A 144,179-nucleotide genomic window follows, 5' to 3' on the forward strand; every position below is an offset into this window, starting at 1 on the left:
CATAAAGAAAGCTGAGCACTGAAAAATTGATGCTTTTGAATTTTGGTGCTAGAGAAGACTCATGGGAGTCTCTTCGACTACATGGAGATCAAACCGGTCAATCCTAAAAGAAATCAACCCTGGATATTCATTGTAAGGACTGATGATAAAGCTCCAATACTTTGGCCACTTGATGTGAAGAGCTGACTCATTGGAAAAGACCCTGGTGCTGGGAAAGATTGAAGACAAATGGAGAAGTGGGTGACAGAGAATGAGATGGTTCAATAGCATCACCAACTCAATGGACATGACTTTGAGCAAACTCCAGGAGACAGTGGAGGACAGAGGAGCCTAGAGTGCTGCAGTCTATGGGGTTGCAAAGAGTCAGACACCACTTGGGGACTGAACAGAAAAATTAAGTACGGAATCAGAATGAGGAAGCAAAGGTGTTGAGAGTATGGGGGAGAATCATTCGACTTGGGTGATCATGAGATTTAGCCTGGATAAGAAAGGAGGTGAAGGTGATGGTTCAGAAGAAGCTGATGGCTTGAGTTTAAAAAGCACGTTTAGGATGAGAGAAAGAACTTGAGAAAAAGGCCTTGACAATGGTTCCCTCATTCACAAAAAGTCCTTGGAGTATTTGCAATGGTCATGATTTGGGTATCCAGAAATAAGCATTGATCGAAAACATAATAGTGAAGAGAAATCCAACTGAATGCACATTTATTGAGATTCCATTATGCAGAACAAACACTTCAGGAAGTAAAGGTTAAACTTTTCCTCTCCAGGAATGACATGTATAATGATTCTCCTTGTTTGCACCTTCATTCTTCATGATGCCAACCAGATCCACATGCATGACACGTAGAGCTGAATGTTCTATCTAGTTTTAATATTTTCTTTTCACTTGACCTAGAAAACATCCCACCCCAAAGATGTTTAGATTAAAGCTAGGTGTCAGGATAAAAAACAAAGAAATTAACAACAAAACAGACAGGAACAGTTGGAGTGGGTTAAAGCCAGAAAGCTCCATTCAGCAGGCAAGGATGGCTTGAAATCCTAGCATTTTGCGCTTCTTTAGATTAGAGTGGGAGGACTTCTCAAAAATCCAGGGTGAAGAATCCTTTTTAAAAATCTTTTACCCAGATTCATTTACTGTTTTTTTTTTTTAATTTTAACTTTTCATTTTGTATTGGGGTATAGCCAATTAAAAATGTGATAGTTTCCGGAGAACAGTGAAGAGACTCAGCCACACACACACATGTATCCATTATCCCCCCAATTCTCCTCATCAGATGAAGAATTCTTTTTTTTGGAAAAAAGTGTGGGTATAGTATCCCACTCTAGAATTTCAGCCCCTGGGACGTTGGTTTTTTTGTCCATAAAGAAAGGCTGGACTTTGCCTTGAAGGCAGCTACTGTGTTGGTACTGTTGGATTTTGTATGTTCCCTGCTTACCATACTGTTGGACATATCATAGAGCTCAATAAATATTCTCTTTGCCCCCTACAAGTTGTAGCTTGCTTTAGAAGTTTCAGGCTCCACAGAGGAACAAATATCTCCCTACAGCTGCCCACGAAGATAGGAGTTCCTGACTCAGTTATTACAGGAGTTCTAAAGCTATGCCTTCCCTCCTGGCATTTATTATTCATTTGCAGAATTTCTTGTCCTCAAGCAGTATTCCCTGGTTATACAACCGACCTTCCAATGTTGTCAAGTTTGTGGGGAGCAGAGCTAGAAAGTTAACCCAAGGTCAAATTTGTCCATAAAGGACAAAGGTTCTGTTAGCTTTTTACTCATACTCTGTGCATAAAAAAGGAAAAACTTCAGAAAGTCTTCTAATTAAAGCAATTGTATTCCTTAAATATATCATAAATATATAATATGTAAATATATCATGTATTCTTTCCTTTTTAAAGATACACTCATTCAATTTCCACAGTGTTAAGCAATAATAATAATGATAACAACGTTTCCTTATTCATTGTGGGAAACTAGTAGTTGGAGTGCTGGCAGCTTTGGGAATTCTTTTGGGTTATCTGGGAAGCATTTCAAAGGTCACAGCCAGTGGTTAGCACCTATAACAATTTTACTCTTATTGAGAATATTAAGCTTAATATTTTTTCTTATGACTTGATTGGCTCTATTCTCTGTAAGCTTAATATTTGTAAAAAATTTTTCCAAAAAGAAATTTTCTGATCATTTGACATGCCTGCCCTAACACTTTTTCCTGGTTCCATTTTCTTCTTGGTCCTTTTGGAAAGATTTAGGATGAATTCCCCTTCCCTTCCTCCAAGAAGGAATTTGGAGGTCACTGTTTCTTCAGTGACCTCGATATTTCCACTGCTGAAGAAAATTCCATATTTTCTCAAGAAATGGAGAAACAGTGTTTCAGAAATTTCTCAATTTTGGTTAGCTTAAAAGTAACACATTCTAAGGCTTTTTGGTTAGCAGGTGTGGTAGGCATGTACATGGAAGACATAAAGCCAAATGAGATTGGGAGAATTTTTATGGATTAGAATCTTTGGAGCCTATCTAGTGACATACCTTCTTACAAGTATGTTCTCTCATTTCTATAAAAGATCAGTTAGGGGACAACTGTGGAGAGAAGTCTCAGGTAGTACTTAGAGCACATTCCTTGATGCCATCAATCCTGAGTTAGCTCAATGGAAGAGCAAACAAAACCAACCTAGAGAGGTTCTCTTTCTAACAGGACCATTTCCTCTCCCAGGAAGGTCCCATTATTAGATGCACTCCTCCTCTAAAATTATGTAGAACATTTGGGGTGGGCTTCCTCTTCCGGATCCCTTTCTATAGTATCTACTACCTCCATGGGGCTCAAGCCCATCTCTCTTTGAAACAGCCATATTTCGGGGGACGATGACCACTCTGCTATGTCTGTGATTGTAAGTCTCCCCCTAAAGGAGTCTACTTTAGATGGTAGTGGTGTTGGTGATATGTTTTACCCATACTTAAAAAAAAATTAATTTCTACTGGACTGTAGTTCATTTACAATGTGTTTATTTCTCCTGTTCAGCAAAATGCATCAGTTATACATATATCCACTTAAAAAAAAAATTTGGCCACGCCACGCGGCATGCAGGATCTTAGTTCTCTGACCAGGGATTGAATCTGTGGCTCCTGCATTGGAAACACAGAGTCTTACCCACTGGACCACCAGGGAAGTCCCTGCACTGTTTTAGATTCTATTCCCATAAATCATTAGAGTATTGAGTAGATTTCCTTGTGCTATACAGCAGGTTCTTATTAGTTATCTATTTTATTTATTTTTAAAAAAGCTTTTAATTTCATATTTGGGCTTCCCAGGTAGCTCAGTGGTAAAGAAGTCACCTGTCAAGCAGGAGACATGGGTTCAATCCTTGGGTTGGGAAGATCAACTGGAGAAGGAAAGGGCAACCCACTCCAGTATTCTTGCCTGGGAAATCCCATGGACAGGGGAGCCTGGCAGTCTAGAGTTCAAGGGGTCACAAAGAGTTGGACATGACTTAGCCCCTAAACCACCACCACTACCATAGTTGACAGGCAATGTTGTGTTAGATTCAGATGTACAGCAAAGTGATTCAGTTATATATATGAATGCACCTATTCTTTTTCAAATCATTTTCCCATTTAGGTTATTACATAACATCGATCAGAGTTCCCTGTGGTATAATAAGTAGTTCCTTATTAGTTATCCATTTTAAATATAGCAGTGTGTACATGTCAATCTCAAATTCCCTAACTATCCCATACTTGGAATGATGAGAATATATATTAATAAAACAGCCAGGTTAGGCATTATTAGGGAGCGAGAAAGAAACAGTGAGAAACAATATGATGGGAATGAGGAATGCAAACCAAGTCATCAGGAAAAGGACCGGACTCCTCCCCACACTCGGCATGAAAGGGAGCTTGTCCTAAGACAAGGGAAAGGAAGTTTGGCGTGTCAAGGTGTGGTGCGTTAGAATAAATTGCAAGTCTTACCTCACTGGGTTTTGAGTCAGGACCAAACCTGCTGGAAAGTGTGTAAGCCTCAGACTCAGATTTAGATTTGACGATCTCGCCAAACCACTTTTGGACCTGGAACATCGAAGAAAATACCAGGATTATTTTTGTTAATGTTGGAGAAGAGAAAAGTCAGTGAGTTAGGAAGAGGATGGGAACATTATGAAAAACCTTTCCCTACAAAATGTGGTATATGCATACAATGGAATGTAATTTAGCCTTAAAAAGGAATAAAATTCTGAAACAGGCTACCACAGGGATAAACCTTGGAGACATTACACTGAGTGAAATATATGTGTTAAAAAAACTGTTAGTCACTCAGTTGTGTCTGACTCTTTGAGATCGCATGGACTGTAGCTCGGCAGTCTCCTCTGTCCACGGGATTTTCTAGGCAAGAATACTGGAGTAGGTAGCCATTTCCTTCTCCAGGGGATCTTCCCAACTCACAGGTTGAACCTGGGTATTCTGCACTGAAGGCAGATTCTTTAACATTTGAGCCATCAGGAAATATATAAGCCAGACACCAAAGAACAACTACTGTATGATTCCACAAATTAACTGGGACAGAAAGTAGAGTAGTGGTTACCAGGAGCTTGGCAGGGGAGAATACAGCATTATTGTTTAAGGGACACAGGGTTTCAGTTTGGGATGATCAAAAAGTTCTAGAATGGATGGTGGTGATTGTTGTTGCTTGACAATGTCAAAGTGCCTAATGCTGCTGATCTGTACAATTAACAAGGTTAAAATGACAAATTTTGTTATGTATAATTCACCACAATAATTTTTTTCACATTACAGGATACACATTTGTCATAGAAAATTAACAAAATGTGCATATCCAAAGGAATAAGATAGAAGAAAACTGAGGAAGAAAATTCCTCAATCTAGCTTTGAGAGCTTCCCAGATGGCGTTAGTGGTAAAGAATCTACCTGCCGATGCAGGAGACACTAGAGTCACGGGTTTGATTCCTGGATTGGGATGATCCCCTGGAGCAGGAAATGGCAACCTGCTCTACGATTCTTGCCTGGAAAATCCTATGGACAGAAGAGCCTGGTAGGCTACAGTCCATAGGGTCCCAAAGAGTCAGACAGAACTGAACAACTGAAAATGAACATGAACACGAACACCCAGAGGAGCTTCCCAGGTGGCTAAGTGGTAAAGAATCCACCTGTCAATGCAGGTTTGATACCTGGGTTGGGAGATCTGCTGGAGGAGTAAATAGCAACCCACTCCAGTATTCTTGCTGGGATAATCCCATGGACAGAGGAACTTGGGCTACTGTCCATGGGGTTGCAAAGAGTCAGACACAACTGAGTAACTGAGCATACAGGTACGCCCAAGAAACACCAGTAGATCCTTGCAAAAGTGAGACAGAAAAAGAAAGACAGCTAATAAAAGATGTATAATCCTTCATTCTGTGTTTCCACTGTGGACAGCTGGGGTTCAGTGTCACTGGGGGGTTCTGGAGAGAGCATAGTACATACTTCAGGGTTATTCACCTCAGAGAGAAGGGAGCTGGGGCATCCATCTACTAGCACCCATCAGTCATTGGTTGAGGCTGCTTTCAAGGGTCACTATTCTCTGAAAACACCAGCTTGCCCTGCGCATGAACCAGGGCATGTCTTGTGGTCAGTAAGAAGCCCACTGGTACAAAGTCACAGGTGTTTATAATAAACAACCGTAGGCATGTAGAGTAGAGTGCCAAAGGGCTATGAGAGGGCCATCAGCAGCATCTGCTGGACTTCCCTGGTGGTACAGTGGATAGGAATCCACCTGCCCATACGGGGGCTGCTAAGCTGCTAAGTCGCTTCAGTCGTGTCCGACTCTGTGCGACCCCATAGATGGCAGCCCACCAGGCTCCCCCATCCCTGGGATTCTCCAGGCAAGAACACTGGAGTGGGTTGCCATTTTCCTCTCCAATGCATGAAAGTGAAAAATGAAAGTGAAGTAGCTCAGTCGTGTCCGACTCTTTGTGACCCCATGGACTGCAGCCCACCAGGCTCCTCCATCCGTGGGATTTTCCAGGCAAGAGTACTGGAGTGGGGTGCCACTGCCTTCTCCGGCCCATACAGGGGACATCAGTTCAATTCCTGGTCTGGGAAGATTCCACATGCCACGGAGTGACTGAGCCCACGTGCTGCAACTACTGAAGCCTGAGCATCCTAGAGCCTGTGCTCTACAGTGAGAGACGCCACCGCGATGAAGAGCTCCTCCGGTGTAGAGCAGGCCCAGCTCTCTGCAGCTAGAGAAAGCCCTCACACACACACACACACACCAAGTGGTGAAGACCCAATGCAGCCAAAAAAAAAAATAGACAAAAAAATGAATAGACAGAACTAATTTATATACATAAAATGAAAGAGGCCACTGTTTACCTGCTGGCTGAGAAGGCAGTACACCAGGAAGATGAAGACGCCCTGCAGGCTGTTGATGATGGTGAAGAGGTAGGCCATGACGCGGGCAGCCGGTCCCACCTGCAGGAGTCCTAGAAACCACGTGCATCCCAAGATGAAGAGCTGAGCTGTGGCTTTGAGTGTCAGCATCCTGGGTAGGAATAATCGATAATGTAAAGAAACCTGATAACGATCGTGACCATTCCTACAGCATAGTTGTTAATGGTGAGCACTCTGGAGCTGGAATACCTGTGTTTTAAATCCAAGCCAGCACTAACTTTGTGACCTTGGGCAAGTTACTTTCGGGGTTTCTTTCTACCCCTCCCACCTTTTTTTTGGCCATATCATGCATCTTGGGAAATCTTAGTTCCCTAACCAGGGGTCAAAGCTGGGCCATAGCAGTGAAAGCGATGAGTCCTAACCCCTGCACTGCCAGGGAATTTTCCTACTTTCCTTTAACCCAGTTCCCTAATATTTGTAATAGTCCTATTTCATAGGGTTGCTGCAAATATTGAGACTTAACATATGGGAAATATTTAGGACAGTACGTAGAACAAAATTGTGCATGCAAAGTTGCTTCAGTCGTGTCCGACTCTTTGTAACCCCATGGGCTGTAGCCCATCAGGCTCCTCTGTCCATGGGATTCTCTAGGCAAGAATATTGGAGTGGGCTACCATTTCCTATTCCAGGGGATCTTCCTGACACAGGGATTGAATCCGCATCACCTGTGTCTCCCGCATTGGCAGGTGGGTTCTTTACCACTAGTACCACCTGAGAAGCCCCAAATTAGTACCATACACATGCAGAACATTCTAAAACTATAAAGTTCTTTGTCTCATTCTGTCTATATCACTTACAGATGGGGGAGGTCTTGTAATTTGTTATTCAAGCAGGAAGGCTTTTGAGATCAAAAGGGGTGCAATTCAGGGGAACTATATTCATTATCTTGTAATAATCTATAATAGAAAAGAATCTGAAAAAGAATATATATATGTGTGTGTGTAACCAAATCACTTTGTGGTACACATGAAACTAACAGAACATTTTAAATTAACTATGCTTCAGTAAAAAAGGGATGTTATTAATAAACATAATGCATCAGCAAACATAAACTGGGACCATTCCAGGAAAACTGTAAGGTCACCTTATTTATATATCTATATATCTCTAATTTTAAAATAATTTTGCTCATTCTCCCTGGGTTATCTCATAATACTGACACATATCATCTCCTCTGGGAACAGATGATTGTCAGGCTGTTGACTAGAGCACCTTGATTTTTCTCTATTTGGCCTCTCAGAAGTTTAGCTAGAACAGGTTCAAATGATAGAAAAATTTTCACATTGAAGAGAGGAAATATCAAAGCCTAGATTCATAACACACATGATAGCACTTATATGGAATTCTATTGGTCAAAGCAAGACATAAGACCATCCTAGATTCATGGGTTTGGAAGCCAACCTCATCTCTTGACATGAGAAGCTGAAAACTTCTGTCATTGTTTTAAACTCACTATACCATCTATTTGTCTGTTTATCTATTATCTGTGTGTTATCTAAATACCCATTCATCCCTCTATCCATCTATTCATAGATAAAACAAATATGTCCCTTTTAAACAATTTGTCATTCTGAGTAGAGTTATGAATACTTATTGTATTGTATAATTAAAAATTTTAATTGAGGAAAATTAAAAATGAAATAAGATAAAAAATATATATAATATGTAACTGAGAAAAGCTAGTTGAGGAAAAATTTGTGTAGTGTGATTGCTATTGTATGTATGCCTGTCTGTTCTATAGAAAATGCACAGAAAAAGGCCTGGAAAATATCAGACACATCATATCATACAGGTTCTTATCTCTGGATTTCCTGGTTGGTAAAGTAGTAGGAAAATTGGGAGCAAGTGGCTGTCATTTTTAACCTTATATATTTTGAAAACTTTTGACAAATAATAAAAAAGTAACAAATGTGCTATTTTTGTGATTACAATGAAAACCTCAGCAAACTACAAGTTCAAATTAAGATGGATGGTGCACACTATTTACAATAGCCAGGACATGGAAGCAACCTGTTGACAGATGAATAGATAAAGAATTTGTGGTACATACATAACAAAGGTACAATGAAATATTACTCAGCAAGTAAAAGGAACAAATGAGAGTCAGCTGAACTGAAGTGGATGAACCTAGAGCCTGTTATACAGAGTGAAGTAAGTCAGAAAGGGAAAAAGAAATATCGTATATTAACGCGTACATATAGACTGTAGAAAAATGGTGCTGATGAACCTATTTGCTGGGCAGGTATGAGACAGAGACATAGAGAACAGATTTGTGGACACAGCAGGGGAAGGAGAAGGTGGGACAAATGAGAGAGTAGCATTGAAACATACATATTGCCATGTGTAACATATTACACATGTGTTAACGGGAAGCTGTTGTATAGCACAGGGAGCTCAGCTCAGTGTGATGACCTAGAGGGGTGGGATGGGGGGGATTCAGGGACGTTCAAGAGGGAGGGGATATATGTATACTCATGGCTGATTCACATTGTTGTACGGAAGAAAGCAACACAACACTGTAGAGCAATTGTCTCCACTTAAAAATAAATTAAAAAAAAGATGGATGCTGCAAAATAAAAAATATACTCATAGTCTCCAGTTTTTTTAAACAGTATTATATAAAATATATTTTAACCTAAATCCTTCCTGAACTATTGCCTCTTGTGTTTTGCAGCAGGGAAGTTCCTCCTCTTCTTTTTAGTGTTAGATCTCTTTCCTTTCTGAGATTCATCAAGGACACATGCCTGCTCAGTTAGAAACTACATTTTCCAGCCTCCTTTGCAGCTAGGTGCCATCACATGACCAAAGTCTAACCAATGGGATATGAGTAAATATGGAACTTGCAAATTCCATGTTACTTCCTTCCCATGGATGGGATACAACATCCTATGGGCTGGTGGGGCAACAAAATAGAAAGAGCTTGAGTCCTGGACCACTGTGTGGAGCTCTGTTCTGTGGTATGAGAATGAAATAAACTTCTATCTCACTTTCTTTTTTTGAGTCCCAGCAATTGAATACAGCTTCTCATTGTGGCAGTGGAAGGCGGCAGTGACCTTGCTAGTTCCTAGAGGCTGACTGTGCATATATGTCTCTGTGGATATGTAGGAAGGACCAGTAAGAAGTGAGTAGAAGAAAAGGGGGTTAGAAAATACCATTTTATTTAGAAAATACCATAACTTACTTTATGTTCCGGATGGTAGACACTTCACTGTTGAGAGAGGAAAGTTTTCTTTTCAAAATCCAAAAAACCATGAGAAAAAATACAAAATTCACCTGCAAGAGTGACACAGACCATGGAGAATACAAATTAAAATGTACTGTGTCTATTCAGTTTATGCTAACATACTGTAGAGCACAATGTGGTTTTCTAAATGGGAGGGAAACCCCAAATGGAAGGGACATGTATATATATATGTGTATGGCTGATTCATTTTGGTGTGCAGTAGAAGTTAACAAAACATTGTAAAGCAACTATACTGAAAAAAAAAATGGAAACGCCATTAAACAAAATGTACCTTGTCTGCTGTAAATTGCACACAACCCCTGCCGCCCTGCACATGGGTTTGAATTGGTAGGAGGTGGAAAAATCAAACTACATAATTGAGAAACTGTGTGTCCCTTGTTCTATCCTGCACCCAGCATGCCTGATGCTTCTGCTTAGGTCAGGAACACTGGAGCCACGTATTCACTCACACAGATAATGGCACAGACAGGTCCAAGGAAAGCCCAGATGAATTTCTGGTCCAGGTGAAGCCAGCATCTGGGAACAATGGGAAAAGGGACACGAAGGGAGATCAAAGAAAGCACATGAAATGGACATGAAATGACATCTTTTTCTAACAGAGAACTTTTCCAGTGTTTCTTGAAAATGTCAGCTGATGACAATGCAGGCTTTGATTGTTTGCTTCCACGTGTTACTGGCACATGAAACAGTTTACAAGCACAGACCTGTTGAATTTTCATACCAGTATTTCGAGGGTGGGAACCATGGAGATGACTGTTATCCCCATTTCACTAACAAGGGCACCGAGACTTGAGGGGGTGTTCCAGGTGGCCCAGTGGTAAAGAATCTGCCTGCAACGCAGGATACGTGGCAGGAGCCATGGGTTTGATCCCTGGGTTGGGAAGATCCCCTGAAGGAGGAAATGCCAACCCACTCCACTATTGTTGCTTGGGAAATCCCATGGACAGAGGAGCCTTGGCAGGCCACAGTTCATGGGATCACAGAGTTGGACATGACTTAGCAACTGAGCATGAGACTTGAGGACTTGAGGTCACAAATTATGGGAAGGATAAAGCTGGGACCTACCTGCAAAATTTCCTCCTTCCAGAACTTTCCACATCATCTTTCCCTGCCTCACTGGGAAAGAAGTTAGAGCCCTTACACTCAAAGGGAAAGTAGAGTGCATTTGTTGTGTTTCTCCGAATCATTGCCAATAACACTGCCCTCAAATCTGTCCATGGCACAGGGTGAGAGTCAATCTTACCGATCAGGTGTTCCATAAAGACGAGGCCTGGAGGCTGCAGAAATGGCCACGATCACAGCCGGGACTCCATAGCCCACTGGGAACATAAGCCACTTCATGAGCCTGTTGACACTGGAGTAGTTGACCACCGTCAGGTTGCGGGCAGTGAGGAAGAGGTGCAGGCCCTCCAGCAGCATCCAGGTGAAGGAGGCCAGGTAGAGATAGTGTAAGGCACCTGCGATGATGGCACACAGCACCTGCGGGAGGAGGAAGGTGTCACCAGGAGGGACTGTCAGGGTGGAGCACAGCCCCGGGACCTCTCCTTTATACTGGCATTGAGTTCAGAAGCACTGCTATTAGATCACGGTCGCTGAAAGTAAAGGTGGTTGATAATGCCAGCACTGCTCACCTCACCATGCATCCTCCATCTAGGACCCTAGGCTATTTTATTGAGGGGTCCGGGGCAGCATGGCCCCATGGATTCAGCACACCCTGAGGCAGGCACATTCTGGGACAGTATAAGTACCTTGTTCTCAGTTCTGTCGATGGCTGTCAGGAAGAGCAGGTGGGCCAGGAAGAGGCAGAGCGAGAGCTGCAGGTGGAGCGAGGTGCTGGTGTTCTGGATGGCTTTGCACAGCAGGAAGGTGAGGGCCGCCAGGAGGAGGCACAGCAGAGAGAGGCTCAGCCCCACGTAGGTGATCACAGTCAGTGTGGGATCCTCCTCCTGGGACCCAGCAGAGAGGAGACCACAGTCATGCTTTCCTGCCCTGGGATTATATTCTCCCACCCCTTGGAATGTGGCATCCCCACATAGGCAGACCACCTGTATCTCTGCAATGAGGGGAGGGGTGCAGACTTCCTGTGTGCTGTCAGCAAGCCTATGTCATCAATAAGTTCTGTGGACCCACCTTTAGGATATGTGTCAATCTGACCTTTTCCCACCAACTCTGCAGCTGCCATCCAAATCCTGACCACCATCATCTCTCTGCTGGGCTACTTCTGCTGCACCACTGACCATTCTTGATTCAGGGGCCAGAGATACTTTCTAATAACACAAATCTGTAGCATCTCTGATGCACATCCTCTATTGTCTCTCCATTCCAATTTTTAAAAAATTTTTTCCATTGCAATTTGAATGAAATCTAAACTCCTGACTGGCATTTGTGGTCTGACAATTTTCCTCTGCTCCCTTCTCTCCAAACCTGACTTTTCCCACTTTCCTCTCATTCATTCTATTCTTTCTAGAACCCCCTGGGTTTGTGTGCTCTGTCTCATGGATTTGCCTATTCCAAATATTTATTTTTAAAGCTTATATTTGGCTGTGCTGGGTTTTCATTGCTGCTTGTGGGCTTTCTCTAGTTGTGGCAGGTGGGGGCAACTCTCTTGTTGCTGTGTGAGGGCTTCATACTGTGGTGGCTTCCCTTGTTGCAGAGCACGGGCTCTAGGGCGAGTTGGCTTTAGTACTTGTGGCACGTGGGCTCAGTTGTTGTGGCGCATAGGCTCCAGAGCACAGGCTCATTTGTTGTGGTGCACAAGCTCAGTTGCTCCTCAGCATGTGGGATCCTCCCAGACCAGGGATCAAATCCTGTATAAGAGTGTCTTATACCCAAGGGTGTCCCTTGTATAAGGCAGATCCTTAACCACTGACCACCAAGGAAGGCCAGATTTGCCTATCCTAGACATTTCATGTAAGTGGAATCCTACAGTATATGGTCCTTTGTGTCTAACGTCTTTCACTCAGTGTGATATTTTTGAGATTCATCCACCTTGTAACACTGCTGACTTAATATTCAGATTTCAGCTTGAATAGCTCATTCTCCTCCGATCACTCTATCTAAAGCAGTACGCTTCTCCTATCACTCCAGACTTGGTCTGTTAAACTTTTCTTTATAGCAGTTATGGCCACTCAGTAGTATAATAGTGTGAGTCGCTCAGTTGTGTCTGACACTTTGCAATCCTGTGGAATGTAGCCTGCCAGGCTCCTCTGTCCATAGGATTTTCCAGGCAAGGATTGGAGTGGGTTGCCATTTCCTCCTTTAGGGGATCTTCCCAATCCAGGGATCGAACCTACGTCTGTTACATCTTCTGCACTGGCAGGCAGGTTCTTTACCACTAGGGCCACCTAGCAGGGCCTCAAAAGGGGTTAGCTGGAGGAATTCAATAGTTACATCCTACCTGGCCATGCAAGGCCATGAGAACAGCGAAACTGGACAGGTGAGTGGAGCTGCATATCGTGTGAGTCTTGTTCACTTTTCTCAGAGCACAGCCATCCTTGGACCAGCGGCCGCCCTCCTTTGTGCCTTTCCAGTAGACGCAGAAGATCTTGACCCCGGGCTTCACCTGAAAATAGAACAGGCTCATCATGTCATTCCTTGGGAGGGACAACTCTGAGTGTCAGCCTTGGCTGGTGACACCCTGGGTTAAGAAGGATCAGGTGATTTCTATTTTAAGTGGAGAGGATGACCACCAGTATACCTGCCCCCAGAGTTCCAGTTCTACTGGGATTCCACATAATAGAAAACAAGCTCATCTCTCTCTCTGGGAGTCAGAATTTTACAAGATGTTACTGGTTTCAGGACTTTGTCCTCCACCATGGGAGTCAAATAGAAAAAGAGTATAAGACCCACCTAAAGTTTTCTTCCAAGTACTCTCTAAGTGAAATTTCCCTGATTTCTACATCAATTCTGCCTTGACCTCTTACAGCACAATAATTGCTCTTGTGATGACAGGGCTAGTGTAGGGAAGAGACATCACCAGGAGAGAGAAGAAAGTCAGCCTTCAGTTTCTCTCTCCTTCTTTTTTTTGGTCTCAAGGATGTCCAGAGCATCGTTTGATTGGGCCAAGGAGATGAGTTGGATGCTCTCCTATTTGGGGGCTATATCTCCTTTGATAATCCACTGGACCATCCCTAGATATCTCACTCCATTCCTGCTGTCCCATGCCCTACATCAAAAATTTCATACCTAGATTTCATGCATCAGATGGAGAAAATCTATGTTTCTTCATCTTCCCTCACTTCATTCTTGTTTTCTTAAAATGTAAAAAATATTAATTTTTCTAGTTTTATTGAGATTTGGTATATAGCATTGTGTAAGTTTAAGGTATACAGTGTAATGATTGATATATGTATCTATTGCAAAATGGTTATTGCAATAAGGTAGTTAATGTCCATCACTTCACATAATTACAATTTGCATTTTGTGGTGAGAACTTTTAAAAGCTACTCTCTCAGCAACTTTCAAATATACAATACAGTATTGTTAAACTGGAGTCATCATTCTCTCCATCACATCCCCAGAACTCATTCATCTATAACTGGAAGCTTGTAACCTTTGATCATGGTTACCTGTTTTCCCCACCTGCCATCCCTGGCAACCACCAATCTGTCCTTTGTTTCTGTAAGCTTCGTTTTCTCAGATTTCACGTATAGATGAGATCATTTGGTATTTGTCTTTCTCTGTCTGACTTACTCCACTTAGCCATAATGCCCTCAAGGTTCATCTATGTTGTGAAACAATGGCAGGATTTCTTTCAACTCTTACTTTCTAAACGGAGTTGGAAACCTCCTGCCTTTAAGAGTTTGGGCAGAGAATGCGAGAAGGCAATGGATTATATAAAAATTTTCCTTCTAATTGAATTATGCAGTCTGAGTAATTAATTCCACATGTCTATGCAAGAATAAATACTATGTCTCAATTCAGATTTCACAGATGTAGGAGGTACCTACAACTAAAATAATTCCATGTACTAAAATGACGCTGCCCAAGAGAAATATCATGTAAATCACTTATGTATTAACAATTTGAAATTTTCTACCACATTAAAAAAGGAAAAGAAACAGATCAAATCAATTTTAGGAACTTATTTTATTTAGCCCTCTATATTCAAAATAGGGCTTCCCAGGTGTCACCGGTGGTAAAGAACCTGCCTGCCAAGGCAGGAGACAAACGAGAAGCAGATTCGATGCCTGGGTCGGGAAGATCCCCTGGAGGGCATGGCAACCCGCTCCAGTATTCTTGCCTGGAGAGTCCCATCGACAGAGGAGTCTGGAGGGCTATAGTCCATAGTGTCACAAACAGTGAGACATGACTGAAGTGACTTAGCATGCATGCATGCATATTCAAAATGATATCATTTAATGTGTCAATATAAATCCATATATGTAATCACTATAAAATTATTGAGATGCTTAACACATTGTTTTTCTCACAAAGTCTTCCAAGTCTGGAAATACTAATTCTAAATCTGGAAATGCTAACCCTTCAAAAATCTCAATTCAGACTCAGATACTTCAAATGCTCAATAACTAGTTGGCTCCTGGTTATGATACTGGACAGTGCAGGTCCAGAACCACTGACAGGGAGTATATGTAAATTGTTTGGTCTAACACCCATGAAACCCAAGCAAGTACAAATTGCAGCTTTGACCCACCTTCATGTGCTGAAAACTTAGATTCACAGGCTGGGAGAGAGGTGTGATCTTTTTGGGTCCAATAGCAGCACTTACTACCTGTGAGTTCAGGTAAACTTGATCTTTCTCATTCATCTCTTCAAAAAAAGTTGCATTTATGATGTTTCCAAGAGAAGAGTATGAAACAAAGGCAACTGCACTAGGACCTGAGGAGACAGAATCATGGAGATTGGGATCGACATATATACACTCGTGGTACAGGCTCAGTCACTCATTTGTGTCTGACTTTTTGTGACCCCATGGACTGTAGCCCACCAGGCTCCTCTGTCCATGGGATTTCCCAGGCAAGAATACTGAAGTGGGTTTCCATTTCCTTCTCCAGGGGATCTTCCTGACCCAGGGATTGAACCTGTGTCTCGTGTATTATAGGTGGGTTCTTTACCACTGAGCCACCAGGAAGCCCTTAGTCATATTAATACATATATATTTAATTTGTTGAAGTCAATTAATGTGATGTCGAGCATCACATTATATGTTATGCTGAAGAGGAATAGTTAAATTTTTACATAACCTCCTGCTCCTTCTGCCTCTGTAACTCAGCTTGCCTCTTGCAAAGTCTAGGTCACATAGGTCACATAGTCTCAGAAAGTGGGGACAGGCAATACTAGGAACTGGAGTTTATCTCACTCACCCTTGACCTGCTCTTTGCAGTCACCCAGCCCCTGATAACCTGCTTAATCATGCCTGTCCAGGTCAGGCATCCCCCTCCCCATCGTGACCACTGTTCCTGAGAGCACGAAACCCCTTGGTTTAAACCAGCCTATTAACAGCTAGTGTTGCCCACTATAGTCTGTCTATAAACACTCTGTAATCCCTTTGTTCGGGGCTCAGACCTTGGAGTGTTAACTCTGGGCCTGCCGGCCTAATAAACCCGAGCTTTCCAACTCTCTGAGTGTGGTGCTTGGTTTCTCAAGTACTGGTTTCTGCAACAGTGACACAATTTATTTCTTGTACACGTAAATGATGCAATTTTGATGAGAAAAGGACAAAAAAGAAAGTGAAATTTTTGTAAAAATACACACCTAGAGATAACTGCTGTTTTAAGTTCTGGATGTTTTTTTCTAGGTATAAATATCTGCATCCAAATACACCTCATGTCCAAGATTTGTTAATGGACAAAAGATGATGTTACAAGGAAGAGCCACTTCTGACTCCAGGTTGGATCTGTTACTTTAACCTTTGCTTCCTGTTGCTTTTGTTCACTGCTTGGCATAATGGCCTGCCTCAGGGAACCCTGCCCTACTGCCTGAATATTAAACTAAGGTGTCTTTGTTCAAGACCCTGTCCACCTGTGGATGGCTACAGGAAGGAAGAAATTAACACATCCTCCAGGAGATATTTGCAAGATTAACGGACTTTTTAGGGCTTCCCTGATGGCTCAGTGGTAAAAGACTCTGCCTGCAATGCTGGTGATGTTACTTTGATCCTTGGGTTGCGAAGATTCCCTGAAGGAGGAAATGGCAACCCACTCTGGTGTTCTTGCCTGGGAAATCCCATGGAGAGGAGCCTGCACTGACCACGTGCACACAAACACACACACACACACACACACACACACGCACACACACAATGGGCTTTCTACTTTGCTTCCTTACCCCTCACCCCACATCTCTATTCTATAAAAGAACCTGGAATCTAGACCCTGATACTTATTTTGAGACATTAGTGTGCCATTTTCTCAATAAACCAGCTTTCAAATAAAGTCATTTTCCTTGCCTCAACACCTCATTTCTCAAATTTATTGGCTGGTGGTGTGGTAAGCAGAGCGAGCCTGGACTCAGTAACAATGTGACCGAGTTTCCTTCTATGGAGAGCTGAGTATCAAGGATTATCTGATTCTATGGGGCATTGCGATTCACCTTTTATGGACTTTCTATTGCCAAGCAATTTCACAACTCTGTAGCCATAGAAGACAACATGTAGAAACTTGACAGTAGTGGAAATGGTTCTTTCCCTAGACAAAGATGCATTTTGTCTGGTAGATATGTAGTTTTCTGTTATAGAAAATATAATTTTGAACATTGCATTATAGTATCGCCCTATAGAGTACTAACCAGCTTTTGCATCAGTTAGCTTATCATTTCAGAATTTGTGACTCATTTATATAGAAATACGTTTGTGTACATATGTATCTGCTCTTTGAATTGCCTCTGAGCATGTCTGAACATTTCATAGATTCCCTCATCATTTAATGAGCTGATGTAATCTTTTTCATGATTTTGAAAAAGTCTTTATTGAATTTGTTACAATATTGCTCTGTCTTTTAAGTTTTGGTCTTTTGGCCATCCCAAGGCACGTGGGATCTCAGGTCACAGACCAGGTATGGAATCTGCACCCCCTGCATTGGAAGGCGAAGTCTTAACCACTGGACCACCATGGACGTCCCATGAGTTCATATAATCTTTGATGTACCTTCGTTTATATTTGAAAATGGTATTTACCTTTTCATTATCTATCTCTTTGAAAACGGTATATAGATGTATACACATACACACACAAAACCACAAACTTATATACATGCACATAGGCACATTTACTCACATATATGAGGGTCAAAATAAAAGATTTTCAGTGTCTCTTCTCATATTCTGTGGAGAAGAAAATGGCAGCCCACTCCAGGACTATTGCCTGGAAAATCTCATGGACGGCGGAGCCTGGTAGGCTACAGTCCATGGGGTCGCAAAGAGTCGGACACGACTGAGCGAATTCACTTTCACTTTCTCATATTCTGAGGCATAGAAAGTATTTCTGGACCTGAATCCTTTGTTGTATTGAATAGGGTAAGACTGGAGGGACAAGAGAAACTGGGAAAACTAAGAGAGGCTAAGCTGATTTACATAAGAAAGGACATGAATCTACCCTTAGGAGAAAAGGATATAAAAGTTGGGCTGTCTAAGATTGCCGGGAGAAATATCAATCACCTCAGATATGCAGATGACACCACCCTTATGGCAGAAAGTGAAGAGGAACTAAAAAGCCTCTTGATGAAAGTGAAAGAGGAAAGTGAAAAAGTTGGCTTAAAGCTCAACATTCAGAAAACGAAGATCATGGCATCCAGTCCCATCAGTTCATGGGAAATAGATGGGGAAACAGTGGAAACAGTGTCAGACTTTACTTTTTTGGGGCTCCAAAATCACTGCAGATGGTGATTGCAGCCATGAAATTAAAAGACGCTTACTCCTTGGAAGAAAAGTTATGACCAACCTAGATAGCATATTGAAAAGCAGAGACATTACTTTGCCGACTAAGGTCCGTCTAGTCAAGGCTATGGTTTTTCCAGTAGTCATGTATGGATGTGAGAGTTGGACTGTGAAGAAGGCTGAGCGCCGAAGAATTGATGCTTTTGAACTGTGGTGTTGGAGAAGACTCTTGAGAGTCCCTTGGACTGCAAGGAGATCCAACCAGTCCATTCTGAAGGAGATCAGCCCTGGGATTTCTTTGGAAGGACTGATGCTAAAGCTGAAACTCCAGTACTTGGGCCACCTCATGCAAAGAGTTGACTCATTGGAAAAGACTCTGATGCTGGGAGGGATTGGGGGCAGGAGGAGAAGGGGATGACAGAGGATGAGATGGCTGGATGGCATCACTGATTCTTCGATGGACGTGAGTCTGAGTGAACTCCGGGAGTTGGTGATGGACAGGGAGGCCTGGAGTGCTGCGATTCATGGGGTCGCAAAGAGTCGGACACGACTGAACGACTGAACTGAACTGATGGCTGATTCCTGTTGATATTTGGTAGAAACCAATGCAATACTGTAAATCAATTATATTTCAATTAAAAAAAAGTTGTGTTATTGTTGTTTTTCAGTCGCTAAGTGCTGCCTGACTCTTTGCGACCCCATGGACTGCAGCACGCCAGGCTCCTCTGTCCTCCACTGTCTCCACTAAATGGAAGAGGAAATGGCAATCCACTCCAGTATTCTTGCCCAGAGAACTCCATGAACAGTATAAAAATTGGGAGGGAGGGGCAGAGAAGAGGCAGGTGGAATTTTGAAGGAAGAAGAGAGGAAAGAGACTGGTCAGTCATAGAGAGGAAAAGGAAAGTAAAATTAACCCTCTATATCTGCAGGTTCTGTATCCACAGATTCTATGAACCTTGGATTGAAAATATTTTTAAAAATCCCAGGGGCTTCCTTGGTGGTTCAGGTACTAAGACTCTGCGCTCCCAAGGCAAGGGGCCCAGGTTCAATCCCTGGTCAGGGAACTAGATCCCACATGCTGCGACTAAGATCCGGTGCAGCCAAATAAATAAATAAACATTAAAAAATTCGAGAAAGTCTCAGAAAGTAAAACTTGAATTTGCTTTGCATCTGCAGCTATTTTCTTAACTTTTGCATTGTATTAGGTATTATAAATAATCTAGAGGTGATTTAAAATATAAGGGAGCATGTGCATAAGGTTATATGCACATCTATATCAAATACTATTGATAAATCATTTTATATAGGGACTTGAGCATTCGTGGATTTTCATGTCTGAAGGGTCCAGGAACCAATCCCTCTTGGAGACTAAAGGACAGCTATAAAAGGAAATTCGGTAAGAATTGTGTGATATCATTCCACTTGCCCTGCTCTCTCTTGAAGACTTCAGTAATGACTAACTTGTTTTGCAAGACCTTTAGAACTGGTTTTGTGTTTCTTTTGCATGAAACAAAATGTTGAGGCTGGACCCAAGGAAATCCATTTGTAGTTGGTACAAGTATTTCTATCTCTTTAGATAGAAATCTAATTATTTCTTTTCCATATATATTATATATATATATAATAAAGTTATAGGAGGAGAAGGGGACGACAGAGAATGAGATGGTTGGATGGCATCACTGACTCAATGAACATGAATTTGAGCAAGCTCTGGGAGTTACTGATGGATGGGGAAGCCTGGTGTGCTGTGCAGTCCATGGGGTTTCAAAGAGTTGGACATGACTGAGCGACTGAACTGAACTGGCACATATTATATAGTATAAACCAGATATAGATAACATATACGGAAATCATTACCTATGTGCTTACTTGCTCTGTTGTGTCCAACTCTTTGTGACCCTATGGACTGTAACCCGCCAGGCTGCTCTGTCCGTGGGATTTCCCAGGCAAGAATACTGGAGTGGGTTGCCATTTCCTCCTCCAGGGGCTCTTCCCCACCCTCGGATTGAACCTGCATCCCCTGCATTGCAGGCAGATTCTTTACCTGCTGAGCCATCAGGGAAGCCCTCTATCTATCTATTTATCCACCTTTTTTTTTTTTTTTCGTGCTTACTGTGTCCAGACATTATTCTGGGGATACAGTGGGGGACAAAATAGCCTGAATTTCTCTTCTTATTGATCTTAGTTTCTGGTGCAGGAAACAAACATAAACAAGCAAATAAAGGTGTTAGATAGTCATCGACTGAAGCCGCCCACCTTGGCCAGGTATGATGATAACCACTTGGGTGAGTTGTTTCACAACAGGAGGTCCCAATGAGGAACTTGGTACTGCCACCCGAAAACTAACCGGGAGAATTTGGGAGGGGCCAAAAGAGGGAGGAGACAACCATCCTCCCAGAATTCTTTGCACGGGAATCCGTCTTGGCTGAGAGATGCTCGGGCCACCAGGAAGGACCCTGACTCAGACTATGGGCCAAGGATGATGACTGACTGGAGACAACCTAGAAACGAATCGCATTACCATAAACCCTGAGACCGTGAGCCATGTGGCAAAGCAGTTTTCCTGCTGCTCTCTGCCTGGGGACCACTTTCCAATAGAGTCTCTTGCTGTCCAGGCACAGGTCTCCTCGGACAACTCATTTCCAAGTGTTGGGAGCCCACTCAACAAAGGTATATATCAAAGACACCTTGCTCTGATATAGGATTAGTGCTCAATTCTATGGAGAAAATTAGTGAAGTAGGGGACAGTGGAGCTTCCCAGGTGGCCCTAGTGGTAAAGAAGCTGCCTGCCAGTGCAGGAGATGTGGGTTTGATCCCTGGGTCAGGAAGATCCCCTGGAGGAGGACATGGCAATCCACTCCATTATTCTTGCCTAGAAAATCCCATGGACAGAGGAGCCTGGTGGGCTACAGTCTATGATGGGGTTACAAAGAGTCAGACACGATTGAAACGACTCAGCACTCATGTCAGGGGACAGCAAGAGGTGGAGGACGCTATTTTAGACAGTTTTCAGACAGCAGGGTGGAAGGAAGGAGGACATCTGAGAGGATGCTCTAGGAGGAGGAAATAGCAGAGGAAAACCCCCCAGAGACATGACTGTGCCCACCTGCTCAGGAATCAGCAAGGAGGCCAGTATGGCTGAAGCAGAGTGAGTGAGGGGGACAGTGGGAGGAAGCGAGGGCGTGGTGGGGGTTGATCTTGTAGGGCCTTGGGGAGCATTTCACTTTTATTTTAAGCCAGTGGGAAAACTATTGGAGGGTTTTAAGCAAGGGAATGGCATAATTTAACACAGTTTGATAGGCTAAAAATATATATGCACATGATATGTTTATATTATACATGTATAATTTTATTACATATTAAGGCATGCATGTGACTTACAGTAAGTCCCCTACATATAAACGAGTTCTGTTCTGAGAGCATGTTTGCAAGTCCAATTTGTTCCTAAGTCCAACAAGATTAGCCTAGCTACCCAACTAACACGATCAGCTGCATCATACTGTAATAAGTTTCTAATACTTTTCACATGAATAATACATAAAAAACAAGCAAAGAAAATAAAAGAAACATTTGAAATCTTACAGTACAGTACCTTGAAAAGTAGAGTAGCACAGTACAATAGCTGACACTCAGGGGCTGGCATCTAGTGAACAGGCAAGACGAGTTACTGACTGGAGGAGGGAGAGGAAGTGAGATGGAGCTGAAGGACCTTCAGCGATAGGAGTTGGAGGGTAAGCTGCAGTTGAACTCATGCCTGATGTTAATGGAATGCAAGTTCCCACCTTGAAGATTTATATGTAGTGGACATTTTGTATATCAATAGTGTTATGAGCTGAATTGTGTTCCTCCCCAAAATTTATATGTTGAAGTCTTAATGGTACTTCCCAATGTGACTGTGTTAGAAGATAAGGCTTTCAAAGAGGTGATGAAATTAAAATGAGACTGTTAGGGTGGGCCTTATCCAGTCTGTCTGGTGTCCGTATAAGAGGAAATTTGGACACATGAAGAGAGACTAGGGACACGTGCACCCAGAGGAAAGGCCATATGAGGACATCGTGTGAAGACGGCCAAGGAGAGAGGCCTCCGGAGAGACCAACCTTGCCAACATCTTCATCTTTTATGCCTAGCCTCTACAACTGGGGGAAAATAAATTTCTGTTGTTTAAGCCACCAGTCTGGTATTTTATAACAGCCTAGCATATAACATGGGCTTCTCTGGTAGCTTAGCTGGTAAAGAATCCACCTGCAATGCAGGAGATCTGGGTTCGATCCCTGGGTTGGGAAGATTCCCTGGAGGAGGGCATGGCAACCCACTCCAGTATTCCTGCCTGGGGAATCCCCATGGACAGAAGAGTCTGGAGGGCTACAGCCCATGGGGTGGCAGAGTCAGACACGACTGAGCAACTAAGCACACAGCACAGCATATGTATATACACACATAAGATATATAATGAATATACACACATATACTATATATCAATTATATCTATGTATATGTATATGCACATATGTGATAAGATGTTAACAAGATGTCGGTATTCTCACGTCAATAAGAATTCACTACTGTAGCTGCTGAGAAGTCCACATGACAAAGAGGTCATATCTAATGCGTGGTTAAGGACCTAGAGACAAGAACCATGTTTCTGGATTCAAACTCCATCTTTGCCACATACTAGCTGTGTAGTTCCCAGGTGGCTCAGAGAATTCACCTGCCAATGCAGGAGACGCGGGTTCGATCCCTGGTCCAGAAAGATCTTCTGGAGGAGGAGATGACAACCCACTCCAGTATACGTGCCTGGGAAATCCCATGGACAGAGGAGCCTGGCAGGCTACAGTCCATGGGAGTCACAAAGAGCACAATTTAGCGACTGAACAACAATAAGAAACAAGCTGTGTGGTTCATCCTACTGGGATAAATCCCCTAGCAGGTGTCTCTAACCAGATTTTTCTGGCTTCTCTCGAGGGATGAGAAGTAGGAGATTCACTTCTGCTTCTCTGAGTTGATGGCAGTTTCTGTTCATCAGAAAGAAACAGCGGTGGGTGGTTGGAAGGTATCAGCAGGTGATCAATCTACCTGATCTGATGCTCGGAAATTGCTTGTTTTTGAGCTGAAATATTCTGGTGTAAGAGCAAATCACATGTAGAAAAGAAAAGAATGGCTATTGAGGTTTCCAAGGCTGACCTCTGTCTCCAGGGTTTGCTCTCTGAGATAGTTTATAGGGAGAGGAATCATGTGATTCTATGTCTTGGGTTACCTGCGACAGTCCCAGTTCATACTTGGTGTCATGGTGTAACTTAATAGGGTCCCTTCTGGTATTAAAATTATCCACCTTTTGGAGATAAATTACAAGGTTGCTTTAGACCGGAGGTTCTCAACTGCAGGTTATCCTGCCCTCTCACCTCAGCTGACATTGGGTGGTGTCTGGAGGAATTTTTGGTTGTCACAACTGGGGAACTGCTATAGACGTCTAGTCTAAGGCCAGGGATGTTGTTCAACATCCTACAGGGATGACTCCCTACAATGAAGAATGATCCAGTCCAAGACAGAACCTGAGGGACAGAAAAATGTCCCTTTATGAGTTCGTCATGAACCCATCAATGTGTTCTTTTCTCTGTTTAGGAATGTTCAGTCCTCAACCTAGATGTGGATTTAATTCGATGACCATTTCTGTTCTCCGATTCTCTGCTGGTAAAGGACTGTACAGAGAAAGAATTCACGGTTTTCACCCTGAAGGTATGGTGGTGGTGGATGGGAGGGGCGAGGCGGGGGAGGGGACATGTCGATGAACAGATGTTAACACATTAGATGCCGGGATAAGGTAGGTTCAAAGTGCTGGCGGAGCACAGGCGAGGGAAAGCCTGACTCTAGTGCTGTGATGGAAGCAGGCAGTCCCGGGAGGCTTCATGGAGGAGGAAAAAGTTGAGCTGGGTTGAAAGAATAAAAGTTCACCCTGTGGAGTGTTGGTTAACATTACTGGCAGAGGGACAGCCAGGGCAATGCTTCAAGATGAGACTGCAAGGGTCATTAGGGAAAGATAAATAGTCTGTTGCTGGGCATGTAAATGGTGCTTCTCTGGTGGCTCAGTGGTAAAGAATCTGCCTGCCAATGCAGGAGACGCAGATTTTAACCCTGGGCCGGGAAGATCCCCTGGAGGAGGAAATGGCAACCCACTCCAGTATTCTTGCCTAGGAAATTCCATGGACAGAGGAGACTTGTGGGCTACAGTCTATAGGGTCACAGAGTCAGACACCACTGAGCATGCACGAATGCACGGGCATGTCTATGCAAGTGCTCGCCGAGGCACGTGCATTCACATTATGAGGTCTGCAGTTCATGTAAACAATTCAGCCTAGACAGTTGTTATGGACTGAGTTCTGTTCTCCTCAAATTCATATATTCAGTTATGGTTTTCTCAGTGTGTATGTCCAGTCATGGAATTGCTGGGTCATATGGCAGTTCTATGTTTCGTTTTTTTAAGGCACCTCCGTACTGTTCTCCAGAGTGTCTGGAGAACAGTGTAAGAGAGTTCCCTTTTCTCCACACCCTCTCCAGTATCTGTTGTTTGTAGATTTTTTGATTATGGCCATTCTGACCCGTGTGAGGTCATACCTCTTTGTAGATGAAACTAGAGCCTGTCATACAGAGGGAGGTAAGTCAGAAAGAGAAAAACAGATATTGCATATTAAAGCATATATATGAAGTCTAGAAAAATGGTACAGATGAACCGTTTTGCAGGGCAGGAACAGAGGGACAGACATAGAGAATAGATGTGTGAACACAGAGTGAAGGAGAGGATGGGACACATTGAGAGAATAGCATCGAAGCATATACATCACCATATGTATAACTAGTGGGAAGCTGCTGTACAGCACAGGGAGCTCAGCTCAATGCTCTGTGATGACCGAGAGGGCTGGGATGCGGGGTGGCAGGAGGGAGACTCCAGAGGGAGGGGGTATGTGTATACAGCTGGTTCATGATGTTGTACAGCAGAGACTAACCCAACATTGTAAAGCAATTATATCCTGATAAAAAAATTAAAAAAATTGTTGATTTCCTAATTCCTAGTACCCCAGAATGTGACCAAGGAACACACTGGATTGCAGATATGTTTGGAAGCTTTCAGGCCCCCTCTGCACACTGTGAGTAATGGGAGAACCTGGTGAGCATGCAAGCATGAAATCACATGGTTGGAATTTGGCTTCCATCCTCCTTCTGGCCCATCCTCCAGTGAAGGCAGATTCAAGTTCTTATCTTGGGGGAGGAGAGGAAGTGAGAAACTAATTGCCACATGAGACTTTCTCAGTTCAGCATGTGCTTAGTTGTCTGCGTTTTATCATCTTTTCTTTGGAACTTTGGGCGATAGCACAGACCAGCTGTCTATACAGACCCCACATTCATGTAATTGGATTTTAAGACCCTCATTTATTGTGCTACAGCAATTGTAACATATGGCAGTTATAACAGAAGTCTTCCTGCCAAATGAAAAAAAATATTGGAGGTGTTCATGCAGACAACCCAAATTTTGGCTTCTCTTGAAAAATCAGACAGTCTGGCAATGCTGGGACAGTTAATAGTAACAATTTCTCTCTCTACACAGGCTGTAGCAGATGCTGTAGGCACCCTAGCTTTATTCCTTTGGCACTTCTGTTTTTTTTTTTAACATGCTGATGGATCCTACTGCAAGCAGCTGCGACTCTCTGTCTGGGAGCTTTCCCTGGAGTGAACATGTTTGATCTGTACTCAGGGCAGGCTGGAAGAGCCTTGAAGTTCACTTCTGCCTGCAACCCCCAGAAGGGCTCTTAACCAGTGATGGATCAGAGCAGGTGGATAAAGAGCTCAGCTCAGCTCCCACTCCCTGTTATTATTATTTTAGTTTTGAAATTCGGGATTTTCACTGCAGCATGTGAGATCTAGTTCCCTGACTAGGTATCAAACCTAGGTCCCCTGCGTTAGGAGTGCAGAGTCTTAGCCACTGGGCCACAAGGGAAGTCCCCTTTATTATAAAAAAAAAAAAATTTCTTTCTTGGACCATGTTGAGTGGCATGTGGGATCTTAGTTCTGGAAGCACAGAATCTTAACCACTGGACCGCCAGGAAAGTCCTCTAGCTACCTCTCTTTGAATGGGGTAACTCAGTGGGGTTGAACCCCAGCCACCACCAGCAGTAACCTGCTCGCTAACATAATAATCCCTGTATGGGCTGCCCTCTCTTCCTTGTCTCACTTCCTCTTTTCCCTGTTGGGATGATTAATTTTATGTGTCAACTTGGATAGGCCTTAGGACCCAGATATTTGGTCAAAGACCAGTCTGGATATTGCTGTGAGGGTATTTTTAGATGAGATTAACATTTAAATCAGTAGATTTTGACTAAAGGAGATTGCAGTTCCTAATGTTGGTGGGCCTCATCTAATCAGCAGAAGATGTTAAGAAAAAGACTGACCTCCCCCTAGGAAGAGACTGCCTTTGGACTCAGGCAGCAACAGCTTTTCCCTGGGTCTTTCAGCCTGCTGGCTAGATTTTAGATTTGCTGCCCTCCACAATCGCATGAGCTAAATTCTTAAATCTCTCTCTGTCCCTGCCCGTGTCTCTCTATCTCTGTTTCTCTTTCTCTACATATACACAGGCTATTGGTTCTGTTTCTCTGGAGAATCCTGATTAATACACTTACTGATTCTCTCTGAGATCATCTCCCATATAAAACCATCACACTTGTTCCCCTTACACTTATCCATGCGCTCCTAAGGAACCCAAACTGAGAACCAGATAGAAAAGCCCCCTAAATTACAAAGAAGTCTCTCTTTCATGCTGAAGAACAAAACCCCTCCATTTTAGGTAGGAAGATGTCTTTTTTGTAACTATAAAAAAAAATTTTTTTTTTTTTAAGGAAAGACTCAAATGGCACAGTCTTAGGGAAATGGAGCAGAACCCCATAGTCCTTGTTTTCCAAGTCCTCAGCTCACCTTTTGTCTGTGGAAAAACTTTAGCCAAAAGTTAGTTTAATCAGAGAAGTGAGAACATAAAGAAACAAAGGAAAATAGTTAAAGGAGATCAAATGATAGTAGTTTAGTCAGTAAGCAAAGTCAAGGACCTTTAGTTCCTTCTCAAGGGCTATAGGTAATATTCTGAGCCATATCCTTTGAGCTGTCTTATAGAGAGAGACCTCCACCGGGTGGAGAAATTAACTACATGATTACCAGACTGTAGCCACGACATCAGCTCTCGCATTTCCAAGAACTGGCCTCTAGGAAATGGGGACAAACCAACCCTGGAACCAAGACTAACTGTGCTTAGAACTGACCACCAGTGACCAATTTCGAGATGACTGTCTGAGCTACTCTGCTGTTTCTGCACGTAGCCCTCTCTCTCTGTCTATAAAAGCTCTAGCCCCCTGGTGGTTGGGGTGGGGGCTGTTGGCCTTTGGACAGATTTGGATGCTAGTGACCCTCCTCCCTGGTCACTAGCATCCAAAATAAAGCAAACTTTCCTTTCCACTAACCTGGCCTCTTTAATGACTTTTGAGCAGAGAGTAGCCGGACTTGGGTTCAGTAACATCAGGGTAACAGACCCATTAGAGAGGAGCCTACTGGGGACATTTTCCTCACTACTTACACAGTGATGCTGCTCTGTATGTCTTAGGGATTCTGAAAGCAGCCACCCCACGTACCTTGTATGTTTCCCTGGATGACATCATTGCAATGGATTTTCATGGAGTTCACTTGGGCATTCAAGTTGAAGATGACTCCCTTGGAGCAGTTGTCTGTAACAACTCGAGTTTCAACAGCTGGTAAGAAAAACAAAGGGCAAACTTACCATTATTATAAGTTTTAAAAATGTGCATAGTTACACGAATAGCTTAACTTTACTGAGTGTCTAGAATGTGCCAGGCACTGGGCTAAGAGCCTTACATTGATACATTGCCATCTTATAGCATCCTCATGTAACACAATGAAGGACCTTTCAGAAGAGCAAACTGAAATTCAGAATTTAAGTAGGACTCTAACTCCTGCATACTTGCTGAGAAAATATCATGACGGAGGAGCCTGGCAGGCTCCGTGGGGGTGGCGAAGAGTAGGAACTGACTGAGTCCTGTGTTCTTTTTTTAAAGACTTCTTTTTTACTGTGGACCATTTTAAAATTCTTTATTGAATTTATTACAATATTGATTCTGTTTTTTATGTTTTTGTTTGTTGGCTGAGAGGCATGTGGTATATTAGTCTCCCGACCAGGGATTGAACCCACACCCCCTGCATTGGAAGGTGAAGTCTTAACCACTGGACTATCAAGAATGTCCCCTGAAACCATATTCTTAACTAGCATTCTTTAGCACATTGTCTTTGAAGCAACGATTCTGTTTCTAGGAATTTATTCTTGAAAAACAATAATGACTAAGAGGGCAGAATTAGCTACGAGAAAGTCCACGGCAGTAAAGATGATAAAGGTGAAATGAGAAATGACCTAAAGTTTAAGAAGAAATTGGTTAAATAACTTATGGTTTATCTTTATAATGGGGAACCATGCTTCCAATAAAAATGAAGTCACAGAATAACAAACAATCAGTTCATGAAAATATTTATCTTAAAAATCAGAAGATATGAGACTGGTCATGAGTTGGAAATTATTGAAGGTAGATGAGATCTGCAGTAGTCTTATTATGTCTCCTTTTGAGTGTGTTAAAAAAGTGAAAGAAAGCAATTATAAAGAGCGGGAAGTTATGGCAATTACCAGCCTTGGTTCTAAGTGCGTTGAGTGCAGCAGTACTATCTCGTTTTATAGCTGAGGTGATGAAAGCTCACTGAGGAAAGGTACTTTATATCATTGATTAAACAATGAAGGGGACTTCCCTGGTAGTCCAGTGGTTAAGACTGGACTTCCAATGCAGGGGCTGCAGGTTTGACCCCTGGTCAGGGAACTAACCTCCCACATGACTCCTGGCTTGGCCTAAATCAAAACCAAAGCAAAAAATCAACTAGGAATTGGCCAAATCAGAAAATATAAGAATTACTTTTGATGTGGTTTAATTTTAAATAAAAGTGTCCAGATTCTGGTTTCCTGAGAAGTTTAGGCACTGGATTTTATCTTATTAGAAACTATAAAAATTGATTATTTTTATGAAGTATTTTATCATGAAAGTTGGTAAAATGAAATGATTAGTTAGGCATACACAAATACATTAGCAGCTCTGAGCTGAATATTAATAAAAAGCACAGTAAACAGCATTTCTGGAGGCAAATATAGTGATATGTATCAAAAGTTCATAGAATGCTTTCTTCCTTTTGATCTAACAATTCCTCTTCTATGAATTTATCCTAAGAAAACATTTAACGAATAGATACAGATAAAACTTTAATGGTCTTTGTCACAGGGTTGTTTTGTAACTACCCACATTTCTCAGAATAGGGAAATAAATTATTGTGTAAATAAATTATATGTACAATGCAACTATATAAACCACTGAAGACAATAACATAGCTAATGACATATACGACGTACTTGGAAAGTTGTTAGTCACGTAATGAGTGAGAAAGCAAGTTTGGCAAGCAATGTAAGTGTAACATACATAACAAATATGTGTCTCTTCATCAGACATGTACCTACATGGGTATTGGATTGGAGCACTGAATTGTGGGCAGATTTGGCTGGTCTCAGTTTAGTTTTGTGTATGTGTTTTTTCCTAATTAAAAATTTAATACTTGGCTTTGCTATGGTATTTTATTTTTTATTTTCAAAAACAAAAGTTAATTATATTTAAGGTGTACAATATGAAGACTTGACATGTGTGTGCATGTGTGTGTGTGCTCAGTTGCTCAGTTGTGTCTAACATATATATATATAGTTAAATGATTACTGCAGTCAAGCTAACTGACATATCTGCAGCACATGGATATATAATGAATATGTAAGACTGGTATGGGAATACCAGGCCACCTGACCTGCCTCTTGAGAAATCTATATGCAGGTCAGGAAGCAACAGTTAGAACTGGACATGGAACAACAGACTGGTTCCAAATAGGAAAAGGAGTACGTCAAGGCTGTATATTGTCACCCTGCTTATTTAACTTATATGCAGAGTACATAATGAGAAAGGCTGGGCTGGAAGAAACACAAGCTGGAATCAAGATTGCCGGGAGAAATATCAATAACCTCAGACATGCAGATGACACCACCATTATGGCAGAGAGTGAAGAGGAACTAAAAAGCCTCTTGATGAAAGTGAAGAGGAGAGTGAAAAAGTTGGCTTAAAGCTCAACATTCAGAAAACAAGAGCACGGCATCTGGTCCCATCATTTCATGGCAAATAGATGGGGAAACAGTGGAAACAGTGTCAGACTTTATTTGTTTGGGCTCCAAAATGACTGCAGATGGTGATTGCAGCCATGAAATTAAAAGACACTTACTCCTTGGAAGGAAAGTTATGACCAACCTAGATAGCATATTGAAAAACAGAGACATTACTTTGCCAACAAAGGTCCATCTAGTCAAGGCTATGGTTTTTCCAGTGGTCATGTATGGATGTGAGAGTTGGACTGTGAAGAAAGCTGAGCGCCGAAGAATGGATGCTTTTGAACTGTAGTGTTGGAGAAGACTCTTGAGAGTCCCTTGGACTGCAAGGAGATCCAACCAGTCCATTCTGAAGGAGATCAGCCCTGGGATTTCTTTGGAAGGAATGATGCTAAACCTCAAAGTCCAGTACTTTGGCCACCTCATGCGAAGAGTTGACTCATTGGAAAAGACTCTGATGCGGGGAGGGATTGGAGGCAGGAGGAGAAGGGGACAACAGAGGATGAGATGGCTGGATGGCATCACCGACTCGATGGACATGAGTTTGAGTGAACTCTGGGAGTTGGTGATAGACAGGGAGGCCTGGCATGCTGTGATTCATGGGGTCATGAAGAGTCAGACATGACTGAATGACTGAACTGAACTGAACTGAACTGATGACAGATATAAAAAAAATTTTTTTTTGGGGGTGGCTATGCCATGTGGCTTGTGGGATCGTAGTTCCCCAACCAGGAATTGAACCTAGACCCAAGGCAGTGAAAGTGCTGAGCATTAACTAGGGGATTAGTTAATAAATAAGCATTAACTAGGGGATTCCTTAATAAAATTATTTCTGTGTTAGAAAGAATTCTGCACGTTTGTTTCACTGTTGCCAGAGCACTGCTAGCAAAAGTGAAAGTCACTCAGTCATGTCCAACTTTTTGTGACCCCATGGCCTATAGTTCTCCAGGGTCCTCTGTCCGTGGAATTCTCCAGGCAAGAATGCTGAGATGGGTTGCTATTTCCTTCTCCATGGGGTCTTCTTGACCTAGGACTTGAACCTGAGTCTCGGGCAGATTCTTTACTATCTAAATCACCAGAGAGTTGAGCAGCAAATTGAAGCCATGAGTCCAAATGACCATGACCCAAAGAGGTCTTTAAATAAAAGTTTGCTTTCAGTTCCTTAAAAAAAAGTGTTTCTATTTAAAAAATATGTAGTAAGATGCTCCTTCTGGGGTGGTTTAAGTCACATCACCGTGACATGTGCTGTTAGGTTCCATGAGCACTGAATCATTAAAAAAAAAAAACACAAAAAAACCAACTAGCTTTAAGCCAGAATCCCAGACTCAGGATTAGAAACTATTGACAATTTTTGTTTATTCATGTATTTATTTGGGTTTCCCAGGTGGCACTAGTGGTAAAGAACCCACCTGCCATGAGAGATATGGGTTTGATCCCTGGGTTGGGAAATTCCCCTGGAGGAGGGCATGGCAATCCACTCCAGTATTCTTGCCTGGAGAATCCCACGGGCAGAGAAGCCTTAAGGGCTACAGTCCACAGGGTGACAAAGAGTCAGACATGACTGAAGTGACTTAGCATGCAGGTATTTATTTAATTCTAAATATTATCACAACAAACTGGAAAATACCAGACCACCTGACCTGCCCCCTGAGAAACCTGTATGCAGGTCAAGAAGCAACGATTAGAACTGTACATGGAAGAACTGACTAGTTCCAAATTGGGAAAGCAGTACGTCAAGGCTGTATATTGTCACCCTGCTTATTTAACTTATATGCAGAGTACATCATGAGAAATGCTGGGCTGGATGAAGCACAAACTGGAATCATGATTGCTGGGAGAAATATCAATAACCTCAGATATGCAGATGACACCACCCTTATGGCAGAAAGTGAAGAGGAACTAAAGAGACTCTTGATGAAAGTGAAAGAGGAGAGTGAAAACACTGGCTTAAAACTCAGCATTCAAAAAATGAAGATCATGGCATCCAGTCCCATCAGTTCAGTTCAGTTCAGTTGCTCAATTGTGTCTGACTCTTTGCAATCCCATGGATTGCAGCATGCCAGTTCCATCCCTTCATGGCAAATAGATGGGGAAACAATAGAAACAGTGACAGACTTAATTTTCTTGGGCTCCAAAATCACTGCAGATGGTGACTGCACCCGTGAAATTAGAAGACGCTTGCTCCTTGAAAAAAAGCTATGACAAATCTAGACAGTATATTAAAAAGCAGAGACATTATTTTGCCAACAAAGGTCCACCTAGTCAAAGTTGTGGCTTTTCTAGTAGTCATGTATAGATGTGAGTGTGGACCTTAAAGAAAGTTGATTGCTGAAGAATTGATGCTTTTGAACTGTGGTGTTGGAGAAGACTCTCGAGAGTCCCTTAGATTGCAAGGAGATCAAACCAATCAGTCCTAAAGGAAATCAATCCTGAATATTCATTGGAAGGACTGATGCTGAAGCTGAAGCTCAAATATTTTGGTCACCTGATTCAAAGAGCTGACTCATAAGAAAAGACCCAGAGGCTGGGAAAGATTTGAAGGCAGAAGGAGAAGGGGTCGACAGAGGATGAGATGGTTCAATGGATTTCATTACCGACTCAATGGACATGAGTTTGAGCAAGCTCTGGGAGATGGTGAAGGACAGGGAAGCCTGGCATGCTGGTGTCCATGGGGTTGCAAAGAGTGGGACATGACTGAGTGACTAAACAACAACAAAACATTATTTTTATTAAAAATTTTTTTTGGTCACACCAGGAGGCTTGTGGAATATTAGTTCTCGGACCTGCTCTGACCTCAGCAGTGAAAGTGCCAAGTCCTAGCCACTGGACCGCCAGGGAATTCCCCCATTGGCAATTTTTAAAAACAGCTCTATGCAGGTTTAATTGATGTACAGCAAATCTCACATATTAACATGTACAATTGGATGGGTTTCATCGAGTGTGTACCTCTGTAAAACCACCATCACAGTCAAGGTAGACAACATTTCTGTCACCACCAACAATTTATCCAGATTTTCTCACATCCCTTTTCCATCCCTTCACTGACTCTACCCTCTGTGTCACTAGAGATTAGTTTGCATTTTCTAGAATTTTATATAAATGGATGTGTTCGTGTGTGTTCAGTCATTTCAGTCATGTCCGACTCTTGGTGACCCTAAGGACTGTAGCCCCACCAGGCTCTTCTATCCATGGGGATTCTCCAGGCAAGAATATTGGAGTGGGTTGCCATACCCCCCTCCAGGGGATCTTCTTGACTCAGGGATTGAACCCATGTCTCTATGTCTCCTGCGCTGGCAGGCGGGTTCTTTACCACTAGCGCCACCTGAGAAGCCCTATAAATGGACAAACACAGTCCTTATTTACTTCTCTCATTGCTTAATGTGGACCCCAGTTAGTAACCACCCCACTGTGTGTCTCAGGTCTTACTGTCTTCTTACCAACAGTGTTCTTTTGGACTTTCTGGATTTCCTGGTCTGGTGTTTTCAAGGCAGTGTTTAGAACATCTGATTCCACTCCCTGGAGAATGGCTGTGACCGTGGATGTGGTGTTTCTCTTCTCTTCCAATACAGTCTTATTGGTGAGAAGAGACTCGATATTCTCAATAATCTGTTGCATCTTTGAAGAGAGAAAGAATTAAAAGAAAAATCCAAACGATAGGTCCCACATCCCAAGGGTCAGAAGAAAACCCAAGAAAGAAGGCGGTGGGGTCAGACGACTGGTTCAAATACTGACTCCACCTCTCCCTGTCTGTGCAACCTTGGGAAAGTCACTCATTCACTCTATGCTTCAGGTTGTCCATTTAGGATGAGGATGGTACTAAGACCCCATAAAGTTTGGGGGAAGATTAAATTCATGAAGAGACTTTATTTTTAGAACAGCGTTAGCCTGGTAAACACTGTAGAAGTGTTAGTCGCTCATTGGTGTCTGACTCTTTGCAACCCATGAACTGTAGCCCATAAGGATCCTCTGTCCATGGGATTCTCCAAGCAAGAATACTGGAGTGGGTTGCCATTTCCTTCTCTAGGGGATCTTCCTGACCCAGGGATTGAATCTGGATCTCTTGCATTGCAGGCAGTTTCTTCACAACTGAGCCACCAGGGAAGCTCAAACATCATATAAGTGTTAGTTATTAAGAGCATCTTTTACCAACAGGGAAGTGATAAGATTTTTAGAAATAGACCAGTGGTTCTCAACTGGGGGCAATTTTCATTCCCCAGATGGGAAGACATTTGGATTGTCACCACTACGGAGTGCTATTTCTACTGATAATTAGGCCAGAGACATTACTCAACATCCTATAATGCCTGTGCCAACCCCCACAGCAAAGAATGACCCAGGCTCAAATGTCAATAGGGCCAAAGTTGAGAAATCATTTAGTAGTATCATAGCTCAGGAGGAACTCTAACTGGCCTTTTTGTATCTAGAAATGTATTGTTTTTTAAAAGCTATATTAAACTCATTTTATCTATCTATCTTACTGATTTACTGAAATATAGCTGATTTACAATATTATATTAGTTTCAGCCATACAATATAGTGGTTCTTTGAAGAATAGCAAAAAAGATGGGCCAGGGGCTGAAGAAGACTGAAGGTTCAAGGTGAAATTTTAAAACTGTTGCTATAGAAAACAAATTCATGGTTACCATAGAAAGAAAGGGCAGGGAGGGATTAATTAGGAATTTGGGATTAACAGATACACATTACTATATATAAAATAGATAAACAACAGAGACCTACGGTATAGCACAGGAATGTCTATTCCCATATCTTGTAAAATTTATAATGGAAAAAATCTGAAAAAGATTATACGTAATTGAATCATTTTGCTGTACACCTGAAACAGTAAAACAACTGTACGTCAAATTGAGAGAGTATCACTGACATATATACACTACCCTGTGTGAAATAGATGGCTAGTGAGAAGCTGCTGTGTAGCACAGGGAGCTCAGCTTGGTGCCCTCTGATGACCTAGAGGGGTTGGATGGGGGCGGTTTGAGGGAAGCTCAAGAGGGAGGGGGTACACGTATATTCATAGCTGATCCACGCTGTTGTACAGCAGAAACTAACACAACGTTGTAAAGCAATTACACTCTAATTTAAAAAAAACTGTACTTCAATAAAAATGGTAGCATATGTGATTTGAAACATTATTTTTATGTTGATCTCTACATGCTTTTACTAAAGTATAGTCCTCAGACAAGCAGTATCAGCATCAGATGGGAGCTTATTAGGAATTCAGTCTCTTAGGTCCCAGTCCACATATTCTGAATCCAAACCTGCACTTTAACAAGCTTCTAAAGGATTTGTGGTATGTTAAGGTACTAGACTGTGAAGAAGGCTGAGCGCTGAAGAATTGATGCTTTTGAACTGTGGTGTTGGAGAAGACTCTTGAGAGTCCCTTGGACTGCAAGGAGATCCAACCAGTCCATTCTGAAGATCAGCCCTGGGATTTCTTTGGAAGGAATGATGCTAAAGCTGAAACTCCAGTACTTTGGCCACCTCATGCGAAGAGTTGACTCACTGGAAAAGACTGTGATGCTGGGAGGGATTGGGGGCAGGAGGAGAAGGGGACGACAGAGGATGAGATGGCTGGATGGCATCACTGACTCGATGGACCTGAGTCTGAGTGAACTCTGGGAGTTGGTGATGGACAGGGAGGCCTGGTGTGCTGCAGTTAATGGGGTTGCAAAGAGTCGGACACGACTGAGCGACTGAACTGAACTGAACTGAAGGTACTAAGGGGCTTTCCTGGTAGCTCGGGTGGTAAAGAATCTGCCTGCAAGGCAGGTGACCCCAATTTGATTCCTGGGTGGGGAGGATCCTCTTGAGAAGATTGACTACCCTCTCCTGTATTCATAGGCTTCCCTAGTGGTACAGCAGGTAAACAATCTGCCTGTATTGTGGGAGACCTGGGTTCGATCCCTGGGTTGGGAAGATCCCCTGGAGGAGGGCATGGCAACCCACTCCAGTATTCTTGCCTGGAGAATCCCCATGGACTGAGGAGCCTGGCAGGCTACAGTCCAGGGGGTTGCAAAGAGTCAGACACGACTGAATGACTAAGCACAGCACACAAAGTACTAGACAGTAAGTCCCACTGGGATAGGAATTTTGTCTTCACAGCTATTTTCTCGCACCTAGAACAGTCCTTGATGAATAGTGCTATGTGGCTTCAGTCGTTTCTGACTCTTTGCGACCCTATGGACTACATAGCCCACCAGGCTCCTCTGTCCATGGGATTCTCCACAAGACTATTATAGTGGGTTGCCATGCCCTCCTCCAGGGGATTTTCCTGACCCAGGGACTGAACCAGCATCTCCTGTCTGTCCTGCATTGCAGGTGGATTATTTACCACTGTGCCACCTGGGAAGCCCCTTTGGTGAATAGCAGGGGCTTAGTAAGTGTTCATGGGTTAAATGGATATTTTTAATAGGAAAATATCATGCCAAAGAGTTATAAGCAGAGTAATATGTAAGGATTGGAGGGACTTTCAGAATCAGGTTCAAATAAGCCTTTTTAACGGTCTACTCTTTCAGTCTAACCAGTGTTGGTGGAAATTCTGAGCTGAGTTTTCTAGTGAAAGGGCAGCCCCCCTCCTCAGCCACACCTGATGTAAAATGCCCCTCTCTCTTCTAAATGGCAGCAGAAGTCTTCTTGGTTTAAACTCATTTGTACAGAGTAGGTGCCAGAGTATTGGGTCATCAGAATTGCTGTTTTAGTGTCCGATCTAACGTGATGACTTTGTACCTGTCTTTCTTTGGCAATGCATTTTGTTTTTTCAAAGTGAAATTCACGTAACATAAAATACATCCTTTTTTTTAAAGTAGTTTTTTTTTTTTTGCCACATAACATGTGGGATCTTAGTTCTGCAACCAGGGATCAAACCCACATCCCCTGCAGCTGGAAGCCTGGAGTCCTAACCACCGGACCACTAGGGAAGTGCCTCACCCTTTTAAAGTATTAGTTCAGTTCAGTTGCTCAGTCGTGTCCGACTTTTTGCGACCCCATTAACTGCAGCAGGCCTCCCTGTCCATCACCAACTCCCAGAGTTCACCCAAACTCACATCCATTGAGTCAGTGATGCCATCCAGCCATCTCATCCTCTGTCGTCCCCTTCTCCTCCTGCCCCCAATCCCTCCCAGCATCAGAGTCTTTTCCAATCAGTCAATGCTTCACATGAGGTGGCCAAAGTACTGGAGTTTCAGCTTTAGCACCAGTCCTTCCAAAGAACACTCAGGACTGATCTCCTTTAGAATGGACTGGTTGGATCTCCTTGCAGTCCAAGGAATTCTCAAGAGTCTTCTCCAACACCACAGTTCAAAAGCATCACTTCTTCGGCGCTCAGCTTTCTTCACAGTCCAACTCTCACATCCATACATGACCACTGGAAAAATGATAGCCTTGACTAGGCGGACCTTAGTCGGCAAAGTAATGTCTCTGCTTTTCAATATGCTATCTAGGTTGCTCATAACTTTCCTTCCAAGGAATAAGCGTCTTTTAATTTCATGGCTGCAATCACCATCTGCAGTGATTTTGGAGCCCCCCCAAAATAAAGTCTGACACTGTTTCCACTGTTTCCCCATCTAATTCCCATGAAGTGATGGGACCAGATGCCATGGTCTTTGTTTTCTGAATGTTGAGCTTTAAGCCAACTTTTTCACTCTCCTCTTTCACTTTCATCAAGAGACTTTTTAGTTCCTCTTCACTTTCTGCCATAAGGGTGGTGCCATCTGCATATCTGAGGTTATTGATATTTCATCTGGTAATCTTGATTCCAGCTTGTGCTTCTTCCAGCCCAGCATTTCTCATGATGTACTCTACATATAAGTTAAATAAGCAGGGTGACAATATACAGCCGTGACGTACTCCTTTTCCTATTTGGAACCAGCCTGTTGTTCCATGTCCAGTTCTAACTGTTGCTTCCTGACCTGAATACAGGTTTCTCAAGAGGCAGGTCAGGTGGTCTGGTATTCCCATCTCTTGCAGAATTTTCCACAGTTTATTGTGATCCACACAGTCAAAGGCTTTGGCATAGTCAATAAAGCAGAAACAGATGTTTTTCTGGAACTCTCTTGCTTTTTCCATGATCCAGCGGATGTTGGCAATTTGATCTCTGGTTCCTCTGCCTTTTCTAAAACCAGCTTGAACATCAGGAAGTTCATGGTTCACATATTGCTGAAGCCTGGCTTGGAGAATTTTGACCATTACTTTACTAGCGTGTGAGATGAATGCAATTGTGCGGTAGTTTGAGCATTCTTCGGAGAAGGCAATGGCAACCCACTCCACTACTCTTGCCTGGAAAATCCCATGGATGAAGGAGCCTGGTAGGCTGCAGTCCATGGGGTCGCTAAGAGTCGGGCACGACTGAGCGACTTCACTTTCACTTTTCACTTTAATGCATTGTAGAAGGAAACGGCAACCCACTCCAGTGTTCTTGCCTGGAGAATCCCAGGGACGGGGGAGCCTGGTGGGCTGCCGTCTATGGCGTCGCACAGAGTCAGACATGACTGAAGCGACTCAGCAGTTGAGCATTCTTTGGCATTGCCTTTCTTTGGGATTGGAATGAAAACTGACCTTTTCCAGTCCTGTGGCCACTGCTGAGTTTTCCAAATTTGCTGGCATATTGAGTGCAGCACTTTCACAGCATCATCTTCCAGGATTTGAAATAACTCTACTGGAATTCCATCACCTCCACTAGCTTTGTTCATAGTGATGCTTTCTAATGCCCACTTGACTTCACATTCCAGGATGTCTGGCTCTAGGTAAGTGATCACATCATCGTGATTATCTGGGTCATGAAGATCTTTTTTGTACAGTTCTTCTGTGTATTCTTGCCACCTCTTCTTAATATCTTCTGCTTCTGTCAGGTCCATACCATTTCTGTCCTTTATCGAGCCCATCTTTGCATGAAATATTCCCTTGGTATCTCTAATTTTCTTGAAGAGATCTCTAGTCTTTCCCATTCTGTTTTTTGCCTCTATTTCTTTGCATTGATGACTGAGGAAGGCTTTCTTATCTCTCCTTGCTATTCTTTGGAACTGTGCATTCAGATGCTTATATCTTTCCTTTTCTCCTTGGCTTTTCGCTTCTCTTCTTTTCACAGCTATTTGTGGGGCCTCCCCAGACAGCCATTTTGCTTTTTTGCATTTCTTTTCCATGGGGATGGTCTTGATCCCAGTCTCCTGTACAATGTCACGAACCTCCGTCCATAGTTCATCAGGCACTCTATCTATCAGATCTAGGCCCTTAAATCTATTTCTCACTTCCACTGTATAATCATAAGGGATTTGATTTATGTCATACCTGAATGGTCTAGTGGTTTTCCCTACTTTCTTCAATTTGAGTCTGAATTTGGCAAGTCAGTAATAATTTAGAATGTCCACAATGTTGTATAACCATCACCTCTATGTAGTTCTAAAACATTTCCATCATTTCCAAATGAAGCGCATTAAACAGTTGCTTCCCATTCTCCCCTCCCCCAGCCTCTGGAAAGCACAAATCTGCTTTCTGTTTCCCTAGATTTGCCTATTCTGCACATTTTATGTAAGTGGAATCATATACTGTGTAATCTTTTGTGTCTGACTTCTTTCACGGAGGATAATGTGTTTGAAGTTCATCCATATTGTACTGGGAATCAGAACTTCATTTTTTATGGCTGAATAATATTCCACTGTATAGGTATACCACATTTTATTCATCCTGTCATCAATTAGTGGACATTTGGGCTGTTTCTGTCTTTTGGCTATTGTGAATAGGACTGCCAAGAGCATAGTTGTGCAAGTATATATTTGGGTCCCTGCTCTCCCTCTTTTTTTTTTTAAATTATTTTATTGAAGTAGAGTTGATTTACAGTGTTGTATTAGTTTCTGCTGTACAGCAAAATGATTCAGTTTTATATACATATTTTCATATTTTTTTCATCATGGTTTACCACAAGACATTGAATGTAGCTCCCTGTGCTATAAGTAGGACCTTGTTGTTTATCTGTTCTATATATAATAGTTCACATTTGCTAATCCCAAACTCCCAATCCAGTCCCTCTCTGGCCCCCTCCCTCCTTGGCAATACAAGTCTGTTCTCTGTGTCTGTGAGCCTGTTTCTGTTTTGTAACTAAGGTCATCTGTGTCACATTTTAGATTTCACATACACAACATCATATGGTATTTGTCTTTCACTTTCTGACTTACTTCACTTAGTATGATAATCTCGAGGTTCATCTATGTTGCTGCAAATGACATTATTGCAACCTTTTTTATGCCTGAATAATATCCCCTTGGGCTTCCCAGGTGGTGCTAGTGGTAAAGAACCTGCTTACTAATGCAGGAGACATAAAAGACGTGGGTTCAGTCCCTGGGTTGGGAAAATCCCCTGGAGGAAGGGCATGGCAACCCACTCCAGTACTCTGGCCTGGAGAATCCCATGCACAGAGGAGCCTGGTGGGCTACAGTCCACTGAGTCACACAGAGTCAGACACGACTAAAGTGACTTAGTAATATTCCATCATATGCATGTACCACATCTTCTTTATTCATCTGTCGATGGACATTTAGGTTGTTACCATGTCTTGGCTATTGTGAACAGTTCTGCTGTGAATATGGGAATGCATGTATCTTTTTTGAATTCTACTTTTGTCCAGGTATATGTTTGGGTCCCAGCTTTCAATTCTCTTGGGTATATTCCTAGAAGTAGAATTGTAGAAAGTGAAAGAAAGTGAAGTCGCTCAGTCGTGTCCGACTCTATGCGACCCCATGGACTGTAGCCCACCAGGCTCCTCTGTCCATGGGATTTTCCAGGCAAGAATACTGAAGTGGGCTGCCATTTCCTTCTCCAGAGGATCTTCCCGACCCAGGGATCGAACCTGGGTCTCCTGCATTGCAGACAGACACTTTACCGTCTGAGCCACCAGGGAAGCTCAGATAATTGTAGAGTCACCTGATAATTTTATGTTTAATTTTTTGAGAAACCTGACAATAACTTTTATAATGAAATGTTCCCTTTGATAACACAATTATTTGTTCATTACTGCAGTGAACAGATGTTGAACTTCCCAAGGCTGTCTTGGTCTGATTCCCCTCCTCAAGAAGCTCACTGTCTAGTGAGTGACAGCACACCACTTAAATGTCATCAGTCTGGAGGAGATAACAATAGATAACATGGATGGAATGTGTACTCTGGACCCGGCACTGTGCTGAATACTATACATGTATTATCTCATTTAACCTGCTCATCGTTATCCAAGGGCGCCATCACCACCCTCATCTTAAAGATGAGTAAGTTCTTCTCAAAAAGTGTGATGGTTAACTTTATGTGTCAGCTAGACTGAGTCATGGGTTACCTTGATGTCTGGCCAAGTGTCATTCTGGGTCTGACATGAAATTAACATCTGCATGGATGGAGGAAGTAAAGCTGATTGCCCTTCCTGATGTGATTGGGGCTCATCCAGTCAGTTTGGGGGTCTGATTAGAACAAGAAGTCTGAGTAAGAGGGAATTTCCTCCTGTCTGACTGCCTGTGCCAGCCTTGAGCTGGGACATTGCTTTTTAGCTTTATTTTTCTAAAAAATTATTTACTTATTTTAATTGGACATTGTTTTTAAACTTTATTGGAGTGTGATTGCTTTACATTGTTGTTAGTTGCTGCTGTACAATGAAGTGAATCAGCTATTTCTAACATACATCCTTTTCCTCTTGAACCTCCTTCTGCCCACCCAACCTACCTGTAGGTTATCACAGAGCACCAAGCTGAGCTCCCTGTGCTATACAGCAACTTCCCACTAGCTATCTGTTTTACACATGGCAGTGTATTTATGCCAAACCTAATCTCCCAATTCATCCCACCCACCCCTGACCCCACTATGTCCGAACGTCGGTTCTCTACATTTGTGTCTCTATTCCTGCCCTGCAAATAGATTCATCAGTACCATTTTTTTTTAAGATTCCACATATAATACATGAATATTTGTTTTGCTCTTTCTGACTTACTTCACTCTGTGTGACTCTTTAAGCCCATCCACATCTCTACAAACGACTCAGTTTTGGGACATGGTTGTTTTCCTGCAAACTCACACTGAAACATCAGCTCTTCCTGAGTTGGTCTGAGATCTCTGGATTCAAACTGGAACTACATCATCAATTCTTCTGGGACTCCAGCTTGTTGACTGCAGATTTTGGGACCTGTCAGCCAGTTCCCTATAATAGCTCTCTTTATAGCTTATCTCTTATTGGTTCTGTTTCTCTGGAGACCCCTAATGCTGTGAGGTCATCATCTTGCCCAAGTCACTATTAGGATTTGAAATCCCTACCGTAAGAGCATAGTCTGGTGGGGACTTCCCTGGTGGTCCAGTGGCTAAGACTCTGCTCACCCAGTGCAGGGGGCCTGGGTTTGATCCTTGATTAGGGAACTAGATCGCACATGCTGCAACCAAGAGTTCTCTCAACTAAGACTTCACACACCACCACTAAAGATCCCAGTGGCCGCAACTAAGACCCAGTGTGTGTGTGCTCAGCTGCTCAGTTGTGTCTGACTCTTTGTGACCCCATGAACTGTGGCCCATTAGCCTCCTCTGTTCATGGAATTTTCCAGGCAAGAATACTGGAGTGGGTTGCCATTTCCTGCCAGTGCAGCCAAATAAATAAATAAATAAGAACATACTGGGTGGATATTAACTCAGATGGAGGGAGTGATGGAGGCCATCTAGAAGGAGGTGACACTTGAATTGGGTCTTGAGTAAAGAAGAGTGGAAGCAAGCAGCCAGGTGAGGAACTGGAAAAAGGAGTTTTAGGTAGAGAGAATGGCGTGTATCTGAGACCTGGAGCTTGGGAGGGCAAGGCATGAAGAGTTCCTTGGGAGTAGAGAAGGGTGAAGTTGGGGAGTGGCGAGAGGGAGGGATGAGCTCATTCTGTTAGACAATAGATGCTCAGAGACATGTATCATTCTCTTTGCTAAAGTTCAGAGTCAATTTACAGACACTAATGATTACTACTTATAATCATTTTCTTGGTCTCTCTTAATTATCCTACAATATCCATTTCCCCTTCCTGTGTGTGTGTGTGTTTTTTTTTTTTTTTTTTGCTGTACTAGGTAGGTCTTCATTGCTGACCTGGGCTTTCTCTAGTTGTAGCAAGTGGGGGGCTACACTCTAGTTTCGGTGTATGGGCCTCTCATTGGGGTCACTTCTCTTGCTGCAGAGAATGGGCTCTAAGGCATGCAAGCTTAGTTGTCCCACAGCATGTGGAATCTTCCCAGACCAGGGATAGAACCATGTTTCCTACATTGCCAGGTGGACTCTTAACCACTGGACCACCAGGGAAGTTCTATCCTCCTATTTTTAATAATAGAATACATTTCTCAAATTTTATCTGGATTGTGCCACCCAATCATAGATAGTATTGTCCCAGCTTCCTTTGCAGCTAGGTTTCACTGTGATATATGCAGCTTCTGGATTGTCACCTTAAGACATGTCTCCAAAGAAGTTCTCCTGACCTTTATCAGCACTTTAGTGAGTAGATGAGGAGAGAGGCCCTCTCTCCACTCTCCTCCTTCACCTTGTACAACAGACAGCTTGCCCTGGATTTCCCCTCCCTTCTACCCACCAGTATGAATGCAGCATAGCAGCAATCCAGCTTTGACTATGCAGTTGAGGACAAGATGCCAGGGATGGTGGAGCAGCAGTATGGAAAGAATGTGGGTACCTGAATGACCTCATGGAGCAGAATTCCTTCACCAGCCTGGACTGTTCACCTCTGGACTAATAACTCAGAAAGTAATAAAGATCCATGTTTTTAAAGCCATTGGATATTTGGGTCTCTTTGTTGCAGCAGCTCAGAGAATCTTAATACAGTCTTACTTAGTCTATTTCTTGATCTGGGATAGATGCTCTCTTCAGGGGATAGTACACACAACACCCCCCCACACTCATACACACACACCCATATATACATACACACTGTATTGATCTATCATCTATTTCTATAGTGAGATATAATAGTGATAAAGATAATGATATATATATGTATATATCACAATTATACAATACATATTATATCAAAATATAATATTTTAATAAACACATTATAATTAGCATATATTATATTTGTTATAATTATATCATGTATTTTATATTATCATGCATATGATATATGACTTATATCACATATATAGTATTCACCTCCATTTGCTAATTTTGAGATTTGTAAATATTTGTTACATAGGTTCCAGGACTCAGCTTCCACTCACCTCTTTTGTGCTGTTGGTTGTCTTTGAGGGAGTGATTTCTGAAAAAGACATCAAGAGAAGTTACTGTTGGAACCAAGAATGAAAGTGTAGAGAATTTGGCAGGTAAGGTGGGTATCTTTGCATCTAGGAGGTCTGAAATCATACACGTCATGTTCTCTGATGAGTTTATTTGCTCTTTAGGGGGATCAGAGTCCAAATTCCTTGTTGTCATGGACAGCAGTGTTTATTGACTTAGGGTGATTTTGCCTCCTGGGGACATTGGCAATGGCTAGAGACATTTTTGGAGGTTACTCATGACCCTGACTGGGGATGCTACTGAGATTTAGAGGGTGGATGCTGCTCAATGCCTTTTAATGCAGAGGACAGCTTCTGACCACAAATAATTTTGGGACCCCAAGTGTCAACATTGCTGTGATATAGATACCATGGCATAGAGGAAGAAGAAAATTGTAAGCTCCAAGCTCTTTCATTCAGATCTGGCTCTGGCTGACCATTATAACTGAAATGGCTGAGCAAACAGAAGACTAGATGCTTTACGTTTTAAAATTCAGTCTGGCTGGGAATTATAACTGAGACAGGAATGACAGTTTATAACCATCAGCTGTTTTTTAAAATAAGTATTTATTTATTTGGCTGCTCTAACCTAGATAGCATATTGAAAAGCAGAAACATTACTTTGCCAACAAAGGTTCGTCTAGTCAAGGCTATGGTTTTTCCAGTGGTCATGTATGGATGTGAGAGTTGGACTGTGAAGAAAGCTGAGCACCGAAGAACTGATGCTTTTGAACTGTGGTGTTGGAGAAGACTCTTGAGAGTCCCTTGGACTGCAAGGAGATCCAACCAGTCCATTCTGAAGGAGATCAGCCCTGGGATTTCTTTGGAAGGAATGATGCTAAAGCTGAAACTCCAGTACTTTGGCCACCTCATGCGAAGAGTTGACTGATTGGAAAAGACTCTGATGCTGGGAGGGATTGGGGGCAGGAGGAGAAGGGGATGACAGAGGATGAGATGGCTGGATGGCATCACCGACTCAATGGACGTGAGTCTGAGTGAACTCTGGGAGATGGTGTTGGACAGGGAGGCCTGGCGTGCTGCGATTCATGGGGTCACAAAGAGTTGGACACGACTGAGCGACTGAACTGAACTGAACTGAACTGAGGTCTTAGTTGCGGCATGCAGGATCTTCAAAATTCCTTGCAGCATGTGGGATCTTTTTAGTTGCAGCATGAGAACTTGTGGTTGTTGCATGTGGGATCTTAGTTCCCCAACCCGGGATTGAACCCATTGGCAGGAAGATTCTTAACCACTGGACTGCCACAGAAGTCCACCTGGAAAGTATTCTTAACCATTCCGCTCTATTGTCTCTTGAAGATGTGGCTGCATCTGGCAGAAAAATGTATCATGCACAAAAATCACAGCTATCACTTGCTGAATGCCTCCTCACATGCATCATTTCATTTAATCCTTGAAATAATTTCATAAGTCAGGTTCTGCTATTTAAGCAGATGAGGAAATAGGCACAGGTTGTTAAGGAATTGTCTGTAGTCATGCGAGGGTAAGCAGTAGAGCCCAGATTTAAATCCATACTTGTCTAAGTGCAAAGCTCATTGTGGTGGTTGTTTTTTAGTTGCTAAGTTGTGTCCGACTCTTTGTGGCCCCATGGACTATAGTCCACCAGGGTTCCTCTGTCCATGGAATTCTCCAGGCAAGAATATGGAGTGCGTTGCCATTTCCTTCTCCAGGGGATCTTCCCAACCCAGGGATCAAATTTGCGTTTCTGTCATTGCAGGCAGAGTTTTACTGCTGAGGCACGGGGGAAGCAAATCTCGTACCACTTCACATGTGCAGAGCCTGCACACACAAGAATCAGAAGGAGGTGTAAGCAAGTTCAATCATTCACAGGCACCTTTGATGAAGACTGCGTGTGGCCCCTTCGCTACCTAAGAACCCTGACGTGGAATAGCGAAGCCTTTGTAATTCAGTGCGAGTCTCTGGAAAAGGCATCTCTGTACCTGTGGGGACCTTTGTACCACTGTTCTTTTCCAGTTTGATCTTGGAATCCTGTTTTAATCTTTTTAAAGGGAGTTTGGGTCTTAGGTATCTGAATAGTCCTGCTTCCCTTCTTAAAAAATTATTTAATTTATTTATTTGTGTTTGTCTGCACTGGGTCTTTGTTGTTGCACGGGAGCTTTCTCTAGTTACGGCAGTGCACAGGCTTCTTGTGGTGCTTCTCATGTTGCGGAGCACAGGCTCTAGGGCGAGTCGGCTTCGGTAGTTGTGGCTCGCTTCCCTTTGGCATAATTGTTGCTCTTTGTTCTGAGACTCAGTTTTGTGGACCCTCCCAGTGGAATGAATCTCAGAACTGACCTGGTATGAATCCTATTGCTATAAAGATGGCCTGATAATTCTGATATGAGATTTCCTGATATCAAAGCTGAAGGCTTATGCTGCTCATGACCCCGAGCTCCTTAGGGTCTTGCAGGGTGAGTGGGATACAATGACCCTTGTTAGTCTTCCTCTAAGCTCTTTCTACTGTGGAGTCTCCAACCTCATGGCTTTAATGCTGGATGGGCAGGAGCACAAGTTACTTAAATCTTGGGTGCTTCGGTTTCTTTATCTGTCATAACAGTGCTTACCTCATGCAATTATTGTAAATGGAGCAAGGAATGTAAAGTACTTAGTGCAGTACCTGGTATGTGTGTGTTTGTGCTCAGTTGTGTCTGACCCTTTGTGACCCCACAGACTGTAGCCCGTCAGGTTCTTCTGTTTTGGCACATCGTACAGTTGAAATAAATTTTGTCTATCAGTATTATTGCTTGGTGGCCCAGTGGTAAAGAATCTGCCTGCAATGCAGGAGACACAAGAGAGGTGGGTTCGATCCCTGGGTCAGAAAGATCCGCTGGAGTAGGAAATGGCAACCCACTCCAGTATTATTGGCTAGAAAATTCCATGTACAGAGGAGCATCGTGGGCTATAGTCTATGGGGTTGCAAAGAGTCAGACATGCCTGAGCACCCACGTATGAGTGTGTGTGTGTGTGTGTGTATGTATATATATATATATATATGTATGTATGTATATACATGTCAATCAGCATTATTGTTTCTCCATGAATCAGTTTCCTAGCATTCAGATTTAGAGACTCTCTCTCTTACGACTTCAATTGTAGCCAGTACCTCATGGATAGTCTGCCAACTCCTGTCTTTCTTTTTTTTCTTTTCTGTATTTCTTATGTCTAGACTTTCTCTACCTATATGATTTCTATGACAGTTACCATGCTTATCCAAGATCACAGATTCAAGGGTGGGCATATGATTCAAACTGGGTCAAGTTTTACATTTCCAAAGAATATGCAATTATATTCAAGAGAGAGAATCAGTTACCATTCTTTTGGTGGTTGGATCAGTAGCAATGGTAAGGTTTGGAGCTGTTGGTGGCCATATTTCCTATCCTGTGGACTAGGAAGCAGAGAAACCAGTTTGCAAGGGGAAGAGAAGAAGCGGATTCAGAGTATGAGACTGGGGTGCCGTGACAGTGTTGGGTCCCCAACTTCAGTTCATTCCAGTACCCAGCTGTATTCTTACCCAAGACATATCCAGGCATCTCATCACACGCGTGTGTGCGTGGTCAGTGGTCTGTCACATCCAACTTTTTGTGACCCCCATGGACTGTAGTCTGCCAGGCTCCTCTGTCCATGGAATTCTCCAGGCAAGAATACTGGAATGGGTTGCCATTTCCGCCTCCAGACGATCTTCCTGACCCAAGGATTGAACCCGTGTCTCTTGCATTGGCAGATGGATTCTTTACCACTGAGCCACCAGGAAAGCCCCTGAATCTTATCATAAACTCATGTTTTCCCTTAAGTTAACCTGAGTGGGTTTCTCTACTTTGCAATTCAAAGAATCCTGTCTCAACCATCATCCTGTGACCTGTGACATCACCTCCAAAGTTCACTTGCATTCTTAACCCCATCAGTTATCTAAATTTCCTCCTTTTCTTTTCACCTCCTCTTTACATCACCCATTTCCTTCCAGAGAATAGATATTCACTGGCCCCACCACAAATATATATTTTCTGACTTCCTAGATGTTACAGTGGTAAAAAAAATTCCAGCTGCAAAAGACCCAGGTTCGATCTTTTGGTTGGGAAGATCGCCTGGAGGAGGAAATGGCAACTCACTCTAGTATTCTTGCCTGGAAAATTCCATGAACAGAGGAGCCTGGTGGGCTATAATCCATGGGGGGGGGGGGTCACAAAAAATTGGAAATGACTGAGCACACACATGCTGGTGTTAGACTCACTTAAAAATTAGGAGGGGAGATAAGAAAACAAAAAATTTTCTTACTCTGACAAGTGTTCTCATTGGAATTGTTGAATTGTGCTTTCCCAGAGAGGAGTTTATATCCAGCAATACACTGACAGTAGAAACTTCCAATGGTATTCTGACACTCAGCATTCACTCCACAATGTACACTAATGGGTGGTTTACATTCATCAATATCTGGAACACATAGGAGAAAATTGGTCATTTGTTTGACAAAGATTTATTGAGCATCTAATATGTGTCAGAAACTGTATCCTTTTCATCAGTCTATCCTGGCTTTTCAAAGCAACTTGGTTAAGGTAATGGCTGTCTTTGTTCTTTCCTTTCTTTGCTGACTTTGGTTGGGTTCTCCAAGAAGTGGACTTTGAGACAAGGATTCTAGTGCAAGTATTTTATTTAGGAAATAATCCTAGAAATCACTGGAAGGGAAATGATGAAATGAAACAGAGAGGGGAAGGCAGAAAATAAAGAGGGTATTATCTAGTATCTGAATGCAGAGTTCCAAAGAATAGCAAGAAGAGATAAGAAAGCCTTCCTCAGAGATCAATGCAAAGAAATAGAGGAAAACAACAGAATGGGAAAGACTAGAGATCTCTTCAAGAAAATTAGAGACACCAAAGGAACATTTCATGCAAAGATGGGCTCAATAAAGGACAGAAATGGTATGTACCTAACAGAAGCAGAAGATATTAAGAAGAGGTGGCAAGAATACACAGAAGAACTGTACAAAAAAGATCTTCGTGACCAAGATAATCACGATGGTGTGATCACTCACCTAGAGCCAGACATCCTGGAACGTGAAGTCAAGTGGGCCTTAGAAAGCATCACTACGAACAAAGCTAGTGGAGGTGATGAAATTCCCAGTAGAGTTATTTCAAATCCTGAAAGATGATGCTGTGAAAGTGCTGCACTCAATAGGCCAGCAAATTTGGAAAACTCAGCAGTGGCCACAGGACTGGAAAAGGTCAGTTTTCATTCCAATTCCAAAGAAAGGCAATGCCAAAGAATGCTCAAACTACTGCACAATTGCATTCATCTCACAAGCTAGTAAAGTAATGCTCAAAATTCTCCAAGCCAGGCTTCAGCAATACGTGAACCGTGAACTTCCAGATGTTCAAGCTGGTTTTAGAAAAGGCAGAGGAACCAGAGATCAAATTGCCAACATCCGCTGGATCATGAAAAAAGCAAGAGAGTTCCAGAAAAACATCTATTTCTGCTTATTGACCATGCCAGAGCCTTTGACTGTGTGGATCACAATGAACTGTGGAAAATTCTGCAAGAGATGGGAATACCAGACCACCTGACCTGCCTCTTGAGAAACCTGTATTCAGGTCAGGAAGCAACAGTTAGAACTGGACATGGAACAACAGGCTGGTTCCAAATAGGAAAAGGAGTACGTCAAATATTGTCACCGTGCTTATTTATCTTCTATGCAGAGTCCATCATGAGAGATGCTGGGCTGGAAGAAGCACAAGCGGGAATCAAGATTGCCAGGAGAAATATCAGTCACCTCAGATATGCAGATGACACCACCCTTATGGCAGAAAGTGAAGAGGAACTAAAGAGCCTCTTGAGGAGAGTGAAAGTGGAGAGTGTAAATGTTGGCTTAACGCTCAGTATTCAGAAAACGAAGATCATGGCATCCGGTCCCATCACTTCATGGCAAATAGATGGGGAAACAGTGGAAACAGTGTCAGACTTTATTTTGAGGGGGCTCCAAAATGACTGCAGATGGTGATTGCAGCCATGAAATTAAAAGACGTTTACTCCTTGGAAGAAAAGTTATGACCAACCGAGATAGCGTATTCAAAAGCAGAGACATTACTTTGCCAACAAAAGTCCATCTAGTCAAGGCTATGGTTTTTCCAGTGGTCATGTATAGATGTGAGAGTTGGACTGTGAAGAAAGCTGAATGCCGAAGAACTGATGCTTTTGAACTGTGGTGTTGTAGAAGACTCTTGAGAGTTCCTTGGACTGCAAGGAGATCCAACCAGTCCATTCTGAAGGAGATCAGCCCTGGGATTTCTTTGGAAGGAATGATGCTAAAGCTGAAACTCCAGTACTTTGGCCATTTCATGCAATGAGTTGACTCATTGGAAAAGACTTTGATGCTGGGAGGGATTGGGGGCAGGAGGAGACGGGGACGGCAGAGGATGAGATGGCTGGATGGCATCACTGACTCGATGGACGTGAGTCTGAGTGAACTCCGGGAGTTGGTGATGGACAGGGAGGCCTGGCGTGCTGCGATTCATGGGGTCGCAAAAAGTCGGACACGACTGAGTGACTGAACTGAACTGATTATCTAGCAAATTTCTACTGTGGACAACTGAGGCTCAATTCCTCTGGGAACCTCTGGGAGGCAGTGTAGAGCAGGCACTTCAAGTGACACTGAGAGGTGAGGGAACCGGGGTATTTATCCACTAATCTTATCAGTTATTGGTGGAGGAATGTTTACAGGTGGTATAAACTCCCCATTACTTCTATTTGTCCTGAGTGTGGACTGAATGGTCTCCAGGAGCCAGTGAAAGCTTCAGACTTCGTGTACAAAGGAATGGAAAATGCCAAGGGCATTAAATGGGATACTGACTGTGTTTGCACCACCCACAAAGCTGCCCTGGCCAGTTCATATGTTGAAGCCCTAACTCCAGTTGTGGCTGTATTTGGACATGGGGCCTCTTGGGAGGACATGGAAACACAGAGGAATGGATAAAAAAATGTGGTACTTACATACCATGGAATATTAGCCATAAAAAAGAACAAAATAATGCCACTTGCAGAAACATGGACGGACCTAGAGATTGTCACACTGAGTTGAGTAAATCAGACACAGGAAGACAAGTACCATATGATATTGCTTATATGTGGAATCTAAAAAGTGGTATTTAAAATCTAAAAAAAATGTATTCTTATCTACAAAACAGAAGTAGTCATGAATGTAGAAAACAAGCTTATGGTTACCAGAGGATAGGGAGGGGAGGGGTAAATTGGGAGACTGGGACTGATATGTACGCAGTACTAGATAGATAACTAATAGAGAACAAAGTAGATAACTAATAAAAACCTGCTGTGTAGCACAGGGACCTCTGCTTAGTACTCTGTAATGACCTATATGGGAAAAGAATATAAAAAGAGTGGCTATATGTGTATGCAAGACTGATTCACTTTGCTGTACAACAGAAAGTAACACAACATTGTATCTTTCTGTGACACAACATTGTAAGTCAATAAAAATAAAAATTTTAAAATTAAGAATATATAATGAAAACATGTATGAAAAGTCTTAACTGTTTAGAAATTAAGAAGCACCTCTCATATAATTCTTGGAGTGACAAAACATCAAAAGGAAATTACAAACCATTCATAAAAATAATAAAAATAATATTTCTTCCTGTAGACTATATCTGAACCTGTACCACAGGAAAAGTTATGGCCTTAAATGTCTTTATTTTGAAGAAAGATGAAAAATAAAGCACCTAGGTATTTATTTTAAGAACTTGGAAAAAAGAAATTAGGGAGATATTAGAGCTGAAATCAATAAAATAGAAAACAAGCGCTTTCCTGATGGCTCAGTGGTAAAAAAGCTGGGTGCAGGTTTGATCTCTGGTTGGGGAACTAATATCCCACATCGTGTGCTGTGCAGCCAAGAAAATGTTTTAAAAATTGCACAAAAAATTGCATTGTGCTTTGTAATTCACGAAGTATGGTCACATTAAGTACCTTATTCAATTCCCCTTCCACCCTCATGAGGTCAGCATTATTATCCCCACAATATGGAGGAAAAAAGTGAGACCTAGTTAAGCTGTGGAAGGGGGCTTCTCTGGTGGCTCAGCAGTAAAGAATCTGCCTGCAATGCAGGAGCTACAGGAGATGCAGGTTTGATCCCCGGGTCAAGAATATTCCCTGGAGGAAGAAATGGCAACTCACTCCAGTATTCTTGCTGGAAAATCCCATGGAGAGAGGAGCCTGGCAGGCTATAGTCCTTGGGGTCACAAAGAGTTGGAAACATGCAAGTTCTGGAAAAGCCCACTTTTCTGATATCATGAAAGCATTTTTCATGGTGAAGGTTGAGTTGGCAGAGTTTTCAGCATTGCATATTATGGTTACTTCCTCACAGCCTTTATGCTGCCTTCCTTCCACATCCACTTCTGGGTGATTTGAAAATTATCCCTGGGATTCCCTGGTAGTCCAGTGACTAAGACTTTGAGCTCCCAATGCAGGAGGCCTGGGTTCGATCCCTGGTCAGGGAACTAAGAGTTTGCATTCTGCAACTAAAAAGTCCTGCCTGTTGCAACTAAGGCCCAGCACAGCCGGAAAAAAAAAAAAAAAAGCAAAGCAAAGAAAATTACCCCTTTACCTTCACATCTCTCGAAGCGGTAGCTGAAGTATTTCTCCCTGGATTCAGAATTGTATCCATGTTTGCAGGTACAGTGAGTAGCATTGACACAGAAAGCATTTTGGGGGCAATGGGTACAGGTCCCTGCAAGGAGAAGAGAGTTAGGTCAGATGTCATTTGAGTCAAACCTGATGCTGGGAAAGATTGAAGGCAGGAGGAGGAGGAGAAAACAGAGGATGAGATGGTTGGATAGCATCACCAACTTGATGGAAATGAGTTTGAGCAAGCTCTGGAAGTTGGTGATGGACAGGGAGGCCTGGAGTGCTACAGTCCATGGGGTTGCAAAAGAGTTAGACACGACTGAAAGGGTGCAGCTTCCTCACCCTTGAGAGGCCCTGAGTCAAAAACTCTCCTGTTATTATTTGGTTTCGTCTTTGAGCCAGGGCCTCTCAAGGGTGAGGAAGCTGCACCCTTTTACTTTTGTGAAATGCTAGTACATTAAAGAATGAAAGACATCAAACCCAAGCTATGCAGATGTGATTCTTGTGCATGATAAAGGACTGGGGTTGGCATTAAACCAGTTAATTTTTGACACAAACGTTTCAGTGCAATATAACTATGCTATTCTCAAGATCATTGCAGTATATAGAAAAGGGGGATGAGCTGGTAAAGAGCGTGGACAATGGATTTGATTCTGGCTCCACCTCTTCCTACCTGTGTGTCTTTGCACAAGTGTCCTAACCTCTCTGTGCCTCAATTTCATCTGTAAAACGGGTTATTGTGAGGAATAAATGGATTAATCCATACAAAATGTTTTGGGCAGTGCCTGGCACATGACCAATGTCAGCTGTGATTACGAAAATTTGAATTTGTAGGATAACACAGAAGGTATATTCTGATAAGTGTGCATGTTATATTTGTAACCCTATGTATAACATCTTTTAGATGGAGATTGCTAAGGATCTTATTTGTGGCCCATTGAAAATGAGTGGAGGGGGCTTTCCTAGTGGCTCAGTGGTAAAGAATCCACCTGTCAATGCAGGAGATATGGGTTCAATCCCTGGTCTGGGAAGATCCCGTATGCTGAGGAGCAACTGAGCCCTGTGACACAACTACTGAGGCTGGGCCCTAGAGCCTGTGAGCCACAACTACTGAAGGACTTAGAACCCATGCTCTGCGACAAGAGAAGCCACTGCAATGAGAAGCCCGCGTACCTACGACTAGACAGTAGTCCCCACCGGCCGTAACTAGAGAAAAGCGTGTGCAGCAACAAAGACCCAGCACGGCCAAAAATGAATACAATAATTATTTTTAAAAAATAAAAAGATCTTAGAAAATGAATGGGAATAATGGAGCTGAGGAGGTATCTCAAGCTTTAGGTCTAGTGGAGAAATCTGGGAGCTTGCCAGGGTTCATGGGGAGTGGAGGCTGGGAAACGATGGAGGACAACGTGCAGAGCCTTTACTCAGAATGCACCCTCTGGCTTTTCGCTAGAAATGCAGAATCTCAGGCCCCACCCTAGACTTGGGGACTCAGAATCTAGTGAGTTGGCCTAGGGATTAAAGTTAACCTGAAATGACCTTGCTCACTTTTTGTTGACTTGCTTATGAATGGGATGAAATGATTATTATCATGCTCTGTCTCTCCCCACCAGAATGTTCATTTCATGAGACTTGTGTGATTCACTGTTCTACTTCTACCTTGGGCACATAGTAGTAAAATAAAAAACATAACTGAGGACTTCCCTGGTGGTTTAGTGGTTAAGAATCCACTTGTCAACGCAGGGGACACGGGTTTGATCCCTGGTCTGGGAAGATTCCACATGCTACAGAGCAACTAAACCCAGGCACTACAACTACTGAGCCTGTGCTCTAGAGCCCAGGAACCACATCTGCTGAAGCTCATGCTCTGCAACAAGAGAAGCCACTACAATGAGAAGCCTACGCATCACAATTAGAGAGGAGCTCCTGCTCACCACAACTTCAGAAAGTTCTTGGGCAGCAATGAAAACCCAGTGCAGCCAAAAAAAGATACCTAAATTTGATGAAATGTTGAATTAAAAAGAGTTACAGGAGTGAGGCTCCCAGTTCTGTTCCCAGAAGCAGCCTCCTTTCTCTGTCCTGATGAAAGATGTGAGTGGCCTCAGGTGCGTTGGTCTACACATTCACTGGTCTCTGGCTATGGAAAAGTAAGACTTCGAGCACTCACCTTTGGTTTTCTGAGCCACGACTCCTGAAAGGCTTAGCAGAAAGCAGAGTCCTGGAACAGCGAAACATAAGGGAGACACATGAAATGGTTGAGGAAAGATTCCAGGATATTCCCCAAGGGCTGGCTATCAGTTATCTATTGTTGAATAATGATAATTATTGCTTTAAAAAACAACATTCCCACCAACAGTGCAAAAGTGTTCCCTTTCTTCACATCCTCTCCATCATTTAATGTTCGTAGTTTTTTGATGGTGGGAATGTAAATGGATATAGTCAGTATGGAGAACAGCAGGGAGATTCCTTAAAAAGCTAGGAATAAATCTACTGTATGACCCAGAAATCTCACCCTGAGGAAAACCATAATTCAAAAAGTCACATGTACATCAATGTTCATTGCAGCAGTGTTTACAAAAGCCGGGGCATGGAAGTAACCTAGATGTCCATCAACAAATGAATGGATAAAGAAGCTGTGGTACATATATACAATGGAATGTTACTCATCCACAAAAAGGAATGAAACTGGATCTTTTGTAGTGATGTGGATGAACCTAGAGTCTGTCATACGGAGTGAATATTGTATATTAACACATATATATGGAATCTTAAAAAATGGTACTGATGAACCTATCTGCAAGGCAGGAATAGAGGTGCTGACATGCAGAATGGACTTGTGGACACAGCAGGGGGGATAAACGGAGAAAGTAGCATTGATATATATACACTGCCATGGGTAAAATAGATAGCTTGTGGGAAGATGCTGTGTAGCACAGAGAGCTCGGCTGGTGCTCTGCAATGACCTAGAGGGGTCAAATGAAAGGAGTGAGAGGGAGGCTCAAGAGGGAAGGGATGTATGTATACATATAGCTGATCCAGGACTTCCCCAATGGCTTGGTGGTAAAGAATCTGCCTGCAGTGCACGAGCCATGAGTTCCATCTCTGGGTCAGGAAGATCCCCTGGAGGAGGGCATTGCAACCTCCTCCAGTATTCTTGCCTGGAGAATCTCAAGGACATAGGAATCTGGTGGGCTATAGTCCAAAGGGTTGCAAAGTGTCGGACATGACTGAAGCAACTTAGCATGCTTGCATAGTTGAGTCACATTATTGTATGGCAGAAACTAACACAAAACTGTAAAGCAGCTGTCCTCCAAATAAAAAAAAAATCCTATGATAAACCATAATGGCAAAGAATATTAAGCAAAGAATGTATATAAAAATTTGCAACATTTATTCTATTATCTCTCATGATTTCTGTGATTTGGGAATCTGGGAAAGACTCAGCTGAGCATTTGTGGCTTGAGATTTTTTAGGCAGTTGCTGCTACACTGTGAATGGGTTGAAGCAGCTGGGAACTGGCAGAGCATTGCTGTCCCTTCATGTAACTTCAGGGCCTGGGAGAGTTGGGCTTCCTCCCAGCATGGCAGCATTGGTCGGGTAGCTCCCATGGTGCCTCAGCGCTCTAAGCATGAGTTTTCAGGCCAACCCGGCTATATATCCTCTCAAGATCTGGTCCATAAAGTCATGCAGCTCCATTCCACCATATTCTCTTGGTTACAAGCAAGTCATTTGCCCACGCAGATTCCTGTGGACCAGAACTAGAGTCTTTCTCTTGATGCAGGATTGGCAAGATTCCAGAAATGTATCTTGGAAGGGAAGTGTTGTTTCTGCCTGTTTGGAAAATAAAGGCTACCTCTATGTGAAGTCTGCTTCTGCTGTGGCTGCTAAAGTGCTGTTTTTCTTCCCCAAACCTTCCCAACATCTGGTGGTATCATCAGCCATGTTCCTGCTTCTGCAAAGACCTGAAGGTACTGAATGGCTAGGTGGGTTTTTTCTTCCTTTCTTAATAAATCTTACACCATTCTTGTCGTTAGTTGTCCCCTTACCTCCTTTTCATTCTCTTATCATATACTAATGTCTAAAATAATTTTCCATTTGCAAGTACAATATATTTAACAACTGATATGACTGGAAAAGGTAGGTTTTCATTCCAATAGCAAACAAAGGCGATGCCAAAGAATGTTCAAATTACCATTCAGTTGCTCTCATTTCATATGCTAACAAAGCAATACTCAAAATCCTTCAAGCTAGGCTTCAGCAGTATGTGAACCAAGAGCTTCCAGATGTACAAGCTGGATATAAAAAAGGTAGAGGTACCAGAGATCAAATTGTCAACATTTGTTAGATCATAGAAAAAGCAAAGGAATTCCAGAAAAGCATCTACTGCTTCATTGACTACGCAAAAACCCTGGACTGTGTGGATCACAAAGAACTGTGAAAAATTCTTAAAGAGATAGGAATACCAGACGACATTACCTGTCTCCTGAGAAACCTGTGTGCAGGTCAAGAAGCAGCATTTAGAAATGGACATGGAAAAAAAAAACTTACTGGTTCAAAACTGGGAAGGGAATACATCAAGGTTTTATATTGTTGCCCTGCTTATTTAACTTATATGCAGAGTACATCATGCAAAATGCCAGGCTGGATGAATCACAAGTTGGAATCAAGATTTCCAGGAGAAATATCAACAACCTCAGATCTGCAGATGATACCACTCTAATGGCAGAAATTAAAGAACTAAAAACCCTTTTGATAAAGGTAAAAGAGGAGAGTGAAAAAACTGGCTTAAAACTCAACATTCAAAAAACTAAGATCATGGCATCCAGTCCCATCACTTAGTGGCAAATAGAAGGGGGAAAAGTGGAAACAGTGACAGATTTTATTTTCTTAGTCTCCAAAATCACTGTGGACGGTGACTGCAGCCCTGAAATTAAAAAATGCTTGCTCCTTGGAAGGAAAGCTGTGCAAACCTAGACAGCATATTAAAAAGCAGATACATCACTTTGCTGACAAAGGTCCATATAATCAAAGCTATGATTTTCCCCATAGTCATGTATGGATGTGAGAATTGGATCATAAAGAAGGCTGAGCACCGAAGAATTGATGCTTTTGAACTGTGGTGTTGGAGAAGACTCTTGAGAGTCCCTTGAAATGCAAGGAGATCAAACCAGTCAATCCTAAAAGAAATCAATCCTGAATTCGAAGGACCAGTGCTGAAGCTGAAGCTCCCATAGCTTGGCTACCTGATGGGAAGAGGTGATTCACTGGAAAAGACCCTCATATTGAGAAAGATTGAGGGAAGGAGGAGAAGGGGACGACAGGATGAGATGGCTGGGTGGTATTACTGACACAATGGACATGAGTTTGAGCAAACTCTGGGAGATAGTGATGGACAGGGAAGCCTGATGTGCTGCAGTCCATGGGGTCGCAAAGACTTAGTGACTAAACAGAAACAACAATGGTTCAGAAACCAAGCAAGCAGAATGGACATTGGAGACCCTCTCTGAGACAGCAGGTGTCAGTCTTTCAGCTGCTGAACTATGAGGCATTTGATGGGTTCCCAGGGCATGTTTTGGACTGATAAGAGTGTCCTGGGAATTAGTCTGGGGACATGATTATTTATAAATGACGTGGAGACATTTCTAATATGAATAACCAGTGTGGTTCTTCTAGTGTGCACTTGTTGAAATTCAAGTCTCAGAACTTCCCTGGTGGTCTAAATAGTTAAGACTTCACCTTCTGATGTAGGAGGTGTAGGTTTGATCCCTGGTCATGGAACTAAGATCCCATACACTTTGTGACCAAGAAAACAAAAAAATAAAGCAGCAGCAATATTGCAACAAGTTCAATAAAGACTTTAAAAATGGTTCACTTAAAAATAATTTAAATAATAATAATTTAAAAAATTCAGGTCCAGTAACTAGTAACTTTATTGGCAACTTTGGTTATCCCCTAAGAAAGTGGGTCCTGCAGATTAATGGATAAAAGATGTGTGTCTGTGTGTGTGTGTATATATATATATATATATACACACACACACACAGACACATACACACACATATATACATGATATGCACACACAGGAATGTTATTCAACCTTAAAAATAAGGTAATCCTGTCATTTGCAGCAACATAGATGAACTTAGAGGATATCATGCTAAGTGAAATTAAGCTTAATACTTACTGTGTGATTTCACGTATATGAAGTATCTGAAGTAGTCAAACTCACAGAAGCAGAGAATATAAAGGTGGTTTTCAGGGAATTGTTTTTCTATAGGTATACTGCTTTTGCTATACAAGATAAATACATTCTAGAGTTATGCTGTAAAATATAACATTCCCAGTTTTGTATACTTTAAAATTCGGTGTTGTACACAGAATAACATATTTAAAATATGCTAAAAAGATAGATCTCATGTTAATCATTCTTGAAAAAAAGAAAGAAGAAAAGAAAAACATTTCCACCAAAGAACATAATGAACGTTTCCCTGGTGGTTCAGTGGTTAGGAATCCGCCTGCCAATGCTGGGGACACAGGTTCGATCCCTGGTCTGGGAAGATCCCACATGCCGCCGAGCAATGAAGCCCATGCACCACAACTAGGAACTCGTGCTCTGGAGCCTGTGAGCCGCAGCTGCTGAACCCCGCGCGCCTACAGCCTTTGCTCTGCCACAAGAGAAGCCCCCGCAGTGAGAAGCCTGTGCGCGGTAACTAGAGAGCAGCTCCCATTCACAGCTATAGCAACAACAACAACAACAGCAACACTAATGTCACATCCGCCCCGGTGGCGACTATAGCTTGCAGAGGCAGCTAGTCAAACACATGGCTGGACAGTATTTCCTGTTTCCTAAAATGCAGGCAGTCTGGGCACCATCGAGTTTCCTCCAGGCTAGTCTTCAAGGGTCTCCTTTCAGCCCAGCTCACAATCCTGTGCTCAATAATACGCACATGAGACTTCACTACAGAATTGTAATTAGCCTCCAATTAAAATTAAATAAATTTATATTAAAAAAAAGAGTTCTCAGAGTCATTAGCATGTCAGAATCCCAGAATTCTAGGAGACTTTAGAAATCTTCAGCTGACTCTGTTCATGAAGAAACAGGTCGCCTAGGGGTCAAGTACTTCTGACACCAGTTGTGCAAATTTGAGCAAGTTGTTTAACTTCTCTAAGATTCCATATATGGGACAGGGTGACAGTGTTGCCTGTCTCCTGGGTTTGGGGTGATGACATAAATGAGGGAATATGTAAAGCACAATGTTTGGCTGAAATCACTCCATAAAGGCTAGCTGCCTCTATTACCATTTTATTTGCAATAGATTTCTATTTCTTAACTTTTTATTTTATATAAGGGCAGAGCTGATTAACAATATTGTGACAGTTTCAGGTGGACAGCAAAGGGACTCAGCCAAACATATACATGTATCTATTCTCCCCAAACTCTGCTCCCATCCAGGCTGCCACATAACACTGAGCAAAGTTCCCTGAGCTATACAGTAGGACCCTGTTGGTTGTCTATTTTAAATATAACAGTGTGTACATGTCCATTCCAAACTCCCTAACTACCCAATTCCCCCTGGTAACTGTAAGTGTAGAATTCTATTTTAATTCTTCACTTGCTGCTCATTCTATTACCCTGCCTGTTTCATCTAGGGATGAGGGCAGAGAGTTCATGGATAATTGACATTCACAAATGATCCATCTCAGGAGTTTCCAGAACTCTGCCTGCAGTTGCTGCAAAGCAGGAAACACCTTGTTTGAACTTCTCTCATTAAAATAACTTTTAAACTTTTCTAGGCATAATTGATGGGCTTCCCAGGTGGTGCTAGTGGTAAAGGATCCTTCTGAAATACAAGACCTTAGGAGACTTGAGTTTGATATGTGGATTGGGAATAGCCCCTGGAGGAGGAAATGGCAACCCACTCTAGTATTCTTGTCTGGAGAAGGCCACAAACAGAGGAGACTCGAGGGCTACAGTCCATGGGGCCGGCAAGAGTCGGACATGACTGAAACAACTTAGGAAGCATGCATGCAGGCATAATTGATATATAAAAAATTGCACACTCTTTCACTTAAATTTGACTCCACAGATATATACCAGATACCTCTTACGTGGAAGATGGTGCAGAAGGGGCTGCAAGGGTAAGGGGACCTGGCATTTTCCTTCAAGTAGCTTGTATTAATATTATACTATTTTGATAGACTTTATGGTCTGTTACCTGCCTCTGCAACTTAATAACTGTGAGATTTTGAGCAACCTCCCTGTGGTGCCATTTTGTATCTATAATATGGAGGTACTGTGTGATAACGTATATAGAACAATCTTAGCCTGATAGCAGCCTAAAGTAGGTGCTAAAATATATGTTAGTTTGGGCTGATATTGCAGCTATTGATATTGTTATTTGAAGTTGGAGTACCATCTGAAGAGGTGAAGTCAAGGAGTCTTGAGATACTTCTAGAGAGAAAGAGTAGAAAAAGAAAGAGAGAGAGAAAAAAAAAAAAAAACAACCAAAGGCATATTAACAAAAATCTGGAGTGAGGTGGCTTGGGTTCAAATCCTAGTTCTGCCATTTACAAGCTGTGTAACCTTGGACAATTACCATAACCTCTCTGTGCTCCAGTTTTCTTATCCACAAGATGGAAATAATATTAGTATTCACCTAATGAGCCCATTAGGGGGGTGAATGGGTTAACATACAAGGTGCTTAGTGACTACTTGAAAATGTTGGTTATTGTTAATATTCAGGAAAAGGGAAAAGGAGGAGGGAAAAAGAATACCAGGAGAGGCAGAGGAAAAGTCAGGGCAGTGCTGGGTCACAGAAATTATCACGGAGGTGGTGGTGGTTGTTGTTGTTTAGTTGCTAAGTCATGTCCAACTCTTTTGCAACCCCATGGACTATAGCCTGCCAGGCTCCTCTGTCCATGGGATTTCCCTGACAAGAATACTGGAGTGGGTTGTCATTTCCTGCTCCAGGGGATCTTCGCAACCCAGGGATTGAACTTGGGTCTCCTGCATTGGCAGGAGGATTCTTTCCAATGAACCACCTGGAATGTCCTATCAAGGAGGCTATTGTTCAGTCGCTCAGTTGTGTCTGGCTCTTTGTGACCCCATGGACTGCAGCATGCCAGGCTTCCTTGTCCTTCACCATCTTCCAGAGTTCTCCAAAAGTAGGAAGTCAAGAGATGCCTGGAGTAACAGACAAGTTTGACCTTGGAGTACAAAATGAAGCAGGGCAAAACCTAATAGAGTTTTGCCAAGAGAACACACTGGTCATAGGAAACACCATTTTCCAGCAACACAAGAGACAACTCTACACGTGAACATCACCAGATGGTCAATACTGAAATCAGGTTGATTATATTCTTTGCAGCCGAAGGTGGAGAAGCTCTATACAGTCAGCAAAAACAAGACCAGGAGCTGACTGTGGCTCAGATCATGAACTTCTTTTGCCAAATTCAGACTCAAATTGAAGAAAGTAAGGAAAGCTACTAGGCCTTTCAGATATGACCTAAATCAAATCCCTTACAATTATACAGTGCAAGTGACAAATAGATTCATGGCATTAGATCTGATAGAGTGCCTGAAGAACTATGGATGGCGGTTTGTGACATTGTACAGGGGGTGGTGATCAAAACCATCCCCCCAAAAAAGATGCAAAAAGGCAAAATGGCTGTCTGGGAAGGCATTACAAATAGCTGAGAAAAGAAGAAAAGCAAAAGGCAAGGGAGGAAAGGAAAGATATACCCATTTGAATGCAGAGTTCCAAAGAATAGCAGGGAGAGATAAGAAAGCCTTCCTCAGTGGTCAGTGCAAAGAAATAGAGGAAAACAATAGAATGGGAAAGACTAGAGATCTCTTCAAGAAAATTAGAGATACCAATGGAACATTTCATGCAAAGATGGGCACAATAAAGGACAGAAATGGTATGGACCTAACAGAAGCAGAAGATACTAAGAAGAGGTGGCAAGAATACGCAAAAGAACTATACAAAAAAAGATTCTAAATGACCAGGATAACCACAATGGTGTGATCACTCACCTAGAGCCAGACGTCCTAGAGTGTGAAGTCAAGCGGACCTTAGAATGCATCACTACGAACAAAGCTAGTGGAGGTGATGGAATTCCAGTTGAGCTATTTCAAATCCTAAAAGATGATGCTGTTAAAGTGCTACACTCAACATGCCAGCAAATTTGGAAAACTCCGCAGTGGCCACAGGACTGGAAAAGGTCAGTTTTCTTTCAATCCCAAAGAAAGGCAATGTCAAAGAATGTTCAAACTACTGCACAATTGCACTCATTTCACATGCTGGTTAAGGTCATGTTAAAAATCCTTCAAACTAGATTTCAATAGTATAAGAACAGAGGACTTCCAGATGTACAAGCTGGATTTAGAAAAAGCAGAGGAACCAAGGATCATATTGCAAACATTCACTGGATCATAGAGAAAGCAAGAGAATTCCAGAAAAGCATCTACTTCTGCTTCATTGACTATACTAAAGCCTTTGACTGTATGGATCACAACAAACTGTGGAAAATTCTTAGAGATGGGAATACCAGACCACCTTACCTGCCTCCTGAGAAACCTCTATGCAGGTCAAGAAGCAACAGTTAGAACTGGACATGGGACAAGGGACTGGTTCCAAATTAGGAAAGCAGTATGTCAAGGCTGTATATTGTCACCCTGTTTATTTAACTTATCAAGGAGGAGAGGATATCAGTTAGAAAATAAGACCTGTGAAGAGGAAGATGAGCAATTCATTGGACTGGACCATTAGGAAAATTTTAGGGATATTTGAGAGTACAGTTTGAATAGGGTGGTGAAGAAGAAAACCATAATCTAAGGGGGAAAGAAGAGTGTTCAAAGAGAACAGAAGATAAAGGAGAAGGAAAAGACAACTAATTATTCAACTAAGTAGCCCCTGATATGGGGCAGGTTAAGGTACGGTCATTGTCAAGGTTACACATACCTGAAAGAAGCGATGACCCTCGCATTCCTGTGTGCAGGTAACACTCACCACGGCTCTCGAAGCTCCCTATTGGGCTCGCGACACTTTTCCTATTTCAAGGAAATTTCATGAGTGTTGACACATATCTTATGTCAGCTGACTTAGGAAACCACTATCAGAAAAGTGAACTTCTGTCTTTCACCATCAGACTCATGGTTCTGCTTTTCATCTGTTTATTTTATATACCTTTTCTTCACCTTTACATACATTTTCATATGCTCTCTGTGTAGTAGACTTTCCTAGATATTGTTAATCATCTTTGGGATTACAGAATCAACTGATCCTAGGAAAGGAATGCCCTTTAGTTACAGAGCATCATCTGAGGAGCAGGAAGTGACTTTGGTGTCAAAATAAACTTTAACCCTGTGGTTTTGAGCTGGATAAACCAGAATTTAGAGTGTCTCTATTGTTACCTGAAGTTTCTGAAAGAGTCATTTTTTTCCTAGCTTAATGCAGCTAAAGTGTATTTCTTTTATTTATTTATTTATTTAAAGTTGGAGGATAATTGCTTTACAATGTTGTCTTGGTTTCTGCTGTATAACAACGTGAAATTAGCCATAAGTATACATATATCTCCTCCCTGTTGAAATTCCCTCCCATCCTCCAATCCCACCCTTCTGCTGCTGCTGCTGCTGCTAAGTATACATATATCTCCTCCCTGTTGAAATTCCCTCCCATCCCCCAATCCCACCCTTCTGCTGCTGCTGCTGCTGCTAAGTCGCTTCAGTCGTGTCCTACTCTGTGCGACCCCATAGACATCAGCCCATCAGGCTCCCCTGTCCCTGGGATTCTCCAGGCAAGAACACTGGAGTGTTGCCATTTCCTTCTCCAATGCATTAAAGTGAAAAGTGAAAGTGAAGCTGCTCAGTCATGTCCGACTCTTAGTGACCCCATGGACTGCAGTCTACCAGGCTCCTCCGTCCATGGGATTTTCCAGGCAAGAGTACTGGAGTGATTCCACCCTTCTAGGTCATCACAAAGCAGCAGGTTGAGCTCCCTGTGTTATATAGTAACTTCCCACTGGCCCTCTATTTTACATATGGTAGTATGTATGTTTGCACGCTACTCTCTCAGGTTGTCCCACCCTCTTCTTCCCCCGTTGTGTCCACAACTCTGTTCTCTCTCTGTATCTTTATTCCTGCCCTGCAAATAGGTTCATCAATACCATTTTCTAGATTTCATATATGTATATGTATACGCATTAATATACCATATTTGTTGTTCTATTTTGGACTTACTTCATTCTGTATAATAGGCTCTAGGTTCATCTACTTTCAGTTCCACTGACTCAGATTTGTTCCTTTTATGGTCGAGTAATATTTCATCGTATATATGTATCACAAATTCTTTGTCCATTCATCTGTTGATGGACAACTAGGTTGCTATTGTAAGTAGTGCTGCGATGAACATTGAGGTAGACGTGTCTTTTTGAATTATGGTTAACTCAGGGTATATACCCAATAGTGGGATTGCTGGGTCATATGGTATTTTTATTCCTAGATTTTTAAGGAATCTCCAAGAACATCACCATGTTCTTGATAGTGGCTGTATCAATATGCACTCCCACCAATGGTGCAAGAGGGTTTTCTTTTTTTCTACATCCTCTCCAGCACTTATTGTTTGCAGATTTTTCCATATATTTACTTTTTATTGAATTTGTTAATGACAGAGAGTATTTGCACTGCCAAACCATGCCTAAGAATTCAAAGAAATAGTACAATGGACAGCCTCATCCACCCATCATACAGCACCTTGAAACTTGATTCTTATGCATTTTGATAATTCTACAGTCTTTAAAAAAGTTATAACAAGGGTTGGAATTTTTAAGTCTCCTGCAGGTCTTCAGATTTTTATGCCATTAAATCCATATTCCTCTCAGTTCCTTAATGAAATAATCCCTGACAAAATTTTGCTGTAAAAAAAAAAATGCACTTTTCAAGGGAAATATGTGGCTCAAGGTCCAAGAGATTATTTGTTAAAAGATTTCTGGTTCCCAAATGAAGTCTTTAGATTAACCAAGAATCCTTTGTTTCTCAATAATCTGACTTCTCCTTGGCTTGACACACTCTACTCGCCCAAGCACATCAGAATGTAGACATCTGGCCGCCACCTCAAATAACCCCAACATTGTTGCTCAGATAGAGTTTGCAGGTCTCATCAGGTGATTCCAGGAGTAGGATTCCTGCACTGACACTTTTATCAAGACTCAACTCCTAGAGGGAGATACTCCCACATCAGGATAGTTTTACTCACCCATCTGCTTCATGCTTGCCAGTAGCCAGTTGGCAACTCCTACATTTAGCAAAGGGTTTCTCTTATAGAGAAACCCAGACTCTGCATCAAGTGGTCACATGCCACTTTGAAATGTTTCTACTGAACTGAAGATACAAAACTAGGAAATTACCAGACTATACAAAACTAGGAAATTACCAGATGGAAAGACTTTTCAGTAATCCTGGGCAGCTTCCTGGTGTCCCTTTTCAGGACTAAAAATTACTAGATAGTTGAAGCTGTAATTATTAAAGACAAGTGCTACATCACCCCTGATTCTCTGAATGAACTGTGTAAAGACACCCCAGAGGGTTGATAACAAAGCTAGGCTGGGACAACAACTGCACCCACAGAATACATAATACCTTAAATGTTTGGGTATAAATGCATCCAGAATTCTTGTCAAAGATCATTCAAGATCTGTGAAACTTAAGTGCGTTTTAAGTTGAGGTTCTGCTCTCACTGCTTTGAATTTGAATGCATGTCAGTGACTCCTTTGGCCTGAGCAGAAGCTATACAAACTCTTTCCACCAGCTTACTATGCAGTTTAGACCTGATTAGGGGAGGCTTTAGCAGCACCTGAACTAGAGCCCCCTTCATTTACTGCCCTTTATGTTAAAGCCATTTGGTTCCTCTCTAGGGATCTGCAAATTCACGAGACATTTCATAATTCCAATGCATACTTCAGGTTATTTAGCTAAGCGATATGCTCTGTCAAAGAACTATTCCAAGTGATAGCCAAAAAAAAAAAAAAAACCACCAACAAAAAAACACTTTAATATGGAACACAGAAAAAGCACTACTGAAATAAGAAATTACTAAAAGAAATAAGATTATTCCCTCCTACCCCTTTCGCCACTTGGTGACCCAAGTTTGGTTGAATTCAATTTGTGGTTACCTCAGGATACAACTCAAAGTTTAAATTATAAGTTGGAACTCTCCACAGATTATCCAAACACATCAGTTCTTTTGAGAGTGGAATGTTCCAGGAAGTCTAATCCAGCCACAACCCACTACAGAGAATTTCTTATGGATGGGGCACAGGAGGGGTTAATTAAGGTCATTTAAATCTTCATCTTTTATAGCAGATCAGAACCCAAATGGCCTACTTTCTGCAAGATTTCTGATAGGAATTCAGTAGAGCTGATTTCTAGTTTCACATCGACACTTAATATCTGCAATCTTTTTATCCAGAAGTTGTGATCCACATGAAATCGACAACGAGTGCAGCAAATCTGAGGTAGTCAACCCTTACGAAGTCTCAGTATTTCCTGCTTTCTACGTGCTTGGCAGTGGACTGCAGGGATGGGAATGCTGTATCACTGTAGACTACTGGTGGTCCCTGTGGTGCTTTCCTTGCTGTGGTCAACCTGGCCCCAGGAGGCCTAGACTCACCATTAGTCGTTGTCGGTTCCATTTGCAGATTTTTTGATGGTGGCTGTTCTGACTGATGAGTCACATTACTTCATTGTAGTTTTAATTTGCATTTCTCTAACAATTACTGATGTTTAGCATCTTTTCTTATATTTACTAGCCATCTGTATGTTTTCTTTGGAGAACTGTCTGTTTAGGTGTTCTGCCCATTTTTTGATTGGGTTCTTTGTTTTTCTGATATTGAGCTGCATGAACTGCTTGTATATTTTGGAGATTAATCCTTTGTCAGTTACTTAATTTGCAGTTGTTTTCTTCCATTCTGAGGGTTGTCTTTTCATCTTGTTATAGTTTTCTTTTGCAGTGTAAAAGCTTTTATGCTTAATTAGGTCCCATTTGTCTATTTTTATTTTTACTTCCATTAGAACAAATGACCCAGGAAGTAGGTCAAAGAGGATCTTGCTGTGGTTTATGTCCAAGAATATTCTACCTATGTTTTCCTCTAGGAGTTTTATAGTTTCTGGTCTTATATTTAGGCTTTTAATCCATTTTGAACTCATCTTTATACATGATGTTAAGAAGTGTTCTAATTTCATTCTTTTACATGTAGCTGTCCAGATTTCCCAGCACCACTTATTGAAGAGGCTGTCTTTTCTCCATTGTATAGTCTTTTCTCCTTTGTCAAGATAAGGTGCCCAAAGGTGTGTGGGTTTATCTCTGTGCTTTCTGTCTTGTTCCATTGATCTATATTTCTGTTTTTGTGCCAGTATTGTACTGTCTTGATTACTGTAGCTTTGCAGTATAGTCTTAAGTCAGGAAGGTTGAGTCTTCCAGCTACTTTCTTCTTTCTCAAGATTACTTTAGCTATTTGGCATCGTTTGGGTTTCAATACAAATTGTAAAAATTTTTGTTCTAGTTCTGTGAAAAATGTCTTTGGTAATTTTATAGAAATTGATTGAATCTGTAGATTGGGTAGTATAGTCATTTTCATAATACTGATTTGGAAGAGTCATTTTTAAATTTTTTAATTATTTAAAAAACTTTTATATTGGAGTATAGCTGATTAACAATGTTGTGATACTTCCATGTGGACAGCAAATGGACTCGGCAATACATATACATATATCCATTTCCCCCCAGCCTCCCCTCCCATCCAGGCTGCTACATAACACTGAACGGAGTAGAAGAGTGTTTTTAAATATGAAAGAAGAGACTGTCAACTCAGAATTTTACATCTGGTGAAAATATCATTGAGGAATGAAGGTTAAACAAAGATGTATCCTTATAAAGAAAAACTAAGAAAATTAATTGATCACAGAGATCCATGAAAAAAAATTAAAGAAGCGAAGTTTCTTAGACAGAAGTAGAATTGTGCCAGAGGGAAATCTGGTGGAAGAGTCTTTTTTTTTTAAACAAATCTGGGGGTTCCCCTTCTCCCTCAGAAGATAGCACTCATCAAATCTGACTGGAGTTTCAAAATATAGTAGAAGGTGATGAATTATTTGGTCTTTTGGGGCTGTCTAGACCAATGTAGGATTTGGGAGTCATTCCCTCTCTCAGCAAATATTTATTAAGATGAAAATTTTTATTATTTTATATTTGTTTGTCTGCTCTGGGTCTTGAATATTTAGTTGGGGCATGGAGAATCTAGTTCCCTGATGAGGTACTGAACTTTGGCTCCCTGCAGGGGGAGAGTGGAGTCTTAGCCAGCGGACCACCAAGGAAATGCCTAAGATGAATACATTGAATGACAGGATCTGTGCTACTTTCTAGGGATATAGCAGTGAACAAAATTAGCACAATGTTTTCTATATAGAACTATAGAGAAAGGATACATTTGAGGAAAAGCAGATTTGGGGGGAGAGGTAGAGTTGAGTTTTGGATAAGTTGATTTTGAGGTGTTGTGATTTCAATATACATTGTATATGTAATCTAGATTACAAAATGGAGAGTTTTCCCCTTCCACTCCTGGCCAATAGACGGTAATTATAACCATGAAGGTGAAAGTGTTAGTCGCTCAATTGTGTCGGACTTTTTGCCACCTCATGAACTATAGCCCTCCAGGCTCCTCTGTCCATGGATTCTCCAGGCAAGAATACTGGAGTGGTTTGCCAGGCTCTCCTCCAGAGGATCTTCCCAATCCAGGGATTGAACCCAGGTCTCCCGCATTGCAGGCAGATTCTTTATCGACTGAGCCACCAGGGAAGCCCAATCATAGCCATGATAATAGATTAAATCATTGAGACAGTGACTGTAGACTGAGAATAGAGTCCTGAGTAAGCATTTTAAAAATCAAGGAGTGAAGGGACTTCCCAGGTGGTCCAGTGGTTAAGAATCTGCCTGCCAAAGCAGGGGACCCAGGTTCAATCTTTGGCCGGGGAGGATCCCACATGCTATGGAGCAACTAAGGCAATGTGTTTTAAGTACTGAAGCCCTTGTGCTCTGGAGGCTGTGCTCCATAACAAGGAAAGCCACTGCAGTGAGAACCCTGGGTGCTGAAATGAAGAATAGCCACTGCTGTCTGCAACTAGAGAAAGTCTGCAAGCAGCAATGAAGATCCAGCTCAGCCACAGCCCCCCTTCCCCCAAAAATCAGGGAGTGGAGGAGCTGCTAATAGAGAAAACAGGGCAAGAATGGCCAGATAGATGGGGAGAGATGAGTAGAGTACAGTTTCATGGAGGACCAAGGAAAGAGACCAAAGTGAATTGACTGATGATGGTGGCAGCGGGGACAATTGTATTGGTGGTGCTGGTGGTGATAATGTTACTGAAAGGAGTGTGTGAGCCCGGCTGCTCACTGCTTGAAAGCCAATAAACAGCCCAGGTTGGTGGAAAGAGAAGTTTGCTTTATTTCAGATGCTGGCCACTGGGGCCGGGGGGAGGATGGCCGACATCTCTCCAAAGGCCTGTCCCACCCATGCTGAGAAGCAGGGAGTGAGAGCATTATAGCGTCCAGGGGTGGTGGGGGGTGGTGGCGGGGGCTCCATGCAGAAACAGCATAGTCATCTCTAACAGTTATCTTTAAATTGGTCATCAGTTGGTCTGACCAGCATCATCTTGGTTGTTTTAGATACAGTTATCTTCAGTTCCAGGGTACACTTGTTCCCATTTCTTTGCAGTCAGTTCTCAGAATTGGTGCAGCTCAAGTCCTGGGTACAGTCTGGTCATCATGTAGTTAACTTCTCCACCTGGTGTTTCAGTATCTGTAAGACAGCTCACAGGATATCACTCAGAATATTATCTACAGCCCTTGAGAAAGAATGAAAGGTCACTGACTCTGCTTAATGACTCCATTATTATTATTTAGTCTCCTTTGACTGTTTTCCATGGTTTCCACATTTCTCACTTCTCTAATTAAACTTATTCTTTGACTAAAGTTTGCCACAGACAAAAGGCAAGGAGAGGACATGTTGGTGGGGGGGGGGGCAAGGACCATGGGGGTCCTGCTTCATTTCAATAAAGGTGGTGGTTGTGATGGTGATGGTACTGATAACAGTGGAAGTTGGTGACAGAGATCATGGTAGTGGAGGTGATGATGGAGGCCAGAATGGAGTAGATTGAAGAAAAAATGGGAGGTGAAGAAGTAGAGACACCAAGTACAGTCAATATCAACTCTAGACAGAGTTGGAGACTAGTGTGTGAATGAGAGAAGATGAAGAGGGACTTCCTTGGGTGGTTGGAGCTTGGTGGAATTAGCCAGCTCTTGGGGTTGATTTCCCTGGTGGCTCTGATAATAAAGAATCTGCCTGCAATGCAGGAGACCTGGGTTCGATCCCTGGGTCAGGAAGATCCCCTGGAGAAGGAAAGGGATATTGACTCCAGTATTCTTGCCTGAAGAATCCCATGGATGGAGGAATCTGGCTGGTGGCAGTCCCTGGAGTGATAAAGAGTTGGACATGACTGAGTGACTAACACTTTCACTTTTTCTCTTGGGGTCGACAAGGCTGTGAATCTTGCACAGTAAGAGTGTTGCATTCTCAACGTCTCACTGGCCCAGCAGCCATGAGGTGGGCCTTCTTGTTCTTTCTCCCTAGTGGCCCTCTGGAGGTGGAGTGAGAGTCGGAGGCAAGAGTTGATCAAGAAGGACAGACAGTGCCACCTAATGGTCAGGCCAATGTTGTTGCAGAGTGGTAGTTCTAGAGCCAGACTGTCTAGTTTCAAATCTTGGCTCGGCCAGTTACTAGCTGTGTGACTTGGGGAAAATTATTCCACTTTTCTGTCCCTCAGACATCTCTGATCTGGAATAACTTTAACAGTCTTCAGAATGGTTGTTCTTTCATCCCATTCTTTGTCCTGCAGCTGAGAGAGCTTTCAGAAACATGAATCTGAGCCCATCACAACCCTGCCCCACAGATACTTTGCAGGCTAAATGTGCATCATAGGTATATAAGTCCCACTCAGTCTGGCCCCAGTTCACCTCTCCAGCTTCATTTCCCACTCTTCTCCCTCAGGCTGCCCACCTTTCCTGAGCAACTTTGCTTAGGCACCCCTGCACACATGTTCGTGGAATCTCCTTTTTCCCTCCACTGCTCTGCCCTTGGCCACAACTTCCACGTGTGCATTTTTTTTTTATACATCCTTCCTTGACTCCCAAGTAGATCCCCTGGAGCTCTACTCTGCCTTCTTCTCTACTCTAAGGTAGAGTTGACATTTCCCCTCTCTATGCATTCTATATGTAAGCAAACCCAAAGCATTATCAACTTTAAGGGGCACCATTATTTTGTTGTTCGGTCACTAAGTCATGTCAGACTCTTTGTGACCCCATGGACTATAGCCCACCAGCCCCCTCTGTTCATAGAATTCTCCAGGCAAGAATACTGGAGTGGGTTGCCATTCCCTTCTCCAGGGGATCTTCCTGACCCAGAGATTGAACCCAGGTTTCTAGCATTGCAGGTGTATTCTTTACCATCTGAACCACCAGGGAAGCCACCATTATTTTACATACCATCAAATGTAATATTTAAACTATGACATGATGTCTTTTTCATTCTTTATAGTTTTCATTTTATTCTTATTGAACAAGCTATTACAGATTTATTTGGAAATAAGCTTTTATAATATATCACTTTTGCATATATGAAAAGGAACCTAAGTCTCCCGCTTTACAGGTGGATTCTTTACCAGCTGAGCCACAAGGGAAGCCCAACAATACTAAAATGTGTAGCCTATCCCTTCTCCAGCAGATCTTCCTGACCCAGGAATTGAACTGGGTTCACCTGCATTGCAGGTGGATTCGTTACTGACTGAGCTATCAGGAAAGCCTAATATACAGAGCGATCTGCTTACTTACTTTATTTATTTATGAATGAATAAGTAAATATTTATTTGGCTGTGCCAGGTCTTAAATCCTGGCATGTGGGATCTTTAGTTGCAGCATGCAAACTCTTAATTGCTGCATGTGGGATATAGTTCCCTGACCAGGAATCAAACCTGGGCTCCCTTCATTGGGAATGCAGAGTCTTAGCCACTGGACCACAAGCGAAGTTTCTTACTTGATTTATTTTGTTTATTGTCTCTCTCCACTACTGGAATGCCAATTCCACAGTACAAGGTTTTTTTTTTTTAATTTTACTTTATTTTACTTTACAATACTGTATTGGTTTTGCCATACATCAACAAGAATCCAACACAAGTACACGTGTTCCCAATCCTGAAACCCCCTCCCACTTCCCTCCCCATACCATCTCTCTGGGTCATCCCAGTGCACCACCCAAAGCATCTTGTATCCTGCATCAAACTTAGACTGGCGATTCGTTTCTTGTATGATATTATACATGTTTCAATGCCATTCTCCCAAATCATCCCACCCTCTCCCTCTCCCACAGAGTCCAAAAGACTGTTCTATACATCTGTGTCTCTTATGCTGTCTCTCATACAGGGTTATCATTACCATCTTTCTAAATTCCATATATATGCATTAGTATACTGTATTGGTGTTTTTCTTTCTGGCTTACTTCACTCTGTATAATCAGCTCCAGTTTCATCCACCTCATTAGAACTGACTCAAATGTATTCTTTTTAATGGCTGAGTAATACTCCATTGTGTATATGTACCACAGCTTTCTTATCCATTCATCTGCTGATGGACATCTAGGTTGCTTTCATGTCCTGGCTATTATAAACAGTGCTGCGATGAACATTGGGGTACATGTGTCTCTTTCAATTCTGGTTTCCTTGGTGTGTATGCCCAGCAGTGGGATTGCTGGGTCATAATGCAGTTCTATTTCCATTTTTTTAAGGAATCTCCACTCTGTTCTCCATAGTGGCTGTCCTAGTTTGCATTCCCACCAACAGTGTAAGAGGGTTCCCTTTTCCCTACACCCTCTCCAGCATTTATTGCTTGCAGACTTTTGGATCGTAGCCATTCTGACTGGCGTGAAATGGTACCTCACTGTGGTTTTGATTTACATTTCTCTGATAATGAGTGATGTTGAGCATCTTTTCATGTGTTTGTTAGCCATCTGTATGTCTTCTTTGGAGAAATGTCTATTTAGTTCTTTGGCCCAGTTTTTGATTGGGTCATTTATTTTTCTGGAATTGAGCTGCAGGAGTTGCTTGTATATTTTTGAGATTAGTTGTTTGTCAGTTGCTTCATTTGCTATTATTTTCTCCCATTCTGAAGGCTGTCTTTTCACCTTGCTTATAGTTTCCTTTGTTGTGCAGAAGCTTTTAAGTTTAATTAGATCTCATTTGTTTATTTTTGCTTTTATTTCCAGTATTCTGGGAGGTGGGTCATAGAGGATCCTGCTGTGATTTATGTCGGAGAGTGTTTTGCCTATGTTCTCCTCTAGGAGTTTTCTAGTTTCTGGTCTTATGTTTAGATCTTTAATCCATTTTGAGTTTATTTTTGTGTATGGTGTTAGAAAGTGTTCTAGTTTCATTCTTTTACAAGTGGTTGACCAGTTTCCCCAGCACCACTTGTTAAAAAGATTGTCTTTAATCCATTGTATATTCTTGCTTCCTTTGTTAAAGATAAGGTGTCCATAGGTGTGTGGATTTATCTCTGGGCTTTCTATTTTGTTCCACTGATCTATATTTCTGTCTTTGTGCCAGTACCATACTGTCTTGATGACTGTAGCTTTGTAGTAGAGCCTGAATTCAGGCAGGTTGATTCCTCCAGTTCCATTCTTCTTTCTCAAGATTGCTTTGGCTATTCGAGTTTTTTTTTTTGTATTTCCATACAAATTGTGAAATTATTTGTTCTAGCTCTGTGAAAAATACCGTTGTTAGCTTGATAGGGAGTGCATTGAATCTGTAGATTGCTTTGGGGTAGTATACTCATATTCACTATATTGATTCTTCTGATACACGAACATGGTATATTTCTCCATCTATTAGTGTCCTCTTTGATTTCTTTCACCAGTGTTTTATAGTTTTCTATATAATGGCAACCACTCCAGTGTTCTTGCCTTGAGAATCCCAGGGATGGGGGAGCCTAGTGGGCTGCTGTCTATGGGGTCACACAGAGTCAGACACGACTGAAGCGACGCAGCAGCAGCATATATAGGTCTTTAGTTTCTTTAGGCAGATATATTCCTAAGTATTTTGTTCTTTTCATTGCAATGTGAATGGAATTGTTTCCTTAATTTCTTTTTCTATTTTCTCATTATTAGTGTACAGGAATGCAGGGGATTTCTGTGTGTTGATTTTATATCCTGCAACTTTACTATATTCATTGATTAGCTCTAATAATTTTCTGGTGGAGTCTTTAGGGTTTTCTATGTAGAGGATCATGTCATCTGCAAACAGTGAGAGTTTTACTTCTTCTTTTCCAATTTGGGTTCCTTTTATTTTTTTTCTGCTCTGATTGCTGTGGCCAAAACTTGCAGAACTATGTTGAATAGTAGCAGTGAAAGTGGGCACCCCTGTCTTGTTCCTGACTTTAGGGGAAATGCTTTCAATTTTTCACTATTGAGGATAATGTTTGCTGTGGGTTTGTCATATATAGCTTTTATTATGTTGAGGTATGTTCCTTCTATTCCTGCTTTCTGGAGAGTTTTTATCATAAATGGATGTTAAATTTTGTCAAAGGCTTTCTCTGCATCTATTGAGATAATCATATGCAAGGGTTTTTGTTTAGCTTATGCATTGCTCTAATCTTTGCACTTCCCATTGGGTCTAGCACACAGTAGGTGTTCAATAAATATTTATTTAAATGAGTGCATGAACATAAAGATTTGCAGAAAGTACTTATCAGCTGCTTCAGAGAAGTCTAGCTCCTGAGAGGTCTCCTGGTGGTAGGGGCCAGTAACTCCCAACAGTGCGGATCTCTGGGCATCTACGCATCGTAGAGTCCAGGCTCAACCTCCAGCCTCAGCCTAGAGGACACTGTCCATTCTCAGGCCCAAAGGATAAAACTGAACAGACAAAAGTTCCCCATTCTCATGGAGTCTTTTTGCACACGATATTCCCACTATCTGAAATTCCCTTTCTCTCTCTTCCAACTCCCCTTCCAACTCTCAGACCCAGGAAAGATATTTCCTCTCAGGAAGCCTTTGGAATAGCTCCCAAAGTAGCCTCTGCTAATTGATAGAGATCTTTTCATAAGGTGGCCATCTTTGGCCAGTTGCCTTTCAGCAGATCTTGATACAGGAATTAAGATGCCTATGGTTTGTTGGGGGAGGGAGGGTAAGAGCTCGGATGTACATAATTTGTCAGAGGTGCTAGGGTTGTGATCACATGACTTGTTGAGGTAGTAAGGGTTAGGACAACACAATTTGTTGGACAGTTAAGTGTTGGCATACAAATGATCTTTTTTTGTTGTTTTTGAGTAAGGATTAGAATGCACATGCTATGTTGAGGGGAGTAATGGTTAGCATGCAAATAATTTGTTGAGGGTATCTTGGGATGTATATGGTTTGTTTGGGGGAGGAGGGGTTGGGATGTACATTTTTTTTTTTTAGGGAGGTTAGGGGTCACTGCAGCTAATTCTGTGGGGGAGCTCCGGAGTATGTACTGTCATACTCCAGTATGTCATCATGGAGATGATCTGTCTTGAGGTGAGGCTTTTTATCCCCCTGTGTCAGTCATTGACCGTGGGTTGCCCCTGGGGTGGGGTGGGGACATAACGTGACAGGTAAAGTGATGGATGGGATCTGGGCAGAGCATCAGGGGTGTCCACTACTCTGATCAAAGCTTTGTCTGGTTATGTTTGCCCACTGCCTCAAAAGTTGCTGCACAGAATATGAATGTCATTTCCTCTTTCATTACATTTAAATTTTTAATTTTTTTAAAAAAGTTGGTCTATTTATTCATTTATTTATTTTTAGCTGTGCTCAGTCTCCATTGCTGTGCATGGGCTTTCTCTAATTGTGATGTGCAGGCTTCTCACTGCAGTGACTTCTCTTGTTGCAGAGCACAGGCTCAGTAATTGTGGGTGCTCCGGCTTAGTTGCTCCACAGCATGTGGTATCTTCCAAGAAGAGGGATCAAATCTGTGTCTCCTGCACTTGCAGGTGGATTCTTTACCAGTGAGCCACCAGGGAAGCCACAAGATGATTTTGACTCTGGCTGAACCTACATCTTTGTTCCATTCCATCATCCTGTTTTCCTTCTCTCCCTCTCCTGGTAGCATTCCCAACAAATCCCAACCACTCAGCCCCCCACTACAGGGACCTGACCTAACACAATCTCTCCCTTATTTGGTTATGTCATCAAAGCAGGAAAACAGAATTCAAAGTTTCCAGCTCTTTCTGGTTTTATTCTGAAACAAGATTTAGAAATACTGTACAGTGAGATCGCCTCCCTGGTGGAAGCCCAGTGGAGGCTGTGAGGACCAGCCTCCAGCCAGGAAGGACACATGGATGTGGATCAAAGAACCCGTAAGCCACTGCAGGAGACATAAGAGACCTGGGTTCGATCCCTGGTTTGGAAGATCTCCTGGAGAAGGACATGGCAACCTACTCCAGCATTCATGCCTGGAGAATCTCACGGACAAAGGAAACTGGCGGGCTATGATCCGTAGGGTCGCAAAGAGTCAGAAACAACTGAAGCAACTTGGCATGCATGCACAAGGTCATCGAACCCGGTTTGGGGCTGCTACTGAGGGCGGCCTGGGGGCTCTGGGGAGGGGCACCCACCTTGCGGGCTCTGGAGACTTGTGGGGTTCCACGCTGCACCGATGGCCTTTTCCTCCCACCGTCCTCATCCCTCTCCTGACCACAGATTTCAGGTGCCAGGAGCAGGCCCAGGCTACTGACTGGAGGGCTACCTTGCAGACTAACCAGAAGGGAATTCACAAGACAGACAAATGCCTGAATGCTATCTTGAACTTCCTGGGAGGTGAGCACCAGCTTTGCAAGTATAAATGAGGGAATGGATCTAAGCCTTTCCCATGTTCTGATGATAAATCCTCCCCGCCAAATGGGTATGGCTCTTCACTGTTTGGTGTTCAATATTAGCTTTCCTTCCCTGACAAAGTGCTGCAGCCAATGTGGCATGTGCTATGGGATCTGTGTCAAAATTAAAAAGGACTGTGATGAGGAGTACCAGTACTGTTCCTTCAAGATCTGTTGAGATGTGCAGACAACACTGGGACCAACTCAGCATGTTCATGAAACCACAGTTGATCTCTTCACTGTCAGTGTTATACATTTAGGCTGCAAAGCATACCTGGATAGCCAATGAGCCACCTTGTAGCTCTCCATACAAAAGAAAAAAAGATCTTTAAAGAAGATGCTAGGGACTTCCCTGGTGGTTCAGTGGCTAAGACTTCCTGTGCTGGGGGGCCTGGCTTTGACCCCTCGTAGGGGAACTAGATCCCACATGCTGCAACCAAGAGTTCACATGTGGGAAAAAAGAAACAAACCCCAAACCCTATGTGTTGGAACTAAGACCTGGGTGGTCAAATAAATAAATAAATACATAAAAATTGAAGATGATGCTGACAGGTGGTGACAGCAGAACATACATGAAAACAGATGAACATAACCCTTGACAAAAGAACTAATGTTTTTACAGCATAAAGCTACCTTATTTTTGTGAAAGGGTTATTTTAAGATCTTATTTTGACATTAAAATTTCAAACTCAAGGAAAAAAAAGTTATCTTTCTGAATATTGCTGTCGTAATGTGTCTAATTGTCTTGACAAGCTTCAGAAAAGATGCATGTTAAAGGAGGAATTTTTTTTAAAGACTGTAACTCAATTTTCACAACTGTTTTTACAAAAAAAATAAGGTCAAATGTGAAATTCATTATAAGGTATCTTCAACATTATCTTATTTTGGAGGTATGGGGGAACCTTCACTTAGAAGTATGTGACTTCACTTAGAAGTCCCAGTGGGGGACTTCCTTGGTGGACCAGTGAAGACTCCATGCTTTCAGTGAGTGCAGGCAGTGCAAGTTCGATCCTTGGTTGGGGAACTGAGATCCCACATGCCATGTAGCATGGCCAAAAAAAGAAAAGAAAAAAGATCAAATGTAATAAAATAGAATTTAGTGAAAGTCACTCAGTTGTGTCCCACTCTTTGTGACCCCATGGACCATCAGTTCAGTTCAGTTCAATTTAGTTCAGTCACTCATTCGTGTCTGACTCTTTGCGACCCCATGAATCTCAGCACACCAGGCCTCCCTGTCCATCACCAACTCCCGGAGTTCACTCAGACTCACGTCCATCGAGTCAGTGATGCCATCCAGCCATCTTATCCTCGGTCGTCCCCTTCTCCTCCTGCCCATAATCCCTCCCAGCATCAGAGTCTTTTCCAATGAGTCAACTCTTTGCATCAGGTGGCCAAAGTATTAGAGTTTCAGTTTCAGTTTTAGCATCATTCCTTCCAATGAACACCCAGGACTGATCTCCTTTAGGATGGACTGGTTGGATCTCCTTGCAGTCCAAGGGACTCTCAAGAGTCTTCTCCAACACCCCAGTTCAAAAGCATCAATTCTTCGGCACTCAGCTTTCTTCACAGTCCAACTCTCACATCCATACATGACTACTGGAAAAACCATAGCCTTGACTAGATGGATCTTTGTTGGCCAAGTAATGTCTCTGTTTTTGAATATGCTATCTAGGTTGGTCATAACTTTCCATGGACTATACAATCCATGGAATTCTCCAGGCCAGAATACTGGAGGGGATAGCCTTTCCCTTCTCCAGGGAATATTTCCAACCCTGGGATTGAACCCATGTCTCCCACATCGCAGGCAGATTATTTACCAGCTGAGCCACAAGGGAAGCCCAAGAATACTGGAGTGGGTAGCCTATCCCTTCTCCAGGGGATCTTCCTGACCCAGGAATCGAACTGGAGTTTCCTGCATTGCAGGTGGATTCTTTACCAACTGAGCTGTCAGGTAACTAAAAGAATAGAATTTGACTGCCTTCCAAAAAAGGAAGTCAGTTTATTTACTGTAAAAATTTTAATATACATTTATGCCTGGAAAAAAGAAATACTGTACTTGGATTATGGCAGGGTGCAAATAAGATCCCTTGTTATCTGTGTAAGTGCTCAGTCGCTAAGACATATCAGACTCTTTGCCACCACCATGGACTACAGTCTGCCAGGTTTCTCTGTCCGTGGGGTTTTCCAGGCAAGAATACTGGAGTGGGCTGCCATTTCCTCCTCTAAGGGATCTTCCCAACCCAGGGGTTGAACCCATGTCCCTTGCATTGGCAGACAGATTATTTACCACTGAGCCACCTGGGAAAACCCTCCCTTGTTATTAATATTATTTTATGGATAATAATGATGGTTGAATCCTATTTGGACGTTAATACTTAATTAAGATTCTTTATTGGCTGAGCCACCAGAGAAGCCCACTTCGTCTTTACACCCTACTGCCATCTTCTGGGGAAACTAAGGAATAAGAAATTCAAAGCAGCTGGATTTATGAAGTAGGATTAAGGTATGAAAGGTCTAAATCTTGGGGTATAAGGAACTGAAGAAAATCCTACAGATATATTAACTAGTTCCTTTGGGTTTCCCTGGTAGCGCAGATGGTAAAGAATCCTCCTGCAATGCGGGAGACCTGGGTTCAATCCTTGGATTGGGAAGATCCCTTGGAGAAGGAAATCGTTACCAACTCCAGTATTCTGGCCTGGAAAATCCCAAGGACAGAGGAGCCTGGTGGGCTACAGTCCTTGGGGTCGTAAAGAGTCAGACACGACTGAGCGACTTTCACATCATTTAAAATCTGATAATATATTCTTATTGCCCTTGAAAATCCAGGTCTAAGGATACTAATTTTTGTAACAAGTGCATTAAAATGGGATTTAGGAACCTGGTCATCACATTAATTTATCCCTCCAGCTATCATCATCCATCCATCCATCTATCCATGCATCATCACCCATCCATAACCCACCCACCTATCTGTCCATGCATCATTTACCCACCCACCCATCCATTCACCCATCATCTTCTCATCCATCCAACAAATGGCTAAGAAATACCTTCTCTGTGCTCAGTGATTTTATGTCAAGGTGATTGATTTTATTCACTCTCAATTTTATCACATTTCAAGTGAGGTTAATCTTGCCAAATCATTTACTCGTTAGGGGAAAGAAATATGTTTATGGCACTAACAAAATTTGATTTTATTTGTTAAAAAATATTTTTTTCATGCAAATAATTCTAGTTAATAAAATCAGATGGTGCAGATTAAATTTGGGAATAGATAAACACCAGGGAATTAAAATAAAGATGTTGTTGTGTAGTTAACTCACAACACTGACATATTTTGATTAGCTATTATAAACTATATACCACTTAAACTTTAATGACTTCACCACATTGCACTGTATGGAATTATTTATTCAACGTGCAATAACATGAACAAAGATTACAAACATGATGTTGAGCCAAAGAAATCAAAGAAAAAAGAATTCATACAGTGTGAGTTTATTTATATAAAATAATAAAATAGACAAAACCAACCTATAGTAGTAGAAATCAGGATAGTGATTTTCCTTTGAGGAAGACAGTAAATGAAACAGACATGAGGGAACATTCTGAGTGTGTTCACTTTGTGAAAATTCTTTGAGCTATGTCGATTTCTGTATGTTCCTGTATGTTTCTGTAGGTACACTGCAAAGCAATTTTCTACATGTATGTTACAGATCAATAAAAAAGTTAAAAAAAATAAATGATTTTTGCTAGTAAGCCAAAATTGCTTTGGAAGAAATGATACAATTCAAAACAGGTATTAAGTGGTTATAATACATAGTTTGGGTTTTTTTCACAAGTTTTTTCAGTCTGTTTTTCTTTTGTAAATGTGGAGGGAAAAAAGGCAAATATATGTTTCATTTAGATACCAAATTCTAGTGATGAGACTCAATAAAACTTGCTCAACTAAAAAACAAATATGTGTTTGTGCTTCTGCATCAAAGGAATATTTTCTTCAATGGTTGATAACCTTGGAGGAAATAATGAGACGTGTACACATAATATTAACTGTGAGTTAAACACAATAGCTGACTTCAAAATGCTTGTTCTGTATATTTTACTTTGAACATGGTGTTAAGTTTCCTATGATTTGTCATACTGGTTAATGTGAAAGCGTGTCATTATAAACTTCCCTTTCCCTTCGAGACATATTAAGAAATGTTTTTGATTTTACAGGCTAATGTTGCAACTGACTAGTTTGTAAATATATCATTCCTGTGTATAAAGCATCAAAACATTACAAAAACCCAACCCCAAACAACTGGCTACTATCCAGCGAAAAAGGTCGGCTCTCCCTTCTTACATCCTCTCCCGCCCTAAAAAACTATTCTCTTCTAAGAAAGCCAAAAAGAAAACAACAAAATCCCCCAAACGCCCAAACCCAACCAAAAACAAAGGAGAAAGGCAGGGCGGGGCAGGCGAGGGCGGGGGGCGGAAGGAGGGGGGAGAGGAAAGTCAAACACTGAGCATCCCAAAGTGCCAGCGAAGCGCCGCCCCACCCAGCAAGCCTAGGTCCCGCCCCAATCCCCACCCCACCGGCTTAAGCTCATCCCAGAATAGTCATTGGAAGGACTGTTGCTGAAACGTCAATACTTTGGCCACCGGATGCGAAGAGCCGACTCATTGGAAAAAGACCCCGATGCTGGAAAAGACTGAGGGCAAAAGAAGGAGGACCGGCAGAGGATGAAATGGTTAGATAGCATCACCGACTCAAGGGACATGGATTTGTGCACTCTGGAAAATAGTGAAGGACAGAGAAGCCTGGCGCGCTGCAGTCCATGGGGTCACAGAGTCGGACACGACTTAGCAACTGAACAAACAATAACAACTAGCCCGGACCATGTGGCATACGCCCCGGCCCTAACTCCACCCTCTAGGTCCGGTCAGACCCCACCCCAGAGCTTAACCTTGCCCCCAACCGGGGGAAGAAACTAGAATTTCTCCTCCAAGGTCATAAAAGAGGAGTTAACCTCCCCGCCACAGTCCGCAGCTCCTTTGGCCCTGAGAGCCAGTGCCTCGGCCACTTCCGCTGCTGGAGACCCTGACACCGGAAGCGGAAGTGCGCTGCGGCCGCGGACGGAGGTGGCTGTGCTGGACCGCGCGGCGCCTTGCGGTGGGAGTGTCTCCGGCCAGTCTGCAGGTGCGGCCCATCCCCTCGGGAATGCTCGGCGGGAGCGGGGAGGGGTCTGAGGGCCTAGAACGGACTAGCTGGCCAAGGGACTTTCTCCCCGCGGTCCGCCTGGGGCGGGCGAGGCTACCGCATAGCTTGGCTGTGCGGCTGAACTTCCCCTCTCCAGTCTGTCGCGCTCAGGTACTCCTTGTTTGGGGAGACAGGACTGTCATCCACTTATTGCGCGGGAAATCACGAAGTATAGTCCAGGTCCCGCAGCGAAGGAGTGGTGCACCAGCTGGATCCAGCATTCACTTGTCCTTCCCGATTTGTAGGCCTACTGTATCTCTTTTATGCAGGATAATTTTTTTATTAATAAATCACGTTTTGTTGCATGTTGCGTTTCAGATTATCCAGCTCTGCCCAAGGAAATTTAGGGCTGAGTGTACGTGTGCAAATTGGTTTGAGTGACTTGGCATGTGGATTTGAAAAATGGAATGTACTTTCTATCGAAGGGTGAATTAGATGATTTTTTTTTTTTTTTTGCGACTGACAATTTGCAATTCTTTAGCTTAGGACCTGTTAGTTTTCCTTTCCCTTTGGTTTTCTTTCTCCTTCCTTCTTTCCTTTCTTTCCTTCAAAAGCGCTTTAAATTTGTGACTTTTACTTTGTATCAGTTTTACTTACTGCAAGGGAAGCGAGTCTTAATAAAAGCTATTTTTCACTTATGTCACAAGTCTTACTAACATCAATGAAAAGTAAGGTTATTTAGTTCTTTTCAAGTTGGCTCCAGCCTGTAAATCAGCAGAAGGCTTCAAAACTTGTGATGCCAGGAAAAAGAACATAAGGTTTGTTAGTACTGGGAACTGAAGTTGAGTTGGCAGTAAATTGAATGTCTTTTTTAAATAATAGGTTAAGACTCACTTCTTTTTTTAAATTAATTTATTTTAACTGGAGGCTAATCACTTTACAATACTGCCCTACATTGACATGAATCAGCCACAGGTGTACACGTGTCCCCTGTCCCAAACCCACCCTCCCACCTCCCTCCCCATCCTATCCCTCTGGGTTTTCCCAGTGCACCAGTTTTGAGTGCCCTGTTTCATGCATTGAACTTGGACTGGTCATCTGTTTCACATATGGTAATATATATGTTTCAATGCCATTCTCTCAAATCATCCCACCCTCGTCTTCTCCCACAAAGTCCTAAAGTCTGTTCTTTATGTCCGTGTCTCTTTTGATGTCTTACACATAGGATCATCGTTACCATCTTTCTAAATTCCATATATATGTTTTAATATACTGTATTGGTGTTTTTCTTTCTGACTTATTTCACTCTGTATAATAGGGTCCAGTTTCATCCACCTCATTAGAACTGACTCAAATGCGTTTTTTTAAAATGGATAATCCATTTTGTATATGTACCACAGCTTTCTTATCCATTCATCTGCTGATGGACATCTAGGTTGCTTCCATGTCCTGGCTATTGTAAACTGTGCTGCGATGAACACTGGGGTACACGTGTCTCTTTCAATTCTAGTTTCCTTGGTGTGTATGCCCAGCAGTGGGGTTGCTGGGTTGTATGGCAGTTCTATTTTCAGTTTTTTAGAGAATCCACACTGTTCTCCATACTGGCTGTACTAGTTTGCATTCTCACCAACAGTGTAACAGGGTTCCATTTTCTCCACACCCTCTCCAGCATTTATTATTTGTAGACTTTTGTTTGTAGATGGCAGTCGTTCTGACCTGCATGAGATGGTACCTCATTGTGGTTTTGATTTGCATTTAAGACTCACTTCTAATAAGAAATGAGGAAGAAATTAATTCTGGAGGAAAATTAAATGTCAGATTTTGATTTAATGAGTGAGGTATTTCTTTTCAGAGAATTCATGTCCCACTGTGTCTTTTTAGAAAGAATCAATGTTTCTTAAAGATACCTGAAATTTGGTAGTGTGATTTTATATCAGGCACTTAAAATTATTTTTATTTTTGACTTTTGTGGTGGTGGTGGTGGGGATGTGTGTGTGTGTGTGTATGTAGGCACGTGCCTTTTTAATTTAGCTGTACTGATTTATTCTTGAGTTGATTTTTTTGGGCACATTTTCATTGGAGGGGGGGCGATGAGCTGGACCCTGAACAGGGGAAACAACGTGACCAAAATAGATTTAGCACTTGCCCCTGTGGAGGTTTTAGTCTAGCTGGGAAGATAGATTTTAAATTAGCAATAAGGGTGATGTGTGTGGCGACTTAAAAATATTGCACAATGTGAAAAATTGCACAACTTGAGAGTTGTGCATTGTTTTATTTGGGGGCAAATTGAGGACTGCAGCCCAGGAGATAGCACCTCAGATAGTTCTGAGAAACTGTTCCCAAGAGGTAGGGGAGGAAGGTCAATATATAAGATTTTGGTGAAGGGGGAGTTCAGTGCAACCAGGTACTTACTTTACAGAAAGTTTTCTGCTAGTCACGAGGAGCTGATGTCACCATGAAGGGAGTTAGTGCTTTATTAGATATGAGGAGATGAAAAGATTGGGTTCATAAAACCAGTTCTAAAAATATCTATCTGAAGACCTGTTCCACCAGTTTTCCTGAGGCATATTGCCTCATGTATTCTCCACCCTGAGCTCTCTTCAGGGCATGTCAAAAGTCAGTGGCAGCCCCAGCAGCATCACAGGATACTGTCCCAGGAGAGGCAGATGGCTGATGCCCTTGACAAGTGCCAGTTGTAGTTGACACACCCGTAAGATGTTACACAAAATTCCATTTGAACTTTTTGGCCAAACCAATAGAAAACACAAATCAGGAGAACTTAAGAAAGTCAGGAAAAGTATCTTTAAAGGGACAAACATTTGAACCTGAAAGATGTGTTGCATATAGCTAGACAAAGAGGCTGTGGAATCGGAGTAGGGAGGAGATTTGAAAGAACCACAGAAGCATAATCTCTCAGGCAGTACAAAGCCTGGTGTGTTCCAGGAGCCGAGAAAAGATGGAGAAAGTTAAAACAGAAAGCCAAGTGTGGAGTGAAAGAGTTGAGTGGAGAGGAGGGAGGGCATGGAAGATCATGGTAAGCTTTGGACCTTGTTCTAAGGCCATTTGGAAGCCACTGAATCAGAGTTTTAAATATGGAGTAATATGATTTTGTTGATGATTTAAACAAAACACTAGCTTCTGGATTCAGCATGAAGTTTAGGATGGATGAGAATGAATGCAGAGTCCACATGTATAGAAGCTTGGGTAAGTTCAGAACTCAGAGGATTTTGGAGCTGAAAAAGTTGGGGTTTGGTGATGATGGTGAAATTGGAAAAGCTTGCGTGTTTAAGATGTGTAGGAGGTAGAATTAGAGTATTTGGTGTTTGATGTTTTCTCTCTACCACATGATAGAGAGTAAGTGTATAAGTTAGTCGCTCAGTCGTGTCTGACTCTTTGTGACCCCATGGACTGGGGCCCGCCAGGCTCCTCTGTCCATGGAATTCTTCAGGCAAGAATACTGGAGTGGGTTGCCATTCCCTTCTCCAGAGGATCTTGCCAACTCAGGTTTTGAACCTGGGTCTCCCACGTTGCAGGCAGATTCTTTACCATCTGAACCACCAGGGAAGCCCATGATAGAGAGTAGGGGATCAAACCTGGGCCCCCTGCATTGGGAGTGCAGAGTCTTAGCCACTCGACCACCAGGGAAGTCCTGTGGCCCACAAATCCTAAGCTATTTACTATCTAGCCATCTATAGAAAAAGTTTGCCAACCTCTAATACGTGAAGTATGCATCAAGTGCTGCGCTGGTGGTAGGATTTGGAGTCCTGAAGAAAGTGGTGGTTGTTGTTCAGTCCCTAAGTCGTGACCGACTATTTGTGACCCAATGCACTGCAGCACCCCAGGCTTCCCTGTCCTTCACCATATCCCGGAGTTAGTTCAAACTCATATCCATTGAGTCAGTGATGCCATCCAATCATCTCATTCTCTGTCACCCCCTTCTCCTCCTGCCCTCAATCTTTCTGAGGATCAGGGTCTTTTCCAGTGAGTCAGCTCTTCACACCAGGTGGCCAAAGTATTAGAGCATCAGCTTCAGTATCAGTTCTTCCAATGATTATTCAGAGTTGAATTTTTTTAGGATTGACTGGTTTGATCTCTTTGCTGTCCAAGGGACTCTCAAGAGTCTTCTACAACACTACAGCTTGAAAGCATCCATTCTTCGGCGCTCAGCCTTCTTTATGGTCCCGCTCTCACATCTGTACATGACTACTGGAAAAACCGTAGCTTTGACTGCACGGACCTTTGTCAGCAAAGTGATGTCTGTGCTTTTTAGGTCACTGTCTAGGTTTGTAACAGCTTTTCTTTCAAGGAGCAAGCGTCTTAATTTTAGGGACACAGTTCTGTACTTGGAGGATTTATGTTATGGTTGGAGAGAGAGGCAAACTCACCTAAACAAATACATATAAAAATCCCAACTTGATAAGGGTAATGGAGGAAAAGTAGAAAGTGTTAGAGGTTTTTTTGTTAAAAAATTTTTGTTGTTGATGTGGACTTTTTATAATCATTTAATCTGTTAAAATGATGTTTCTGTTTTGTTTTGGTTTCTTGGCCATGAGGCATGTGGGATCTTAGCTGCCTGACCAGGGACAGAACTCGAACCCCCTGCATTGAAAGGCGAAGTCTTAATTAGCAGACTGTCAGGGAAGTCCCGAGGTGTTTTAAGGGAGCTTCCCAGGTGGCTCCGTGGTAAAGAATCTGCCTGCTAATGCAGGAGACTCAAGTTCGAAGGAAATGGTAACGCACTCCAGTATTCTTGCCTGGGAAATCCCATGGACAAGAGGAGCCTGGTGAGCTACAGTCCATGGTGCTGCAAAGAGTCTGACACAACTTAGTGACCGCACAACAACAACAAAGAGGAGAGGTGGTCCTTTTATGACGTGAGAGGAGCCAGTAGAAATGGTCAGGGCCTGTGGTGTGAAAGATGATGAGGGGCCCAGTATGTTGCGTATTGAAGTAAATTTCTGAGTGATTTGGCTGTTTGGCTTGGCGCCCTGCTCATGGTCCACAGAAAGGGAATTAATCACCCCGGCCAAACCCCTGCTTGGTGTTTTGCTTCCTCTCGTTTCTCCTCTTACCTCCATCTTTCTTATTGCAGGAAGGACACACACTGAAACTTTATACCCTGGCGCTGGTGTCATGGTGAGGGGGAAGATTGAGTCTGGATGGTTCTGGGGGTGGGATAATCCTGTACTGGGGGCCCTGTCTGCTCTCTTGGAAAGGGGAGGGAAGTGAGCATCTTTAGCCCCATCCCTGGGACGTTTTAGCCTCTTTCAGTGCATGACCTGCAGTTCCAGAGGGAACTGGCTTGGAGGGAGGGTTCCCAAAGCAGCCCTGGGGTTTGGTACCTAATTCTGGAGTCTAATGGCAGTGAGGGGGCTCAGATTGAGCCGGCAGCCACAGAACTCCTCCACGGCCATCCCTGCCATCGCTTGTGAGACCTACCGAAAACACACATGGCTCTAAAAATTAAGGTTAATTAAAATCCAACAAAATTTAAACCTTAGCTTCTCAGTTACCAAACCACATTTCTCAAGTGCTCAGGAGCCACACGTGCTGGTGGCTGCCTTTTTTTGGAAAGTGCAGGCATAGAACATTCCATTCATGACAGAGAGCTTTACCAGTCAGTGCTGTTCTAGAGAATTCCGAGATTAAAAGGCCATCACGTTTCCCAGATGCAATGGAAGTCCAGTTTTAACAGGCATAAAACAATGACTCATCCTAGGGACTTCATGAAAATGAAAAGAGCAAGCTCAAACTTCTGATGCCTTGAATAAGGAGTTCAGGAAAACCTCAGTAAAGCTGAGAAGAACAGGCTCTGTCATCACTGGATAGTGCAGCAGCAGAGAGCCAACGCTTATACTTTCAGATTTGTCCAAATGTTAAAAGAAGGTAATTATTTCTGGTTGGGTACGCCATATGAGCTCTGTCCCAGCAACTTTTCAGTTTTGCCCTAGTGGCACAGTGACAACCACAGAGATGAACAGATGGGTGTGGCCATGTGCCAGTAAAACTTTATTTAGACAAACAGGAGGCAGGCCAGGTTTGCTGAGCCCAGCTTTGCAGAGAACACTGAATATTCTCGCACTGGGTCTGCCTTCCCCAAGGGATAAACCCTCATTCTGTAGAATGGTGGGGGTGGTCCTTGCTGAGCCGCAATACATGCGCTGCCTTAGGAATCAGTCACCTTAGAGGATGTGGCGATGGAGCTCATCCAGGAGTGGACGTTGCTGGACGATGCTGGGAGGAACCTGTGCAGACACATGCTGCAGGACAACTGCAGGGCCCCGGCGGCCAGGGGTAAGGCTTTCGCTACTCTGGTTCTTCCTGTATGCAGATGCTCTCTCTCTTTTTTTTTTTTTTTTAAATTATTTATTTACTTATGGCTGTGCTGGGTCTTTCTTTACTTGGGGCGAGGGGGACCTACTCTCTGGTTGTGGTGCGCGGGTTTCTCACTGCAGCGACTTTTCTTATTGTGGAGCACAAGCTCTGGGACGCGCAGGCTTCAGTAGCTGCGGTTCCCTGGCTCTAGAGCACTGGCTCAGTAGTTGTGGTGCATGGAGTTAGTGGCCCCACAGCATGAGCGATCTTCCTGGACCGGAGACTGAACCCACCACGTCTCCTGCATTGGTAGGCGGGGAAGCCCTGCAAATGCCCTTTAAGTGCCTGCCATATGGCCACAGTGATGCGATGTGGGTTTCATAAGGTTCGTCATTCATGGGCTTTCATAGGATAACAGCTGCATGCATTGAGTGGACTTCATTCTCTCTATAGTCAGGGCTTCCCTGGTGGCTCAGATGGTAAAGAATCTGCCTGCATTGTGGGAGACTCAGGGTCAGTTACTGGGTCAGGAAGATCCTCTGGAGGAGGGAATGGCTACCCACTGGCTATTCTCCATTCTTGCCTGGAGAATTCCATGGACAGAGGAACTACAGAGGAGCCTAGCGGGCTACAGTTCATAGGGGTTGCAACGAGTTGGACACGACTAAGCAACTAATACTTTCTCCATGGTCAGGACCTGCATAGGTCTCCTTGAGTTTGGCCTTGGAACTTAGAGAACCTCAGTTCGGAAGGGCAGAGAGGAGAGTGTTTGTGGTTTGGGTCCTTGTAAAGGAACCTCATTGAATTCATTAAAAAAAAAATTGAATGTGATTGCTTAGGTCCCTGCCTACTTGCTTGGCTTCAGGAGCTAAGGCCCAGGTGGAGAGTGGACAGGCTGGGGAAGCATTTATTTTCCCCTGCAAGCCCTTCCTCCCTCTGCCCATATGTCCTTCTCCAGCAGCAGGGACTCCACCATGCAAAGCCAGTCTCGTCTCCCAGGTGGAGCCAAGAGAAGAGCTGAAAGCAGCAGAGCACGGTGTTCTCTATGCCACGGGTGTGGGTAAGTACCCCGGCGCATAGGGTGTCGTGACCCACCCAGACTGGGGTTGAGGGGTGGGTGCTGCTGGGAAGTGTCAGTTTGAGAGTATTTGTAAGATTCTTTATTCTGAGGGGAAATAAGACTTTTTGGGGTGAGTTCCTCTAATTCTTCCTTTTTTCACTTTCTAACTCTCCTCCAGTTGTTGGTTTCAGATTCATGTTGATATATGGCAGAAACCAGCACAACGTTGTAAAGCCGTTATCCTCCAATTAAAAATAAATAAATTTAAAAAGTTGAAAAAAGGATCTGTTTCAATTTGTATTTTTTAAAGTTTTTTTTTTTTTTTAAGTGTATACTGTTTTTAAAATCGGAGGATAATTACTTTAGTGTTGTGTTTGTTTCTGCTATTTCACAGTGCACATCAGCCACAAGTATACACACACCCGCTCTCTCCTGAAGCTCCCTCCCGCCCCCCGACCCCATCCCACCACTCTAGGCTGTCAGAGCACTGGTTGAGCTCCGTGTGTTACACAGCAACTTCCCACCTGCTATCTGTTTTGCATACGTAATGTATATGTTTCAGTGCTCCTCTCTCAATTCGTCCCACCCTCTCCTTCCCCCGCTGTGTACACAAGTCTGTTCTCTATGTCTGTGTCTCTATTCCTGCCCTGCAAATCAACTTGTCTTTTTTTTTTTTTTTAAATTGAGATATTCACACACTGTAAACTTCACTCTTTTAAAGTGTACAGTTCACAGGTTTTTAGTATATTCAAAAAGTTGTGCAACCATCACCACTATCCAGCTCTGGAACACTTCCATCACTTCAAAAAGAAACTCTGTACTGATTAGCGGTCACTTCTCATCCCTCCTCCCGCAGCCCCCAGCAACCGCTAATCCACCTTCTGTCTCTGTGGATATGCCTGTCCTGGACATTTCATATAGATGGACTCATACATCTGTATCTGTCTTCTTTCACTCAGCATCGTGTTTTTTGAGGCTCCTTCATGTCATAGCATGAGAGGCTTCATTGCTTTTTAAGGCCGTTTACTTTTGGTGACTGTGAGTAGTGCTACTCTGAACATTTGTGTGCAGGAAGTTTTGTGGATGTGTTTTTGTTTCCCTTGAGTGTGAGAATTCCACTTAGGTGTGGAATTGCTGGGTCATTTTGTTAAACTTTCTGAAGAACTGCCAAATTGCTTTTAAAACATTTTTTTTTCTTTTTAATTTATTTTTTTATTGAAGGATACTTGCTTTACAGAATTTTGTTTTCTGTCAAACCTCAACATGAATCAGCTATAGGTATACATATATCCCCTCCCTTTTGAACTTCCCTCCCATCTCCTTCCCCAACCCACCCTCCTGAGCCATACAGCAAATTCCTGTTTGCTATCTATTTTACAGGTGGTAATGTAAGTTTCCATGTTACTCTTTCCATGCATCTCACCCTCTCCTCCCCTCTCCCCGTCTCCATAAGTCTGTTCTCTATGTCTGTTTCTCCATTGCTGCCCTGTAAATAAATTCTTCAGTACCATTTTTCTAGATTCTGTATATGTGCGTTAGAATATGATATTTATCTTTCTTTTTCTGACCTACTTCACCCTGTATAATAGATTCTAGGTCCATCCACCTCATCATAACTGACTCAAATGAGTTCCTTTTTATGGCTGAATAATATTCCATTGTGTATATGTACCACAATTTCTTTATCCATTCATCTGTCAATGGACATCTAAGTTGCTCTATGTTCTAGCTATTGTAAATAGTGCTGCAATGAACAGTGGGATGCATGTGTCTTTTTCGATTTTGGTTTCCTCAGGGTATATGCCTAAGGATTGGGATTGCTGTGTCATATGGTGGTTTTATTCTTAGTTTTTAAGGAATCTCCATACTGTCTTTCATAGTGGCTGTATCAATTTACATTCCCACTAACAGTGCAAGGGTGTTCCCTTTTCTCCACACCCTCTCCAGCATTTATTGTTTGTAGACTTTTTGATGGCCATTCTGACTGGTGGGAGGTGATATCTCACTGTGGTTTGGTTTGCATTTTTCTAATAATGAGCAGTGTTGAGCCTCTTTTCATGTGTTTGTTAGCCATCTGTATGTCTTCTTTGGAGAAATGTCTGTTTAGGTCTTTTTCCCACTTTTTGATTGGATTGTTTGTTTTTCTGGCATTGAATTGTATGAACTGCTTATATATTTTGGAAATAAACCCTTTGTCAGTTCTTTCATTTGCTATTATTTTCCCCATTCTGAGGGTTGTCTTTTCACCTTGCTTACAGTTTCCTTTGCTGTGCAAAAGCTTTTACGTTTAATCAAGTCCCACTTGTTTACTCTTGTTTTTATTTCCGTTACTCTTGGAGGTGGGTCATAGAAGATCTTGCTTTATGCCAGAGAGTGTTCTGTCTATGTTCTCCTCTAAGAGTTTTATAATTTCTGGTCTTACTTAGGTCTTTAGTCCATTTTGAGTTTAATCTTTGTGTATAGTGTTAGAAGTGTTCTAATTTCATTCTTTTACATGTAGCTGTCCAGTTTTCCGAGAACCATTTATTAAAGAGTCTGTCTTTTCCCCATTGTATATTCTTGCCTCCTTTGTCAAAAATAAGGTACCCATAAGTGCATGGGTTTATTTCTGGGCTTTCTATCTTGTTCTATTGGTCTTTATTTCTGTTTTTGTGCCAATACCATACTGTCTTGATGACTGTAGCTTTGTAGTATAATCTGAAGCCAGGAAGGTTGATTTCTCCAGCTTCATTCTTCTTTCTCAAGACTGCTTTGGCTGTTTGGGGTCTTTTGTGTTTCCATATGAATTGTGAAATTTTTTTATTCTAGTTCTGTGAAAAAGGCCATTGGTAGTTTGATAGGGATTGCATTGAATCTGTAGATTGCATGTGGTAGACTAGTCATTTTTACAGTATTGATTCTTCCTACCCAGGAACATAGAATATCTCTCCATCTGTTTATGTTGTCTTTGATTTCTTTCATTAGTGTCTTATAATTTTCTTTGTACAGTTCTTTTGTTTTCTTAGTTAAGTTTATTCCTAGATTTTTAATTCTTTTTGTTGCAATGGTGAATGAGATTGATTCCTTAATTTCTCTTTCTGATTTTTCATTGTTAGTATATAGAAACGCAAGTGATTTCTGTATATTGGTTTTGTATCCTCCAACTTTGCTAAATTCACTGATTAGTTCTAGTAATTTTCTGACACTATCTTTAGGGTTTTCTATGTACAGTATCATGTAATCTGCAAACAGTGAGAGCTTTACTTCTTCTTTTCTGATCTGGATTCCTCATTTCTTTTTCTTTTCTGATTGCTGTAGCTAGGACTTCCAGAACTGTGTTGAATAATAGTGATGAAAGTGGACACCCTTTTCTTGTTCCTGATCTTAGGGGGAATGCTTTCAGTTTTTCACCATTGAGAATAATGTTTGCTGTAGGCTTATCATATATGACCTTTACTATGTTGAGGTAAGTTCCTTCTATGCCCATTTTTTGAAGAGTTTTAATCATAAATTGGTGCTGAATTTTGTCAAAGGCTTTTTCTGCATCTATTGAGATGATAATATGGTTTTATCTTTCAATTTTTTAATATGGTGTATCACATTGATTGATTTATGTATATTGAAGAATCCTTGCATTCCTGGAATAAACCCAACTTGACCAGGGAAGTCACAAGTTTGCCTTTATGATGTGTTGCTGAATTCTGTTTGCTAAAATTTTGTTGAGGATTTTTGCATCTATGTTCATCGGTGACATTGGCCTGTAGTTTTCTTTTTTTTGTGTTGTCTTTGCCTTGTTTTGGTATCAGGGTGATGGTCGCCTTGTAGAATGAGTTTGGAAATGTTCCTTCCTCTGCAGTTTTTTGAAAGAGTTTTAGAAGGACAAGCATTATCTCTTCTCTAAATGTTTGATAGAATTCTCCTGTGAAACCATCTGGTCATGGGCTTTTGTTTTTTGGGAGATTTTTGATCACAGCTTCAATTCAGTCAAACTGCTTTTGAGATTTGTTGTTCTTATTCAATCACCAAGTCATGTCCAACTCTTTGTGACCCAATGGACTGTAGCACGCCAGGCTTCCCTGTCATTCACGATATCCCTGAGTTTGCCCAAGTCCATGTCTGTTGTTTTGGTGATGCCATCCAACCGTCTGATCCTCTGTTGCCCTCTTTTGAGATTAAGGACACTAATTTATCTTTCCCCCAGTGGTGGGTGAGGATTCTGATTTCTGCATGTCATATACACACTTTTTGTTTAGTTTTTTTTTTTTTAATTTGAAAATGTTTATTTATTTGGTTGTGGCAGGTCTTAGTTGCAGCACAAAGGGTCTTTACTTGCAGTGGCATATGGAATCTTATTTCCCTGACCTGGGATTGAACCCAGGTCCCCTGCATTGGGAGTGTGGAGCCTTAACCACTGGACCACCAGGGAAGTCACAAGTTTGTCTTTTTTTTTTTTTTAATTTTTTTTCTTCTTCAAACTTTTTATTTTGTATTGGGGTATAACCGGGTTCATCTTTATATTGAACATTTCTCTATATATTTCTTGTTTGATTACATCTTGTTTCTCTGATAACACACTTTCTGGCAATATCAGTCTAAATCTCCATGGAGGAGACTTCCCTGGTAGTGCAGTGGTTAAGAATCCACCTTCCAGTGCATGGGAAATGGGCTCCATACATGGTCAGGGAACTGAGATCCCACATAGTGAGGGGCAACTAAGCCCCAGCGCCACAACTGGAGAGCCCTTGAGCTGCAACTGCAGAGCCCATGTGCCTGTGGACCACAACTAGAGAGGCGCACGTACTGCAGCGAAAGATCCCGCATGCCACAGTGAAGATCCCAGGGGCCACCGGGAAGACCCAGCACAGCCAAAAATAAATAAATATTAAAAAAAAAAGTCTCCATGAATTCTTTTACCAGGAAGAGCCTCTGGTTTCCGCCTCATCCCATCACTGCCCAACTCTACACACAACCCTACTCTTTAGAATCTCCCTTTGCTCACTGCAGTGGTAAAGAATCCGCCTGCCAATGCAGGAGGCACAAGAGACTATCCCCAGGATCGGGAAGATCCCCTGGAGGAGGAAATGGCAACCCACTCCAGTATTCTTGCCTGAAGAATCCCATGGACAGAGAAGTCTGGCGGGCTACAGTCCATGGGGTCATAAAGAGTTGGATATGACTGAGCACACAGCACAACACAAGCTTGCTCACTGATACCTTCTACCTTTCAGTATTGTCCCAAGTTTAGGGTCAATATTAAAAAAAAAAGGTGTGTGTCAGTTTCATACCATGACTTCTTTCTGAAATAAGATAGTTTTTTTTTTTCCCATTCATTTTAGACTGGGAATCTCAATTTACACCCAAAGAGCCTAATCCTCTGCAGGATATTTCAGAGGAAAACTCATCCTATGATTTCCAAATGGTAAGATTCATGGGGGACGACTTTTCATTCCCTGTCATAGGAGAAGGTGAGGAGTAGCTGAGTTGGATGTGCACACCAGGGCCAGGCAGACACTTGAGCCAAGGTGTTTCCTCCAGGACATGAAGTATCTGGAGGGAGCGCCCGTCTTGGGTGATTTAGGGTGGAGGGAATATTGGCTTGGTGTGTGAGAACTGCATAAAGGAGGTGGTTCAGAGTGTGGGCTGTGTGTTGCGGGAGATGTGGATAACTGACTGTGGCCCTGTGATTGACAGATGCCAGGTAGGCAGATACAGAACCTAGGAAAACACAGAACAGTGTTCATATTCAGAACTAAGTGCTCCCAACTTTTCTGTAAAAACCTTTTTAGGGACTCCCCTGGCAGTCTAGTGGTTAGGACTCTGCAGTTTTACTGCCAGGGTCTCAAGTTTAATCCCTGGTTGGTGAACGAAGATCTCACAAGCTATGCAGTGCTGCCTGGAACAAAGCAAAAACCTTTCTAGTAAAATATCTTGCAGTGCCTCTGAGGGTTGGTGGTCTACCCTCCAGCCACGGCACCCCCCGCAGAACTAGAAAAGGGTCAGGTGTGTGCATCCAAGTCTTTGGTGCAATTGGTCCTCAGAGACCCTTGTTGGCTGGTGCCCACGGTGAAGTAGGGGAGTGCCAGGTCTGAAACTGCCAGACCCATGTTGCCCAAATTCTTTTCTTAATTAATTAATTTGCGTGGGTCTTAGTTGCGACATGGGCTTCCCTGGTGGCTCAGACAGTAAAGAATCTGCCTGCAATGTGGGACTGACCTAGGTTCAATCCCTGGGTCGGGGAGATCCCCCTGGAGCAGAGAATGGCACCCCACTCCAGTATTCTTGCCTAGAGAATCATGGGTAGAGGAACCTGGCGGACTACAGTCCATGGGGTCACAAAGAGTCAGACATGACTGAGCAATTAATACTTTAGTTATGACAAGTGGGATGTAGTTCCCTGACCAGGGATAGAACCCAGGCCTACTGCATTAGGAGTGCAGAGTCTTAGCCACTGGACCACCAGGGAAGTCCCACGGACCCCAAATTCTGATGGCACTACCGCCAAACTTTGGGTCTCTTATGGTGAGGACGGCCTCCATACCACCTCTTCCTGCTTAGCACCCTCCACTCCTTTTCCCAGGGGCCAGAGCTGGACTTGAAGATAGAGATCAAGTCTGAGATGGAAGAGGAGGTGATGCCTCCGGCTCCAGAGGACTGGTCAGCTCTCCAGCAGTCTTCTGAATATGCAGTAAGTCTGGGAGGTGGTTTGCTAGGAGGGCCCCAGCCCCTGCCAAGAAGGCCCAAGGTTCAGCGTATGTCTGTAAGTGGGAAAGTAGAAGGGAGGGAAGAATGGAAGACCAACTAGATTGGAAATGCGGAACATGCTGGAGGCCCAGGCTTAGCTCCTGGTGAGAACTACTGAACAGGCCTTGTTTCTGCATTGAGTGTAATTATCCCCAGTGTGATGTCAGGCCCAGGGCAGTCCTAGGGGAGGGGGTGGCACCCAGGGTCCAGGTCTTGCCTCTCTGGGTCCAGATTTCCTTCTTCAATCCTTCTATCCTTTCCATGGCCAGGAAATCTGTAGGAATGAGCAGGTCCTGTGACCCAAGGGCTGTGTGGAGAGTGTCCACGCTGGTAACCATGCTCTGGGCTCGGGGCCTTATGTTTTGGTTCTGAGGTGGAAAGAGTTACAGAGAAGGACACTTTAAGGTGTGCTTGGAGCCCTGCCCTGAGGAGAAGGGGCCTATTCTCCCCTGTCTCCCACCCATCACCGGCCCTGAGGGACCAGCTACATTTGCTTCCCATCCTCCACCAAGTCCTGCCATCTTTTCCTCCAAAATATAAACCTGCCTCTGACTGCTCCTCCTGGCCCTGGTGCCACCACCTTGCCCAGAGCCACTGTTAGTTCTCCTGGAGCCAGCCTCCTGCTGGACATGGAGGCCAGAAACATTCTATAGTAAGCAAGTCAGGGGCTTTCCTGGTGGTCCAGTTGTTTAAGAATCCACCTGCCAACGCAGGGCACACGGGTTCAATCCCTGGTCCAGGAAGATTCCATGTGCCATGGGGCAGCTAAGACCATGCACCACAGCTACTGAGCCCGAGCTCTAGAGCCTAAGAGCCACAACTATTGAGCCTGTTTTCTGCAAAAAGAGAAGCCACTGTAGTGAGAATCCCCTCACCACAACTAGAGAGTGCTGCACACCAGAACTAGAGAAAGCCCAGGCGCAGCAACAAAGACCCAGCACAGCCGAATGTAAATAGAAGTTAAAAAATATATATACAAGTTGGTTCAAACACCTTTCCCGAGGGAGTGGCCGTTGGTGTAGGAGGGTTCCTGTCCCTTCTCCCACAGCAGGGATTTTCCCCTTGGGAATAGTTTACTAATACCCTCTCATTTGCAGGGCTCCACCCATGCCTCCTGCCTCACCCCTCAGTCTACTGGCCATCCATTGCTCCTCTGTGCCCCAGGATGTCCCCCCTTCCCAGAGGCTGCTTATATGAGCCCTTCCTTACCCAGGCTCCCTCTCTCTGTCCCGTCTTAGACTTGAAATTCCATGACACTGAGTAGCTTTGTGTTGAGGAGTTGTAAACCTGGACAGGGTGAATGAGCCTTGTCCCTCCTCTTAGCATGTTTGCCAAAGCAGGGCCAGTCACACCAGTTCAGTCTGGGTGAGCAGGTGTGAGCGGATCCCACCCACGCTGTGATTCTATAATCTGTTCCTGTCACTCTGTCCAGGGGCTGAAGGTGGCTGTACAGATGCAGAGGGTGGCCACGCCGGAGCCTGCGCTGGGCCTCCCCAGACTGTGGAGGGCTGGGGGTGCTGGTGAGTGAGTGCCTGGTGGAATTACAGCCCGAGGGCCCTGCTGTGTTGTGTTCTGTTGTGTCTGGGAACTTGGATCCACCTTCCTTTCTTCTGACTGCAGTCGTTGTCTTAGGGAGAGAATATATAAAAAGTCATCTTACTTTTTATGGGCTCCCCAGGTGGCACTCGTGGTAAAGAACCTGCCTTCCAGTGCAGGAGACAAAAGAGGTGTAGGTCTGATCCCTGGATCGGGAAGATCCCCTGGAGGAGGGCATGACAACCCACTCCAGTATTCTTGCCTAGAGAATCCCATGGACAGAGGAGCCTGGCACGCCACAGGCTGTGGAGTTGCAAAAGTTGGACACAACTGAAAATACAGCACATACAATATTCCATCGTATATATGTACCATGTCTTCTTTATCCGTTTCTCTCCCAGTGGACATTTAGGTTGGTTCGGTATCCTGGCTGTTGTAAATAGTGCTGCAGTGAACACTGGAGTGCATGTATCTTTTTGAATTATGATTTTCTCCATGTATATGTCCAGGAGAGGGATTGCTGAGTCATATGGTAGTTCTATTTTTAGTTTTTAAGGCACTTCCATACTGTTCTCCACAGTGACTGTATCAATTTGCGTTCCCACCAACCGTGAAGGAGGGTCCCCTTTTCCCCATACCATCTCCAGCATTTATTGTTTGTAGATTTTTCGATGATGGCCATTCTGACAGGGGCGAGGTGATACTTCACTGTAGTTTTGATCTGCACGTCTCTAATGACTAGTGTTGTTGAGCACCTTTTCAAGTGCTTTTTGGCCATCTGTGCTATAAAGTACTCATGGAGTACTTGGAGTATTCTTTGCTCCTAAAGTACCCTGGAAGCGCTCTAGACTGTCATCTTGTGGTGAGAAGGGCACTGGGAAGCAATTGCAGACAAACCCCTGACACCCTCCCACTGGGGGCTCGCAGTCTGACTGGGGAGTGTGTATGGAGTAGGCGTGTCAGGGGTCCCTAAAGCCACGCCCCAAACTCAGCTTAGAGTTGTACTCATGGCTCTGATTGTCCAGAAAAGGAATGCAAAGCAAAACCAGCAAAGGGAAAAGGCCTTTGGGGTGATGCCTGGAGGAACCCAGGCACAAGCTTTCGGAGTCCTCTCCCAGTGGAGTCATACAGGACATGCTTAATTCCGTCAGCAGCAAGCTGTGACAACACGTGCACAGTGAAATTTACAGGGAGGTTCATTATAGACTCAGAGCCCAGGGTTTTCCCTGGGGGCTGGTCATGTAGGCACCATCTGTCCAGCACATACCTAAACTCCAGGCTTCTGGAAAGAAAGCAGCCATCCAACATGGACCGATTTGTTTGAACAGACAGTTTAAGCAGAGTGAGCCCCTCTTATCAGTTAGGGTCAAGGGAGCTGTCTCGAAATCCAAGTTCTGGGACTTCCCTGGCGGTCAAGTGGTTAAGACCCCATGCTTCCAATGTAGGGGGCATGGGTTCAGTCCCTGGTTAGGGAACTAAGATCCCACATGCTGTGTGTCCAGCTAAGGGCCAGCCTTGCCAGCTGGCCTTGCTAAGGAGAGCAGTTAGGAGGGCTGTGTTAACTTTCGTCTGCACAGGAGGGAAGCATGGAACTATGTAAAATGTATTCAGGAGGTCAAGTTGAGATAGTTTGGTGGGTCATGTATACATTCATTTACCAGAAAATTAGGGACACTTATGGGAGGGGGACTGGGAGCTTCCCTGGTGGCTCAAATTAAAGAACCCACCTGCCAATGCAGGAGAAGCATGCTGGCATCCCTATGGGACACCAGCAAGTGACGGGGCAGGAACTTGAACAGGAGTGGAGGAGGAGGCTGGGGGTTGGGTGCCGAAACCCAGCAAAGTGGAAGTGTTTAGTTACTCATTCATGTCTGACTCTTTGTGACCCCAGGGACTGTAGCCTGCCAGGCTCCTCTGTCCATGGGATTTTTCAGGCAAGAATACTAGAGTGGGTTGCCATTCTCTTCTCCAGGGAGATCTTCCTGACCCAGGTCTCCCGCATTGCAGGCATATTCTTTACCAACTGAGCCACCAGGGAAGCCCTCCGAAGCCCGGGGCGGTGGGTTTTAAGATAGAGGGATTGGATGACTGAACATTTCTACTAGATCCTCCCTGTAGATGGAGGTCACAGGGGACCCTAGTGAGGTGCTGGTTGTTGAGTGGTAGTGTTTTGGAACTGAATATGAGGTGAGGGAATGAGTACAGAGATTGCCCATGATGGGGAACAAAGAGATAAAACAGTAGCCAGAGGAAAAGGTGGAGTATTAGAGCTGTATTGTGAGCCCCCCTCCCACCAGACTATCTGTTTTGGAGTTCTAACCCTTGGTACCTGTGAACATGACCTTGTTTGGAAATAGGGTCTTCGCAGATGACATCAGGTTAAGATGAGGTCATGACAGTGGACCCTAATCCCATACGAATTGTGCCATTTTAAGAAGGGGAAGATGCCTTGTGAAGACAGGGACACGTGGGGGCGAAGGTCACATGACAACAGAGGTGGCGATTTGAGGGACGCAGTTACAAGCCCAGGATTGACCTTCACCTCCAGAAGCCAAAGTTTTTCCAGTAGTCATGTATGGATGTGAGAGTGGACCATAAAGAAAGTTGAGTGCCAAAGAGAATTGATGCTTTTGATTTGTGGTGCTGGAGGAGACTCTTGAGAGTCCCTTCAACTGCATGGAGGTCAAACAAGTCAACCCTAAAGGAAATTAGTCCTGAATATTCACTGGAGGGACTGATGCTGAAGCTGATGCTCCAATACTTTGGCCACCTGATGTGAAGAGCTGACTCACTGGAAAAGACCCTGATGCTGGGAAAGATTGAGGGCAGGAGGAGAAGGGGATGACAGAGGATGAGATGGTTGGATGGCATCACCGACTCAATGGACATGAATCTGAGCAAACTCCGGGAGGTAGTGAAGGACAGGGGAACTTGGTGTGCTGCAGTCCATGGGGTTGCAAAGAGTCAGATACGACTTAGGGACTGAATCACAACAACAACCATAAGCCAAGAAAAGGCAAGGGATGACTCAGCCGGAGTTTCAGAGGGAGTGTGGCCCCGCTGATGGCTTGATCCTGGACTTCTGGCTGCCAGAACTCTGAGAGAATACAATTCTGTTGTTTTAAGCCACCCAGTTGTGGTCTTATTATTATTTTTTTAATAGCTGCCCTTGGAAACTAATAACATGGGATCAGGATTGGACATGGTTCAGCTTTAATGACCGAGGGGAAGTTGGTGGGGCATCACTTCTCTTCTGTAACAGCCAGAGTGAGGAGCCTGGTGTGGGGGAGGAATGTTACCGATCTGAAGACGGGAAAGGAAGGACGCTTCCTTCTCAGGCAGGCTCCCAGGGAAGTGGTGGTTGCTCTGTGCTCGGCTTGCGGTAAGTCCTGGGCGGTACCAACCCTACAGAGTCAGGGCAGAGGAAGGGGCCCTGCAATCAGGGAGGAACAACTGACCCAGGGCTGAGTCAACGGGGAGAAAGGAGCGCTGTAGAAACCTCAGAGTCTGTTGGTGAATCAAGACTGTGGCTCCAGAGACTTGGAATGGAGGAAATGTGTGTGTGTTTCTTCTCTTTTTTTTAAAAGCACTTGTTAATGTTAAAAAAAAAAGTTTTAGTTTTTATTGGGGTATAGACAGTTAATGATGTTGTGATAGTTTCAGGTGAACAGTGAAGCTGAGTCATATATATATAGGACTCAGCCATACGTATACATGTATCCATTCTCCTCCAAACTCCCCTCCCATCTGGGCTGCCACATAACATTGGAACAGAGTTCCATGCGGAAGTACTTGATGCCATTTAATGAATTTCCCACCATGTGGCTTCAAGCTGGTGTGGTGCTGTTCAGTTGCTAAGTCGTGTCCAACCCCTTTTGCCCTCATGGACTGTAGCCTTCCAGGCTCCTCTGTCCCTGGGATTTCCCAGGCAAGAATACTGAAGTGGGTTGCCATTTCCTTCTCTGCAAGCCCCTCCCACACCCTTAGTCTTCTTCTCAGCTCTTCTGCTGTAGAATTTGGCCTTCATGATGACAGGCTGCTTTGGGAGCTTTTTGTTCCGCAGATCTTTCTGATCACATCACATCAGTGATAGGGACACCTTCAGTCTTGTTCTCAACAGCACTTATCTGGATCTTCTCACCGACCAAGGTTAACTGTTTATCAAGTTTGACAGTTGGCTAGAGGCTCTAGTTCCTCTTTAAGTGGTAATGCCTTGTACTGACTTTCCCAAAGTCTCCTGCATGATATTCGTTCAAGCTGATCCTGTGGTGAAACAGGCCAGCAGTGTTAGCTCAGCTTCCTGGGTGTTTCCCATGATGTGGCCGTGGCTCATGTGGCCCCTAAGTTTTCGTGTCTTCCTTAGTCTGGATGGCATAGTGGCTGCTGAGAAGAAAGAGCTGTGTGTGTTTTTGTATATTTCTGTGTGTGTGTGTGTGTGTGTGCTTATGTACGTGTGGTGCATCTCTTGTGTATGTGTCTCTGCACGTAGTGTATGCATGTGTGTGTACTGGTGTGGGTGAGTGTGCCCACGTGCCCAAGTAGCTGTGGGTGTGTGCAAGCATATGTGCATGCATGTCTCAGTGTACAGTATGTCTCTGTGTGTGTTTGTCCAAGGGAGTGTGTGCACCTGTGGTCACTCACAGTCAAGGTGGGCAGCTTCAGCCCTGCTGCTGAGACCCTCATGGCTCTCCTATTCTCCTGCAGCTCTGTCCGCTCAGGGCCCTGCCTGGCTCCAGAAGGGGAGCACAGAAGAAGGCATGACTCCTGGGGGACTGACCACCTGTCCACAGGTAAGCAAGAACTGCTTGCTCTTCTTCCCGCTTTGCCTCCTTGTCCCCTCCCCCTGTCTGGGAGCTTCTCAACCCCACAGGGCTGGTGTCTAGGCTTCCAGGCACTGGGCCTCTAGTGGTGGGTGAGCAGTGACCTCACTTGCTGGACCCTGGGGTTAGGGGCAAGGATTTCCAGGCTAGTAGTTGTTTTATTTTAAATCATTTATTTTCTTTTGGCTGCACTGGGTCACTGTGGCTGTGCTCAGACTTTCTCTAGTTGCAGCGAGCAAGGGCCACAGTTCGTTGCAGTGCATGGGCTCCTCATTGCAGTGGCTTCTCTTCTTGTGGCGCGTGGGCTCTGGGTGCTCGGGCTTCAGTACTTGTGGCACTTGAGTTCAGTAGTTGTGGCACGTGGGCTTAGTCACCCTGTGGCATGTGGGATCTTCCTGGATCAGGAATCGAAACTGTGTCCGCTGCATTGGCAGGCAGATGCCACCAGGGAAGTCCTGGCTAGTTGTTAGTAGCTAAGTCCTGACATGAAGTTGAGGTCCTCGGCTGCCACACTTCGGGATGCTCTCATTTTTGGAGGGAAGAATAGATGGAGAAAAGTTCCAGTTCTGAGGCTTGAGCTGAGGGACCTTAGAACCATATCTGAACATCCTGTGCACAGGAGTCTCCCTTCCCCAGGCCTGCAAGCCCCTCACTGTCCTCTCGAGTCCTGGTGGGGCTGGCCTCTGGCTGAGCACCTGGATGTGCATTTTAGGAGCCAGTCACCTTCGCAGATGTGGCCGTGCTGTTCACACCGGAAGAATGGCTGTTTCTAGACTCTTCCCAGAAAAGCCTCTACAGAGACGTGATGCTGGAAAACTACAGGAACCTGGCCTCTGTGGGTAAGGCCAGCCTTGCTGCTTCATGCACACATTCCTGCAGCCACTGTGGGTTCCCAGAACTGTGCTGGTCTGGGGAATTCAGAGGTGAAGAGACAGACAGGTCCTGCTCTCATGGTGCTTATTATAGTCTTGTGGCTTCCTCATGGAAATGAAAAGCCTGTCTGCCCTTCCTGGGCTTCTTAAGTGCCTTCTTGAGCCAGGCCCTGGGTTGCGGGGATTAGAGAGTCCTACTGTTCTTCGGGACCCATTGAGGGAGCTTGTACTTTAGTTCCTTTGTGAAGGAAGCCTACATCAGAATGTAGGCATGCCCTTTTTGCTGTTCCCGTCTCCAGTGACCCTGAAGACTTCAGAGTATCAGCCCCTGTGGCGTGGCAGGCACAGTCTGCTCACACCCTGCATCTTTTCTCACGAGCAGGTGATCAGCTCTGCAAAACCAGGACGTCTTCCCATTTGGAGCAGAGAGAAGAGCTGTGCGTCACCGAGAGAGGGATCTTCCCAGGAGCCCACTTAGGTGAGCACCAGGCAGGTGAGGGGAGCACCAGCTCTGGTCGCTAAGATGAGTGTGTTAGATTTAGAAACACTTTCAGTCTCCTTGATGGGGAAGGCTGTTGGGTTGAGCTTCCCCAGTAAATTTCACTTTCTTTCCTCTTTCCCTTGCCTTTTTACCTCTAATACTTTACTCTGGCTTCAGAGAGCATAGACTAAATTATCCTACCTCCTTTTTACATTTAGCCCTTTCATGTGTATATTTCATCCAGTTCCTCCCCACTGTGTTTTTAACTAATACTTTCTCTCAACATCAGGCTCAGTCTTCATGGAATCTTTTCTTAGAAAATTATCTACTATTTCCACTTCTTATTCCTGTGACTACTTAACTCTTCACATAGCCAAACACCTTAAACATTTTTTTTGCTCCTTAATATGTTCCTTTTTTTTTAAAAAAAATCATTTTTTGGCTACATCATGTGGCATGTGAGATCTTAGTTCCCCAGGTAGAGATCAAACCTTGACCCTTTGCATTGGAAGTGTGGTGTCTTAACCACTGGACCAGGGAAGTCCTGGTATGTTCCTCTTATTTAGTTTCTTCACATATTTAGGGTCAATATTAAAAAAAAATCTGCATGTATCTAGCTTACTGGTCCTTTTGATCCCAGAGTTTCCTTCCCTGTGCACTTGATATTTCCTCCCCCTTAATTCATTCCAGGTCCTCACCTTCAATACCAAGACTCAATTGCTAATCAAGATATTTTGGCGGCAATTCCATCCATTGGCATGAAAAGGGTAAGGCATAAAGGGATTATTCTTGGTCCTTTACAGTAGGAAAAGCCTGGGATTGCTGTAGGCTAGAAACTCAAGAAGCTCAGAGAGAGATTCAAGGCAAGTGGTACTCACCTAGGAGAAAGCAGTTTGTTGGGAGAGAGTCTGTGAATGTCATAAATTGGGGAAAAAAACTCTAAATGTAGATCAAGATGTATCTTCACAGAGTCCCCAAAGCTGGCCGTTTTTAAAACCTTTGTATGTTGTATTGGGGTATAGCTGATTAACAGTGCTGTGTTTCAGGTGAATGTTCAGTTTCCGGTGAACAGTGAAGGGACTCAGCCATACAGACACATGTCTGCATTCTCTCCCACACTCCCCTTCCATCCAGGCTGCCACGTAACACTGAGCAGAGTTTCCTGTGCTATACAGCAGGTCCTTCTTGTTATCCATTTTATATATAGCAGTGTGTACATGTCCATCCCAACCCAAACTGTCCCTAACTGTCCCTTCATGTCCCCCCACCCCCCCACCAGCCAGCAGCCATAAGTTTGTACTGTTGTCTATGAGTCTGTTTCTGTTTTACAAGTGAGGTCATTTATATCATTTCTGTTTAGATTCCTTGTAAAAGGGACGTCATAGGATAGTTCTTCTCTGACTTACTTCACTCCATGTGACAATCTCTAGGTCCATCTGTGTTGCTGCAAATGGCATTATTTCATTCGTTTTAATGGCTGAGTAGTAGTCCATTACTTTATCTTCTTTATCCATCCCTCTGTCGATGGACATTTAGGTTGCTTCCATGTCTTGGCTGTTGTAAACAGTGCAAAGTTTACCATTTTTGTAAATCTGACATAGCTGTAGAACATTCAAGACTTAATTTAGCCTTTAACAATTAAAAAAAAAAACTTCTTCTGGGAAGTCCCATGAAGGTAATGAAAATGATAGCTCTTTGCGGCAGAGTATCCTCTTGAAGGAACTCAGGGTAGCAATGGCAGAGATACACTAGGACGGTAAAAGTTTGAGCTATAGGACCGCCTCTCTCTTAGACACAGTTTGCTTGTGGGAGAATACCTGTGACTGAAATAAAGCCTCTGGTCTTCCCATTTTCCTCAATTGACAGGAGCCACCTCAGGTCGGAGAAAACCTCTATAAATATGATGAGCTTGGGAAGCCCTTTGACAGCATCAAACCGCTTTTTCAGTACCCGCAATTTCCTGCTGAGGGAAACCCGTTTGAAGGTCGAGAGAGCCGAAAATCCTTCCTCCGGACCACCCGCCTCATCGTGCCTGAGAAAGTCCCTAGCGGGGATAAAACCTACACGTGCGACAAATGTGCAAGGTCCTTCAGGTACAGCTCTGAGCTCATCCGTCACGAGAAGACACACACCGCGGAGAAGTGCTTCGAGTGTCAGGAGTGCCGGCAGGCCTTCAAGTACTTCTCCAACTTGCGGCGCCACCTGAAGACCCACGGCGGCGAGAAGCCTTTCGAGTGCAGCCAGTGCGGGAAGACCTTCACGAGGAACTTCAACCTGATCCTGCACCAGAGGAACCACATGGGCGAGAAGCCCTACTCATGCAAGGACTGTGGGAAGGCTTTCACCCAGCCATCCTCCCTGAGGAGCCACATGAGGACCCACACCGGAGAGAAGCCCTTCGAATGCGGCCACTGTGGGAAGACCTTCCGCGAGCACTCGTCGCTGAAGACGCACGTGCGGACCCACACCAGAGAGAAGCCCTACCAGTGCAACCACTGCGGCAAGCCCTTCCGCACAAGCACCAACCTGAACGTGCACAAGAGGATCCACACTGGTGAGAAGCTGTACGAGTGCGCCACCTGCGGGCAGGTCCTGAGTCGGCTCTCCACCCTCAAGAGTCACATGCGGATCCACACCGGAGAGAAGCCCTACCCGTGCCCCGACTGCGGGCGAGCCTTCGGGGAGCCCTCCTCCCTCAGGAAACACGCGAGGACCCACACCGGCAAGAAGCCCTATGTCTGCCCGCAGTGCGGGCGAGCCTTCGGCCAGTCCTCGCACCTCATCGTCCACGTGAGAACCCACACCACAGGGAGACCCTACGAATGCACTCAGTGTGACAAAGCCTTCCGACACAGCTCTTCACTCAGCGTGCACAAGAGGATTCACGCCAGGGGAGAAAACGTCAGGACTGGCGACCTGCCCTTACCTGTGTCTCTTCCCATGGAAGGGCCCCTTGCTGATTAACTTCCTGTTTCTACAGACTCAACATCCGGGGGCGTAATCATCTCTCACAGTACTCCTTTAGCGACATCCTATATGGTGGCTCAGTGGTGAAGAATCGCCTGCCAGTGTAGGAGAGGAGGGGTGTATCCCTGGGTTGGGAGGATCCCCTGGAGAAGGAAATGGCAACCCACTCCAGTATTCTTGCCTGGGAAATCCCGTGGATCCTGGTGGGCCGAAGCCCCTGGGGTCACAAAGACTCAGACATGACTGAGCACGTGCACACACACACATAACACACCACAAGCAGAGTGTGTGATCTTTATGTTGTTGAGTGTGAAGTATTTGTGGAGATTTGCTTTTAGGGCTAGGGCTTCCCTGATGGCTCAGGCGGTAAAGCGTCTGCCTGCAATGCGGGAGACCTGGGTTCAGTCCCTGGGTTGGGAAGATCCCCTGGAGAAGGAAACAGCAACCCACTCCAGTACTCTTGCCTGGAAAATGGCATGTCTTGGTAGTTGCCTGCCAAAACTTCCCCTTCTTACCTGCAAAAGCACCTAGGTTTTATTTGTTCAGATTGGGACTATGCAATGTATATATATATTTTGTGGCTTAAAGCAAGAGAATTTTATTCTCATACTTCTGGAGGGCAGAAGTTGCAATCAAGGTGTCTGCAGGGCCACTTCCCTCTAAAGTCTCTAGGAGAGGAGGCTTCTTCGCCTCTTCCCACTTTTGGTGGCCCCAGGTGTGCCTTGCCTTGTGGCAGCGTCATCCCCATCGCTGCCTCCATCTTCAAATGGCCTTCTCCTCTGTGTGTCTGTGTCCTCTCCTGTGTCTTCTAAGTGTCTCTTATAAGGACACATCATCGGATTTAGGGTCTACCCAGATATCCAGGATGGCCTCATCTCAAGATCTTTAATTTAATGACATCTACAAAGACCCTTTTCCAACTGAGTTCACAACCAGAGTTTCTGGGTGGACATGTCTTTTGGTGATGGTGGTGGTGGGGGCCGCATTCAATCCACTACACCATCAGGGAATGTGCATGATTAAAATACTTCCACCTCCGTGTCCTCGCTGGCAGGGGAGGCCACGTTCTCCAGTCCTCACCAGCAAGAGACATCATTGAGTGTGAGTCCTGGGGAAGATGTCACAAAGGAATGGTTTCATTTAGCCAGATCCCTCTCCTTCCCTGGTGGCTCGGACAGTGAAAAATCTGCCAACAATGTGAGAGACCCAGCTTCAATCCCTGGGTCAGGAAGATCCCCTGGAGAAGGGAATGGCTACCTACTCCAGTATTCTTGCCTGGAGAATTCCATGAACAGAAAAGTCTGGCAGACTACAGTCCATGGGGTCACAAAGAGTCTTCAGACACGACTGAGCGACTAACACTTTCACTTTCTCTCCTTCTTGCCTTTTGTACAAGCGGGCACCATATCTGGTGCTAGAGGAGGCATCCTGTGACCACGAGGGTGAAAGCCACAGTCTAGAGTGTGGGGGACTTCCCTAGTGGTCCAGTGGTTAGGACTTTGAGCTTCCAATACAGGGCTGAGGGTTTGATCCCTGGTCAGGGAACTAAGATCCCACAGCTGTATGGTGCTGCCAAATTAAACATATAAAAATAATAGATTAAAAAAGAATAGACTGTGGCCAGAGCTACAACCATCCTGGTTCCCCGGTTGGTATCCTTGTGTGGGTGTACCAGCCCTGGGTTGTTTGTTTCTGGACATCTTGTTTACATGAAAATGATGCACTTCTTACTGGTACATGACATTGTCTTTTTTGGGGGGAGGGAAGTCGGGGGGAGGGCAGGGATGGGTTTATTGTGGCTGAATGCAGTCTCTAACTGATGCACTTAATATATGGCTCATTTTTATAAATGCTTCTTGGATGGTAGAAATCAATGTATTGTATCCTACAAATGTCCACTAGATGGAGCATGCTCTTTGTGTATAAAAGTCTTTTACCCATTTAAAAATACTGGTTTCTGTCTTAGCTCAGGCTGCTATAAGAAAAATACTGGGTGGCTTACAAACAGCAGAAATTTATTTCTCACAGTTCCTAGAGGTAGGAAGTCCAAGATCACGGCTGGCAGATTTGATGTCTGGGGAGGCCCCACTTCCTGGTTCATAAATGGCCATCTTCTTGCCATGTCTCACATGGCGGAAGGAGAGCAAGAGAGCTCCCTGGGGTCTCTTTTATAAGGGCACGGATCCCATTCATGAGGGCTCCATCCCTACAACCTAATTACCTCCCAAGGGCCTCACCTCCTAACACCATCCCCTTGGGAGTGAGGCTTCAGAATGTCAACTCCAGGGAGCACCAACATTCAGTCCTTAGCAGTTTCCAGTCTATCATTTACTGAGAAAGTTACATTAAACTCTCCCACCATATGTATGAATTGCTGAATGAGACTTTTAATTCTGTTTTAAATTTCATATATTTTGAAGCAATGGAATTAAAAGATTTTTGACATCTTGTAAGCTTTCAGTTAATTATTCCTTTTATTCTTATAGTGGCCATCTTTCTCCCTAGCAATGAATATTCAGCCATTCATCATCATAATAGCAAATGATTATTTAGTGCTTATTATTGCTAGATAGTATTATAGCTACTACCCTAAACTTTGTATCTTTTAAGTTATTTAGTCCTTACAATGACACTTTGAGGAAGGTACTGTTATTATCCCCAATTCACAGATGAAGAAACTGAGGCCTGATAAGTTGAGTTAACTGAGGTCCTGCAGGTGGTAAGTGACAGTCTGGCTCTCTCTACAGAACTTCACTGCAGGGAGCTGTTCTCTATTTTTCCCTGTACTCACAGAGTTCTGTTTTTGTGTTTTAAAGTTTTTTTTTTTTTTCCCCACACACTAAAAGGCTTTGTGGGATCTCAGTTCCCTGACAAAGGATTGAACCCACACCCTTGGCAGTGAAAGTGCAGAATCCTAACCACTGGACTGCCAGGGAATTCCCCTAAAGTTCTTTAATTGAGTCATAACTTATATAAGAGTCCATAAGTCTCAGTGTTCACCTCAGTGAATTTTATATATATATCTGTACCACTCTAGAGAAAGGAATGGCTACCCACTGCAGTATTCTTGCCTGGAGAAGTCCATGGACAGAGAGCCTGGTGGGCTACAGTTCATAGGGTCACAAAGTTGGGCACAATTGAGTGACACTTTCACACCACTCACATCAAAAAGAAAATATTCTGTCTTCCCAGAAGGTTCTCTTGGGCCCGACCCAGGTCAATGAGCCCCATCTCCAGAGTTAACCAGTATTCTGACATCTAGCACCATAGATTTGTTTTTCCTGTTCAGAAAAATAGAACCACACAGTACACCTTCTTGTGTCTGATGTTTTCACTTAATATAGTGCCTATGAACTTTATCTTTGTCACATTATCAGTAGATCTCTTTTAAAATTGCTGTGTAATATTCCATTGTCTGAATACACTACAGTTAAAAAATTTCACTCTGTTCATGGACATCTGGGTTCTTTCCCAATGCTGTTATGAATAAAGCTGCTATGAGTATTCTTGTGTACATCTTATTGTGAACATATCTTCTGATTTCTCTTGGGTATAAAACCTAGACATGGAATTTCTGGGTCATTGCATAGGCATATTTTTAGCTTCAGTAGATACTGCTAAACAGTTTTCCAGAGTGGTTGAAACAGTTCATACTTCCATCATCGATTGGGAATCCCTGGTGACTCGGTGGTGAAGTGGTAAAGGAGCAGACCACCTGCCATGGAGGAGATGCCAGTTCAATCCCTGGGTTGGGAAGATCCCCTGGTGAAGGGAACGGCAACTCACTCCAGTATTCTTGCCTTGGAAATCCCATAGCCAGAGGAGTCTGGTGTGCTACAGTCTGTGGGGTTGAGAAAGTGTTGGACATGACTCTGACTAAACAACCAACCACCACATCAGTAGATTAAAGTTTCATTTGCTTCATATCCTTGACAGCACATGCTACTGTCAATTTATTTATAGCTGTACTAGTGGGTAAGTGATTTCTTATGTTTTATCTTGCTTTGTTTTGTGTGTGTGAATAGTGATGTTGTAGATTGCTACATGGTAATTTCATCCATTCTCTTACGTACACCTCTCTTCAGTGTGACTTTGATGCTCCTCTTATCAAGAGGTGGAGTTTATTGCTCTATGCTTTGAAGATGAACTTGATCACATGACTTTCTTTGGTCAGTGAAACATTATCAAACATGATAGAAGCTAGAAAAACACATTGGGGGACTTCCCTGGTGGTCCAATGGTTAAGAATCCACCTGCCAGTGTAGGGGACACTGGTTTGATCCCTGGTCCAGGAAGATCCCACAGGCCATGGGGCAACTCACTCTGTGAGCTACAACTATTGAATCTGTGCTCTAGAGCCCAGGAGCTCCAGTTAACTGAAAACTGCCCATCCTAGAGCCTGTGCTCTGCAACAAAGAGAACCCACTGCAATGGGAAGCCTGTGCACTGCACTAGAGAGGAGCCCCTGCTTACTGCAACTAGAGTAAGCAATGAAGACCCAATGCAGCCAAAAGTAAATAATTAAAAAAAGAAGAAAAACACATTAGGCTTTGCCATCTTTTAGCTCAAGATTAGATTCTTGGCAGCGTGATGAAGCCTGGGCCAGCCTCCTCCAGGAGTAGACACCACTTGGAGAGAGAGAATTCGCTGATGGTCAGCAACAATCCTCAGACAGGTGAGTGAGGCCTTCTTGGACCATCTGACTCCAGACAAGCCATCAGGTGACTTAAGTCTCATGAATGACCCTGGGTATCAGAACTGCCCAGCTGAGTTCATCTCAGATGCTGATGCAAGGAACTGTGAGCATATAAGCTGGTTAGGCAGCAATACATAACTGACCCAGACGTTTGTATCAGAAATAGGATGTGGCTGAAACAAAAGCTTAAAGTGTAGCATTGACTTGAGAACTTTGTAGCAAGAAAGCAGATGAGAAGGGTGAGGAAACTTAATCACTGGAAATATGGTGAGAAAACTGCCGCTAGAGGTTAGGAAAAGGCTTTGTGGTTATGTGGTAGGGAAACCACTGGTGGTAATGTCTGTAGTAACTTAGAAGATAGACATAGTGATGCTGTGGATCTGGCTGAGGAGGGAGACTTTCTCCCCATCTCTGGCCCTCTCCATAATCTTCCTTATGAGTGCCTGGTGGTGCAAGAAGAATCTCGAGTGGGTTAGAACTTGCCTTGTGTGTGAGGCTTCCAGATTCTCTATCATACATGTGTCTGGCATTTAGCACTTGGTTACAAATTTTAGTAGGCATCTTACCCTCTTGTCTTCATCCTGTGCTATGGGTGAGCCAGTGCTCATATCCATATCTCTGTCCATATCTCTTCCCCTAGATTTCAGGTTAGTTGGTTACACCTTCTGGGTTCAAAAAAGTTATGTTTTTTTTTTTTTTTTTTGTGTGTTTCTTTTTATATTGTATTTAAACTGTTAATTTTATATGGGGGTATAGCCAATGAACAACGTTGTGACAGTTTCAGGTGAACAGGGAAGGGACTCAGCCATACATATACTTGTATCCATTCTCTCTCTAACTCCCCTCTCATCCAGGCTGTCACATAACATTGAGCAGAGTTCCCTGTGCTATACAGTAGGTCCTTGGTTATCCACTTAATTTTTTATTTATTCTAATAAAATTTTTATTTAGTTTTGGCTGAGGCAGGTCTTTGTTGCTGTGTGTGGGCTTTCTCTAATTGCGGTGAGCAGGGGCACAGGCGTCTCATTGTGGTGGCTTCTCTTGTTGCAGCACACTGGCTTTAGAGCGCAGGCTCAGTAGTTGTGGCTCATGGTCTTAGTTGCTCCGTGACGTGTGGACTCTTCCTGGACCAGGGATTGAACCCATGTCCCCTACATTGGCAGGCAGATTCTTAACCCATGGACCACCAGGGAAGTCCTATCCATTTAAAATATAGCAATGTGTACGTGTCCATCCCAAACTCCCTAACGATCCCTTCCCTCCAAGAAATGTATATTGCTGCCAATTATTCAGGCTTTTCTTGTTGCTGTGGTGGCAGCAAAGTGTACCAGTTTTCTATATCCATGATGGAAGCCAGAAATGGGGTTCTTTACTTCCTAAATCATGCTGCTTTTGGGAATTGATTACTGGACTTTATCTTCCTCTTTTCTGTAAGTTCCCTGAGATGAGAGATCACATGGAGCCTGTTTAGAGTCACTGCCTTTAAGTCTAGCACTGTGCCTGACAGAAAATAAACATACTCATTAAGTCTACTTGAATTCACATAGACAAATGCTCCTAAATGGAGGATGTACGTGCAATGCCGTGACTCCTTGGAACAGGGCAAGTAGAGACTGTGTTTCTCCTACATCAAGTTGCTGCTTGACAATTGTACCTAGTAACTGGAGAGGTGCAAATGATACTCTCATGACCACCCCGATGTTGGTAGCTTAACAAAGAAGCCTCCCCTTTTTTGGGTATTTGGGTGCCTGTTTGATTTCTGTGTAGGATAGTTGCCCAGGGAGTTTCCTAATTTAGGGTGAATACCAACTAGACTCTTGTACCTCATCCTAGAGCATTCTGGTGCTTGTGCTGACTCCAACTGACTGCCCTCCCCACTGCTTCCCATAGATTCTGGACTTTCAAACATCTTTCCCCTAAGATTCTTTCATGGGTCTCTACTGCTCTCAGAAAGAGGTTCACACTTCCTAGCCTAACCCTGAAGAATCGTAGTTCCATGATCCCAGTTACTTATCTGGAAAACAACCCACCGCTGAGATGCTCCATCCTGTTATCCCTCAGCCCGCAGTGCCTACTCCCTATCCATCCTCAGGCCTCATTTACAAATAATGCCATAAAGCTCACATGTGATGACCATTCCTGTGCATTGCCAGGCACCAGGCTTGGTTCTCCATCCCAGCCATTTTCTTTTTCATTTTCTGTTTTTCTTTGCACCCACTCCAGTTATGTTAGTTAAACAAGAGAGCAATTTAGTAGAAAGAGCACAAGCTTTGCCATTAAACAACCATAGAATCTGATTCTTGGCCCTGCCAGTCACTAGTTTTGTGATATCAGACCTGTCTCCTCATTGAACGACCAGTAGATTGATGCCAGTTTCAGAGTTGAGGGAATCCTTTAGTGAGATATTCACAAAACTTGCTTTTGCAGGTGAGCTGGGGGCAGGTGCATCCTTTGCTCCCTTATTAGTAGGAAACTTGAACCACCACCAAGTAGGCAGGCTGTACTTTTACTGGTAATACCAGGAATAAAAAAAGCAGAACTGTGGGTCTCATAATAAACCATGAGGAAGAAAGCATGTATGCTAGATAATTCCTGTCAGTTCATCTACGGAACACATACATATAAATTCTCATGTGATTTATTTGAATAAGAAGTATCTTTATCGCTTAAAATCAAAAGCAGGAAGTTCTCCAAACCTGAGCTTGAGAGCCCCTGCACTCTATGGCTATTTACTATTTCTCCCAGGAAGGTTAGGCCTCCCTGCTAGCTCAGCTGGTAAAGAATCCGTAGGATTATAATCACATATATGGTCCATTTCATACTACTTGGGAATATTTAAGAACAGGAAAAAATAATCAATGGTGAGAGTGAAACAATTTACCTCAGACTGGGACTTGAAACTGTGTGTTGGGACTCAAACTCAGCCAAAACTCTACCCCACGTGGCTGGGATTCAAACTTAGCTAAAACCTATGGTCTTCCAGCTGAGATCACAGACCTAGTTTAAGTTCAGTTTTTTTTTTTTCCAATTTTGATTTTTATTTCTTAAAAAAAAATTATTTGTTTTAATTAGAGGCTAATTACTTTACAATATTGTAGTGGTTTTGCCATACATTGACATGAATCAGCCATGAGTGTACATGTGTCCCCTGTCCTGAATCCCCTCCCACCTCCCTCCCCATCCCATCCCTCAGGGTCATCCCAGTGCTCTGGCCCTGAAAGCCCTGTCTCATGCATCGAACCTGGACTGGCGATCTGTTTCACATATGGCAATATTCATGTTTCATTGCTATTCTCTCAAGTCATCCCACCCTTGCCTTCTCCCACAGAGTCCAAAAGTCTGTTCTTTACATCTCTGTCTCTTTTGCTGTCTTGCATATAGGGTCATCATTACCATCTTTCTAAATTCCATATATATGCTTTAATATATTTGCCACTTCATGGCAAATAGATGGGGAAACAGTGGCAACAGTGGCTGACTTTATTTTTTGGGCTCCAAGATGGTGACTGCAGCCATGAAATTAAAAGACGCTTACTCCTTGGAAGAAAAGTTATGACCAACCTACATAGCGTATTCAAAAGCAGAGACATTACTTTGTCAACAAAGGTCCATCTAGTCAAGGCTTTGGTTTTTCTAGTGGTCATGTATGGATGTGAGAGTTGGACTATAAAGAAAGCTGAGTGCCGAAGAATTGATGCTTTTGAACTGTGGTGTTGGTGAAGACTCTTGAGAATCCCTTGGACTGCAAGGAGATCCAACCTGTCCTGGATGTTCATTGGAAGGACTGATGCTGAAGCTGAAACTCCAGTACTTTGGCCACCTGATGTGAAGAGCTGACTCATTTGAAAAGACCCTGATGCTGGGAAAGATTGAGGGCAGGAGGAGAAGGGGATGACAGAGGATGAGATGGTTGGATGGCATCACCTACTCAATGGACATGGGTTTGGGTAGACTCTGGCAGTTGGTAATGGACGAGGAGGCCTGGCGTGCTGCGGTTCATGGGGTCACAAAGAGTCAGACATGACTGAGCAACTGAACTGAACTGAACTGATTGACATTTAGGCTTTGGTTAGAAAGGATTTTTTTTTGTTGTTGTTGTTCAATGCAAAGCATATTTCTATCATTGAGTTATGAACTCCAAAAACAGAAGCTTGTCATGGAAGTGCAGACAGATACCTCACTGCAGCTGGGGTCCTGGGCACCACTATGGTCATCAGTTAAAAAAAATTAAAAAAATCAGATTCACTTTGTTGTATACCGAAACTAACATAACATTGTAAGTCAACTATTGTTGTTTATTCACTTAGTCATGTATGACTATTTCATGACCCCTTGCACTGTAGCCCACCTGGCTCTTTCTATTCATGGGATTTCCCAGGCAAGAATACTGGCTGCTGCTGCTGCTGCTAAGTCGCTTCAGTCGTGTCCAACTCTATGTGACCCCACAGACGGCAGCCCACCAGGCTCCTCTGTCCTTGGGATTTTCCAGGCAAGGGTTGCCATTTCCTTCTCCAATGCATGCATGCATGCTAAGTTGCTTCAGTCATGTCCGACTCTGTGCGACCCTATGGACAACAGCCTACCAGGCTCCTCTGTCCATGGGATTCTCTAGGCAAGAATACTGGGGTGAGTTGCTATTTCCTTCTCAAGGGGATCTTCCTGACACAGGGATCAAACCCACATCTCCTACACTGGTGAGTGGTTTTTTTTTTTTTTTTAACCTCTGAGTCACCAGGGAAACACAATCAACTATACCCCAATAAAAATTACAAAAGATAAAAACCAAACTTACCAAATGTACCCAAGGGGAAATGTGGGGAGAAGTAATTAATTAGGGGATTTGGATTGACATACACAATACTATACATAGAGAGCTAATAAAGACATACTGTTTAGCACAGGAATTCTACTCAATATTCTGTAATAACCTATATGGGAAAAGAATCTGAAAAAGAATGAATCTATATCTATACACATAACTGAATAACTGATTCACTTTGCTTTACACCTGAAACTAACACAGCATTATAATCTATTCAATCCATAAGTCTATATAATTTTTAATTCATAAAAATGTAAAACATTTAATACAATTTTAAAGGTTACAGTCCATTTACAGTTATTACAGAATATTAGCTATATTACCCATTTGTACAATACATAGAAAGGATAATTTCTTAGATGAAGTTGGAGGCTCCTTGAGGCAGGAACAGTGTAAGATAAACCCTGGCCTTCCAACATTCAGGTGTCAGAGGAGCACTGTCTGGTGTGGAGGGGAAGATAAGGCTGAGAAGATAATGTCAAACCTCATCAAGGAGAATTCTCCTATGGGGTGTATTAGTTTTTAATGGCTTTATCACAAATTACCCGCCCCCCCCCAACAACTTACCAGCTTAAGACAACACAAATTTATTATATGACTTTCTCTGTGTCAGGGATCTGATAAGCTGGCTTAGCTGGGTTGGAAAAAAAGGTGGAAACAGTGACAGATTTTTTTACCCCACAACTTTCCCACAATAATATTTATTTTTTAAATTTAAATTTATTTATTTTAATTGGAGGCTAATTACTTTACAATATTGTATTGGTTTTGCCATACATCAACAAGAATCCGTAATGGGTGTACACGTGTTCCCCATCCTGAACCCCTTCCCACCTCCCTCCCATCCCTCTGGGTCATCCCAGTGCACCAGCCCTGAGCACACTGTATCATGCACTGAACCTGGACTGGTGATTCGTTTCACATATGATAATATACATGTTTCAATGCCATTCTCCCAAATCATCCCACCCTTGCCCTCTCCCACAGAGTCCAAAAGACTGTTCTATACATCTGTGTCTCTTTTGCTGTCTTGCATATAGGGTTATCGTTACCATCTTTCTAAATTCCATATATATGCATTAGTATACTGTATTGGTGTTTTCCTTTCTGGCTTACTTCACTCTGTATAATAGGCTCCAGTTTCATCCACCTCATTAGAACTGATTCAAATGTATTCTTTTTAAAAGCTGAATAATATTCCATTGTGTATATGTACCACAGCTTTCTTATCCATTTGTCTGCTGATGGACATCTAGGTTGCTTCCATGTCTTGGCTATTATAAACAGTGCTGCTATGAACATTGGGGTACATGTGTCTCTTTCAATTCTGGTTTCCTCGGTGTGTATGCTGAGCAGTGGGATTGCTGGGTTATATGGCAGTTCTATTTCTAGTTTTTTAGAAATCTCCACATTGTTCTCCATAGTGGCTGTAGTAGTTTTTGTTCCCACCAACAGTGTAAAAGGGTTCCCTTTTCTCCACACCCTCTCCAGCATTTATTGCTTGTAGACTTTTGGATCGCAGCCATTCTGACTGGTGTGAAATGGTACCTCATTGTGGTTTTGATTTACATTTCTCTGATAATGAGTGATGTTGAGCATCTTTTCATATGTTCGTTAGCCATCTGTATGTCTTCTTTGGAGAAATGTCTGTTTAGTTCTTTGGCCCATTTTTTAATTGGGCCGTTTATTTTTCTGGAATTGAGCTGTAGGAGTTGCTTGTATATTTTTGAGATAATTCTTTGTCAGTTGCTTCGTTTGCTATTATTTTCTCCCATTCTGAAGGCTGTCTTTTCACCTTGCTTATAGTTTCCTTTGTTGTGCAGAAGCTTTTAATTTTAATTAGGTCCCATTTGTTAATTTTTGCTTTTATTTCCAATATTCTGTGGGGTGGGTCATAGAGGATCCTGCTGTGATGTATGTCGGAAAGTGTTTTGCCTATGTTCTCCTCTAGGAGTTTTCTAGTTTCTGGTCTTACGTTTAGATCTTTAATCCATTTTGAGTTTATTTTTGTGTATGGTGTTAGAAAGTGTTCTAGTTTCATTCTTTTACAAGCGGTTGACCAGTTTCCCCAGCACCACTTGTTAAAGAGATTGTCTTTTCTCCGTTGTATATTCTTGCCTCCTTTGTTGAAGATAAGGTGTCCATAGGTGCATGGATTTATCTCTGGGCTTTCTATTTTGTTCCGTTGATCTATATTTCTGTCTTTGTGCCAGTACCCTACTGTCTTGATGACTGTAGCTTTGTAGTAGAGCCTGAATTCAGGCAGGTTGATTCCTCCAGTTCCATTCTTTCTCAAGATTGCTTTGGCTATTCGAGGTTTTTTTTTGTATTTCCATACAAATTGTGAAATTATTTGTTCTAGCTCTGTGAAAAATACCGTTGTTAGCTTGATAGGGTTTGCATTAAATCTATAGAATGCTTTGGGTAGTATACTCATATTCACTATATTGATTCTTCCAATCCATGAACATGGTATATTTGTCCATCTATTTGTGTCCTCTTTGATTTCTTTCATCACTGTTTTATAGTTTTCTATATACAGTTCTTTTGTTTCTTTAGGTAGGTATATTCCTAAGTATTTAATTCTTTTCATTGCAATGGTGAATGGAATTGTTTCCTTAATTTACCTTTCTGTTTTCTCATTGTTAGTGTATAGGAATGCAGAGGATTTTGTGTGTTGATTTTATATCCTGCAACTTTACTATATTCAGTGATTAGCTTTAGTAATTTTCTGGTGGAGTCTTTAGGGTTTTCTATGTAGAGGATCATGTCATCTGTGAACAGTGAGAGTTTTACTTCTTCTTTTTCAATCTGGATTCCTTTTATTTCTTTTTCTGCTCTGATTGCTGTGGCCAAAACTTTCAAAACTATGTTGAATAGTAGTGGTGACAGTGGGCACCCTTGTTTTGTTCCTGAATTTAGGGGAAATACTTTAAAATTTTCACCATTGAGGATAATGTTTGCTGTGAGTTTGTCATATATAGCTTTTATTATGTTGAGGTATGTTCCTTCTATTCCTGCCTTCTGGAAGATTTTTTATCATAAATGGATGTTGAATTTTGTCAAAGGCTTTCTCTGCATCTATTGAGATAATCATATGGTTTTTAATCTTTCAATTTTTTAATGTGGTGTATCACATCGATTGATTTGCAGATATTGAAGAATCCTTGCATCTCTAGGATAAAGTCCACTTGGTTATGATGTATGATCTTTTTAATATGTTGTTGGATTCTGTTTGCTAGAATTTTGTTAAGGATTTTTGCATTTATGTTCATCAGTGATATTGGCCTGTAGTTTTCTTTTCTGTGTGTGGCATCTTTGTCAGGTTTTGGTATTAGGGTGATGGTGGCCTCATAGAATGAGTTTGGAAGTTTACCTTCCTCTGCAATTTTCTGGAAGAGTTTGAGTAGGGTAGGTGTTAGCTCTTCTCAAAATTTTGGTCGAATTCAGCTGTGAAGCCTTCTGGTCCGGGGCTTTTGTTTGCTGGAAGATTTCTGATTTCAGTTTCAATTTCCATGCTTGTGATGGGTCTGTTAAGATTTTCTATTTCTTCCTGGTTCAGTTTTGGAAAGTTGTACTTTTCTAAGAATTTGTCTATTTCTTCCAAGTTGTCCATTTCGTTGGCATATAGTTGCTGACAGTAGTCTCTTATGATCCTTTGTATTTCTGTGTTGTCTGTTGTGATTTCTCCATTTTCATTTCTAATTTTGTTTATTTGATTCTTCTCCCTTTGTTTCTTGATGAGTCTGGGTAGTGGTTTTGTCAATTTTATTTATCTTCTCTGCCGGGAGCCAGCGTGAGGAATTCCACCCGTGACAAGGTCATGCGGCAGATCTCTGATGGCAAGGCTAATCAGACCTCAGGTTTTCCCCCTGGAATTTCCTGAGCATCCACCCCCCCAAAAATAAGAATCTGCCTGCTTTTCCACTCTTCTGATATTCTCTGGAAAAAGTCAAATCAGGGCTTTAGTCTTCTGCATTTGAAAGGGATGTTTCAGTTAAACCCCTCTGATAGCTCTCTAGCTTGCCTAACAGGTTCCCCGGACCTCTTACAGCTTGTGAATTGCTTACAGCCCCCCAACTGCGAGAGGCACAAAGCTTAAAAGCATCTTAAAGATACAGAGCCTTTTCTAAAGAGCTAAAAAACATATTGGTGACAGGATTTCACTGTTGACTCAATGATTACTGCCAGGCCTCCATATTCTTTATCTTTTAGGCACCTGGGAGGATGTTAATCAATGTAGTCAGGATGTAGAAAAAGATATATAGTAGTTTTGATGTTAGCAATACTGGACTTTTCAGCTAATTACTTTTCTTTTGTTATAAATCACTGTATTCCTTTTACATGTTATAAATTGCTGTATCTTTGCTATGTAAGAATGTAACTTTATTTAGTGCTTTCTGAGAGTGGCACTGGACTTTGGGAAGATCAACACAAATAAGTCTTCTAGTTAACAAACCCTTATCAGAAAAAAGGCTGTAAAATGTTAATTGACCCTTTTTGGCCAGAAGATGATGTAAATCACCTAAGACTTGTGTATACAATAGGTATGCAGAGAGAAAAGCCTGGTTTTGATAAGAGTCTGGGCTGCTAACGCTGCATAACTTTGTGTTACCCATTGATCTCCATGTTTTATCAAAAGTATAAAAGGCCTTCTGAACAATAGAGGATGGGGCCAGTCGCTGGACTGGTTTCCCCCCGTGTCTCCTCTCTAATTTCTGGCTGAATTCCCATCTGGGGCATGGAGGCTCACCATGTCTACTTACTTGTCCCGGCTTTTAAGATCCATGCGAGGGGGAGCCCAAGGCGGGGCACCCCCCGATATTCAAGAGGATGCCGGTGGCCTAACGTAGATGGTGCAAGCTCCTCGTCTGGAACTTTATTGGCTTCCCACATAAACCAAGTTATTCAGCCTTCTTTCTCCACTTAATTTTCCTACCTCACTATTTCTTCATAATCTAATCTTATATTTCTATATTAATAAATAAATAAGTTCTCCTCACCGAGCTTCGAATTCCCTTGATCCACCAGGGCTGGACCCTGGCACTTCTCAAAGAACCAGCTTTGGCTTTGTTGATTTTTGCTATGGTCTCTTTTGTTTCTTTTGCATTTATTTCTGCCCTAATTTTTAAGATTTCTTTCCTTCTAGTAACCATGGGGTTCTTCATTTCTTCCTTTTCTAGTTGCTTTAGGTGTAGAGTTAGGTTATTTATTTGACTTTTTGTTGTTTCTTGAGGTAAGCCTGTATTGCTACTAACCTTTCCCTTAGCACTGCTTTTACAGTGTCCCATAGGTTTTGGATTGTTGTGTTTTGATTTTAATTCATTTCTATGCATATTTTGATTTCTTTTTTGATTTTGTCTGTGATTTATTTGTTATTCAGCAGCGTGTTGTTCAGCCTTCATATATTGGAATTTTTAATAGTTTTTCTCCTGTAATTGACACCTACTCTTACTGCATTGTGGTCAGCAAAGATGCTTGGAGTGATTTAAATTTTTTTGAATTTACCAAGGCTAGATTTATGGCCCAGGATGTCATCTATCCTGGAGAAGGTTCCATGTGCACTTGAGAAAAAGCTGAAATTCATTGTTTTGGGGTGAAATGTCCTATAGACATCAATTAGGTTTAACTGGTCTATTGTATCATTTAATGTTTGTGTTTTCTTGTTAATTTTCTGTTTAGTTGATCTATCCATAGGTATGAGTGGGGTATTAAAGTCCCCCACTATTATTGTGTTATTGTTAATTTCCCCTTTCATACTTGTTAGCACCCACCTTACATATTGTGATGCTCCTATGTTGGGTGCATATATATTTATAATTGTTATATCTTCTTTTTGGATTGATCCTTTGATCATTATGTAGTGCCCTTCTTTGTCTCTTTTCACAGCCTTTATTTTAAAGTCTATTTTATCTGATATGAGTATTGTTACTCCTGCTTTCTTTTGGTCTCTATTTGTGTGGAATACCTTTTTCCAGCCCTTCACTTTCAGTCTGTATGTGTCCCTTGTTTCAAGGTTGGTCTCTTGTAGACAACAAATATGAGGTCTTATATTTATATACATTCAGCCAGTCTTCCAGTGGGCTGGAAGAAGCACAAGCTGGAATCAAGATTGCCGGGAGAAATATCAGATATGCAGATGACACCACCTTTATGGCAGAAAGTGAAGAGGAACTAAAAAGCCTCTTGATGAAAGTGAAAGAGGAGAGTGAAAATGTTGGCTTAAAGCTCAACATTCAGAAAATGAAGATCATGGCATCTGGTCCCATCACTTCATGGGAAATAGATGGGGAAACAGTGGAAACAGTGTCAGACTTAATTTTTTTGGGCTCCAAAATCACTGCAGATGGTGACTGCAACCATGAAATTAAAAGACGCTTACTCCTTGGAAGAAAAGTTATGACCAACCTAGATAGCATATTCAAAAGCAGAGACATTACTTTGCCAACAAAGGTCTATCTAGTCAAGGCTATGGTTTTTCCTGTGGTCATGTATGATGTGAGAATTGGACTGTGAAGAAAGCTGAGTGCCGAAGAATTGATGCTTTTGAACTGAGATGTTGGAGAAGACTCTTGAGAGTCCCTTGGACTGCAAGGAGATCCAACCAGTCCATTCTGAAGGAGATCAGCCCTGGGATTTCTTTGGAAGGACTGATGCTAAAGCTGAAACTCCAGTACTTTGGCCACCTCAAGTGAAGAGTTGACTGATTGGAAAAGACTCTGATGCTGGGAGGGATTGGGGGCAGGAGGAGAGGGGACGACAGAGGATGAGATGGCTGGATAGCATTACTGACTCGATGGACATGAATCTGAGTGAACTCCAGGAGTTGGTGATGGACAGGGAGGCCTGGCATGCTGCGATCCATGGGGTCACAAAGAGTTGGACACGACTGAGCGACTGAACTGAACTGAGCCAGTCTTTATCTTTTGGTTGGGGCATTCAACCCATTTACATTTAAGGTAATTATTGATGAGCATGATCCCATTGCCATTTACTTTGTTGTTTTGGGTTCGAGTTTATACACCCTTTCTTTGTTTCCTGTCTAGAGAAGATCCTTTAGCATTTGTTGGAGAGCTGTTTTGGTGGTGCTGAATTCTCAGCTTTTGCTTGTCTGTTAAGCTTTTGATTTCTCCTTCCTATTTGAATGAGATCCTTGCTGGGTACAGTAATCTGAGTTGTAGGTTTTTTTCTTTTATTACTTTAAGTATGTCCTGACATTCCATTTTGGCATGAAGAGTTTCTATTGAAAGATCAGCTGTTATCCTTATGGGAATCCCATTGCGTGTTATTTGTTGTTTTTCCCTTGCTGCTTTTAATATTTATTCTTTGTGTTTGATCTTTGTTCATTTGATTAATATGTGTCTTGGGGTGTTTCGCCTTGGATTTATCCTGTTTGGGATTCTCTGGGTTTCTTGGACTTGGGTGACTATTTCCTTCCCCATTTTAGGGAAGTTTTCAATTATTATCTCCTCCAATATTTTCTCATGGTCTTTCTTTTTGTCTTCTTCTTCTGGGACTCCTATGATTCGAATGTTGTGGCATTTAACATTGTCCCAGTGGCACCCCATTCCGGTACTCTTGCCTGGAAAATCCCATGGACGGAGGAGCCTGGTAGGCTGCAGTCCATGGGGTCGCTAAGAGTCGGACATGATTGAGCGACATCACTTTCACTTTTCACTGTCATGCATTGAAGCAGGAAATGGCAACTCACTCCAGTGTTCTTGCCTGGAGAATCCCAAGGACAGGGGATCCTGGTGGGCTGCCGTCTATGGGGTCACACAGAGTTGGACACGATTGAAGTGACTTAGCAGCAGCAGCAGTGTTCTCTAAGGTTGTCCTCATTTCTTTTAATTCTTTTTTCTTTTTTCCTCTCTGCTTCATTTATTTTTACCATTCTATCTTCAACCTCACTTATCCTATCTTCTGCCTCTTTTATTCTACTGTTGGTTCCCTCCAGAGTGTTCTTGATCTTGTTTATTGCATTATTCATTATATATTAACTCTTTTAAAATTTCTTCTTGGTCCTTTTTAAACATTTGTTGCATCTTCTCAATCCTTGTTTGCAGGCTATTTATCTGTAACTCAATTTTGTTTTCAAGCTTTTGGATAATTTTTACTATCATTATTCTGAATTCTTTATCAGGTAGATCCACTATCTCTTCCTTTTTTGTTTGGTTTGATGGTTAATTGTCGTGTTTCTTTACCTGCTGAATATTTCTCTGCCTTTTCATCTCGCTTATATTGCTGTGTTTGGGGTGGCCTTTCCGTATTCTGGCAGTTTGTGGAGTTCTCTTTATTGTGGAGGTTCCTTGCTGTGGATGGGGTTGGATGGGTGGCTTGTCTAGGTTTGCTGTTTAGGGAAGCTTGCATTGGTGTTTTGGTGTGTAGAGATGGATTTCTTCTCTCTGGAGTGCAATGAAGTGTCCAGTAGTGAGTTTTGAGATGTCAGTGGGTTTGGTGTGACTTTGGGCAGCCTGTATATTGAAGCTCAGGACTATGTTCCTGTGTTGCTGGAGAATTTGCGTGATATGTCTTGCTCTGGAACTTGTTGGCTCTTGGGTGGTGCTTGGTTTCAGTGTAGGTATGGAGGCTTTTGATAAGCTCTTACTGATGAATATTCCCTGGAGTCAGGGGTTCTCTGGTGTTCTCAGGTTTTGGACTTAAGCTGCCTGCCTCTGGTTTTCAGTTTTATTCTTACAGTAGCCTCAAGACTTCTCCATCTATACAACACTGATGATCAAACATCTAGATTAATGATGAAAAGTTTCTCCACAGTGAGGGACACCCAGAGAGGTTCACAGAGTTACATGGAGAAGAGAAGAGGGAGGAGGGAGATAGAGGTGACCAGGAGGAGAAGAGGGGGAATCAAAAGGAGCGAGACAGATCCAGCCAGTAATGACTTCCCTAAGTGCTCTCCACAGTCTGGAACACACAAAGAGATTCACAGAGTTGGGTAGAGAAGAGAAGGGGGAGGGAGGAGATACAGGCGACCTGGTGGAGAAAAAGGAGAATCAAAAGGAGGAGAGAGCAGTCAAGCCAGTAATCTCACTCCCAAGTAAAAATGGGTACTGAAGTTTGGGTTCTTAAAGGTACAAAATTGATAACAAATACCAAAAAGCAAAGATTAAAAATCTAGAGTAGAGGTTAGATTCTCAAAAGTACAGTATTATAAAAACAAAACAAAGTCACAAAAATTATAAAAAATATATATGAAGTTTGCTTTAAAAATGGGGTCTTTTTTTGCAAGGTAATAGTAGGTTATAAAAATGAAAATTTAAGGTGTAATAGAGGACTTAATTTTTTTTTTTAATTTAAAGAATGATAATAGTAAAAATATATCTAGGACTTTCTCTGGTGTTTTTGTGGACAGTGTGGGGTCAGTTTATTTTCAGGTAGTTCCTTGATCCGGCTTGTACTTGTCCAGCTCTATAGGTCCCTTCCTATGTAGTCGGTGCTAACTACAGGGTTTTAATCTATTGCACCTGTCACTTCCAAAGCGGTTCCTTCTGTTTATTTTAGCTTCTTCTGTTTGTTGGTCTCTTCAGTGTCTAATTTCCGCCCTGACACAAGGGGCCAATGGTCATCACTTTTTTAGGTTCAGTCGTGCTATGGGGAGGGAGGAACACTGCAAACAAATATCACTGGTGTGTGTGAGGAGTGCTCGCAGTGTTTCAGCTGCACTGAGTTTGCCCTGGCTCACAGCGTGTGTGCTTTCATGGTCTACACTTCTCAGGCTTTAGGTTGCTCTGCCAGAAACTGTCTGAGGCGGGCCCTGGGTTGCGTGCACTTCCCAGGTCTAAGTTGCTCAGGTTCAGGTTCAGGTTCCTGGGTACTCTACAAAGGTGCAGACTCGGTTGCGCCTGTGTTTTGTGCCCTTCCCAGGTCCAAGCAGCTCAGGTGACCAGGTGCTTGGCAAGCGTAGTCACCTCCAGTTGGGGGGTACGTCTTTTCGCCTCCCCTGTCCCAGCCACTTGGTTTTCTGAGTGTACAATGGGCACGCCTTCTCAGGTGTGCCATGTGTCCCTTCTGGGGAGCTGATCTCTGGCTGCGACCCTCCCGGTGGATGTCGACCGTCCAGAATCCCAAGAAGTCTTGGTTAGCAATGAAGCCCCCTTGCAGTTTGGTAGATGATGCCTCTCTGGGGCCATGATTGCCCCCTTCTGGCTTTCGCTGCCCTCGCCTGCCTGTCTCCGGTGGGGGATGGGCCGGTCCGTAGCCGGCTAGCTCTGTTGTTCAGTCCTGTGTTCTGTGAGCGGGCCTGGTTGTGTCTTAGGTTAGGGCTTTTCACGGGATAGTTCTCTCCTTTTTTTTTTTCCCCTGTCTCTGCGCTATCCCCCAGTCTGGGTTGATATCTCATGTTAGTTCACTCAGATTGTCCTCGGGGCATTCAGGCCCGGTCCTTACCCTAAGCAATGCAGCCCTCGCCTCCCTGTCCAGCCCCGCTTGCTGATGGCAGACACGAGTGTCTGCGCTGCTTCTCTGCTCAGAGTTGCTGTTAGGCACATAATCTGTGGGTTTTATTTATTTATTTATCCTTCCAGTTCTGTTGCCCTCTGAGATTCCAAGACTCAACACAGACCCTCTGGTGAGAGTGTTTCCTGGTGTTTGGAAACATCTCTCTTTTTAAAGACTCCCTTCCCAGGACAGATCTCCGTCCCTACCTCTTTTGTCTCTCTTTTTATCTTTTATATTTTCTCCTACCTCCTTTTGAAGACAATGGGCTGCCTTTCTGGGTGCCTGATGTCCTCTGCCAGCATTCAGAACTTGTTTTGTGGAATTTGCTCAGCGTTAAAATGTTCTTTTGAAGAATTTGTGGGGGGGAGAAAGTGGTCTCCCCGTCCTATTCCTCTGCCATCTTAGGACCGCCCCCCCATCTTGTTTTCAATCCATCTAGCTACTCTCTGTTTTTTGGATGAATTCAATCCATTTACATTTAGGATGGTTATTGGTAGATAAAAGAATTAGTAGTGCCATTTTATCTTTTGTTTTCTGGTTGTTCTATATATCATTGTTCCTTTTTCCAAGTATTTCTGTCTGCCAATTTTGGTTTGGTGATTTTCTTAGATGTTTTTCTCAGTTTCCTCTTTTTTTAAATGTTTTGCTTCGCTGACTTAGATTTATGTTTTGTGGTTGCCATGAGGTTTGTATACAGTGTCTCAGATTAAATAGTCCTTTTTTTCTGTTGATAACATCTTACCTACACCTACCTACATGGATTCCATCTTTTTTATTTTGTGTTCTGGTTGTCTCAAATAATCTGATTTTATATTGTGAATTTGTTACCAAGTTGAGGTAACTATAGTTATTTTTCTGCTTTATTTCCCTCTCTAGCCTTTATGCTGTATTAAATTGTTATAAACCTATTCTGATAAAGAGTTGCAATTTCCTGATTCTGTGTTCATCACCTTGCTCAATTTCCAATGCTGTCTAGTGCATTCTTTATTTTGTTTATTGAGTTCCTAAGCTCCAAAATTTATGTTTGGTTCTTTTTTAGAGGTTCAATCTTTTTTTTGAAGTATTCCTTTTGTTCATTAATTTTATTTCTGAACTCATTAAACTACCTTTCTGAATTTTCTCATAGCTGGTTGAGTTTCTTCATGGCAGCTGTTTGAATTCTCTGTCAATTCAGTCTCTGTACTCTGACTTTAAGCTTGGTTTCTAGAGGATTATCATTTTCTTTCTGTGATAGCATTATTCTGGTTCTTCATAGTGCTTGATGAGTTGTCAGTTCATTTCAGTTCAGTCTCTCGGTCGTGTCCGACTCTTTGTGACCCCATGAACCGCAGCATGCTAGGCCTCCCTGTCCATCACCAACTCCCGGAGTTCACCCAAATCCACGTCCATTGAGTCGGTGATGCCATCCAACCATCTTATCCTCTGTTGTCCCCTTTTCCTCCTGCCCTCAATTTTCCCCAGCATCAGGGTCTTTTCAAATGAGTCAGCTCTTTGCATTAGGTGGCCAAAGTGTTGGAGTTTCAGCTTCAATATCAGTCATTCCAATGAACACCCAGGACTGATCTCCTTTAGGATGGACTGGTTGGATCTCTTTGCAGTCCAAGGGACTCTCAAGAGTCTTCTCCAACACCACAGTTCAAAAGCATCAATTCTTTGGCACTCAGCTTTCTTTATAGTCCAACTATCACATCCATACATGACTACTGCAAAAACCATAGCTTTGACTAGATAGACCTTTGTTGGCTAAGTAATGTCTCTGCTTTTGAATATGCTATCTAGGTTAGTCATAACTTTCCTTCCAAGGAGTAAGCATCTTTTAATTTCATTGCTGCAGTCACCATCTGCAGTGATTTTGGAGCCCCCCAAAATAAAGTCGGCCACTGTTTCCACTGTTTCCCCATCTATTTCCCATGAAGTAATGGGACCAGATGCCATGATCTTAGTTTTCTGAATGTTGAGCTTTAAGCCAACTTTTTCACTCTCCTCTTTCATTTCATCAAGAGGCTCTTTAGTTCTTCACTTTCTGCCATAAGGGTGGTGATGAGTTGTACTTCTGCACATTTGAAGTGTGGAGCACCTTTCATTTGGAACACCTTTCTGCTTGTTTCTAATGATTCAATGCATCAGACATTAAAGACTTCTCTTTTGTTTCCAGTAGGTGGCGATATAGCATTTTGTTTGTTTATTTCTTTTACCTGAGCTGCCTGTGGTTATACTTGAGAAATGGCACTTTCCATCCTGCACTGCTTCTGTCAAGGAATTAGATGGATTAAAAACAAGACCCAACTATATGCTGCCTGCAAGGTTTAGCTCTGTGCCTTCATTATCATTTGTTGTTTCTCTGAGGTTGCTGGTGCCTTGCTGCTACCATTTATTGCTGCCTGGTTCACTCTGATGTTGAGTTCGTCCCTCATATCCAGGATGGCATGATTTGCAGGTGCTACTACCCCAGGGGAGCTGGGGTCATGCAGGTGCCCTTGCTGTGCCTAGTGTTGTAAGGTTCATGAGCTCCACTGTTGCAAGGTGGGGATGGGGGTCCACAGTCATGGGCACCTCACTGGTTGGAAGAACAGGGTCCCAGGGCCCACTGCCACTTTTACCCAGTTATCAATGGCCACAAGTGCCCTTGTGGCTGGGAGGCCAGAGTCCTGTGTTACACGTCCCCTAAATCCTACCAGGTTCCCTGGGGCTGCAGGTTCAGCTATCACACACAGGTGCTTGGGTTGCAGACAGTGCCTCCATCATTTCCTCAGTTTCACCTCCTCTATATATTTCACTCTACCCACCTTTAGATGTACAGATGCATGTAATAATCCACCATCTTGGTATGCTGGAGCACATTTGCCGAACTGTGTATGTTTCACTGGTTGTAGATTGATGGGGAAAGACAAAGGCAGCTTTGCACTACACCATGTTGCTGACATCACTCTCTGCCTCATCTGCCTATTGAATTAGCACAGTACAGAAGAGAATCAATCCCTCTGCACCTTACAAGCACTAGAGAGTAGAACACATTTCTGAAATACTTCTGGTAACCGACTGTTGCTTTTCCTTGCCTGAAACTTGAACTGGAAATTAAAGCATTTCAAGTCCTGAGTTCAGCATTTCCTTCTCCAAGTTCTCCTGTGCCTTTAGAAGCAGCTCACCAACCCACTGCACTTCTTTCACTAAAAAGCTCTAAGACAGCAAATATTTGGGTACTCAGTGCTTTGCTTTCTACAGGCATTTATCTATAGTTATCTACAAAGAATTGTATAAGGTTAATTTAATTACATTTTTGCCACAGCATGCTGTGAAATATTGTTGTCTTTTTAAACATACATACACACACAGTAGAATAATTAATCTGATTAAATCTAATCAGAACACAGAACCAATTTCAGATGCCCAGCTCTAGAATTCCACACTTCTAGAACCAATAACTGTAAAAGTTAGAATTCAATCATGGAACCAAGTCTACTATGAAATTAGGGATAATGGATTTATTATAGGAATTAGACCTTACACATTTGAGGAAACAGCTTAGAGTGGAAGATTTGAAAGGAGTTTTGATTTTCAAAATAGCCACCAAGCAGTTAGTAAGAGAATATCCACCTGCTGAAGAGAGACTGCCAAGTTTGATTTTGTGAAAAAGTATTTGCAAATCTGTCATGTCTTTGGCTCCACAGGCAAATGTCTGTTGATAGGCTTGAAGTCACTTTTGATCGTCAGGAACATTAGTTGGGAAGAAGAGCTGAGTAGAACAGAATACAGAGAAGTCAGACTAAAATTCATTGGCACTCCTGCATCTGTCTATCAACTCATCGAATGTCAAAGACCTTCAGAAAGCAATTATTGTTACTTCACTTCTGCCTGTTAAATTGCACACTAGCTTCTCTTATGACAAGAGGAAAGGTGATTCTAAAAATCTTGTTAATCAAGTTGATACAGAAGAACTCAGCACAAGCATTTAGTTGGGTGGTAAACAAGAGGATCATCTTCTCGAGGCAAAGAGCCAACTCATTGGAAAAGGCATTTAAGGAAATCTTGTGGCCAAACTCTGGGTGGCCATTAGATCATACTGAACCAGATAGGAGCCCCTAGGCACCTAGAAGTAAAAATAAAAACAAGAACTTAAACTAGAACTCAAAGGTCACACACTGCAGGGAATTAGCAATACACAAAATTAAACTAATAAACAATCAGCACCGAACTAGAAACAACAAACCTTGGAGGGCAGAGGAACCTAGAACTCAAAGGCCATCCACTGCAGGAAATTATCAATACACAGAATTAATCTAGGAACATCACTAAACTATTAAACAAACAGCAACAAACTGAAAACAACAAACCTGTGAGGGCAGAGGCATGTGATAACTGGAGTGTTATAATGTATTATGTAAGACATCTAGTTTTAAACAATAATTGTGATATCCTTGGTGGCTCAGCTGGTGAAGATTCCACCTGCAATGTGGGAGACCAGGCTTCGATCCCTGTGTTGGGGAGATCCCCTGGAGAAGGGAACAGCTACCCACTCCAGTATTCTGGCCTGGAGAATTCCATGGACTCAATAGTCCATGGGGTTGCAAAGAGTTGGAAATGACTGAGAGCCTTTCACTACCTCTATGTCTCATACAAAGAAACAGGAAAGTATGCAACGTACAGAGGAAATAAAAACAATCAAAAGCAAGTGTCTCTGATAGGCACAGATAAAGAGGATGTGGCACATAAATAAAATGGAATACTACTCTCCCATAAAAATAATGAAACTACCATTTGCAGCAACATGGCTGCAACTAGTGATTATCACACTAAGAGAAGTCAGTCAGACAGAGAAAGATAAACACCATATGATATGACTTATATGTGGAATCTAAAATGACACAAGTGAACCTATCTATGAAACAGAAATAGACTCATAGACATAGTGATCAGACTTGTGGTTGCCAAGGGAGAGTGGGTTGGGGGAGGGATGCAGTGGGAGGTCCAGTTTAGCAGATGTAAGTGATTGCATGTGGAATGGATAAACAGCAAGGCCCTGTTGCATAGCACAGAGAACTCTATCCAATATCCTGTGATAAAGCAGGTGGCCAATAGACACAGGAAAAGATACTCAGCTTTGCTCATTATTAAAGAAATGCAAATCAAAACTACGATGAGATATCTCCTCACATTGGTCAGAATGGCCATCATCAAAAATTCTACAAACAATAAATGCTGGAGAGGGTGTGGGGAAAGGGAACCTTCTTGCACCATTGGTGGGAATGTAAATTGATACAGACACTATGGAGAACAGTATGGAGATTTCTTAAAAATCTAGGATTAAAAGAAACATATGACCCACTACTATGTATACACCCTGAGAAAACCATAATTCAAAAAGACACGTGTGCCCCAGTGTTCACTGCAGTGCTGTTTACAATAGCCAGGACATGGAAGCAACCTAGGTATCCACCGACAGATGAGAAGATAAAGAAGTTATGGTACATATATATAATGGAATCTTACTCAGCTGTAAAAAAGAATGAATTTGTATTAGTTGTAGTGAGGTGGGTGAACCTAGAAACTGTTATACAGAGTGAAGTTAAGTCAGAAAGAGAAAACATAGTAATGCGGTTATATGGAATCTAGAAAAATAATACTGATGGAGTTATTTGCAGGGAAGGAATGGAGATGTTGACATGGAGAAAGGACTTGTGGATGCAGAGAGGGAAGAACATGGTAGGATGAACTGAGAAAGCAATGTTGACATATATACACCGCCATGTGTAATGGTGAGAAGTTGTTAGTTGAATGATAGCTGATGAGAAGTTGTTATATAACACAAGGAGTCCAGCCTGGTGCTCTGTGATGACCTGGAGTGGTGGGATGGGGGAAAGGGAGGGAGGCTCAAGGGGGGCAGGATATATGTGTGTAATTATGACTGATTCATGCTGTTGTGTGGCATAAAGTAATACAATATTGTAAAGCAATTATCCTCCAATTAAAAACAAAACATGAAATAGAATGGATATTTAAAAAAGACTATATATGTATATGTACATATATAACTGAATCATTTTGCTATACAGAAGAAATTAATACAACCTTGTAAATCAACTATACTTAAATTTAAAAATAAACCAAAGAAATAATGAAATAATTGATATTGGCAGGATGTGGCCTTTTTTCTCTGGGAAGGTAAAATCATCTTCACTTACAGATGGATGACTATCCATAAAGCAGAAATGTAGAGTGTGTTGTCTTTGATGATGGGTATATGAAAATGAAAGTCGCTCAGCTGTGTCTGACTCCTTGCGACCCCATGGAGTATACAGTCCATAAAATTCTCCTGGCCAGAATACTGGAGCGGGTAGCCTTTCCCTTCTCCAGGGGATCTTCCTGAGCCAGGAATTGAACCAGGGTCTCTTGCATTGCAGGCAGATTCTTTACCAACTGAGCTATAAGGGAATATATATCCTGATGGATATATTGATATGTTCAAATATGTGTAGAAATATGTACTTGGTTCTAAAAAGTCAAAGGGGTTGCTTGTTTCGTTCAGTTCAGTTCAGTCACTCAGTCGTGTCCAAAACTGTGACCTATGGACTGTAGCAAGCCAGGCTTCCCTGTCCATCATCAACTCCTGGAGTTTGCTCAAACTCATGTCCATTGATTCGGTGATGCCATCCAAACATTTCATCCTCTTCTCCTGCCTTCAATCTTTCCCAGCATCAGGGCCTTTTCCAATGAGTCAGTTCTTCGCATCAGGTGGCCAAAGTATTGGAGTTTCAGCTTCATCATGAGTCCTTCCAATAACTATTCAGGACTGCTTTCCTTTAGGATGGACTGATTTGATCTCCCTGCAGTCCAAGAGACTCTCAAGAGTCTTCTCCAACACCACAGTTCAAAAGTATCAATTCTTTGGCACTCAGCTTTCTTTATAGTCCAACTCTCATATCCATACATGACTCCTGGAAAAATCATAACTTTGACTAGAGGGACCTTTGTAGGCAAAGTAATGTCTCTGTTTTTGAATATGATGTCTAGGTTGGTCATAACTTTTCTTCAAAGGAGCAAGTGTCTTTTAATTTCGAGGCTGCTGTCACCATCTGCAGTAATTTTGGAGCCCAAGAAAATAAAGTCTGTCACTGTTTCCATTGTTTCCCCATCTATTTGCCATGAAATGATGGGAAAGAGGCCATGATCTTAGTTTTTTGAATGTTGAGTTTTAAGTCAGCTCTTTCACTCTCCTCTTTCACTTTCATCAAGAGGCTCTTTAGTTCTTCTTTGCTTTCTGCCATAAGGGTGGTGTCATCTGCATATCTGAGGTTATTGATATTTCTCCCAGCAATCTTGATTCCAGCTTGTGCTTCATCCAGTCTGGCATTCAGCATGATGTACTGTGCATATAAGTTAAATAAGCAGGGTGATAGTACCTAGCCTCAACACACTCCTTTCCCAGTTTAGAACCAATCCATTGTTTCATGTCCATGGTTCTGACTGTTGTTTCTTGACCTGCATACAGATTTCTCAGGAGGCAGGTAAGGTGGTGATATTCCCATCTCTTGAAGAATTTTCCACAGTTTCCTGTGTTCCACACAGCCAAAGACTTTGGTGTAGTCAATAAAACAGAAATAGATGTTTTTCTGGAATTCTCTCTCTTTTTAAAATTTTCCAACAGATGTTGGGAATTTGATCTCTGGTTTCTCTGTTTGTTTTCTAAATCCAGCTTGAACATCTGGAAGTTCTTGGTTCATGTACTGTTGAAGCCTGGCTTGCAGAATTTTGAGCATTATTTTACTAGCGTGTGAGATATGTGCAACTGTGTGGTAGTTTGAGCATTCTTTGGCATTGCCTTTCTTTGAGATGGGAATGAAAACTGACCTTTTCCAGTCCTGTGGCCACTGCTGAGTTTTTCAAGTTTGCTGGCATATTGAGTGCAACACTCTCACAGCATCATCTTTTAGGATTTGAAATAGCTCAACTGGAATTCCATCCCCTCCACTAACTTTGTTCATGGTGATACTTCCTAAGGCCCACTTGACTTCACATTCCAGGATGTCTGGCTCTAGGTGAGTGATCACACCATCGTGGTTAACTGGGTCATGAAGATCTTTTTTGTATAGTCCTTCTGTGCATTCTTGCCACCTCTTCTTAATATCATCTGCTTCTGTTAGGTCTATACCATTTCTGTCCTTTATTGTGCCCATCTTTGCATGAAATGTTCCCTTGGTATCTCTAATTTTCTTGAAGAGATTTCTAGTCTTTCCCATTCTACTGTTTTCTTCTATTTCTTTGCATTCATCACTGAGGAAGTCTTTCTTATCTATCCTTGCTATTCTTTGGAACTCTGCATTCAGATGGGTATAGCTTTCCTTTTCTCCTTTGCCTTTAGCTTCTCTTCTTTTCTCAGCTATTTGTAAGGCCTCCTCAGACAGCCATTTTGCCTTCTTGCATTTCTTTTTCTTAGGGATGGTCTTGATCACTGCCTCCAGTGTCATGAACCCCTGTTCATAGTTCTTCTAGAAGTGAAAGAGGTGGATTGTACCAGTTACTAACTTTTTGCCTCTCATGTGCAGTAACACCCTTCTTTGTTTTGCTTTGTAGTATTTCATCTTGACCTTATAGACATATCTTCTTTGACAAATGGCTTTATGTTAGGCTTTGCTTGTTTTAATCCAACTGCATATTTTTTCTGAAAAGACATTAGATAGTATTTTCAATGCCAATACTAATAATACCAAAAGTTTAAAACAAAAACAGGCAAAAGATTTGAATCTGTGTTTCTCCAAAGAAAATATGCAAATGGTCAATAAGCCCGTGGAAAGATGCTCAACATTATTAGTCACTGGTGAAATCACAAATTGAAACCACAATGAAATTTCACTTCCCCCTCATTAGGATAGCCAAATTTTAAAATGTAGAACATAAGTATTGATAATGATGTGGATAAATTGAAAGCCTTGTATGTTGCTGTTGGGGATGTAAAATGGTTCAGAAGCTTTGGAAAACAGGTGGTAGTTTGTCAGGATGTTAAACAGATTTTCTATTTTGACCCCAGAAATTCTCCTTGTAGATATATAACCAGGAAAAATGAACATGTACATATATGTTCATAGTGGCATCATTTGTAATATCTTTACAAAAAGGTAAATAACCTAAATGTCTATCAACTGATCGATGGAAAAACAAAATGTGGCACATCCATATAATGAAATATATATTTTAAAATTTGTTTATTTTTAATCGAAGGATAATTGCTTTACAGAATTTTGTTGTTTTCTGTCAAACATCAACATGAATCAGCCATAGGTATACATATGGCCCCTCCCTCTTGAACCTCCCTCCCTTTTCTGTCCCCATTCTATCCCTCTAGGTCAACTAGGAAGACTCAACATATAATAGAATATTATTTGCAAAACAATAGCAACAAAAACAACAACAAAGAGTGAGGTCATGATACATGCTACAACATGAATGAACCTTGAAAACACTGGGCTAAGTAAAAACATCCAGTCACAAAGACCACATGCATGATTGCATTCATATGAAATATCCAATAGAGACAGAAAGTAGGTAAGCAGTGGTCAAGGGCTGGGACAGAGGAGTGGGTAACAGAAATGAAGAGTGAATGTTATTGTGTATGAAGTTTCTTTGGGGGAGTTGAAAATGTTCTAAAATTAGACTGTGGTGATAGCAGCACTATGTGACTATTCTAAAAGCCACTGATCTGTATACTTTTAAAGGGTGAATTTTGTTGTATATGTAATATACTTCAGTAAAAATGTAAAAACATTAAACCTAGTATTAAAAGCTGAATTAAGAGTGCAATCTAAGGAGCCTGACTCTCTGAATTTGAATTAAGCTTGGCTACCTACTAAACTGAATTAAGCTGTGCACCTTTGGGCATTTACTTAAGCTATTTGTGCCTCAGTTTTCTTATCTGTAAAGTGGGGTAAATGACAGTATCTACTTCATAGTATTGGTACCAGGATTAATTGAATTAACATACATTAAAATGGTTAGAAAAATGCCTTGGCACAAAGTAAGCATCTTGTAAATGCTTAATTATGATACAGTTTATTGTTTTGATTGTTTATATCAGCTCTACTATTACAAATGAAAAATTGAAACATCTGATAGAATTAGGATAAAAAAGCAGATTATAGTTTTCTAAATGATGCCCTCAGCACTTCCTTTGATTTCCTCTTTGTTATTTCATAAACAGAGGTTGAAGGCATTCTGCTTAATTATTATCATCCTCCACCAGAAAGATGACCTAGGGATTATTACTTAGTGTCTGTATATTATGATCTGCCATAATTAAGTGCTACACTTGTTCTGATTGTGAACAAATCTCCACACATGGTTGCGCTGGAGAGATAAAAAGTGAGAATTTATTTCACCTGGTGGGTGTCCCATAAAGATGATGCCTGGATGCTGCAGAAGTGGACACAATCACAGCCAGGACTCTGTAGCCCACAGGGAACATGGCCTTCTTCATGAACTTGTTGACACTGGAACAGCTGACCACTGTGAGGTTGCGTGCAGAGAGGAAGAGGTGCAGGCCCACCAGCAGCATCCAGGTGAAGGAGGCCAGGTAGAGATAGTGTAAGGCACCTGCGATGATGGCACACAGCACCTGCGGGAGGAGGAAGGTGGCTTGTCAAATGTCACCAGGAGGGACTGTCAGGATGGAGCATGCCCTGGTACTTCTCTAACTTGCCACTAGGGAGAACTTTGATGTATAAGAAGGAGTTGTCAACAGAGTCTTTATCTTCTAGTTGTGGCAGTCAATGTGAAATCGGTTATTTACCAATCTAACCTTACCTGGAACCCGAGTCATTTTATTAAAGTGTCCAAAGCAGCATGGCTCCATGAACTCAGCAGCCCCTGTGACAGGGATATTCTGGAACAGTAGATGTAACTTGCTCTCAGTTCTGTCAATGGCTGTGAGGAAGAGCAGGTGGGCCAGGAAGAGGCAGAGCGAGAGCTGCAGGTGGAGCGAGGTGCTGGTGTTCTGGATGGCTTTGCACAGCAGGAAGGTGAGGGCCGCCAGGAGGAGGCACAGCAGAGAGAGGCTCAGCCCCACGTAGGTGATCACAGTCAGTGTGGGATCCTCCTCCTGGGACCAAGCAGAGATGGGACCACAGTCATGCTTTCCTGCTCTGGGTAATGACCCTTCCACCATTTTTATTTTTAGACATAGAAAAATCAAGAATAGGGGACACAGATAGAGTTGGAAGATTTGTGGATAGTTTTCTCCAGCTTCTGAATGTTAGAATTTTATGGGATCTGAATGATTAATTCTGTCCCTGGAAGGACAGAGGGACAGGAGAATCTTTAGTCAAGAACAAACTCTGGAACTCACAAGGGTTTATTTTCTTGTAGACTTCTGAGCATGACTCAGCCTCCTGGTTACCACAGTAGGTACACAGAGGCATGAAACTTCACGCTGAGCATCACCCTCCATCCCCACCATGTGATGGTATGTGGCAGAGTCTGTATCTGAGACTCAATGTCCAGGTATTAACCACCCACCTTGGACTCCAATCACCCATCTCTGCAGTGTCCATTCTTAGATGGGAACTAATTCTTACAGATTAGAACTGGATACTTGATGGTGGAAAACTACTATATTTTCTCAATGGTAGTAGCATAAAATCCATATTTTCTGCAGCCCCTGAGCTTGGAGAAGGAAATGGCAACTGACTTCAGTATTCTTGCCTGGAAAATTCCACAGACAGTGGAACCTGGCGGGCTACCGTTCATGGGGTTGCAGAGTTGGCCATGACTGAGCACATCAGCAGCAGCCCCTGAGCACCCTGTCCTGAAGCCCCTTGAGGTAAAAAGAATTCTAATTTGGCAGTCTCACCCTTATCCCCATATTCTGCCAGGTGTTCAATCAAAAGCCAACCCAGGTGTTTCTGTGAAGAGAGTCTTGCAGGTAAAATTCAAGTCCTCCATCAACTGACTTAGAGAGTTTACCCTGGTTGGACTTGCTCTAACCCTCAGAAGAGTTGGACTGTACTTGGAGAAAAAGATTCAGAGTTTGAGAGAGTTTTGACAGGAGGGAGTTTCTTCTGCTGATCTCTGGATAGATTTAGTGGTGCACTGTGAGAGGGCACAGAGGAGACCAGGAAGATGGCTGATTGCCAAAGAATTGATGCTTTTGAACTGTGGTGCTGGAGAAGACTCCTGAGAGTGCCTCGGACAGCAAAGAGTTTCAACTAGTTTATTCAAAAGGAAATCAACCCTGAATATTCATTGGAAGGACTGAAGGTGAAGCTCCAACACTTTGGCCCCTGATGTGCAGAATCCACTCATTGGAGAAGACCCTGATGCTGGGAAAGAATGAAGGCAAAAGGAGAACGGGACAGCAGAGGATGAGATGGTTGGGTGGCATCACCACTTCAATGGACATGAATCTGAGCAAACTTTGGGAGACAGTGAAGGACAGGGGAGCCTGTCATGCTGTAGTACACGGGGTCACAAGGAGTCGGACCTGACTTAGCAACTGAACAACAGCAACACTAGATGAGAAGGAATACAGGCAGCTCTGGAACTGAGCCTGGTTCTTGGCTGTCAGAGAGAAGAAAACAAGATCTCAGTCCTGCTACTACGAGGAACTGAAATCTTCCAGAAATCAGGGAGTTAGGGAAAGACTCCAATCCTCTCATGAAAGGACCATTGTAGGACTCTGAACAGAAAGCTCATCTGCAGCACGACTATTTGTTAACATGAAGAAACTGTGAGATAATAATAAATTTATGTTTTTAAAGCTGACTACTTTCGGAACTTGCTACACAGCAGTAGCCTTTGAATGTCATCCCTTTGAGGGTTCTCACCAGCATATCATACTGGGCCTCGACCTGCCTGGGAATTTGATCTTCAGGAGGTCGTCATGCCTCAACTTGCCTGGGGATCTGTACCTTGACCTGAGGATGCCCAGTTCTCAGGTTGCAACAGTACTGGACAGAATAAACTTCAGAAAGACTCACCCCTAAGGAAGTCCACCCATAGAAATAAAAAGAAGCTTATTAGTTGTGAGACTGTGCCCCATCTCAGCAATAACTCAGGAGTCCAACGAGAAAGGCTAAAAGAGGCCCTCCAAAAGTTTACCAATCTGGACTTAGACTCTTACAAGGGACAGGTGATTTTAAAGGACAAATTCCGGACCTAATGTGCATTAGACATCAGGATAAAGTTACGACAGGTACAGCAGCAGGACCCTGATGGCTTTTTAGATGAGATGGTCCAGTCACCAATACCTTTTATAACAGAACAGGAGAGGGAGGCCAAGGCCCAAGAAAGGGAGAAAAGGAAAGAGACAAGGCATGCCCGGATGCTGGCCGCCCTCCAGGGAAGCCTTATGGCAAACCCCGAGTCCTTGAAGGCCAAGGCATGAGACAAGTGCCTAATCTGTAGACAGCCGGGACATTGGGCCAAAGAGTGTCCGAATCATGGGAAGTCTCCTAAAATGGGTTTCTACAAATGCCATCAATTGGGACATTGGGCAGCACTTTGCCCTCGGGACCCAAGAACCTCAAGGTCAAGTGCCAAGCCTTCCCTCTCAATGGTTCAACAGGACTGAAGTGGCCCGCTTCAGCCAGCCCACCTGTCTAGATAATCATCACGCGGCTGGAGCCAAGGGTGCAACAGGATGTGGCAGGTAGGTCCAAGAATTTCTTGGTTGACACAGGGGCTACCTACTCTGTCCTGACCTCTTACTCCAGAGCCTTCTCCTCCCAAATCTGTACCATTTTTGGTGCTACAGGAAAAACAATTAGAAAAAAATTCACCTTTGCACTTCTTTGTTGCAAATTAAGATGCAACAATTTGGGATGGCAAGTATTTTCCCACCAGATTCTGGTGGTCCTGAGTGTCCTGCTCCCTTATTGGAAAGAGATCTCTCCCTGCCTTCTAAATCTTGCAGCGATTGCAGTCCTGATAGAGGATGCTTTAAAACTTTCTCCTGGGGGAAAACTAACTATTTTTACCAGCCACCAAGTGCAACAGCTCCTGAATGGGAGAGGCCATTTATGGATGTCAGATCAAAGAATCCTCAGATATCAGGTAGTTCTGATGGAAAATCCAGGCCTCACTATATCTCCTTGTGAGGTTCTTAACCCAGCCACCCTCCTGCCTACCACCATGGCTCTCTCCCCTTTCACTCTTGCCTAGAAACCTTGGGCTACTGGACAAAACCCCAAGAGGGATTGCCAGAAGATCCTCTGACCAATTCTGAGGAAATCTGGTACACTGATGGAAGCAGGTTTGTCTTAGGTGGAAAAAAGTAGAGGCAGATATGCAGTAGTCTCCAATTTTGAGACCATAGAGGCTAAACCTTTGCCCCCAGGTACTTCAGCCCAATTGGCTGAACTCATAACCCTGATTTGAGCTTTAGAACTGGGAAAAGGAAAAAGAGGAGTCATTTACACTGACTCCAAGTATGCCTTTCTGGTGCTACATGCACATGATGCTAGTTGGAAAGAAAGAGGCCACTTGACCACCCGAGGGTCCCCAATCAAATACTGTGATCAGATTCTTCGACTTTTGGAGGCAGTCCATCTGCCTACTGAGGTTTCAGTCTCCCATTGTAAAGGACACCAAAAGGGGAGCACAGAAGTGGCACGAGAGAACCAAGCAGCCGATCAGGCAGCTAAGAGAGCAGCATTACAGAACAATGACCTAACAGGGGTTGCCACCTTAGTTCCACAGACTAATTTGCCAGAGACTCCTTCATATACTGAAGGTGAGACTCTTAAAGCTAAAAGTGAGGGCTTTCAAGAAGATCACATGGGGTGGTTCCAAAAGGGGGGACTCCTTTTTTCAGCCTGGGAACCTCCAATGGAAGTTGGTTAACTCCTTACATTCTATCTACCACTCATTTAGGGGAAAAGGCCCTCCAAAGATTACTAGAAAGGTCCTTCAGAGGAACAGGCCTCCAAAAGACTATAAGGCAAGTGGTCTCCTCTTGTCCCTCTTGCCAATTAAACAACCCCCAAGGAGCTCGAAGACCCCAGCTGGCCCAGCCCATCCAATAATGTGGGGCCTACCCAGGAGAGGACCGGCAGATGAAATTGACCCAGATGCCAGTTTCTCAAGGGTAAAAATACCCACTAGTCATGATAGATACATTCACAGGATGGATTGAAGGCTTTCCCACCTGGACTGAGAAAGCTGAGGAGGTGGTAAAGAAACTGCTCCATGAAATCGTTCCAAGATTTGGTCTGCCTGGGTCATTACAAAGTGACAATGGGACATCATTTACTTCTAAGGTCACCCGATGGGTCCTTAAGTAAATGCCTAAGTAAAGCATTAGGCATTACTTATTATCTCCATTGTGTCTGGAGGCCTCAGTCTTCAGGAAAAGTAGAAAGAGATTCTTAGAGTGATAAAAAAAGATAATCCGGGAGACATCCATGGGATGGAAGGAAGCCTTACCAATAGCTCTCCTCCTAAGGAACAGGTTGGTCTTAGTCCTTATGAGATGCTATATGGGAGACATTTTGTTTATGTCAATGAGCTCTTCCTAGATCCAGAGGCTCAGACCCTCCAATCTTATACAATGGCCATTGAGTAATTCCAACA

At 42.9% G+C, this 144,179-nt stretch overlaps 2 protein-coding genes and 1 pseudogene across 3 annotated transcripts; 1 reads left to right on the forward strand and 2 right to left on the reverse strand.

Annotated features, from left to right (window-relative positions):
- Positions 1–682: 682 nt before the first annotated feature.
- Positions 683–64,751, reverse strand: ADGRE3 (adhesion G protein-coupled receptor E3). Its single transcript, XM_040240931.1, has 16 exons — positions 64,683–64,751; positions 55,886–55,936; positions 53,699–53,821; positions 49,366–49,521; positions 45,022–45,059; positions 34,228–34,405; positions 28,176–28,292; positions 15,335–15,519; positions 13,079–13,243; positions 11,430–11,627; positions 10,925–11,160; positions 10,131–10,197; positions 9,619–9,710; positions 6,360–6,528; positions 3,963–4,058; positions 683–891 (listed from the first exon to the last, which is right to left on the reverse strand). The coding sequence occupies exons 1-16, from the start codon at positions 64,705–64,707 to the stop codon at positions 883–885; spliced, it is 1,905 nt and encodes a 634-aa protein (XP_040096865.1). The 5' UTR covers positions 64,708–64,751; the 3' UTR covers positions 683–882.
- An 18,753-nt stretch (positions 64,752–83,504) lies between these two features.
- Positions 83,505–112,165, forward strand: ZNF333 (zinc finger protein 333). Of its 2 annotated transcripts, none has more exons than XM_040240930.1 (11): positions 83,505–83,880; positions 88,973–89,016; positions 90,051–90,174; positions 96,571–96,653; positions 97,812–97,919; positions 99,408–99,495; positions 104,216–104,301; positions 105,044–105,170; positions 105,586–105,681; positions 106,375–106,451; positions 107,551–112,165. In XM_040240930.1, exons 2-11 carry the CDS (start codon positions 89,014–89,016, stop codon positions 108,646–108,648), a joined length of 1,890 nt encoding a protein of 629 aa, XP_040096864.1. In that variant the 5' UTR covers positions 83,505–83,880; positions 88,973–89,013; the 3' UTR covers positions 108,649–112,165. The 2 variants fall into 2 exon arrangements, with proteins under 2 accessions (XP_040096864.1, XP_040096863.1); XM_040240929.1 differs by lacking the exon at positions 88,973–89,016 and adding an exon at positions 91,154–91,255.
- LOC120863281 lies at positions 99,517–103,936 on the reverse strand (annotated as a pseudogene).
- Positions 112,166–144,179: the final 32,014 nt, after the last annotated feature.

Source organism: Oryx dammah, unplaced genomic scaffold (assembly GCF_014754425.2).
Source record: "Oryx dammah isolate SB20612 unplaced genomic scaffold, SCBI_Odam_1.1 HiC_scaffold_5, whole genome shotgun sequence".
NCBI lineage: Eukaryota > Metazoa > Chordata > Mammalia > Artiodactyla > Bovidae > Oryx > Oryx dammah.

What these genes read in the sequence shown, in the direction of transcription:
- ADGRE3 (XM_040240931.1), bottom strand. Translation starts at nt 64,707, where the DNA reads ATGCGAGGGTCATCGCTTCTTTCAG. An exon ending in CGTGGCTCAGAAAACCAAAG is followed by an intron (nt 53,822 to 55,885) that starts GTGAGTGCTCGA and finishes TTCTCCTTGCAG; the next exon opens with GGACCTGTACCCATTGCCCC. An exon ending in CAATGAGAACACTTGTCAGA is followed by an intron (nt 45,060 to 49,365) that starts GTAAGAAAATTT and finishes TGTCTTTTTCAG; the next exon opens with AAATCACTCCCTCAAAGACA.
- ZNF333 (XM_040240929.1), top strand. Translation starts at nt 90,078, where the DNA reads ATGGAGCTCATCCAGGAGTGGACGTTGCTGGACGATGCTGGGAGGAAC. An exon ending in CAGGGCCCCGGCGGCCAGGG is followed by an intron (nt 90,175 to 91,153) that starts GTAAGGCTTTCG and finishes GTCCTTCTCCAG; the next exon opens with CAGCAGGGACTCCACCATGC. An exon ending in CATCCATTGGCATGAAAAGG is followed by an intron (nt 106,452 to 107,550) that starts GTAAGGCATAAA and finishes CTCAATTGACAG; the next exon opens with GAGCCACCTCAGGTCGGAGA.